Here is a 140,021-nt window from a genome sequence, read left to right on the forward strand (position 1 = left end):
AACAACAGAAGGATAAGACCCCCTCCAGACCGGGGAACCTTGAAGATGGTATCTAGGTTACTCACCACCTAAGAGAAAACATACACTAATCACCCTTTCCTCCAGACAGGCCATAAATTTTTCTGTATCTATCTGAATGTAACCTCGGGTTTATTGATTTCTGGCTAATTGTTTGACTGAGCACATGAGCACATAGCACGTGAATCGTGGAGTTATTGGGATTGTATTTTCCTTGGTTTATGCAAGTCTCAAGGAATTTGGAGTGGTGGGTTCAGACACGTACACATGGGGTATAAAAGATTTTCACAAATGCTAGTCGGGGTCCTTGGCTAAGAGGAGACTCTGCCTTGGGCCTGCTGGAGTGATAAACTGCACTCCACTATCTGCATTGTCCTTCTGAGTGAGTTTGTTGCAATCTAACCAAAGACGTATGACGAGGATTTTAGGACACAGGAATGAGGAGTGGGGTTACAACCTCAGTGCAGTTTTTTTTTTTTAATACAAAAATGACAGTTTTACTGAGATATAATTCACATACTATAAAATTAATCCTTTTAAAGTGTACAATTCAGTAGTTTTTAGTGTATTCACAGAGTTATGGTGATATAGTCATCACCAATATCTAATTTTAGGATACTTTCATCATCACTGAGTTTGAAAGATAACAAATTTGAGTCCCTTGGTAAAATGGCCAGAGGCAGAGCTTCTGTTTGAAAGATTTGGTGAGGCATGGAGGAATCTCACAGACTGCAAGTTTTGAAGGAGTACAGAGATGTCAGAGACTGCAGGGATGAGATCAGGCTTCACTAGGAAGGTGTGGGATTAAAGAACAGTAGGTCATATTTGGATGCAGGAGAGCATCCTTTCCAGGAATACTACATAAGCAAAGGTTTGGAGAGGGAACTAAGTTGAGTTTTTTTATTAGCCAGGAACGAGCTACTCTCCAGGCGTCCAGCTCCACTTTGTAGATCTCAGTCCTCACCATGAAGACCTCTGTGCGGGTTCAAATTTCACTCAGAACTAGTGTTTCTCAGACTGTGTGTTGAAAGACAGGTTTGTTTGCTTTAAAATTCCCCAGTCTGTCCTGGACACACAACACACGTGTAAAATACAATAACAATGAACTGGTTAAAAAAGTTACACAAGGCTGAAGCTTGAGGTTTGTTTATTGATTCAGTGACCAAGAACTTCGGCACCGTTTCTGACCGCAGGGTGCACTCTGAGAGCCCTCTTCCAAAGCAGAGGCGGGCTTAGCAAGGTGCAGAGTCATCCGGGTGGCCCAGGTAACAGGGGCGGAGCGGGACTGAACCTCGGTGGCCCGGCCCGCCCGCTGGGGGGCCGAGCCCGGGCGGGGTCAGCGCAGGGTAGTCAGGGGACGCGCGAATCGGGAGCAGGGGAACCCGGAGAGCCGGAGCCGGAGGGACCGCCAAGCCCAGGAGCCAGGGAGCCGACGACCGTAAGCGCTCCGGGGCGTCGTGCGCAGCTTCCGGGGGCCCGGGCGCTCCCAGGGTGCAGGGGCACAACGCGATCCCGAGGGTTGGGGGACGCTGGCGGCGGGCGCCGTACAGCCAGGGCTCCGGGGAGACGTTCACACAGGCCTCCGCCGCCGCCCCTGCCCCGCCGCCCCTGCCCCGCTGCCCGCAGCTGGGTCCCGACCGAAGCCTCGCCGCGTGCGGCCCGCAGGCGCTTGGGATTCCGGGAAGAGGCCCGCACGCGCTCTGCCAACCGAACGCGGGGGGAGGGGGCGCGGGGAAGCGCAGCGGCGGCCCCCTTGCCTGGCTCTCCCGGGGAGTACAGCTTCCAGGCGGCGTCTGGCTCATACTGCACTTGTTCGTCACCGGAGTCCTAAATAGACCTCAAGTCTTTTGGCTGAGACGTCCTCTCTCACCATCTCTAACCGCGGTTCCAGTTTTTCTCTCCCGCTCCAACCCCCCCCAGCTCAGCGCCCAGGAAAGGAAACTTGGGTCCGGGGAAAAGAGTTCACCGTGCAGTAGGAGCCTAGGGATGTGACCAGTCTAAGGGCAGCAGAGACCAGAGACTCCTGCAAGCCTCCCTCCCCGGAGGGATGCTGGGGAGCTTAGCCTCTGGCCCCTCGCCTGCCCGGCCCTTCTGAAGCCTTCAGGGTGCGGGCGCGGGCTCTGACGATGTTGTGACTCTGATTTTGATTCTTTTAAAGCTGCGCCTCCCACCCCGTTCACTCTCCTCTACTATATAAACTTCCGGCTCCACAAAGCATGTGTGGGCCCCTGACGCAGGGATGGACAGACAGCCCTCGCTTAGCCCTGTCCCTGCCCCGCGGGCTCTGTACAGAGAATAGGGTTGAAAGGTAAGGGGTGGGGGGGACCTCTGCATTCGGCACCTCAGCACCCAGTACATCGGATGTATGAGCTGTTGCGGGAAATTGTTGAGAACATTGGGATTTATGCCCGTTTGGGTGCCACTCTGCAGACTCCTCTGAATATACCATTAAAAGTTAACACTTGAAAGAAGGAGCCCCAGTCTGGAAAGTAACACTGTCTTCTGGTGTGGTGGTTGCATCCTTCTGGGAGTAGGGGCTTGAGGACCTTGTGGGGGTCTTTCACTAGTAGGTCTGATTTAGCAAGAAACTCTGGGCTTCCCCGGTGGGTCAGGGGTAAAGAATCTGCCTGCAGTGCAGGGGAAGCGGGAGATGTATGTTGTATCCCTGGGTCGGAAAGATCCCCCGGGAAAGGGCATGGCAACTCACTCTACTATTCTTGCCTGGAGAATTCCATGGATAGAGGAGCCTGGTGGGCTATAGTCCATAGGATCTCAAAGACTCGGAAACAACGGAAGTGACTTAGCACAGCACTGAGAGGGTTCAGCAGTTTCTCTTTCCCAAATGTCCACACCTAGAAGGGCTTTGTGTTGACTTCATGTTTCCCAAGCAAATCCAGAGGACTCACCATGTGTGCAGGCTCTGCCCTGGGCACGGGGGCTCAGCAGGGAACATGTCTTCATAGAGTCTATAGTTTTGTTGGGGCAAAGATGGACAATACGCAAAATAAATTTGTAAAATATAAAGTATGTTAGAAAGCCATGTATGCCAGGGAGAAAAACAAAGCACTGAAGAGAGAAGTCAGGGGTGGGGAGCAGGAAGGTGGAATGAGGGAGTGGCAGGCCGCTGTCTGGAGTGGTGGCACACCAGGTCAAGCAAGTGCAAAGGCCCCACACCAGGCATGTGCCTGGCATGGGTGAACTTTATGTCTGTTTGCTGAGTGTGGGCCAAGCTGCCACCCATGTCCTTTGGTGTGAGTGACCTGGATAAACTGAACTGGCCCAGCCTGAGAACAAGAGGCTCCCCCACCTCCAGCTCCAAGAAAAAGAAAGTCTTCCATGGAAAATAACTGTTCAGCAAGGCAGCCAGGATGAACTTCAACACCATCTGCTCCAACCCACATGCTCCCTGTGTGATCCCACCTGCCTCCCAGCTATGCCTTAAGCACCCTGGCTGGTATAGACTTACGGGAGTGGGAGGTCTGTGGGAAGTGACATACTAGGGGCTCTTTGGGCAGAGGGACCCTTAGCGAAAGGGCTTCGGATCATTGGAGGAAGTGGAATGCCTCCCCTAGCCCCCTCCTGTGGTGTCATTGTTCGTGTCTGAGGTCTAAATCCAGCACTAGCTGGAGGTCACAAGGAGCCCCCGTGTTATTACTGCACAGTGACCCACCCATGGACATAACCCAACATGCCCAGACTTGGTCTTTGCTGACTTGCACCTTGACTTTGTTCCCAGCATCCTTTCCTGCCCCAGACATGAGAAGGGAGGGTCTGCCCAGGTTCTAGTTCTCCATCCTTGAGCTGAGATAGTCAAAGAAATGAGACACAACTGGGCTTAAAACACAAGGCAGGGCTCAGTGTGTGCTGCTCACTGCTGCCAAAGAAAGAGCTCAGTGCAGTACCCAAGTGGGTACTTGGGCTGGAGTGGGCAAAGAGCAAGCCTGTGGTGACTTGAGGGGCCTCTAGGATCCCATGCTCAAACCCCACCTCTGATCAAACCCTACATCCCATCATGAGTGATTCATTCCTTTGAGAGGTAATACAATGATGTGGAAGAGAACTGGCTAGAAAGAAGATCCGGCCGGTGTCCCAACCCTGCCAGTCAGGTCCCCTCTGTGGACCTCATCCATGAAATGAGGTTGGACTTTATAATCTGCAAAGCTTCTTATAGCTCTATTATGTGATGATTCTGTGCATAAGAATCCAAAGGGATCTTCAGAAAAGGAAATAGGTTAGTGGGGAATGATCAGCTTTGAGGGGCTGGAATGGACCTGCAGCCTATGCCAGGCCCACTGAGGGCAATGTCAAATGGAGTGAAGGGCCACACCTGGGGTGTGGGCCCGGGACAAAACCCCAGGCAGAGGTTGGGGGCCAAGGGTTAAGGCAGAAGGATCACTTCCTAGCGCAGCTGGCCCTGTGGATTACCCCTGGACTGCCTATGGGTGGCTCTTGGCCCAGACTCTAGGAGCAGAGGATCCAGGGGCTGTGTGGTCAGGTAGGGAGGCTGCAGCAGGGAGAAGCCACCCCAGAAGTTCGCCCTAGAGGGAACTGAAGCCTTGCCAAGGAGCCAGCCGCCTCCACCTCCCTCCCTGACGGAGTGCTGGACGCTCCCTTGTCAAGGGGACAGCTGTGCAGTCCTGCCCGTGCACACTGTATTACTGAACAGGCGATTATACAAACCAGGTTCAAACTGAAACCGTCTCTTCTGCCATCAAGGGTATATAGCCAGCCCTCATAACCCTGGGTTTTGAGGCAATGGATGTGGAATCTGCCAAGACAGTGGGCTGACTGCACGCCACCATTTTATATAAGGGACCTGAGCATCCATGGATTTTGGTATTTGGAGGTCCTGGAACCAGTCCCCCATGGATACTGAAGAATAACTCTGTTTACATTCCTGACGGAGTTTTATCCTTTGTCACCGGAGAGCAGCTATTTTCACTCTCTAAAGTCAAGCCTGAGAGCATATCTCCAGGCAGGCTCCAGGACCTGCAGGGGAGTCTTCCTGTCCACTGGACCCCATTGTCTGTGTCTTGGCTTTGCTGTCAGACAACGGACACTGTTGTCACAAGGAGCCAGTTGAGGGCACCGTCCAGTTACTACAAAGCCACATCTGCTAAACTCTCCATCGCCCAACTGAAAGTGATTGCATTATGGGGGAAAAAGAAATACTCCTCTGTTTGGGGAGTTTAAGGACTTTCCGGAGGATTCCATTGCTAACCCACAAACGGAGACCATGGGGCTTGTCCCAAGTCAGGCAGGAGCAGGAGTTTTGGCTGCCTTTAACATTTGGGAAGATTCATAAACAGACTGCATTAAAGTGCAGTTTTGGCACTTACAAGCTGGGTTAACTTGGGCAAACTATTTAACTTGTTGAAGCTTCATTTTCAAATCTCCTTAAAACAGAAAAACAAAACTATTAACATGCCTTACTTCTTGGGGTTATTGTAGACCATGAGATGTTGTGCTTAGAGTCTTCCCACCCCCATAGCCCAGTCCAGGGCTTCGTCCAGAGAGGTGGTGGCACCCAGATGCATAGCGATATTCTGGAAGGGTTCTGAGCACCCCTACCCCCTGTGGGCCCATCGGGCTGGCTCTAGCTGGGCTGTGGTCTGCAGTGTGAGCCGTGAGGGTGGTGGGAAGCTGATCAGGAGTGAGCGGGAGGCCAGGTGCCTCCGGCTCAGAGATCCCTACTGTGCTCCTCGCTGGCTGGGCCTGGGACTCCACCCTTCCCCGAGGACCACCATCTCAGGATGTCCACCAGCAGCTCAACCTGGGGCTTGGCTTTTCCTGCTTAATGAGTGACCTTTGCAATACTGGTACGGCTTTCCGGTTGCATCACTCTTGTCAGAACTGGAGAGACCTGAACCTTTTGGAAAGTAAGAGAAACACAGGTTCCACGCCACGCTCCATGATTAACCCCATGAGTGCCAAGGGCTCAGGGAAATCTGCCTCTCTTACCAGCTCTCTGGGGGAAAATGGATGGCCTTTCCTGCTTTCCAGTTTTCTCCCTGTGAACCAAGTTGTCCCTGTGAGAAGGCAAGAGCAGGCAGCCTGGTGGCCAGCTGCGGGGAGGTGGCCCCTGCCCTCACCCAGTTATGTGGTTATGTGCCCCCTTCCCACAGTCAGGTCTCAGGGTCACGGTGATACTGTCAAGATGGAACATCTTAATTTCCAAGTTGCCCACTCGACCTTTGGTTGAACACCAGAAGTATTTTTAGCTTTTGCATTTCTTTTTGCAACCTAGACATTTCCACAAGCAGAGTGATCCCACCAAGACAGCAGCAACACAGAATATTCCTCTAAACCCTGACCCGAGTCCTTAGGGCTGCAGTACGTGAGCACAGGGACGCCTTTCCGTGCATTTTAGACAAGGGAGCCAGCTCAGGTGACCGCGCTGTGGCCCAGCCTGCAGTGCTATCCTGTTACACACTACTGGGGAAGCTCCCAGACCCGGAGCACACTGCTGAGAAAGGCCGCTCTGGATGGGAGGAGGGGAGAGAGTGTGGTTAATGGTGGGAAGGAATCCAACAGGTGTATTATATGGCCCACGCCTATTATCTCCTGAATAGGAGTCTTTCTCTCCTCAAACAGAAAATGCCACGTATTGAAATTCCAGGAAGGTAATGTTTTTGCCTCATAGGCAGTGAGCTGTGTTCCACTTGGGTTTTTCCTCTGGTGATTTAGAACCAATGGACAACTTGACAGGTCTTATTTTAATTGGCAAACATGAGATGGAAAGGGTTCAAATAAAACTCCCTGAGTGTGAGCAAGTGCACCCTGTGGGGTAGAGAGAGAGTCTGCTCCCCACTTGTGTTGCTTAACTAAAAGTGTGGGCTGAAGGTTGAGTGAATGAGTTTGTGGCCACCCCTGCTCCAGGGGTGTTTAAAATCTGTGGAGGTCGCCGTCCCCTCCCTGGAGGTGCTCCGGGCCAGCCAGCTCACTGCATGGCCCCCCTTCACCGTTCCAGACTCTCCTGTCAGATGCTGAGGCTGCCCCCTCCTTATCCCAGACTGAATCCTCCTGCCAATGCCGGAGATGCGGCTTCAATCCCCAGTCCAGGAATATCCCCTGGAGAAGGAAATGGCAGCCCACTCTGGTATTCTTGCTGGGACAGTTCCAAGGACTGAAGAGCCTGGTGGTCTACAGTCCATGGGGTCACAAAGAGTCTAACACAACTGAGCAACTAAACAACAACAACAACGTATCCACCTTGAAGCCCGGTGCTCTTCCCTCTTACAAAGAAACCTCCTTAACTTCCCACCTTTGTTCAGGTAGCACTTCCTCAGAGATGGTTCCCTCAGCTTCAGGCTAGGTCTGTCTCCCCCACCTTCGTGTTCCAGAATCTAAAAACAAAAAGTGAATGCCCTTTTTGTTTTCACAGTCAAAAATTCCCTGTGTGGCCACTTTACCTTTGTTCACTCAGTAGGAGATGTACTTTATTCTGTCCATCTTGCAGACAGGGAGACTGAGGCATGGAGGAATGAAGTCACTGGCCTAAGGTTACCTGGCCTATGGCTGGCAAGTGGTAGAGCCAGGATTCAAAGCAGGCCGTTAGTACCTGACCGCCAGCTGAGCTGGCACCCTACTCCAGATCAGTGGTCACTAATTGTATTCTTCCTGTCTATCTATTCAGGTGTGTGTATACATATATAGCTGGGGGCAGAGGCTGGGGTGACTCTCCAGGGCAGACAGGGATGTGTCTTCCTTCCCTCAGGACCCAGAACAGGGGCTGCCCCATCAGAAGGCTGCCCCCCCACACTGTTCATACTTTTTTACGTCCCTTTGTTTTTGCCTGTAAACTACTTTTTTCTTTCTCCCAGATTCCGGCTCCAGGCTGCTCTCCCAGTTTTGGCTCCAGGTCTTTCAGGGAGATAAACACAGCCCTTACCCTACTGCAGAAGATTCTAATCAGCCCAACCCAGTTGACCTTACCCATGGACCCCATCCACCTGAGGCCCTGCCAGCCACTGGGGTTCAGGGAAAGGGCTGTGAGTGGGGAGGCTGGTCACGTGCTGGGCTGTGCAGAGTAGGGGAGGTGCCTGCACCCAGGGTTTTCTCCCACCTACCCTGGGCCTGAGTGCTCTGTGCCACATCGAGTGTCATGGTTGAGGAGCTCCGGGAACCCCAGATGTGGCCGTCTGTCGGCCTGCGTTTGAGGAAGAATGTTCAAGGTTTGTGTTGGCAGGCCAGCCTGAAGTGGAGAGGAGGCTGTCTGTTTTCCCCATTCTGCAGGCCGTGCCTTCCCCCACAGAGGAGCAGCAAGGCTGGGTAGGGCGGGGAAGGGTAGCCTGCCGAAGCACGCAGATCCCCAGTCACACCTTTCACTGGCCCGGAGTCCAGGGGCCCACAGCGTACCCCTCTGCCACGCCATTGTTGGCCAGTGGCTGGCTTCTCCCAGAAGGAGCGTGAGGTTCTCATGTCTGAATCCCTGTCAGGAAGACTTCGGACGACAGGGTGGACAGAGGAATTCCCAGATGGAGGCCAGAGCTGGGCCTTCTCCGCAGGCTCAGGACTGTGGCCACCTTCTTGGCCTCTTCTGGCTGAAGGCCAGGTACATGGTGACCGCTGACTTGGAGTTAGCTGGTAGCTTTCTATAGTTTAGGGAGCATTTTCCAATTGCGAGGTTCTAACCACCCGCCTGGGTTTGAGGAAGGAGAGTCTCCCAGTTCAGGCTGTGCCCCTCCCCACTGTGTTTGCCAGGATCCTGAGGCTGACCCTCACCTGCTAGATCTCAGTCTTGACTCCAGCTTGGGCTGCATCCAGCCTGGCATTTCTCGCCATGTATGCTGCAGGGTGACAACATACAGCCTTGACGGACTCCTTTCCCAATTTGGAACCAGTCCACTGTTCCATGTCCAGTTCTAACTGTTGCTTCTTGACTTGCATACAGGTTTCTGAGGAGGCAGATAAGGTGGTCTGGTAGGCCCATCTCTTTCAGAATTTTCCACAGTTTGATGTGATCCATACAGTCCAAAGCTTTAGCGTAGTCAATGAAGCGGAAGTAGATGTTCTTCTGGAATTCTCTTGCTTTTTCCATGATCCACTGGATGTTGGCAATTTGATCTCTGGTTCCTCTGCCTTTTCTAAACCCGGCTTGTATGTCTGGAAGCTCTTGGTTAATGTACTGTTGAAGCCTGAAAGTGAAAAGTCGCTCAGTCTTGTCAACTCTTTTGAGACCCCATGGACTGATTCTCCAGGCCAGAATACTGGATTAGGTAGCCTTTCCCTTCTCCAGGTGATCTTCCCAGCCCAGGGATCAAACCCAGGTCTCCTGCATTACAGGCAAATTCTTTACCAGCTGAGCCACCAGGGAAGCCCAGTTGAAGCCTAGCTTGGAAAATTTTGAGCATGACCTTGCTAGCGTGTGAAATGAGTGCAATTGTGCAGTAGTTTGAATATTCTTTGGCATTGCCCTTCTTTGGGATTGGAATGATAAGTGACCTTTTCCAGTTTTGTCCCCAAAGTAGCAGAAAGCTATTTAGGAGTTTTAACAGGGGCATGATAGGGTCAGATTTGGGTTTCCGGAAGATGGCTCTGGCTGCAGAGCACACTGGAGGAGGCAGAGCAGGGGTAAGTGAACCCAGCTGTAGTCCAGGGAGAGAAGGGCACCACTTGGGCACGTGGGCTGGCTGGCGGTGGTGGAGCTGGGTTTGTGGTATAATTGGGAGGTGGAGCTTCTGGAACTCGCCTATAGATTGGATGTGGATGAAATGGAGGATGGGGGTGTTTCAAGGCCATCGCCTGGGTTTTTGGCAGTTAGAAGTGGGTACTTCCAGCAACAGGGAGAGGGAACCACAGAAGAAGACAAAGTTTCAGGAGACAAGTGCAACCTCAGATGCATTGGAGGAGGTTTTGAGACATTGAGGAACTGTCAAGTTGGCAGGTGGGTGCCTGAGTCTGTTGCTCAGAGGAGGTCTGGGTTAGAGATTCACGTGTGTGTCCTCTGTCCAGAGGTGGCAGTGGGAACTACGTGACCAGAAAGGGCAGCCCCGTTTGGACACCAGTTCTCGCACAGCCCAGTCAGATTTCTTTACCCCATGTCAGGCCCCCAGCTCTCAGATGCCCTTGGGTTTCCAGCTTTCCAGATTCACCTTTGTGTCAAGGGCTTCTTGGCCACTGGGAAGTCAACCAGCGAGTCTGTGCAGCTCTGGTGCTGCGAGGTGTCTGACTCACTCTTGGAGCAGGATCACAGGGAAGAGTCACTCTTGCGGTCTTCTATACTTTAGAAAATGTATGATTATTTTATTTGGGGGCAGATAGTTCATGCATGTGGTAAAAAAGTTTTTTTCGATACACAGAAGTTTATCCAGTGAAAGTGTTTCCTCCTTACCGGAGGCCACTGTCACCGGCGTCTGCGTGAACTCTGACAGTCTCCACATGACTGTGTGTGTCCTTTGGTCTACCCCATTGTCACCCAGTAATCGTACACACTTTTTTTGTACACTACTTTTTTCACGTACCTATCATGGAAATCTTTTCATATTAGCACATAGATTTACCTTCTGCACATATTCACTGTATGAATGTCAGACTATTTCACCGTCCCAGAAGATAAATATTTATATTGTTTCGGTCTTCTGCTTTTACCAAAAAAAAAGCTGTAGTGAATATTTTTGTACATGTGGCATTTTACTTAAACATAAACTCAGTATTTTGGAGGCAGAAATTCCTAGAACTAGAATTGCTGAGTCAAAGGTCCTTTGTATCTTACATCCTGATAGGTATTACAAAATTGCTTCTCACCCAGGTTTTTATTTAAAGAAGAGTCTGAATAGTTGGGAGTCAAGTGGAATAATATCCTTTTCTTTTCTCAAGAATGATGGCACCATTCTTGACAACACCTCTTCGAGGAGCCAGCTACTGTGTTGTGTCTGTCTTTTGAGAACATACCTTTCTGTGACTGGGGCAGCAGGAAAAATGTTTATTTATCATGTTCTATAGCAGTGAAATTGTATATAGTATTGAAAATTTTGAAAACTGAGCATTTGTTCCTAAGAGTATGTGCCCTGGAGGACTTGATATATTTTCTTTTCTCCCTGACTTTCTCAATCAGTTAGGATTACTTTAGGCTTTGTATAACAGAAAACTCAAAATAACAACAGCTCAAACAATCAGTTCAGTTCAGTTCAGTTCAGTCGCTCAGTCATGTCCGACTCTTTGCGACCCCATGAATCACAGCATGCCAGGCCTCCCTGTCCATCACCAACTCCCGGAGTTCACTCAGACTCACGTCCATCGAGTCAGTGATGCCATCCAGACATCTCATCCTCTGTCATCCCCTTCTCCTCCTGCCCCCAATCCCTCCCAGCATCAGAGTCTTTTCCAATGAGTCAGCTCTTCTCGTGAGGTGGCCAAAGTACTGGAGTTTCAGCTTTAGCATCATTCCTTCCAAAGAAATCCCAGGGCTGATCTCCTTCAGAATGGGTTGGATCTCCTTGCAGTCCAAGGGACTCTCAGGAGTCTTCTCCAACACCACAGTTCAAAAGCATCAATTCTTCGGTGCTCAGCCTTCTTCACAGTCCAACTCTCACATCCATACATGACCACAGGAAAAACCATAGCCTTGACTAGACGGACCTTAGTCTGCAAGGTAATGTCTCTGCTTTTGAATATGCTATCTAGGTTGGTCATAACTTTTCTTCCAAGGAGTAAGCGTCTTTTAATTTCATGGCTGCAATCACAATCTGCAGTGATTTTGGAGCCTCAAAAAATAAAGTCTGACACGGTTTCCACTGTTTCCCCATCTATTTCCCATGAAGTGATAGGACTGGATGCCATGATCTTCGTTTTCTGAATGTTGAGCTTTAAGCCAACTTTTTCACTCTCCGCTTTCACTTTCATCAAGAGGCTTTTTAATTCCTCTTCACTTTCTGCTCAAACAATATAGAAGTTTATTTTTCTGTTATACAAAGGAGGTTTGGGAGTAAGTAGTCCAGCGTTGGGCTGGTGGTTCCATGATGACTTCCATCTTTCCCCATCATCTCTGATTCCCATCCTCAAGATCACTTCATGGTCCAAAATGGCTACCAGAGTCCAGCCATCATGTCTGTGTCCCAGGAAGCATGAAAAAGAAGGGGAAGGGCAAAATGTGCAGCTTTCCAGCTGAGTCAGAGCTCTCTACATAGTCTTCACACACATACAAGACCAGTGTACCCTTGTGCAGGTTGTTCACTGGACAAGGAAACCATTCATATCATCATCACATGGATTTGTATTTTTATTTCCAAGTGCTTTCTAGCAGATGGCAGTGAGGTGTCCTGTAACAAAAGCAGTATATTAGGTTCATTTTCTGACAGTATTTTGAGGAATGGATGTCTTTTCCTAATTCACACGAAGGTTCTGTCTGGATCACAGATGGCTCTGCCTCAAACACACTTCCAGCTCTTTGTCAACACCTAATCACCCTGTCATACTGAAAGCCAAGAAATGTAGTGTTTAGCCGGGCTTCTCTGACTAAAATAAAAATTTCAGTGCTGAGAAGGAAGAGGAAAACATAGCTGGCAGTCTGCCACAATATCTCAATCTGGGAGCATGTCTGCTGGAGAGCCAAATCACTAAGGGCAACTGGGGTGGAATGCTGGGTTTGAATAATCTCCTGCCCTGGCCACCTGTTTCTCACACAACCATGAAAGACTCACCTCCCAAGTATATTTCCGTCCCTTGATCCCCTTGGGATCTAATTCACAGAAGGGTCCTCTGAATTGCAAACACGATTTCTAAGTTAAAACTCCTGAGTCAGCTTCATGATGAAGTAACAATTTATAAAAGAGATAAGATAGGGACTCCTTTCAGTTAATACAGGAAGGAATTAAATGACTGCCCTCCAAAGCTTGTACTCAACTCTTACACTGAACGTGGATGTAGATTATTGTGGATCTTTGCTTATACCATGCACTTCCTCACTTTCATGTCTTTGCACATGGTCTCTCTCTTTTTCTACTTGTGGATTTTTAAATGCCCAATGAATTTATTTATTTATCTATCCTCACTGGGTCTTAGTTGCGGTACGCAGGATCTTGAGTTGTGGTACGTGGGATTTAGTTCCCTGACCAGGGAATGAACCTGGGCCCCCTGCATTAAAAATGCAGAGTCTTAGTCACTGGACCAGCAGGGAAGTCCTTGCACATGCTCTCTTTTCTCCCTGGGTATATCTCCATTCCGCCATTATTTTCCGTCTGATAAACTCCTATTCATCCCTAAAAACCCTACTCAATGACCCCCCTACTCCACGAAACCTTTGTGGCAGGCTTACCACTCTTACCTTTGTACACTTCTCTTCCATCTGTGTAGATATTATTGTATCTGTCATTCGAGGGATGTCATTTGTTCATTTGTTTGTCCTTCTAGAGCATGAACTTCAGCAGGCACAAGACTGTGTCTTATTCCTTGTGCCTGCAAAGAAGCCAGCTCACCATCACAGGCAGTGTTTGCTAAACTGCCCTTTGATCCAAAAGCAAGTTTATACTTGCTTTTCCAAGGCACCAATCCAGCTCTTTTATTTTCTTTAAAGGAGCAAAATGACTTCTTGATACTTTGTACATTCCAATTGCAAACAGAGTTTTCTTTTGAACTTTTAACATCAATCTCATAGCGAACTGTTTGTTTTAAAACTGGTGTTTCTGCCCCAGGCATAACAGAAATACTTTACATTCAGTAAAATTCTTAGCCCGAGTTTCCTTTTAACAATGCTAAAGAGAATTAAGCACAGCTTTTACTTGATCTCCTATATTTAAAATTGTCCTTTACAAGTCAAATCCAGAAAAACAAAAGAAAAGTGAAATAATAAATTGCTCTGTTTGTATCTTTTAGGGGTAAAGATCACTATATTGTGCAGCTGACTGTTTCAGCTTGAACTAATTCCTGATTTTTTCCCCCAAGTTTCATAAGCACATGCTCAAACCTTCGATATAGAATTTGGGGACTTAAGTTGCATACAATCCCATTTCTTATCAGAGTAGTCAATTGTTGTTCAGATTTCCTTCTAAGTTCAACATCTTAGAACTAAATGACCACCATCTTCCAGTTATTGTGTCTTTAAAAATATCTGGCTGCTTTGCAACAAAAACTACCTTTCCCTTTTGAGGCCAACTAATCATATTTTAAGGAAGGGTACTGTGGCTCCAGGGGGGAAAAAATGTTTTCATTCTGAAAGGCTCCTCACTTCCCCAATTCTTTCAGCAAAGTATTTTGCCAGTATTCTGGAAAAGTGCATTACAAACAAAACAAAACAACAACCTAATTAGATTAAATATATTCTTGGAAGCTTTGGAGTAGATGAATTAACCTCCAGTTTCAGATGCTAGCATAATAAAGCAGAGACTCTCATTTCATGTTGTATTACTTCTGAATTTTTCATAGTGTCTCCTAAATATTGATGTTTTTATGTGGATAGAATATTTTCTACACCAGCAGGAGCTGACCACACAGATGAGATAAATATAGCTTTCCTTGGAAACAGGAAGCCTTAGTAAACAGAATTCTGTACCCTAATGTAACTTCTCAGAACAGAAAAGAAGAATGGGGCCTACCCTCCAGAGACATCTATTGCAAAACTCTAGTAGCCAAGATGTATATAACCTTGTACTTTCCTTAACCTTCAAGTTTGTCTTCGGTGAGAGGAGCCCAGTAGATGAACACGCCATGCACTGTCCTGCTCCCAGTCTGCTTATGCAAGTCTTTGGCAGGGTCCTAGGCCTGTCATCTAACAGGGATAGGGACAAGGGTCCTCTGGGGTCTCTTGAGGCATGAAAATTTCACATAGTGATAGGAGCATGCATTTGTGGAGTACCTGCTTTGAGCCTGTGAAGTTGGCACTATCTTCACTTTACAGACGAGATCACAGATTCTCCCTGGTGACTGAGTTGGTAAAGAATCCACCTGGAATGCAGGAGACCACCTGCAATATATAGGAGACCTGGGTTCGATCCCTGGATTGGGAAGATTCCTTGGAGAAGGAAATAGCAACCCCACCAGTATTCTTGCCTGGGAAATCCTTTGGACAGAGGAGCCTGGTGGGCTATAGTCCATGACGTCCCAAGAGTTGGACACGACTTTGCGACTAAACCACCCCCCCCCCCCCACCACAGATGCTCAGGGCGGTTTGGTAAGTTGGCCAAAGCCCTTCAATTGGTAAATGGCAGAGCTGGACTTTGAATTACTTGAACAAGGAAGCACGCTGCTGCTGCTGCTGCTGCTAAGTTGCTTCAGTCGTGTCCGAATCTGTGCAACCCCATAGACGGCAGCCCACTAGGCTCCTCTGTCTCTGGGATTCTCCAGGCAAGAATACTGGAGTGGGTTGCCATTTCCTTCTCCAATGCACTCTAGAAGATCTCTTATTGTAAACTCCAAAATGTTCCATTTCTCAAAGGTAGTCCGAGTTGCTGTTGGAGGCAAGGGGATTCCCATGGAATGAAGGTTCTGCAAGAAAGCCAGGCTGGCTCCTCAAACGGGAACACCAAAGTAGGCCACTGGGCCTCCCCAAATTCGCAAGGTGTTTGCATTTTCCTTGATGTTATCGTGGGACTGGGCAACACTTTGTTCCCAGGGACCCAGTGACTAGGTCTGCCCTCTAATGTCCCACCTTCTTCCAGAAATCAAGCTACTAGTGGCTGATTTCTGAGTCAGTAAGTCTTACTGAGTAAAGAAAGCTCGGGTTGGGGTGCCACAGTTGAGGGGTGGCATATAGGCAATGGGGAGGCCTGCAACCATGGCCACCCCAGACTCCTTAGAGGGCATCCTGGGGGTGACTCCTCAGTGTACTGCTGAACTGCATCAGTGAAGTTGCCCAAGTCTTGCCCTTCAAGCCTTTCTTTTCTAGACCTGTCTATATACTGCACTCACTGGAGAGTACAATATAGCGCTTGAGTCCAAAGAAAAGCACCGTGCTAAAGTCTCTTATTATAGATCAGTTTTGCTTGTCTTTGTCCTCTATACAAACGGAGTCACATGGTGAGTTCTCTTTTGTGTCTGGCATCTTTGGCCCAGCGCTGTTTGCGGGACGGATCCATGTCACTGTGTGCAATTATAGATGATTTGTTCTCCTTGTAGGGTGTTCCATTGTATCAGCAGACCACTAACTGCAGTGGGAGGACATTTGGATTATTTCTAGTTTTGGCTTCTACACGTCAGACCTGGACCATGTAGCTATGAACATTCTAGGTTGTGATTTTTGGCAAACACGTGAACACATGTGGACACATTTTGGTTGGATCTCTATTTAGGAGTGAACTGCTGAGTCATAGAGTTGGTATCTGCCCAGTTTTAGTAGATCCTGCTAAACAGTCTTCCAGAGTGACTGTACGAGTCTCTTGTTACATGTTTTTATAGTGATTAACAATTTTTATTATTTATTTCTTTATATTTATTTATCTGGCTGCATCAAGTCTTAGTTGCAATACTCAGGATCTTTTGTTGCTGTGCACCAATTCTCTAGTTGTGGGGTGTGGCTCCGGAACACATGGGCTCAGTAACTGTGGCTTAGTTGCTCCAAGGCATGTAGGATCTTAGTTCCACAACCAAGGATTGAACCTTTGTTTCCTGCATTGCAAGGTGGATTCTTAACCACTGGACCACCAGGGAATTCCCTCCTGTTACATTTTAATTCATCCTAGTTTCTCTCCTAGGACTGTTACCTCAGTTCCAATTTTGATGGGACCCTCCACCTACCCATCCATCTTAAAGGTCAATGTCTTATCTGTGTCCAGTCGTCGGACTGAGGCCCATCAGCCAGAAGTGGGCCTGAAACCCCAAACCCCCCAGCTTCAAGGGTGTATTTGCACTGACTTGGAGAGGACAAAAGAAACAAAAGCTGGAGGCTGGGGGAAGATAGGAAAGACTCCTGCAAGGAAGATGACTTGGTCGGTGTGGCAGCATTGCCCCAACTTCTTTCCAAGCCTTCTGGGGTCCCACTGCCCCCGAAGTTGCAGACTGTAAGAAGGAGAGGTTACGGAATTTCTCCTCACCAGGAAAAGAAAGTTGGTAAAACATGAGAGTTGGGCTGCTGAGACTTTCACTGGCCTGGCTGGGGGGCGGCAGGGTTCTCTGGAGCTGTCACATTTAGTTCAAATTTCTGCTGGTATCTTGGACTCTGTGGATGTGGAGTCATGGTTCCACCCTTCCTCCATAACCAGGAGGGTACCTGGATCCAGCTTTCTGCATGGGACCAGTTTACCAGTCTGTGTACAGAGAGAGGCTCTGCAATGCTCACCTGTTACCTTCAAGATGATATTTTCTCTTTGCCTCTTGATTCTGTAGAAGGGTCACAGTCCCTCCTACCTTGGTCAGACCCAAGTGTTTATTCAATAACTGTTGAGATTCCTGCATCTGCCAGAACTGGGCTCTGTGTTCACTGGGATACCTTGGGGAGCAAGACAGACGGCCAGCCTTCTTTGAGTTTATAATCTAGTCTAGAGCAGGGGTTCTCAAAGTGTGGTCCATGGGCCATGAGCAGCAGCACTGCTTGGGAATTAGTTAGAAATATAGATTCTCTGGCCATACCGCAGATCCCTTGAATTGTTCAACAAGCTCCTCAGATGATCCAACACATACTGAAGTTGAATCACTGACCCGCAGTGTGGGTTCTCCACTTTATTGAAGGCAATTTCTCCCCCACGGAACATGTAGCAGTATCTGGAGACGTAATGTCATCCCACACTGGGGAGGAGGTGGTATTACTGGCTAGAGGCCAGGGATGCTGTTCCAAGGCACAGGCCTACTAACTAAGAATTATCTGGTCCAAAATGTCAGTTGTGCCAAGGTTGAGAAACCGTGCCCTAGGCCAGTTACAATAGATGGCAGGAGTACAGTGGTTCTTTTCTCCTTTTCTTCTTTTCCCAGATGTGTTGCTCCCTGGCCACATGGCTTTGGGTGAGTTATGGCCACCCCTGGACTTAGTTTCCCCAGCTATGAAGTGAAGGGGCTGGGCTCAGGTTGCTGAGTTCCTCTTCAGCTTGGCTGTTCAATGGCTCCAAACTAGCGAGACTGGCCGGCCCAGGGAAGTTGGACTGGTGCAGCCCTTCTCTTCCCCTGCAGGTGGGGGTTGGGGGATGGGGTGGGAAGCTGTGTCACTGCCTGGAGCCATCCCCTCCCCCAGTCTAGGCTGCGACAGCCAGAGTGCCCTTGGCCTTGGCTTTCCCGGTGAACAGTGCCTCTCCCCCTTGTGAGCGATGTTTCTTCAACCGGCCCCACCCCCAGAGAGCCCGCACTGGGGAGGAGAGCCATCAGCTGGCTCCACGCCATCGCTTGCTTTGTACAAGGAGCTGGGCAGGCAGAGTGGCGCCGTCTCTCCTGAGCCTCAGACTTCCACTTTCCTCATATTCTAAATAAAGCAGCAGCCCTGATTGGGGAGATCCGGAGGTCTGAGGGCAGCCTCAGCACTCCGAGACCCTCCACGGCCCTGGCAGTGAGCGTCTGTCTAGGCTTTCACTCACTGGCCTGGGAGCGTGCGGGCAGAGTTAAACCTAAGGATGGGGGGGCTGAACTCTGATTGGTCGGACTCATAGGCCCCGCCTCTTCTCGGAGTTCGCGGACCAACCACCTCCTTCCTTATGGACCCGCTGCTCCAGTGCGCGAGGAAGGGGAAGGTCTTGTTTATTATTATTTAATTTGGGGGGAAAAAATATTCTGACCTGAGAGAAGCTTCCTGTGCAGTCGTGGCTCGCCTGTGCTCTGACTGGGACCCAAAGGGCAGGTATGAAGGCTTGAGGCTGGAAACAGATGCTGAGAGGAAATAAGATGGTGTGGGTAGGTCGGGGTGGCAGGAGCAACATACCCTTTGACGACAGATTCTAATCCTCGAAAGTGCGATGTGATTTGCGGCAAGTGCCTTGCCTGCCCTGGTTCTTACCTTAAGTGATAAAGAAAGTTCAGTGAAATTTGGTTCTTTAGTGGATGGATTTGCATGGGCCATGATTTATCACATCCCTTGATAACCCACCAGCAGACAGTCAATGCCTGTTACACTGGGCTAACCTAGAGCGCCTTGCTTCAGGTGCATTTAATACCTGCTAATAAATAAAGGGTAGTTAATAGGTGGCAAATTAACACGCTGCAGTGAAACTTGCTTTGTAATCTGAGATCAATAGCGCTAAAGTACCGTCCTTGAACCAAGAACTAATACTCTTATTATCTTAATTAAGGTGCAAGAGAAAGGGCTTTAAACTTTCTCCTTGAATCTGTCACTTTGCCCTGGGCTCTGCCAGCATGGCCCATCATGGTGCCCCTTGTCCAGGTCCCCAGAGTTTAGATGCAGTGCCTGAATACTGATCATTTCAACACTCTAGCTCATGGTTCTGTTTGTTGTCGAAGTCCAGGGGAGATAACTCTCTGCACACATATCAGATCTGCTAGGTGGGTAGTACCCAGCAATTGTAAAAAGGCGGTGGAGGGTGAAGGTGGCACCTGCAGTCTCCTAACATGGAGCTGGGTGCGGTATTTCACAACTCTGTTTCCCTGGCTGCTTCCGAAGGAGCTGCTCAAAGGGTGAGAACTCACAGAGTTCACATGGACAAGTGAAAGCCCTGGGATAATTCAACACAGAAAAGGGAAAGTAGGGCATTTATAACCCAGCGGAAAGTGACAAGCGTGCTCTTGACCTGTCTGTGCTGAAGTCGGGTAAGGAAGATGATGTGTATCATTCACTTGGGAGATTAAAGTTAACCCCTCTTGTTCATCATGACTGCAGCTCCCATCCTGCAACATCTTATTTGCATCCACTGTATATGTTGATCGCACACATATTGGCAAAATGCCTTTCTTTGCCAGACATTATGCTGGGCACTGTGGTCAGGCCAGGGACTAGGATAGACACAGTTCTTGTCTTCCCAGCTCCAGACTCTTACGTTATGACCCACCTGGCCAGTGAACCACATCTGTCTCTTCCTACTGCCAAGGGCAGCTCTGCTCTCTGCCTTCCGCCTTTTCCCACATGCTCCCCAGCACCTCAAAGTCCCTGCCTTCGAATACCACAAAGACTAGCAGCTGGCTCTTCTCAAAGGGGAGGGGTTTCCCTGGCAGAGACAGAGCATCTCTTTGTGGGAAGTGGGAGAAGCCTGTGCGTGTTTTCTTGGCAGAGCAAACTGCAGGGCCTTGGCAAGCCCCCAGCAGTGGATAGAGGGCACACTGGGGTGGGTTTGGTAGCAGCATCCTCCCCATGCCCCAGGTTTCCAGGGGGCAGTTGGGCTGGGCCTGGGAGGTGGCTCTGCAAAGGTCTCTGGCCTGAGGATGGCGCCCATATTCACACACTTCTCTGACTGTGAACCTTCAGGGGGAGGAGGGTTACTTCCTTGGAAACGTACAAAACAAATAGCTAGATAATAATGCCGAGCCATTGTCGGCCTGATACTGGTTTGCAGGAACTAAACTCTTTTTTTTACCCTTTTGCGAAAAAAGTAGGGGAGTCAGACAAATGATTAAAACATCTGAGTTTGTGTGAAATGTAATAAGCAAGTCTGTAGACAGAAGGTAGATTAGTGGCTGCTTAGGGCCAGGGTGGTATGGGGGACTAGTGCCGGTAATAGTTAAAGGGTACAGGGTTCCTTTTTGTAGTGATGAAAATTTTCTCGAATTGTGAATATGGTTGTATGTATCTGTGAATATACTGAAAACCACTGGATTACATGGTATGTGAATTAAATCTCAATAAAACTGTTGACAACCAGCTGAGATATATGGCCACATTTGGGCCACCGAACACTCCCCTCAACCCCGGATGCACTTAACCTCCCAGCTCTTCAGACCTCCCCACTTGCCCTGTATGTACACCCTGAGGAGAGGCCCCTCTCAGGGAGAGACAGCAAAGGGCAAGCTTGACTCTATCTTCTCTCCTGAGCCCACCGCTCAGAGACGTCCCTGCTACTCCTGTGGGGGAAGGATGTCACAACAGTGGAGAGAAGCTTCTCAGAAATGTCTGGAGGAAGAGACCCCCTCAGAGAACCATAAGGCCTCAGACATGCAGAGCCCACCATCCAAGGCTATGCAGAAGCCAACCCAGCTTCATCTTTTCTAAATCTGATTAATGAATTCCATAGCTTGGTAGGATTATGGTGATTTTTGTGGCTTTCTCAATTGTTTTCCAATTTTTCCATACTATGCTTAAGTTGGACTTCCCTGGTGGCTCACCAGTAAAGAATCCTCCCGCCAGTCCAAGAGATGTAGGTTTGATCCCTGAGTCAGGAAGATCCCCTGGAGAAGGAAAAGGCAACCCTCTCCAGTATTCTTGTCTGGAAAATCCCATGGACAGAGGGGCCTGGCGGGCTGCAGTCCATGGGGTGGCAGGAATTGGACAGGACTTAGCAACTAAACAACAAATGCTGATGTTATTTTTCATGTCAAAAGTACACAAAATCGAGGGTTGGGTGGGAAAGAAATCAGGATTCTGGCGTTTCCAGCCAGAGGTCAAGGGCCATCTGGCAGACTCTGTTGTTGATGAGCTGTTGCTTTTGCAGGAGTCATGTGGCTGGAAATACTCCTCGCCTCAGTGCTGGGCTTTGTCATCTACTGGTTCGTCTCCAAGGACAAGGAGGAGACTTTGCCCCTTGAAGATGGATGGTGGGGGCCTGGGGTGAGGCCCACAGCTGGGGAGGATAAGAGTATCCGCCCATTCAAGGTGGAAACATCAGATGAGGAGATCAACGTAAGGCACCTCTTTCCAGGCGGCTGAGCAGAGGGGAGGGCGGGGAGGCCCCATCTGGGGTTGGGCCTCAGGCTGGGCCTGGCACCAAGGAGAGTTTCCGAAGTGGTCCCTCTAGGGCTGCTTTCTGCCTGCTTTTCTCCCACTGGACTCACCTACTCTGCCCACGCATCCCTTCTGCTCCTTCCCCCTCCTCTGTCTCCATGTTCCTGGTTCCCAAGGCCCAGTAGTGCCTGCGCGAGGAAACAACTGCCCGCTGAATCCAGCCACCTACATTAAGGGTCACAGAGAGCAGCTGTTTCTGCCTCCTCTGTGCCCCACCTGAAACCCTGGGGATGAGCTTAAAGGCAGAAGTGAGGCCTTCTTGGAGCCTGGGTGGAGATCATGAGTGAAACCAAGGCTGTGGTGACATAAAAAGCTGCAGCGCAGAGAGCCTGGCCCGGGGCCAGCTGCGGCTGGGCACCTGCTGTGCGTTTAGCACCTCGTGATCACGTGCAGTGACTGCGGTCATGTAGAAACTGAAGCTCAGAGAGCCAAAGCCGTTGATGCACAGTGACCGAGATAATAAGCTGGCAGATTTAGACTCAGATCTTTTTAATGCCAAAGCCTGGGCCCCGTCCTCTGCACACAGCTGGAATCACGAGGGATAGGTGTGACCCTGGAGTAGGCTAAGCTGAGAGCCAGGCTTGAGCAGGACCGGGAGGGTGGGTGGGACCTGGGACATCCCTACCCATCGTTTCTTTCATTCTGTGGGTATGGGAGCACCTTCCGTGTGCAGACCTAGTGCCAAGTACTTGGAAGAAGAGAGAGAGCCTTCTCTCAGAGAGCTTCTCGTCTAGCAGGTGAGAAGAGGAGCAGACAATGGAGAATCCCCCTGCAGTGCAGGAGACCCGGGTTTGATCCCTGGGAAGATCCCCTGGAGAAGGAAGTGGCAGCCCACTCCAGTATTCTTGCCTGGAGAAGTCCATGGACAGAGGAGCCTGGCGGACTACAGTCCATGGGGTCGCAAAGAGTCAGACACGACTGAGTGGCTAACACAAACATACTCACATATAGTGTATCACTTAACACTGGTATCAGAGTCGGCAAATCTATTCTGCTGTCTTCTTTTTTTTTAATTTAATTTTGATTTTACGTTGGAGTATAGTTGATTTACAATGCTGTATTAGTTTCAGATGTACAACAAAGTGAATCAATTATAAATATTACATATATCCATTCTTTTTCAGATTGGAACCCACCTGCAATGTGGGAGACCTGCGTTTGATGCCTGGGTTGGGAAGATTCCCTGGAGAATGGAAAGGTTACCCACTCCAGTATTTTGGCCTAGAAAATTCCATTGACTGTGCAGCCCATGGGGTTGCAAAGAGTCAGACACAACTGAGCGATTTTCACTTTCCCATACAGGTTATTACAGAGTATGGAGTAGAGTTCCCTGCGCTGTAGTGTAGGTCCTTGTTGGTTATCTATTTTATGTATAATAGTCTGCCACCTGCTTTTAGTACAGCTCCCATGCTAAGAATAGTTTTTACACTTTTAAATGGTTGGAAAAAATCAAAAGAAGAATAATACTTTGTAACATGAAAATTAGCTGGCATTCAAATTTCAGTGCCCATAAGTAAAGTTTTATTGGAACACAGTCACTCCCATTTGTCCATGTACCACCTATGACTTCTTCCATCCTACAAGAACAGAGTAGGTTAGCTGCAGCTCAGAAAACCTAAGCTACTTATGATCTAGCCCTTTTGAAAAAAGTTGGCCAAAAAAACAACAAAAACAAAAAAGTTGGCCACCCCCTGCCGTCTATGTGCTGTGTGCTTAGTCGCTCAGTTGTGTCCAACTCTTTGTGACCCCATGGACTGTAGCTGACCAGGTTCCTCTGTCCACAGGATTTTCCAGGCAGTAATACTGGAGTGGGTTGCTATTTCTTCCTCCAGGAGATCTTCCCAACCCAGGGATCTCCTGCGTCTCCTGCATTAGCAGGCAGATTCTTTACCACTGAGCTACCTAGGAAGCCCCCCTTGCTGTATATAAGCCTCGATAAATTAAAAACACATTTTGTTCATACATTTAAAAACAAAAGTGAGAAGTAACCTGAAGTTGAAAGTGAAAACTGTATGTTTGGAGAACAGCCACCATTGGGAAGCCAGGAGCTTTCTTCTGGGATAAACCTGACGACCCAGAGCACGTCTGCAGGCCAAGAGCCTCCTCATCCCGTCTGGTGGAATTTTGCTTTGTCTTTGCTGTAGCATGGGGTCTGGTGGCTGCAGGGTTTTCTCTGTCTTCTGAAAACAAACTTTCTCTTGTGCTCTGCCCCACTCACCTTCTCTCCTTGGGGTCTCACATTTTCTCCAGGACTTACATCAGAGGATTGACAGGGTCCGTTTAACTCCACCTTTGGAGGACAGTCGTTTCCACTATGGTTTCAACTCCAACTATTTGAAGAAAATCATCTCCTACTGGAGGAATGAATTTGACTGGAGGAAGCAGGTGGAGATTCTCAACAAATACCCTCACTTCAAAACTAAGATTGAAGGTATGTTTCCAAAACACCAGCTGGAGGGGGATGTGTGTGACAGAAACCACCTTCATAGACACTTAAATAACACTGGGACTTAAATAAAGCCGGGAGACCCAGAATTTGATTATTGGTCAGTGAGATGTATTTGGAAGGTATAACCCCACTCAGATGCAAAAATAATGCAAAATCCCAACAAATCTAATGGTCTTTTGAGCTAAATGGGAAAACATATAAATAAAAACCAAAGAATTGCACCATCCAGTTGAATGATGGAACAATCTTTGAGAGGATGGAGATGAGACCTAGATCGGGGCATGGCCTCAGTCAACTCAGCCTCTCCTTGAGGCTTTGGAGTCTATGATACTGTGACTGTTTAAGGGTGCTCAAGCTGTCAGTCAAGGTTCGAATAAAAACTGTCCTGTCTCTGTAGCTTTAGACCTCCTGTCCCAACAGTATCATAAGTTGTCACCCAACTTCACCTGGAAGGAAAGCTATCTTCAAAATGTTCTTGGAAAGGTGAAAGTGAAAATGAAGTCACTCAGTCGTGTCTGATTCTTTGCGGCCCCATGGACTGTAGCCCACCAAGCTCCTCTGTCCATGGGATTCTCCAGGCAAGAATCCTAGAGTGGGTTGCCATTTCCTTCTCCAGGGGATCTTCCCGACCCAGGGATCGAACCCAGGTCTCCTGCATTGCAGGCAGATGCTTTAACCTCTGAGCCACCAGGGAAGCCCAACCTAAGTTAATTTGGGATAATAGTTTCCATAGTGAAAAAGTATTTTTTTAGCCCAACACAGATTTAGAATCAGATATGGAAATGTTTAAGAAAATCAAACTTATGCTGTTAATTTGTACAAATTTATCTGTTTGTTTTTAATTATAGTAAAATATTCCCCTGGAGTGGTAAATGGCAACCCACTCTGGTATTCTTGCCTGGAAAATCCCATGGACAGAGGAGCCTGGCGGGCTATTGCCCATAGGGTCACAAAGAGCCAGACTCGACTGAGCACACCCACATAGTAAAATACACATAAAGTTGACCATTGAAAGCATTAAGTGTACCTTGCTACCTGTAATGTCGCAGTGGATTAAGTACTTTTATATTGGTATCCAGCCAGCACCTCCCTCTATCTTCAGAACTTTTTTTATTTTGCAAAAACTGAAACTCTGTCATTCAACTCTAACTCCTGTTTCTCTCCCTCTCCTTAGCTTCTGGAAACTACCATTCTGCTTTCTGTCTCTGTAAACTTAAATATGAATTCTGAATCTAAGGACCTTGCATGAGTAGGATCATGTGATCTGTGTCCTTTTGACTGGCTTATTGCACTTAGCATGATGTCCTCACGGTTCATCCATATTGTAGCATGTGTCAGAATTTCCTAAGGCTGAATAATGGTACATTTTGAATAAGGGCACACATTGTCATCCGTCAATGGACACTTCGGTTGCTTCTGCTTTTTAGCTATTGTGAAAAATATTGCTGTGATTATGAATGTACAGATATCTGCTTATGTTCCTGTTTTCTGTTGTTTGGGTATATACCCAGAAGTGAAGTTGCTGAGTCAACTAGTAATTCTATGCTTAATTTTAGAGGGAACTATAATACTGTTTTCCGTAGCAGTTGTACCATATAAGTTTATCTTTAAAAAAAATATTCAGAAAAGTTGAATTTACCTTCCCAAGGCTGAAAAGTGTCAAAATTGCCCAGGTTGCTAATTTTCCACCCAAGGAATACGTATAAATGGAAAATTCTAACTGCTCATATACATACTGTATGTATGTGTGTGTGTCAGGGTGTCTCTTTTCCTGACTCCCTGGCCTGAAATTCGCCCGAGAGGACCTCCCTTCTCACTCTCTCTGCTGCCATCCTCCTCCCTCACGTTTAGGCCTTTTCAGGGTCCTTTCTGCTCCCGCACTGACCACTGTGCTCCCGGCTGCTCATGGCTCGATCTGTGACCTCTCCTCGACGTTCTCTCCTCATCCCCACTAGCCCCCTTATTCGGCCTTCTTGGCCCCGCCACTTCCCTGTTCTGTGATGAGTTTCTGGCTCCAGGCCATGTCCTGGACATCCTGCTACAGATCAGTCTCTGTTCTCAGAGAGTCTGAGACATGCAGGGGTTTCGGGGGCTTCCCAGGTGGCACTAATGGTAAAGAATCCACCTGCCAGTGCAGGAGGCATAAGAGACGTGGGTTTGATCCTTGGGTCAGGAAGATCCCCTGGAGGAGGGCACGGCAACCCACTCCAGTATTCTTGCCTGGAGAATCTCATGGCCACAGAAGCCTGGCCGGCTACAGCCTGTAGGGTTGCAAAAAGTCAGACACAACCAAAACGACTTGCACGCACGTGCACACACACGCGCTCACGCGGAGGCCTCCAGGGAGCCACCACCTCCCAGCGGGGGCGAGGAGTCGCCTAAGTCACAGGGAAGTGGAGGTTCAGGGCTGGAACCCAGCTCTCTGGTGTCCCAGCCTGTCCCCTCCTCCTTCACCTGTGGCCACTATTTCAGCACTGGCCCTCAGCTGTGACCAACTGCTCCCCACTGCCCTCTCCCCTCACCAAGCCCGTGGCTGCCCTCTGAGCCCAGTTTGTCTCCTCAATTCTGACCCGGCAGCCTGGGCACAGAGATCCTACAGGCACCACAGATCCATAGGGTGACCAGGAGAACACTTTCACCCCAAAGGGAAGGAGAACCTGCAGGGCAAATTTAAACTTTTTTTTTTAGTTTTTAAAATTTCAATATTTAAAATTCAAAAACTACAGAAGGAGACAGAGTCTCCCTCTCGTCCCTCCCCAGGGACAGCATCTGCTTCTGTTAAATAACATGCTTCCAGGGATCACCTGTGTATACGCTGCTATACAGAATGGATGTATATGTGTGTTTTTTCTAATTTTAAACTCAGATGATAATGTGATAGAATTTGAATCAAAAATAATCTCTCACACGAATCTGTGTGTTCCAAAGGAGTTAACATTAAGTACTAAAATCAACTTTAGGAGTAAATTTAGCAGCATAGAAGGACACCCAAGATATATATATATATATTTTAGGATATATTGTTAAGTGGGAAAAAAAAAATCAGTTTCCAAAATAGAATGTATGTAGGGTTCTATTTTTGTTAAAGGCAAGTTATGTTCTCTGTTTTTAAAAACGTATGAAACTGTCACAGCCGAGAAGGAGCCTAAGGAGACTTGACAGCTAGATGTAACATGGTGTCCTGGATAGGATCCTGGAATAGAAAAAGGACACTGGGTAAAAACTAAGGAAATCTGAGTAATACTCCATTGTATGTGTGTATGTACCAGTATTATTCAGTCTTTAAAAGGAAGGAAATCTCATAAGATGTGATGACTTGGACGAACCTTGAGGATATTACGATAAGTGAAATAAGCCAGTCACAGAAGGGGCAAAGGTTGCATGAGTCCACTTATATGAGATATCTAAAATTGTTGTGCTCATAGAAGCAGAGAGTAGGATGGTGGCTGCCAAGGGCTGGGAGGTGGGGAACTATAAAATTACTAATTACCGGGTATAAAGTTTCAGTTATCCAAGACAAGTAAATTCTAAGTATGGCGAAGAAAATGGCAACCCATGGACAGAGGAACCTGGCAGGCTACAGTCCATGGGGTCTCAAAAGAGTTGGACACAACTCAGTGACTGGATACACACACACAACACACACGCGAATTCTAAGGAGCCACTGAATGACGCTGAACCTATAGATAGCAACACTGTACACTGTGCAACACACTTAAAACTGTCTGGGAAAAAAGGCAAAAAAAAAACTTTGTGAAGACAATAGGTCTTGTGTTAAATGTTCCTACCACCACTTAAAACTTAAAAAAAAACTAAGGAAATCTGAATACATAAAGGATGAACTTTTAGTTATTAATGTATCAGTGCTGGCTCATGCATTATAGTAAATGTACATCCTAACACGAGATGTTAATAGTAGGGGAGACTAAATATGGGTATATGGGAACTTCCAGTACTAGCTCCACTATTTTTCTATACATCCAAAATTGTCCCCAAATTAAAGAATTATTTTAAAATGTTGGACGGGTAACACAGTGTTCTCTTCAGATCATGAGATTACATGTGATTCCCCGCCCCCGGCTTTTGATTTATCTTTGTTTTCTGTTTCCTACAGAAAGCACGTATTATTTGTAGAGTGAATAAACCACAGACCTTGCTGTCAATGCCAGCCCTCATGGTGGAGGTGTGACAGCCTCCCTGGCCGTGTTTGCTATGAACACCCACTTGCTTGGGAAGAGACTGTTCTCAAAGGGACTCCGGGGGGGGGGGGGGAGGGGCTGGAATCCATTCACCTATCTTTGGCCAGGGTGCTGTTTCAATGCCCAGCACTCTACCTTAAAATAATTTTCTCCACTTAAAAAAAAAGTTATGCATATGTCCATTGTAGAAAAATTTTAAAGTTTATACAACCACAAAAAAGACTATGATTTGCTTGAAATTCTATTGCTCAGAAAGGACTACTTTTTACATTTTTGTAGTTTATCTTTTCAGACTTTAAAATTCCTATACACACCATATAAATATATGCATACATGTAACTATTTACAGAAATTGGGTCATACCATGGATCTGGCTTCATAGTTTGCTTTTACACTGTCATTGCTTGGACACTGTCATTTTAGATGACTCTATTGTATTACAGGGACTCTACTGTATTACAGTCTACTGTGTGATCATAGCTCAGGCATGTCTGACTCTCTGCAACCCCGTGGACTGTGGCCCACCAGGCTCCTCTGTCCATGGGATTTTTCCAGGCAAGAGTAGTGGAGTGAGGTGCCATTTCCTCCTCCAGGGGATCTTCCAACCTGTGTCTCTTGCATCTCCTGTGTTGCCAGGCAGATTCTTAACACTAGCATCACCTGGGAAGTCCCTTACAGTGTACTGTTAAACTATAATTTGTTTCATTCTCTGCTGCTGCTGCTGCTGCTGCTAAGTCACTTCAGTCATGTCCGACTCCGTGCGACCCCATAGATGGCAGCTCACCAGGCTCCCCCGTCCCTAGGATTCTCCAGGCAAGAACACTGGAGTGGGTTGCCATTTCCTTCTCCAATGCATGAAGGTGAAAAATGAAAGTGAAGTTGCTCAGTCGTGTCTGACTCTTAACGACCTGCAGCCTATCAGGCTCCTCCATCCATGGGATTTTCCAGGCAAGAGTACTGAAGTGGGGTGCCATTGCCTTCTCTGGTTTCATTCTCTACTGCTGGATATATAGGGCTACCTGCCCCCTCCACAATTTGTAAATGATTAAACAATGAATACGTTGAGCATTGCCACGAGCAGCAGTTTGAGAGCAGCCTGGTCCAGCCTCACAGACAGCTCATGTTCTCACCTGCAGGGCCACAGCAGTCCATCACTTGCAGGTGGCTGGGAGTAAGCCCCCTGGGGGGTCTGGAGCTCAGTGTAAGCGCTCAACCAGCGCCACTGGTGGTGACTGTGGTCAGCACCCATGGGGCACCTGGGGTGGCAGCACCATGGTCCTGCTCAGGCGGGCGCAAAGCCTGACGGGCTGCCCGGAGAGCTGCGACGGCAGCCTCCCCCACCACAGGGCCCTCTCCCCCAGCCCTGGCTGTGTCCTTTCCCCCCAGGGCTGGACATCCACTTCATCCACGTGAAGCCCCCCAACCTCCCCTCCGGCCAAACCCCGAAGCCCTTGCTGATGGTGCACGGCTGGCCTGGCTCCTTCTACGAGTTTTATAAGATCATCCCGCTCCTGACTGACCCCAAGAACCATGGCCTGAGTGATGAGCATGTTTTTGAAGTCATCTGTCCATCCATTCCTGGCTACGGCTTCTCCGAGGCATCCTCCAAGAAGGGTATGGGGCTGCTGCGGGCCGGGCACCTGCCCCAGGGTGGGGAGCCGGCTTGCTTCAGAGCCTGAGGGAGCTGGGGGGAGGGGAGGGTCTGAACCCTGAGGAAAGAGAAGCAGTGGGGGTGATTTGATTGCCAAAGGGCCAGTGTGTCTTCTCAGGATTTGAGGGGCATGGTGGGCCAGGGACCGGGCAGAGTCATGACTGTCCAGAGTGGGCTCAGGGCCTGGATTCTCGTGTCCTTGGGAGCTGCCCACTCGGGGCGGGTCCACGTCTGGACTCTGTGTTATTCCGGGCCAGCAAGGCTGACTAAGCACTGCACACAGTGTGGACCCATGGACCCTCAGCAGGGCTGGCCTCACCGTCCCCTGCACCCAGGCTAGCACCAGGAGCACTGCCTCTGGGCACTGGGCACCCCACCCTTGGGCCCCAGGATTCCTTCTCACCCACTCTGAGCTGCTCTCCCCTCAGCCTAGGGCAGGGTGGGCAGGGAGGGGGGTGGTGGTGAGAAATCGCAAAGGTCTCTGGCAGGACCAAAGGCGTGACCTCCCATGATTCTTCTCTCCCCTTAACAACCAGGCTTCAACACAGTGGCCACTGCCAGGATCTTTTATAAGCTGATGCTGCGGTTGGGCTTCCAGAAATTCTATATTCAAGGCGGGGACTGGGGGGCCCTGATCTGCACCAACATGGCCCAGCTGGTGCCCAGGTGAGGGTGGCTGTCAGGCGTTCTGTGTATGTATGCAGGTGTGTGTGCATAGCCCGTGCGAGGCGAATGTCTGCGTAGGGAGGAAGCTTGGGCACAGTGTCTGAGGCTTGGCACAGCGGCCACGTGGGCGGGGTGTTTGTGGGCCCAGGGGAGATAAGGGAGGGTCCCTGTCACTCGGCTCTGCCTGGAGCAGTTCAACACGGATCCTCCCTCCCTCTGGTGTCACACAGGACTGGTGACTCTGGGCCAGTTGCCCAGGCAGGGAGAGCCAGCTAGAGGAGGGGGACAGTCAGGGAGTAGACCTTTCTGATGGACCAAGTCCTGGAAGAGAGCTGACCAGAACTTTGTGGAACCTGTATTTTCTCCCCAGCCTGCTCCTTCACCTCATGTGGTCACCCGAGGGGGCAGCTGCTGATGGGGGCTGGCCCTGTGCTCCCCAGCTCTGTGGTTGCTTCCTCCTCCATCTCCCCCGCAACTTCCCCATCCTTGATGGCACCCAGGCTCACCTGACCCTTCTCTGCCCCCAGCCACATCAAGGGCCTGCACTTGAACATGGCTTTGATTTTAAGAAATTTCTACACCCTGACCCTTCCTCTGGGACGGTGTTTCGGAGGGCTTCTCGGTTATACCGAGAGAGACATGGAGCTGATATACCCCTTTAAGAAGATCTTCTTCAGCTTACTGAGGGAGAGCGGCTACATGCACATCCAGAGCACGAAGCCGGACACCGTGGGTGAGTGCGCAGGCGCAAGGCACCTGGCTCAGCGGTGAGGGGTGGGGGTGAGGTTGCATCCAATCCATTCTGCAAGGCTCCCAGCCAGCGGGGGAAGCCTCACCTACCCTGGGAACACTGCTCATGGGGTGGAAACCTCTTGTGAGGGACTCAGAGCTCTTTCCGCCCTTACGCTGCCTGGCCAAATTCCTGAACAGCTTCACTGAGCAGAATCAGTGTTCCTAGTGACTTTGACCCCTGGTCCCTCTACCCATGAGTCCTACAGGGAGAAGCCTAGAGATGGACAGAGGAGGGGGTAAGACAAAGCCTAGTGTTTATCAGTTCTGGGACTGTGGGAAGAGGGGGCGTGCCCCAGGGCTGGGAGAGCTCCCCAATTCAGTGAGGGAAGACAGCACAGATGGAGCTTCTGCCATCAGGGCCCTGTTAAGGGTTTTTTTTTTTTTAAGGTATCAATCATATAGCTATACTAATGTGGAGGGGCATTTGTCAATAAAGTAATTTCCAAATTCTAAAAAAAAATTTTTTAAGATAAAATCGTAAAAATAAATGAACACATGTCAAAATTTTATTTAACTAACTAAAGCAACTAGTAACATGCAAAATAGAACAGTTCAAAGGCATTTAGGAACACTAAAATAAATTGGCTAATAGATACAAAACTTGTCAAAATCTACAGGGTAATAATCAAGTATATCTCCACTGGATTTTTTTTTATTCAGGTTTATTGAGATATAATTGACATACAGCACTGTATACATTTAAGGTGTACAGCATAATGATTTGACTTATATCTTCTGTAAAATGATTGCCACAATAAGTTTACATCCAACATCTCATATAGATTAAAAAACTTAAATTTTTTTTTAACCTTGTGAATAGAAATTCACTTGCTTCTCTATGAACTAGACTCACTTGCATTACTGTTAGTTTTCAACAATTTGCAGACCTGTAAAATATCTGTAAGACAAGGGAAGAAAGGCCCCCTTGAAGGGTCCACTAGAAACTCCTTGAACCCCACTCAGAGGACACCCAGGAATTATTTTGCCGTGGTCTTTTAGAGTTTCCATGACAGTCCATACTCACACACCTTGGGCAGCTCACGGTAATAAGAACAGTGTTTTATAGAACCAGTTTTCTCCCTCTGATTATAAAAGTAACCCATGTTCAATGTCAAAAAATCGAAAGATGCAAAAAAGCTCAAAACAGAAAAGACAATCACCTATAACCTCGTTTCCTACCTCTCCTCTCCCAGGCCTTCAGAAGAACTGATAACATTTTGACTGATGCATTTTCACAAATGGAATCTGTCCATACAACCAGCATTCATTTAAGAAACAGAGCGTGACCCACCAGCCCAAAAGCCCCCTGCACCCTCTTCTGGGTACTGCCCCCCACGCCCAGGGCAGCCACCCTCCTGACCTGACAGATGGATTGCTTTTGCTGCTTTTTATACTTTGTATGCATTGGGATCCTCCAATAGGTGCTCTTTTGAGTCTGGCTTCTTTAGCTGAATATTTTACTCATGAGATCCATCCATGCCGTTTTTAAAAAGGATTTATTTTTTAAAGAACAATTTTATTTATTTTGGGCCGTGCTGGGTCCTTGTTGCTCTGCGGGCTTTTCTCTATCTAATTGCGGCCAGCGGGGGCTCCTCTCTGGTTGCGGTGTGCAGGCTTGTTCCGGTGGCTTCTCTCACTACAGCGCACAGGCTCCCTAGGACAGGCGGGCTTCAGGAGCGTGGCATGTGGGCTCAGTAGTTGCAGCTTCCAGGCTCTGGAGCACAGGCTCAGTAGTTGTGGGGCGCGCAGGCTTAGCTGCTCCTTGGCATGTGGGGTCTTCCTGGACCAAGGATGGAACCCGTGTCTCCTGCATTGGCAGGCGGATTCTTCACCATTCAGGGAAGCCCCCATCCATCCCATTTTTAATGCTTGCTTTATCGTTGGGCCTATGAGTGGATTGATATTTATTTACAACTGATTCCCTGTTTTGGGCTTTTGGGTTGTTTCTAATTTTTCGCTAATCACAGAATAGAAATTTTTTAAAAAAACCACTTTTTAAAAAGAGCATTTATATATATTTCTCATTTGGATCCTACAAAACCTGGAGTCGTAGTCTCTGGTTTAAAGGAAGCTGCCCATATAGCATATGGATATCAATGAAGTAGTGGGTGAGGGGTTGTCCCTTTCTGTCAGGTAAGGATTCCAAGGCCCAGGGTTAAGGAAGTGAGGTGCAGGAGCAGGGCAGAGCTGTGCTCTGACTCAGGCTTCCTGTCCACACTGCTGTTCTGTGCGGCCAGCACCACCCCTCTTGCTGGCAAGCTCTCTGGTCCCAGCCCTGAGTCGCTCCCTTGCTTCTTCCCCCACCAGGCTGTGCTCTGAATGACTCTCCTGTGGGACTGGCTGCCTATATTCTAGAGAAGTTTTCTACCTGGACCAATTCAGAATTCCGAGACTTGGAGGATGGAGGCCTAGAGAGGTAAGACCCCATCCACCCCTGCCTGCTGTCGGCTTCCCTTCCTCACCCACCTCCCTTCTCACCGATTTCATCTCTGGTTGCTCTGAGTGGGATCGTCATCGAGTTCCATCTGTTGTCGGGTGTCCCACAGATCCTCAGCCTGTGACCAACCCAGCCCCAATTTTTGGATGAGGAAGCTGAGGCCCAGAGAGGTCTAGCCGCACAATGGAGATACAAAAAATAGGATGCAGGGCTCAAGACGGTTCTGTTTGCTAAACAGCCTCCTTCTGGGATCAAGGAGTCCAGAGGGCAGCAAGAGCCTCTTTGTCACTAAGACATGAGAGCAGCCCAAGGACCGTCCCTCCCGAATCCTGGACGAGCCTGACATCATGGCTGTATGCCTGCATCATTTTTGGAAGCTGGTCCTACAGGGTGGCTACAGAAAATGTGGGGAGGCCGTCCTGTCTCCTGGAACCTTAAAGGCTGCAGCCTGTACGGTACATGATTCCCAGGTCCCTGGCCTGATTCGAGCTTCATCAAGGTTGGCCCTGATCCACCTGCTCCAGGGCCCAGCCCTTTTTTCACTCCTTCAGAGACACTTAGAGCACCAGTGTCTAATATGTGAGAAGGAGTGTATGGATCTGGCCCCAGAAGTAGGGACTTGGTAAGCCAAGCCCAGCACCTAAAACAGCACTGAGCATGTACTAAGTGAAGTGAAGTGAAGTGACAGTCACCCAGTCATGTCCAACTCTTTAAGACCCCATGGACTGTAGCCTCCCAGGCTCCTCTGTCCATAGAATTTTCCAGGTAAGAATACTAGAGTGGATTGCCATTTCCTTCTCCAGGGGATCTTGCCGACCCAGGGATTGAACCCAGGTCTCCTGCATTGCAGGCTGGTTCTTTACCATTTCAGCCACCAGCTGGTAAAGGTGGGCGTATAGTAGGTGCTCCACAAATAGTTGTCTGATGAAATGAACTCTAAAGATACATGCAAAGGACTGTGGGGGCGCAGAGAAAGGGGGATTCGCTTTAAGAGACAGGGAGGGGAAATGACTGGGAGAATCTGTTTGACCTGGGCCTTAAAGGATGAATAGGAGTTTGGCAGGTGGAAAGGGTGGAAGAAGGGAATATAGGCAAAGAGAAAAGCAGAAGCAGAAGTTGGATTGATTAAAATGCATGGTGTACTTGGAAGGGGTAATTTGTCCCCAGGCTGGCGCAAATACAATGGGGCCAGACCTACAGATGGATCCTCGAAGAGCCTCTCATGGGATCTGTCTCCCCAGTCCCACACAGGGCAGCACCCAAGGGTTGATGGGATGCCACTAAGAGCACCTTGGCAAGGGGTCTGGCCCTGCTCCTTGCACACGAATACCTGGAACCGGGTATGAGGCCAACCAGACTGCCCGGGGGCTGCCCCCTGCAGTTTCTGCCCACCTGCGTGCCTGGAGAACCAAAGCTTCGAGCCGCAGACAAACATGATCAGATCTGTGTTCTAGAAAGATCGCTAGCTGCAGGAGGGTAGAAATGGTTGCTGTGGTAGTTTTCAAGCTGTGCTTGGAGCTGCAGGGGAGGGGGAAGCACTTGGCCAACTTGCTAAAAGCCAGTTCCCAAGTGTAAGTGCTTCTTGTAACTGTTCAGCTTTCATTGACTGGTTTTAATTTTGTTATCAAAACTGCGTTTTGAAAATGTTCGTTTTATCTCTATCCCTGCTTCATGCTGCGTGGCTAGAGATCTAGCATTTCAGAGACGAGGGACTGAGGGCTAAGAGAAATATAATCCCTGAATACGAAGGTGTCTTATGAAGATGTTGTCTCTGAGAAGCCTCTTTTCTTACTTTATTTTCATATTTAACATTAATACCTTCTTCTGTCCCCCTCCTGTGCCCCTCAGATTCTCCCTTCTCTGTTCCTGTCTCAGGCTGCACTAGTTGGGAGCAGGGCAGAGGTGAATTGAACATTCCTTAGATTGCAGTTCTGAGGATAAAAATATGATTGACCAACTGTATCTAAATAGCTGAAGCAAACAAGTACACTTAGCCAACTGACCTTTGACCGTTTTTTGGCAAATTGGCTTCTGCCGAATCAACTCAGCTCATTGCCTGGAGCTGAGGAGCCTTGCAGGCGGAGCAGCAAATGTTCTGTAGTCCAGGCATCGAGTACGGGGTGGATCTGTAGGAGCAAAGGCAGTGTGCTTGGAAGGGATGCCAAGAGGCTGAGCTGGTTTCTGTCACAGACAGGCTGAGTGGGAGATGCTGGCAGGATGCCCGGGCAGGGGTGTCCACTTGGTAGCTGGGCTCACAGATCTGGAGCTTTAGGTGAGGGGTCGAATTGGAGCAGCTCTTCCCACTGTGTTCTCGGTGAGTTAGTAGTTGGAGTCTCAGGGCAGATCTCCTCAAGACAGAGCACAGCAGAGCAGCGTCCAGGGCTGCTGGGAGGAGCCTTACTGGCTCCAGAAGAGAGTCTGGGAGGACTGACCTAGGGAGAAGACCCTCCCCACGAGGCCTGGGCAGCAAGGATAGTTCGGTGCGCAGAGTAAGGAGGCATGGGAGAGAGAGCAGGGGAGGGAGGGAGGGAAGGCCTGGGGACAGTGTGGGAGGTGAGTGGCGTTTGGGCCTGAAGAGGCAGGTGGAGGGATTTAGGACTCAGGACAAGGGAGCAACAGCTCCCCCTGAGCCCCAAATCAGGAATCTACCAGGGAACGGCCTGGGGGGTGAATGGGGAGGGCAGTTAGGGACGGCTGCTCCATGAACTTAGACTTCCTCACAGAGGAAGGTGGGGGCACGGGAAGCTGTGGGTGGGCACACGGCTGTTGGGACCCTCTGAGGACGTGGCAACTGAGGTTGGTAAGCACGGCTGTCAGGAGGGCTGGAGTCCCCTTGGGTCTGTGGGCTGTAGGGGGGTTCAAGGTGGCAGAGGGCCCCCAGGAAAAAGACCCTGAAGGGGTGAGTGCATGTCAGGGAAGCTAGAGGGGCTGAGGAGTGGTGGGTGGTTATTCCAGGAGACAAGGACAGAGGCTGGCGAGTGGAAGCTGAGTTTGGGAGAGCAGTGAGGAAATGGAGGCCCAGGAGGCATGGCCCATGGGTCGCAGCCGATGACATGGGCAGAGGGGGAGGTCATGGAGAGTTAAGGGCTCTCGACGCAGGCTGGGCTGAGTGGCCCGCACCGACTGGAGAGGGCGACGGCCCAAGGGGCGGGCGGGCCGAAGAGGGTGTGGAGCTTTCCAGAGTCCACAGGCCACGTGCTCTAACAACAGGTACCAAATGATTATTTCCTCCTGGAGTGGGGGCCCCTGCAGTCTGGGTGGGCTTCACCTGCTCAGCAGTTCCCAGGCTAAAGAAAAGGGGTATCCTGTGCTGAGCATGTTGGGGAGGGTCTCTGCAGGGCCCACGGCTCCTTCCTGGGGTGACACAGGTTTGGCAGGAGGTAAGCTGGGGGCTGGTGAATACAAATGCCCTAGCAGCTGCTGACTCTGCCTGCTTCTCCTGGTGCCAGGGTCCCAAAGGCTGCCCGGAGACCAGGTTCTGCTCAGGACTGGTCAGGGGTGGGCCTGCACTGAGGGGTGGGCTGAGCAGAGGCTGCAGCACCCTCCCCACAGACCACCCAGCGGTGACCAGCCAAGCTCCTGGTTCGGTTGACCACACCTGCTTCTTCCCATCTGGCCTGAACCTTTGCAGGCAGGTCAGGGAGGGGGTTGGCCGATACCACCCAGGATGACAGCCTGCCTTGTACGTGCTCATCATTCTACATTACCTGTCTTCACGGTGACTGGTGACCTTGGACCAGGCCTGCCTGTAGCACAGGGAGAAATAAGGTCACTGAGTGGGCGGTGAGGCCCCAAGTGGGGTGCCAGGTGGGCACAGCACTGACACATAGCTTGAAAGTGGCAGCTCTCAGGCGCTCCTGGCACTGAGCATGGCCTTCTGGTCTCCTCTCCCAGGAAGTTCTCCCTGGACGACCTGCTGACGGGCATCATGCTCTACTGGACAACGGGCACCATCACCTCCTCCCAGCGCTTCTACAAGGAGAACCTGGCGCAGGTCAATAAGCATGAGACGTAAGTCCAGCTGAGCCCGGAAAGGGGCTTCTGGGGAGGGTGCCCCCGAGACAGAGAGCAGGGGGGTGGCCTGCTTGGACTCAAAGGAGGACATTTGATATGGAAAAGTGCAGCCAAGCCTTGGGTGCGCACCAGGTGTGTAGAATAGGAACACAGTTTAAAGGAGGTCAGGGGTGCTGGGCCTCTCTTTAGAATTAGCTCACAGACAGAAGCTAATGAAGGGAGACAGCAGCTCCCTTTGCTGCCAGGCCTGGTCCCCAAACATCCGCAGGGGCTCCCCCAGGGCCAAGGCTAGCCTTAGGTGGCACAATGGTTCGGGAACCCCTTGCCAGATCTCATAGGGAGACCCTCAGGCGGCAGCAAAGGGAAAAAGAGCAAAGGTGGGAGGTGGAGGCTGTTCCCACCTCAGCCACACTTTCCAGCTGGGGCAGTGCTTCCAGAAAAGAGGGCCCTTATGGGGTTGGAGCTGAGGTGGGTGCTTAAAACCTAGGTCTGTCCTTCTATGGATCCATGTGGCTGAGCGAATTTGACCCCCCCCCCCCAGCTCCCTGAACCCCGGCTGTGCGGGAGAGCTGGCCCGGCCTCCCCCCCAGTGAGATCTCCGTCTCTTCCAGGCTGAAGGTGTACGTGCCCACGGGCTTTGCTGCCTTCCCCTGTGAGCTGATACACTTTCCAGAAAAGTGGGTGAAGACCAAGTACCCGAAACTCATCTCTTATTCCTACATGCCCCGTGGGGGCCACTTTGCCGCCTTTGAGGAGCCAGAGCTGCTCGCCCAGGACATCCGCAAGTTCGTGGGGCTGCAGGAGCAGCAGTGACCCCGGCGGGGCCTGGCTGTCACCTCCCCGGCAGCCCCTGCCCTAGCATGGCAGGCTCCCTCCTGACACCCGCCCTTTTACAGAGAAGTCCCTGGTCTCCCAGCCCAGCTCCCAGTAGCAGTGGGGCTGGCAAGGAGCCCACTCCCCATCTCTGGCCCTCTGTGGGGAGAGACGCCCCTGTCCCCGGGAATGTGTTTGCTGCTGTCCCCTGCCCATGCTGGGACCCCAAGCTCACCCTTCCACGCAAACTCCCCACGCACTTGCTAAGCAACATGGCTTGGATGATAAATGATTTTTCTTCTAAGAGTGGCTGGAACAAGTGACTTGCTGAGCCCCGATCCCACATAGGGTGCCCCTTCCCGCTGAGCTGGCAAGCCTGCAGCCTGTGTTGGGGCGATGTCCCATTCCACTCTTGCTGGGAGGCACGATGGACTGTTGGGGGAACCAAGAGGCCACTCTGCTCATCCGGGTCCCCGCCAGGGGCAGCTCAGAGCAGAGGCAGCGAGGCCAAGTGACTACTGGGGACCCTCACTGCCTGCTTCAGCGATTGGAGGCAGCCTCCCAGCTCTCCCCACCCGCACCCATCATGCAGGCTTGTGCCTCTGGCGCCCCCTGGAGGCAGCTTCTCCAGCAAGTGCCCAAAGAAGCCTTGCAGCCATGGGGTCTGGTCCGGAGAGAAAGGCAAGAGGCTGCGCCCCTCCTTCTGTGGGTATAGTTCTCTCTTGGCTTCAAGGAGGCCCTGAGCACTGTTCCTTCTGGAGGGAACAGACAGATGGAATCAAGGGCTTCAGATGGAGCCGCATGCACTGGATGTGAAGAGGCAGGGAAGGCTGTATCTCTGCAGTCTGGCTGAGTGGGCACTTTATTAGTGGTCCTCATGGTCCCTGCCACTCCAGGTGACCCCGACCGAGCCACTATGTCACTGGCAACATGAAGGAAAAAAAAAACCCTGGTGGTGATGTGGAGAGGCCTGCTGAAGCCTGCTGCAGCCTGGCGCTGGCCCACGACTCCTCCTGCTTCCTGCAGCTCACTCCCGGGGTGGGGGCAGGGGTTGGAAGGGTCCAGTACCTTCCCTGAGGGGAAGCTGGGATGGACCTGGATCACCATCAGGAACCCATCTCAGGCCTGTGGCTGCTGCAGCCTCTTTGGTTATCGGTGGTATGTGTGTGTGCCCGGAGAGGGATGGGCAGTGTCTGGATGCTCAGAGGGAGAAGGTCTTCCACACGGTGCAGCCCCCTCTTGCTTGATTCTGTCACCAGACTCGTGGGTTGGAGGGACACAGTTTCAACACATGATCCTGCTAAAAATCACCAGGGCCATCATCCCAGCCACAGAGCTGGGGGCTTGTGCAGGAGGGGGACTTGGAAAGAAATAGAACCTCAGGCGAGCAAGTGAGAGTCCAGGTCTGCACTTGCGCCCAAAAGAACCCCACCTGATGGCGGTCCCGCCTCCCTGCTCAGCCAAGGGCCAGAGCCCCTTTCTGCTTTCATCTCTTTAGACTGGCTGTGCTTAAAGCAGGTGGAAAGAAGTCCTGAACTTGGTTGAGCTCGAGGGCCAGCCACCTCTCCACCTGTGTCTCCACCTCCTGACTCCCCAGGGCCCCGAGCCTGGACCAGCCCAGCAGTTCCCCAGCTCTCAGTCCTCCTGGTCGGCAGCTGCCACACTGTCCTCTGGGCTCTGTGCCAGACACTGCCCTGCAACAGTCCCGCTGATGTTGTTGATGGCGCCATAGTTCTGCTGCTGTGGAGACAGGGCTGTTTTCTCTGAGGATGAGCTGTTCAGAATCCGGGGCACGTAGGGCTGCCAACAAATGGGAGTGTTAGTGCTTGGGAGGGCTGGGCACGAGATTCCAGACCCCATTCTCCCCCTACTGTCCCAACTCCCTCCAGCAGGAAGACACACAGAATTCTCATAAAGGACACATAAAGAAACAACATCAGCTTAGGACATGAGGACCTAAAAGACAGCAACTAGCACATTCTCCCAGCAGCCAGAGCAAATCAGAAAGCACAGCCACATGGTCTCAAGGTCCTAGAGAAGAAAGCACACCTCTTTCTCAGAGGAGACAAAACATCCTCAATTCTAGAGCAACTTTTTATAGGAATCAGGTCTATCAACACAGGACAGGTTTAGAATGCTGTCAGTGGGACTTCTGAGTAGCTGAGCGAATCTGTGTAGGCTGTGCTTCCTCTCAATCCCAGACTCTGGCTGCCAACCCCAAACCAGGCTGAGAATGAGGGGTTTCTATCCGCCACCTGCCATGTCTGGCAGGTACACTCAAGAGTTGTACCTCTGGGCGATGACTCTTCCTGAAACCTCCAGGGCTGATCCAAGGACAGATACTGATAACAGTGCCTGACACGTGGGAGGGAGCCATCGCAAAGAACACTGCTACTGACCCAGATCGGCACTGTCCTAGCCCTGTCGGTCAGTCCCAGCCCGATCTGCCAGGCCAGCAGCCATAGCTCTGGGCGCTTGGGGCTCCATTTTCCTTTCCCAAGCCCAGCATAGGGGCAGGACCCTGGAGGCCAGAAACGGGGAGAACGAGGAAAGAAAGAAGTCCTGGTATCTTTCTAACAGTGCCCTCCTCCAAAGCAGGTGCCATGCTCATCTACTGAATTCAGAGAGGAGTTAGTATGACACCCTCTTCATGCCTCATGAAGCACCTCACATAGGCAGGTGCTGATGAAATGCTCTGATAAACCTTCATCAAACCACAGGGCCTTGTGAAATGGCTTCAGTAAAGGCCCAAACTCACCAAGCATTAAACATGCAGAGAAGGAAAGAGATGAGGGGTTGAGGGGTGGGAGGGAGGCTCAAGAGGGAGGGGGTATATGTGTACTTACAGCTGATGCACACTGTTGTCCAGCAGAAACTAACCCAATATTGTAAAGTAACGATCCCCCAATTGAAAAATCAACAGCAGCAGCAGCAACAACAAAACCTCACCAAGCATGAAATATGCAGAGAAGGAAAGTGAGCAGGGAACTGAAACTGAGGGGGACGGGTATGTATCGTGGTAAAACTAATTATCTTCTCGGTGATGGATGTGGCTTCACACACGCGAGAGAAAACATCCGGAGGGACCAGGGATTCCTTCTCAAATGACATTAATTCAGAAACCCTCCTGCCACATGATCAGGGGACTTCTGTCTTAAGAGAGAAGATCAAAGCGCGTTTGCAAGGCCCATCTGGCTGGGCCTGTGCAGGTGCTCAGCGCTCGGGTGAGAAACACACTTACTGTGAACGGTGGAGGTACGTGGGCCCCCGCCTCATTGCCTTTGTCACTCGCCGATTCTTCTGTCTGCAGATAACAGCAAAAACTTGCAATGATAAACATAACCGATCTTTCTGAACTAACACCCTCTAAACAAACAGACTATTGACACCCAGAATAATAGTACCAGCTGGCACAAAGCTACCAGCAGCAGCCCAAGAGAGGATGGGGTGGCAGGGGGAAGGCAGCGTAGGGAGCGGGGAAGCAGGAGGGCGGGGAAGCTACACATCACAGCCAACTACCCACGCCTTCCCCGTGGATAAATAAAATCTGGAGAGGGCTGCTGATCTGTTGCTATGGGAAGAGGTGGAAGAGAGCTGGAGGATGAACCCAACCATCTTCTGCCAGACCCTGGCGGGGCAGCGATCGGGGAGAGGCCCTTTACCTTGTAGTTGAGAGGGCTGAGGTGCCTGAAGCATCCAAAGCAGGTATATGCCAAGCAGACCAGGATGGTGAGCAGCAGCACCAGGAAGGTAAACAGGGTGAGGGGAGCCTTCAGACCTGGGGACAAAGGGATGCCAGCCTTGATGGAGGGAGGTCACACCTGCTGCACGAACTGTTGTGTGGCTTCTCCCTCAGGCCAAAAATAAAAGAGAAGACATCATTCCCACCCCCTTCCCACCATCTCCAGCAGCTGGGACGCTGTCTTCACCCCCAGGGGCACACAGTGATGCACTGAATAGCTGCCATCATCCCGGGTCAATTTCGGACACTGGGGCACTGAGTCAATGGCAAGAGGTCAACCTTGCTGGGTTGGTTCCCTCCAGTCTCCAGTGCCCTGGGCAGAGTCAGACATCTCTTCTGCATTTTCCTTTTTCCCAAGAGTAGCAGTTTTCCCTCCTGCCTGCCCCTACCTCCTCCACACTGTGACATGTGAGGACCCTAAAAGAATCACGCAGACAAACTTCCCTCTCTCCTGCGGTCCAGTCCCTTCATCTTCCCTGTAAGGCTGTCTGGGGCAATGGACCTGGCCTTCCCCAGCTTACAGCTGACCTCAGGAGCTTGGAACTGGGTTGTCAGTGCTGCACCCAATCAGTCCTCACGCTGGGGTACCACCTTCTGATTGGACACCGAGTTGATGCTCTTAAAGCAGTGAGAGATTTGACTGGCTGGTGTTGATGTGGGAAGGGGAGGCTGGGGGTGGCCTCCTGCCCTCCACCCCTGCCCTAGTCGGCAGGGCCCCTTACCCAGGCGCAGGAAGGAGAAGAAGTAGAGCCAGAAGAGGCACAGGATGGGAGCGGCCAGGGCCTGGTTCACGGCCGCAAAGTGGATCTTCTTCTCCAGCTTGGCCGGGAGGTAGGCGAAGTAGAGGTTGTGCCGGTCCACCATGTGCTTGAGCAGGATGTAGATGAGGCCTGCAGAGCCAGGGCTGTGAGCTGGACCTCGGCTGGGACCAGGGGCCGCTCTGCCCCCTGCCTCCTGGAGGCACTTTTTGTGCCAGAGCTGGAGTCCAGGCAGCTGCTGGGCTCCACGCGTACCTGCATCTCCTGGCTCTCACTCTCCCCAACCCCTCCCCTCCCCTTCTCTCCCCTCCTCTCTTCTTCCCCTTTCCTAGCCTCTTTCTGACCCCAGGGAGCAGAGGTTTCTGTGTATCCTCATGGATCACTGCAGTTCTAGGACCATTTGGGGGAAAAAGGAGATTTTACACCCAGATGCCTGGCTTCAACTTCCTCCCACACTGAGCAGCCCCAGCAGGCTGAGACCCTCCCCTTGCCCCTCAGTGCTCCCACTCTCCTTTCCCACCCAAGCCGACCCCCTGCACCATCGCTGTCAACAGATGCCCAAGGGTCTAAACCCAGGGATGGCACAGAAGGTACGCAGGTGCTGCCTCTTCCATTATGTCAGGTTCTTAAAAAAAATTTTTGTTGTTGCTTTGAAAGAGTAACACTAGTGTAGATCTTTAAAATAGTACAAGAGATTGTATAGCAAAAATGAAAACGTCCTCCTAAACCTCAGTCAACAGTCTCCTGGGTGTTCTGTTTCCTTCCAGAGTCTCCCATTTGTTGCCAGCTCCTGAAGGTGTATTTTATTTGCAAGACCTTGGCCTTCAAAGTCCTAAGTTCAAATCCTGCCTCCACTCCTCACTAACACAGCGTTAAGTGCTTCTCTGTGAAAAGGGGACAGAAATAAGACCTGCTTTGAAGGATCCTGAGAGAGTGAAGTGTGGTAATCCATACGGAGGGCGACAGTGGCTACCACTGCGACAAACACGGCCTCCCCGAGTGCTGCTGGCTGAGAACCAGCTGAGAATGAAGCGCTCAGCCAGCAGAGGCCATCAGACCAGAGGAGGACTCAGAGAGGTCTGTTTCCAAGGCCAGTGGCAGCAATCCATGAGACATGAAATTAAATTTGGTGTGGCTGGTGGCTATGAGCCACAGCTTGTGGTTCTCGGGGTTACAAGAGGCCCTCTGTCTGGGGCGCTCCATGACATCCTGGTGCTGGTTGTCCTGGGGAACTCTGTGGAACCAGCCACCCGCCTACCCTGGGACCCACTCCAGGGCCACTCACCAAATGGCACAATGATGGGGCAGGTGATGCTGTAGGCCATGATGACAGTGAAGACGCACAGCATCCACGCATACATGGCTCCAAACTCGTACTCGAAGGCCTGGTGCTGGGAGGGGGAGACGGTGAGGAACTTAGGGGACTGGTCCACCCCAGCCCACCTCCATGCTCTCTTAGGTGGTCGGGGAGAACACATCGGGGAGGGCTTTGGAAACGGGAGACTCACAGCGACCCCCACCTCTCAAGGAAGGCCCTTTCTGTCCCTCCACAAGCCTCCTCCAGCTTCACTTAGCTCACACCCAGACCTCTCAAGGCATGATGACGCATGTTTTCATAGTGTTTTTCTTGTTCTAATCGTGTCTACCCAACAGGCCTGTGAGCCTCCAAAGGACAGAAGGGATATGCCTGACTGTAGAACGATCCTCCACAGACTCTGGCGTCAGACCCAAGGTCAGCTCCGCCCCTTCAAGCCTTGTGTCTCAACCAAGCATTTGACCTCCCTGTGGCTCAGTCTGTGCGTCTGCAAGGTGGGCTCCAGTAGGGCCCATCTCCCAGGGGCTCTGAAGATTCAGTGATAGGATACAGGGCCTCTCCGCTCATGGTTCCCACAACAGCAAAGGAGAGTAAAAGAGAAGCCCACACACCCAATTTAGAGTCTTAAAACAAATGCCATCAGTTCCAAATGTCTTTGACCTCTCGGGTAATCTAACAATTTATGCAAATGGAGGGCTATGGGAAAGGAATGTATGGATCTTAATTGTGTGAGTGTGTGTGTGTGTGAGATCAGGCCAGTTGAAATGCAAAACTCCCCGCTCTCTCCTCTGCCTGAGACAGAGTGGATGGAGGACGGTGCAGCCAGGCCACCTTCACACAGGCTCCTCACACCTCCACTCCCCACAGTGGGGCCCTGGGCTGAACTAGGAGGCCCTGAGCACGGTGCCTGGCACTCCACTAGGTCAATGTGGCTGGTGGGGAGGCTCTGGGATGAAGGCAGCGCCTTCCCCCCTCGTACCTGCTTGACGTTCCTGCGGTCGGCCGCGGTCTTGGCCATGACCATGCGGAAGGTGTAGAGAATGAGGCCGGGCAGCCGCAGCAGCTCCATGCCGTTGCCGATGAAGGCCGAGGCGATGACGTAGTTCACAAAGAAGGCGCCCTGGTCGGGCAGGAAGACGCACCTGGGGAGCCACCGGGTGTGCGAGCTGAGCACCCAGGGAGGGAGAGGAGCCCGCAGCTGGGCAGAGGAGGGACTGAGAGCTGACCGTGGATTCGGCCATCTGGCTATCACAGTCAACCTAGACCTGAGCTGGCTGGGTGTGAGTCTGTCTGTGGCTGCCAGCTCCCAAGTCCTCAGGTTACCCAGCGAGAACTTAAGAAAATTCGCTCTATCCTGTCAGATAGGCGCGCGCAGGCCTCCCTGTGAACACTCCCTTGGAAGAGCTTATCTTGAACCTTAGGGTCTACATCAGGACCTACAGTGTAGTGTCAGAGGGGCTGGGCTGAATCCCAGCTCTGTCTCTTAACTGGCTGGGTAGCTTTGGGCAAGTTCTTTAACACCTCTGGGCCTCAGTCTCCTCATCCGTAAAATGGAAATAGTCATCATTTCTGCCTCATAGCTTGTTGTGAAGATTCAATGAGAAACAGAATAAAGCATTTAGCAGAGCATCTTCTTAAATAACAGGTATTATTATTAAAAAGGTGTGGTATAAGCTGAAAATACTAACAAGGACACACATTTAAAAATAAGTTTAACTCCACTCTCATAGCAAAAATAACCCGGGACCAGACAGTTATTCTGGTTGCAGTGTTAATTACTATTCCCCTTTCCCTTCCCTGGCACCCCTGAGACCTAGCAGTTCCCTCTCCCCAAGCGGTTCTGTTCTCAGTAAGTTTCAAAGGATGAAGGAGACTGTCACTAATTGAGTTTTAACCTAAAAGATTAACCACATTTCTGCACACGTAGCACAAAGTGGGTCAGTTCCCAGGGTGCAGCCCAGCCAGGAAGCTGGAAGGGTGATGGAGAGGCTACAGGCACTGAAGCACAGACTACCCTCCCCCTCTGTTGCCAGAGTCCCAGCCTCTGGGGGACATTCATCTGGGACCTAGAGCCAGAACTCAATGTGGCTGATACTTACTCCAACCTGATAGAGGCCTCTGAGGACGTTTTATCAAAGAGCCACCGGAAGAAAAAATCCAAACTGAAAGAAAAATAAATCCTGTAAGAATTTATTTCCAATACTCCATGTGATCATACCTATATTTTCTTTTTTCTTTCTTTCTGCTTTTTTTGATTGTTGTTTGTTTTGTAAAAGGCCTAATCTCAAGATCTACATTGGTTTTCTACATTGCATCTACACTGGTTACTTATTACACCATAACTCATCAGGGCCTGCTTTCACAAAAGCTTCCTTCCGCTGAATAACCAAAGCCATGATTAGACTTGCTCCCTAAGTGGAAGGTCCATGATAAGTTTCATTTTTAAGCTTTTTTGTTTTCAAGGCAGAAAGATCCTATTTCTCTGAAAGTATCAGTGTGCCAGCACAACTGCACTCCAAGAGGGTGTGACAGGTTTAAATGTTGTTAACAATTTGGATCCACTTCCAAACCATTTGCATTTTCTCTGGATGTGACCTTGGCTCTGAACTTAGAGCAGGAGGTGGTAATGTGTACCTGGTGAGGCCAAGGGAGGGCAGGATCAGCACCATGAAGATTAGGAATATGTAGACCTTGGTCATCATGATCCGGTTCTCTCCTGACCTGCAGGAAGTCAGACGTGAGCCCTCGCAGTCCCTCAGATGCCCCAGGTATTCCCAGGAAGGCCCCTGATGTGTGCCCATCACGCTGGTAGGCTGCGGGGCCAGAGACCCCCACCCTCAGGGGTGAGTCTCGGAACACTCACTTGGTCCAGTGAGATTCCAGCAGTGTAGAGTAGTAGACGATGGTGGGGAGCAGGGCAGAGAAGGACCACAGGAGGAGGGTTGGGAAGAACTGGCTGATGATGGGGTCCTAGAAAAAGTCCACAGCAGAGAGAGCTGTGAGCCTGGGCGATCTGGGTCATGACCTGTTGCCATGGTGACTCAGTGAACTCGGTTTTGGTTGCATCTGTCCCCTAGAACCAATGCTGTACCTGGTACAGGGGAGCTATTCCATAATGCTGGCTGAATAGATGCTAACAGCACCTGACATTTGTACAGCACTTTTTTTTTTTTTTTTAATTTTGGTCATGCCACACAGCATGTGGGATCTTAGTTCCCTGACCAGGGATTGAACCCACGCCCCTACAGTGAAAGCACCAAGTCTTAACCACTGGATCTCCAGGCAAGTCCCTATATAGCACTTTAGAGGGACGAAAGCAACTTCACATACAACTGGACTCCACTCATCTTCCTGGCCAGATAGAGCACCTCTTCTGTTACCTACAAAAAGCCAACAGCAGACACCAAAGGAAGATGCAGTACTGATGGCCAGGGCCCCTCCCCAGCCTCTGGCCCACTCAGCTCCCACTGGCCCACTCATAGCTCCCCAAAACGGTGCCATGTTAGTTCCCAATCCGGTCTATGCCTGTTGTATTTGTTATTGCAGTTTCATGATTTGATTAACTTATTACCTTCTCTGAAAAAATGAATCTTGTAACAATAGAAGATTTCTTTGAAAACTAGGTTGGACACTTTGGAAAGACTTGATAAAGGTGAATTTCTGAAAAATGCTGTTGAATTTAACAGTAAATTAACTGGAAAAGAGCAAGGAAAAGGAAATCTAGGATTCTGTACTTTTTGCAAGTATCTTTGCAAAGATCTTGCTTTACTGTAAGAAAGTAAAACTAGAATCACAAACAATGAAATAAGGGTATTTTTCTATAAAATAGACAAAGGGGAATTCTAATCAGCAGATCCTTCCTCAAAAGAACAGGCCTTGACCATACACTGTTGTTGTTAAGTTATTAAGTCATGTGCAGCTCTTTTGGAACCCCATGGACTATAGCCCATCAGGTTCATCTGTCCATGGTATTTCCCAGGCAAGAGTACTGGAGTGGGTTGCCATTTCCTTCTCCAGGGGATCTTCCCAACTAAGGGATCGAACCTGCATCTCCTGCATTAGTAGGCAGATTCTTTACCATTGAGCCACCTGGGAAACCCAACCATACAGTCAGTTCAGTCGCTAAGTCATTTCCAACTCTTTGTGATCCCATGGATTGCAGCACATGCGGCTTCCCTGTCCATCACCAACTCCCAGAGCTTGCTCAAACTCATGTCCATTGAGTCAGTGATGCTATCCAACCATCTCATTCTCTGTTGTCCCCTTCTCCTCCTGCCTTCAATCTTTCCCAGCATCAGGGTCTTTTCTAATGAGTCAGTTCTTTAGCTTCAGCTTCAGCATCAGTCCTTCCAATGAACATTCAGGACTGATTTCTTTTAGGATTGACTGGTCTGATCTCCTTGCTATCCAAGGAACTCTCAAGAGTCTTCTCTAATACCACAGTTCAAAAAGCATCAATTCTTTAATGACATGCTGAAAATCTCAACAAAAACTTATGCATTTTTAAAATTACCTATTGAGCCATTTATCACAACAGCCCCATGAGTATAACACGGCAGAGTGTTATAGAAGAAAAACCAGTCTTTAGAGGAAAAAGCAAGGCTCTGAATTCATCAGCTAGGGAATGGCAGAGTTAGGACCAGGCCCTCAGGCCCTCTGTCCACTGTGTGTGTCCCAGGGTATGATTAACCAAATGCCAAGTGGAACTGAAAGAAACAAGACTGAGGATGATATTTCAGCAAAGCCAATTATGGGAAACCAGGTAGATGCCATTTTAGGGAGTGTTTAGTTGTTATCAATTCATGTAAGATTTTTTTAAAAATCATTCATTAGCTATCTAGAGTAAATACAATAAGATTACCAGAAGCTGAAATGTAAAGAAAAACCAACAATAATAATTGATTCATGATCCTGCTATCCCAGAGAGCAAAAGACGTTTTTTCATTTTTTGCTAGCCACTTCCCACAGCAGCACACTTCACAGGCACATCACTATGACCACTGCTGAGAGACAATTTTACATCCTGATCTTATCATAAGCCCCCCATGTCTGCCACAAAGTCTATGTAATTTTTTAATGAAAGCTTAATGGTCTATCAGACTGAATACACCTCATTCAATTCAAATTTCCCCTACTGTTGAGCATGTGGATTGATTCCATTAGAGCTGTATCTATATCTTTATAGTAACACATATACACATACACGGACTTCCCTGGTAGCTCAGAGGGTAAAGCGTCTGCCTGCAATGTGGGAGACCCGGGTTCGATCCCTGGGTTGGGATGATCCCTGGAGAAGGAAATGGCAACCCACTCCAGTATTCTTGCCTGGAGAATCCCATGGATGGAGGAGCCTGGTAGGCCACAGTCCACAGGGTCACAGAGAGTCAGACACAACTGAGTGACTTCACTATACATATTCATATACATGCATGCACACACACACACACACATATATATATATATAACATTACTATAAACACATTGTAATAAATGCTGCCATATATGCCCAGGGCTTAAAAACACAGACACGAATCGAGTGGTTCAGTTTGAAACTAAACTCCTGGTTTAGTTTGACCCCCACCCTGCCAGCCCAGCCCTTGGCCTCATCCCTCCACCTCCCACTCCACCCTCTTATCGCCAGCCCCCCAGGAGGGGCTTGGCAGAAAGGTCACTCACATTCAGTGCGTGGATAGGTTTGGTGACGTTGAACTTGTCCATGGTGGACAGGATAATGGAGGGTGTGGTCAGGAAAAACAGCCCCACGAAGAGGATGAAGTTGATGCCCAGCCATTGGAACCACCAGCGGAAGCCCTGAATGGAGAGGTTCTTCCTGCAGAGAGGAGGACACAGGCCCTGGAGGCTTATCTCTCAGGCTCTGGTCACCTAAGACACCAACAGTGCACTTGGCTAAGGTGGGTCAGAAGGTCAGATTCAGGCAAGGCAAGCGACTAGACTGAGGGCTCCGGCTGAGGGCTCATTCTGACCTCAGGAGCATAGGCAAGGGTCCTGCACTGACCTTCAGCTCCAAGAAGGTCAAACTTGGGGTCCCTGTGAGCTCAGGGGGGAAACAAGTTATTTGCTGCTAACATGGCTCCTCAGCTGGAGTCTGGGGCCAGAACCTACCTGAAGAGACACCAGGAGCCTCCAAGCAGACCAAACAAGGCTCCAATGTGGCATTTCTCAGACACACTAGAGACATAGGACCCCCGAGGGGCCCATGAGCTGGGGTGTGAGGAGGAGGGAGGCAGGAGGCAAAGGCGAAAGGCCCAGCTGGGAACTCCCTGGCTTCTTGCCTCCACCAAGAGCAGAGTGATAACCAGTCCCAAGTTTAGAAAGGTCAGCAAACCAGAGCAGAACTCCCAGGGGCTGACGCACAGCCGGCAGAGGCGAGGGCCCAAAGCTCACTCTGGACAAGGAACTGAGGCCAGGCTGGATGGTGAGCCGAGCCGGGGCCTCTGCCAGGCCTCCTTGCCCTGGGCATCATGCTTCAGGCTCCCGTGGACACAGCTCAGGTCACCAGTTTGCGCCCCAGGCCAGAGGCAGCTGGCACTAAATGCAAGTCTGTCCTGTCTGATACAGCAGCCTCGAGTCACAGGTGGCTGCTGAGCGCTGACATGTGGCTGGTCTGGACAGAGATGGGCCAGAAATGTCAAATACATGCTGGATTTCAAAGACCACAACACAGGAAAAGGAGATTGTAAAACCTTTCAATTTTTAAAAATTGACTACATGTTGACATGATAACATTATATATAGAGAGAGAATTCTTATGAGAGTTAATTTTAGTACATTTTTTAGACCTGTTCTTTATTTTTAATTTTTGGGTTTTTTTGGCCATACCACATGGCTTGCAGGATCTCAGTTCCCCGACAAGGGACTGAAGCCAGGCCACAGTAGTGAAAGCCTGGAATCCTAACCACTAGGCCACCAGAGAACTCCCCAGTTTCTTTTACATTTTTTAATGTGGCTAAAAGGAAACTTAAAATTACACACACAGCTCCTATTATAATCCTACTGGACACCACTGATGCCAGGGAGAAACACTGGAGTGAAGCCCTGGATGTGGACAGGCCCTCCCATGATACTCCCCACCCCCTGCCCAGAGGGGTGCAGGAGAGTGTGTGTCTCCCTGAGTGCCAGGTCACACCTGTGCTTCCAGGTGACTTGGGCAGCCCCACAGGACACCCCGGCCTCTTTCTCACCCCTTCCTGGCTGTGGGCTCACCAGCAGATGTCCTCGGGGTAAGCGGCGAAGGTGACCGACCACCTGGAGATGCCGAGCTCTCTGCCGTGGGACGAAGGCTGTGGCTCACCTTTGCACTGAAGGCCCTGACACTTGCAGGCGTTGAAGTCCTTCAGGATGCTGCCAGGAAATGCAGAAATGACCAGGGTCCAGACCCCTCAGGGTACCATGTACATACACATGGGGCAAATAGGACCATGTGAGAGTGGAAGCCCCATGGCGCAGGACTTCTACTTTATCATTAGCTTATTATAATTAACACTGTGAAAGAGATGTCATTCTTAGCCCACTATGTGCAGAACTTTGTTCAATCCTTAGAACAAGCCTGCCAATCAGGGATTACCATTACTATTTTACAGGCAAGGAAATGCAGGCTCTCAGAGTGAGGTTTGCATCCCAGCTGTCTAACTAAAGCCCCTGTACTGTTCCCGTCACCCCAGCACAGGGGGCTCCTCCTTGCGTGCTGCCCCCCTGCTACACTCTGCCTGTTAAGCTGGGCTGGTTGCATCCCCCTGCCGGGGCCGGGGCCTCACCGTTTCACTCCCTCACCTCCCCCCAGACCCCCTAGCAGGATTAGACTGCATTACTTATGACCCCAAGATACCCGTCCCTGGGACTCCCACATCCACCTTCACCACTCTTTCCCCCTTTAGTCTCCCACAAAGAACCCACCAGCCCCCCACTCCCGTCTCAGAACACCCTTCCCCTTCTCACTGGCCTTCCCCTCAACCCCGCTTCACTTCAGGGTCTGCAGGGCACATCCAGGGAGTCTGTTCCCAGGGTTCATGAAGCCCAAGGCAGGGAAAGCAGGGGGAGGGGCATTTGCTGGGTCACCTCCCTTCCGCCTCCCTCTCCTGCCCTCATCCCCTGCTGCCCCCAGCACAAGGTGACATGGAGATCCCAGGCATGAGAGTGCTTTAGGGGCTAGAGCCGAGGCCAGGCTCCTGTCAGCAGGGAGCATTCTGCCCCCAGGGGTGCCTCTGCAGGGAGATGGGAAGGACACACACAGAAAGAGAATCTGATTCCAGAGTGGACATATGAAGGAGGGTGGGTACGTCCCACCTGGGAAAATGCTGGGCCACAGAGGCAAGAGGATGCCTGGGCAGCTGATGAGAGCCAGCAGTGGGGTAAGGCTATGACAACCAGAGGGGGGCTCAGCTGCAATCACCCAAGCCCAGTCGTCACACAAACACAGGCTGGGCTCACCGAGGGAGTGAGTGGAGCGGGTGGCTGGCCCCCCCGCCAGCCACACCCAGAGAAGGAGATGCAGATGCCACAAACAAACGCCAGAGATGGTGGTCCAGCAGGACCATCTTAACCCGAGAGGAACAGCCAGTTGTCTGGAAGGAAAGAACACACCCACACTCACTAGGTGGCCATGGACTTCTCCTGGAAGGTGACAAAGGCCATTCCCAGGGGCTGGTCCTGGACCCTGCATTCCTCCTCTGCGATCCTCTCCATCAGCCTGTCCTTCATGCGTGTGTAGTAGGAGATGGCGTCCTCCTATCAGAGGACACAACCCCGTGTGATGACGTGGCCTTGTGTGGGTGTCAGGGGGCCCAGCATCCACGCCCCCGGTGGGGTGTGGGCCCTCACCCACTCACAACCCCGCACTTCACAGCAGCAGAACTGCCCACAAGGCTTGGGGTTGATGAAGGTCCGCTGGCCTGTCTTCACCTGCAGGTTTGTGTAATAGGTCAGGCTCTTCTCAGTCTTTTTTCTGTAGTGGGAGGGACAAACATCAGACTCGCAATGACACCCGTCATTACCCACTGGCCACCACCAGCTTTCTAAGCAAGGAAAGGGCAGAGCCACCCTCCTCCCATCCTCGCTGGGGGAGCCGAGGCCAGCAAGGAAGGAAGGTGGGCATCTCAGAGGGAAGGGTCAGAAAGCTGCAGGCCAGCTTTGCCCATGCCCACCGCCCTGCCAGCCCTCCCTTACCTCTCCTTGCACAGGTAAATCAGCTTGGCCACATTGTAGCACAGCTGGACCTCCACCACTTCACACGTGGGATATGCGTCCCTGTGCCGCGGAAGGAAAAGAAGACCACTGGGAAAGAGAACCCCTGGCAGGAGAGACCCCAAAGACTCCAAGGGTGGCAGAGCAATTACATTTTCATTTCTGCACCTCTTTGTCTTTTACCAAAGGGGAAAATTTTGAAATATAATACAAAGAGGTCCTTTTTAATAGCAAGAAAGTAACTGCCTGAAACTGACAAGTTTACATCTACTTGGCTTTAAATCAGCACTTCTCTTGGAGAAAAAAATAACACTATCTATTACCTCTTCTACCCACGCAAGGGAATAAATTTGTTGTTTGCTCCAGGTCATATCTACCTTAGACCATCACTGAAATCCTATTCAGTTTGTGACCCTTTTGAAAATCACAGGTCCAACGAAAGCAAAGGACCCTCAGCCCAGTAAATGCATTCACAAATCATAGTAAAATACTGCATGTATACTTATTCTTGGCTAGGCACTGTAAGAACATTGACTTATCTGATCCTTACCATGACCTGTGAGGTTTCTGTGCCCACTTTACAGATGAAGAAGATAAATGCTAGAGAGGTAAAATGACTTGTGATCAAGATCACGAAACTAGTGCGTCTCTGAGCCAAGAAGGGAATCCAGGTGGCCCAGGTCCAGGGCCCACACCTGTACCCCCATACGATGCTCTCTCACCATATACACATAATCACATGTACAACTCCTGGGCATTCCTGAACCATGTAAATCCCTATCTACTTCACACCAAGCACTGGGTACTGGGCGTGGAGCCTGGAAAAGTTTACATTTTAGTAAGATGCAGCCTGAAATTTCAGGTCCCAATAGGAGGTTTGAGGAAAAGAACAACAGTGAAAGCAGCCTTGCTGAAAGGCTGATTCACACATCAGTCCCCGTGGATTGCAGCAGTGTTCACTAGAAGAGCTTCCTAAAATAGGAGAAAGTGTGATTCGGTGTTTGTAATGGGAATGCAAGGACTTTTTTTTTTCTCTTTTAGGTAATACATTCAGTGGAGCTACTGTTTCCAAAGGGCTTCCCTGGTGGTAAAGAACCTGACTGCTGATGTAGGACACGCGAGTTAGATCCCTGGGTTGAGAAGATCCCCTGGAGGAGGAAATGGCAGCTCACTCCAGTATTCTTGCCTGGGAAATCCCACGGACAGAGGAGCCTGGCAGGCTACAGTCCATGGGTCACAAAGAGTCGGACACAGATGGGCACGTACACACACACTGTTTCCAGATGTTGCCTAACAGGACACGTGGGGGAGCTGTTTCAAGGAATGGAGAAAAATGATTCCAGTATCCGGTGTTTACATAGAGAAAAATATTTCTAAAATGCTTTGAGTTTCTGAAAAAAAAGGTTAGTCAATAAATTTTAAACATTTCATTTTACAATTCTGTTTATATTAGTAATTTGAGGCCTGGCATGCTGTGGTTCATGGGGTTGCAAAGAGTCAGACACAACTGAGCGACTGAACTTGAACTTGAGTCATCTGTTTAGAAAGTGTTCTTCATAAATAAGGCAAAGCTAAGCCATGCTGTTGCTTAGTCACTTCAGCTGTGTTCGAAGAACACAGATGTGTTCTGTGTGACACTATGGACTGTAGCCTGTCAGGCTCCTCTGTCCATGGAATTCTCTAGGCAAGAATACTGGAGTGGGTTGCCATGCCCTCCTCCAGGGGATCTTCCTAGCCAAGGGATCTTCCCAACCCAGGGATCAAACCTGGGTCTCCTGCATTGCAGGCAGATTCTTTACCACTGAGCCACCAGGGAAGCCCAAGCTAAGCCACAGCCAACCCTTAACCCATACTACAAGTTACTGACTGCTGATGAGGAAGGAACACAGACTGGAACCTCAGCTCCCAGGGTGGGGTTCCAGCCCTCCAGCCCAGGATCCTGGGAGTCTCTGGCCTGCTCTGCCGGTACCACCCCCTTTCCTGATGGGCCATATGATGCTCTGCATTCATAGCACTGTACACACATAATTTCCTTCTCACAGGAATGTCGGCGTCCAGCCCCGGTGGATCCAGGGAATTTGAAGTGGGGACGGAGTCGGCAAGGAGAGACGTATTTAATTAGAGATATAATGAGAGATTAGGAAAGAACAGTGTAGTAGGAAAATTAATGGAGAAAAGAGGCTGATATTCCTTGGTTTACACAGAAAGCTAATAAAGTCTCAAGACAAGAAACTTGTACCGTCTACATTAGGCCATAGGCGCCTGCTTGAATAGTGGAGGGTACCCCGCCTTGGGCTCCCCCTCGCGTGGGTCTTAGAAGCCCTGGCAAATAAGTCGACAGGGAGAGCCTCTGTGTTCCAAGGGATCAGCCTGAAAAGGAGAGGGAGAGAGAGGGAGAAAGAGAGAGTTGACACGGGAGGAGCCAGATTTCCAAGAAACTAGTTTGAGAAACTGATCTGAGAAACTGGTCCGTCTTTTATTTTTCAGGAAAGCTTTTTATACTTTTGGTTGTACATAGAGATCAATGGATAATATAAAGTTATGTAGGGTCAGCAGCCCTGACCCTTATCAAGGCCAGGCTTTCTCTTTGTAAATGTTTCCGTATACAAAGGGTCTCAGGTGATTTACATTATCTTCTGGCCAAAAGGCCTGTTAACATTTCTTGGCTCTCTTCCTTAATGAATGTTAATCTCATTTTCCCTGTAGTGTTTTTCTTTAATCTGCATCACCTTCAAAGTACTAAATAAAGTTACATTAAAAGATAAGAAAACTTGGTGGCAAGTATTGGCTCAATAATGAAACCCTTAATCAATTTTATTCTAATGATTTTTCTTAGAATTTCTTAAGCTTGGGAGGCTGTAAACAATTTACATGTGCAGTCGTAAAAATCCTGGCAGACCGGTCAGGTAAGTTAGAAAGCTATCAGAGGGGTTTAAGCCGAGACATTTTTTTTACGCCCAGGAGACTTATTAACTGGAGCTCTAAGTTAATTCCTTTTAGAGGAAGGTGGTGGGAGACAGCCCCTGTTAATGTCAGAAGCGTAAGCGGAAAGCACAGTGCAGTAAGGCAGGCAGACTCTGGTTTGGGGGCAGATGCACGAGCAGATCCAGCGAGGCTCCCTTAAGGCCTGACTTTTCTTTGCCTGTCGGGCCCCTTAACCTCATGACCTTTGCTGCGGGCGGGACTCGTGCTGGCTCCTGGTACAGGAAAACCCTTTCTCCAGCCTCCCCCTTGCAGGAATCCCTGTGCAGGTGCTCAGAGGAGGCTGCCAGAAGGGAGGTTCCGGGAGGGCTGAGTGAGCTCTGGGAGGACAGAGCTCTGGGCACAGAGCGCTCACTCAGGAAACACATTGATCAGAAGAATGGACCATGAAATGCAGGCCCAGGTCCCTCCCCTCCGAGACTACTCTTTCTCAGGTATCTCTTCTTCTGCAAAGTGGACACGGAGAAGCCCAGAGTGAATCCTCTTTTTTTTTTTTTTGGTGGGGAGGGAGGGTTTCCTATGAATCCTTTTCTTTCCCCACTAGCTCTCAAGATGCTTCTCTGTTCCCACACGCCGGCCTGTACTCTGGCTACTGCAGTCACGTGGCTTCTGGCAGAGGATGCATCACCCCAGCCTAGGCCCTTGCAGCCCCAGCAGAGCCTGCCCACAGTAGTATCCAAGGCTCTGTGGCTGGGCCAGGCACTCTGGGGATCTCTGTGGGTGCCCAAGCTCATCTAAGGTGCCCGTCCCACCCAGAGGGTGGCTGTGCTCCCCTTCCCTCTCAGCGGAAATGGCCCTGCTCACCGGAAGTGGCTCTCCACCGTCTCCTTCTTGGCATCTTTGGGGAGTCCTGTGACAAACAGGGTCCTCCTCACCTGCCAGAGAAACACACCAGCGAGAAAAGTCACAAGGGCAAGCCAGTCTGCAGAAGGACATCCTGTTCAAGCTGTTCACCCTGTTTTCCTCCCCAAGGAAAACAATGGGGGCTCAGGGGCTTAGAGGCTCATCTTCCAAGCCTGACAGAGCCTTGAAGTCTGTTATTTACATAGCATCTTTTCTAGGCAGTCAAAAATACACTTCCAGGGGATTCCCTGGCAGTACAGAGGTTAGGGCTCTGTGTTTCCACTGCAGGGACATGAATTCAATCCCTGGTTGAGGAACTAAGATCCCGCATGACACACAGTGGCACAGCCAAGAAAAAAATACATTTCCAAAGCAATTTCTATGAGCCTCCTTTGCAAGACAAGAGACTGAGAAAGAACCCAGAGAGGGGAGGTGACTCAAAAGAGGTCACACAGCAGATCAGAGTAAGACCCAAGAGCCAACTCATTGGAAAAGACGCTGGTGCTTGGAAAGATTGAGGGTAGAAGAAGGGGGCCAACAGAGGATGAGATGGTTGGACGGCAACATCAACTCAGTGGACATGGGTTTAAGCAAACTCTGGGAGATGGTGAAGGACAAGGAAGCCTGTTATGCTGTAGTCTGCAGTTCATGGGGTCACAAAGAGTCAGACATGACTGAGTGACTCAGTTACAACAGAAACTTCCCCTACCCCCATCAAGCTGTCGGCTGCAAAGAGAGAAGGAGCTGCTCTCAAGTCAAATTTCTTGGAAGTTACTTAGAATCAGTAACTACAAGCCCAAACCCCAACGGCGGGTAATAGCCAAATCCTAAAACAATCTATCAAAAAAAAGAAATTCTAAATGCCAATTTTGAGCACACACATGCAAGCCTGAGGCCCCCTTGCGCTCACTGCCATTGTGGTGCTGGGGAATAAGCGTTGTGCCAGTCCTTTCTGGCTCCCACCTGAGACCTCCCCCAGCACATGCCCAGACCATCCCCTACTCACCAGGCTTTCCTCCTTGTACTTGATGGACTGGGTGTGGTGTCGCATGAAGACCACGGTGAGGATGAGGTAAAGGATAGCGAAGATGGTGTGTAGCCAAAGGAGGTTGTTGCTGTGGGGAGAGGGAAACAGCACCTGCCATCAGGGCTGGGCTCCCAGGCAGGGGCTGAGGGGCAGGGGCTTGGCTTGTTACCTTCATGGCCCTGAGCTGAAGGCCAAAGGCTTCATCAAAACAGATTCCTCCGGCAGAGGTGGCATGGCCAGTGCCCCTTTACAGAGGGCACTGTGCTGGCAAATGCACGCCAGCCCCAAATGACACCCCCCGGTCTCCTAAGACCCACTGCAAAACAACAGCAGCCTGGGGCGTGTCCACGCCCATAGCCCAGTGACAGGTGCTAGCGGCAAAGAAGCTTTGGGATGCTAACCCTCTCGCTTTGGCCTATTCTGGGCTCCAGAGTCCACCCTCTCCTCGGTCTCACACATCAGCACCCTCTCCTCGGTCTCACCCATCAGCACCCTCATGCCTGGCCAGCTTGTACTCACTCAGTCTGCAGGTTTGCGATTGTTGTCCTCCCAAAGCTGTAAGGGTCTTTGTCTGCAGAGAAGCACAGATACTCAGGGTCACACTAGAGACATGCGGCGGGTAGGGGGAGCAACCTTGGTTTGTGGAGCTCTGAGGAGGGGAAGGATACGATATCCAGACCAGTCCGAGGATGGTGACGCCTGTCCAGTCTTCAGAGCTACGCCACCCAAGGTCTTTGCTTTACTCCAAGATGCTCCTGACAACTTCCTCTCAACCTACCTCAAGTCAAAATTTGACTTCATCTTGCTTTGAGATTCTCGTGGCATCCCTTTGGAAATATAGCTACAACCTAAACTGTTCCCAAAACCAAAGCTGGGAATCACTGGGTATAAGTGGGTTTATGGGACTTCCCTGGTGGTTCAGTGGTTAGGAATCCACCTTCCAATGCATGGGGTGCAGATTTGATCCCTTGTCAGGGAATTATTAATAAGATCCCACATGCCTCACAACCAAAAAAAACAAAATCAAAAAAAAAGAAACATAAAACAGAAGAAATACTGTAACAAATTCAATAAAGATTTTTTTTTAATGGTCCACATCAAAAACTCTTTAAAAAAAAAAGAAGTGGATTAATGATGGTGTTTTGGATGTTGGATTCCTGCGGGTGCTTGGAAATAGAATTCCACGCTCTTATTTTCACTCTGAGCATCACAACCATCTTCCAGATCCACTAACTGTGGCCACCTGATTTGGGTGGCGGCAGGAAGCTATAAAACACACTCTGAAAGCTCTGATCTTACAGATTTTGAGGTCTTCCTCCTACTTAGATATCAGAGTCCCCAACTCTTGGTCCAGGTTTGGGGTGGATTCTCCACCAGATCTTTAATCAAATGGGCCAGTTCAGAAAGTCACCCTGAGACCTTCTCACATCTGAGTTCAGCAGGAATCCCAGGGCTCTGACCCAGCACCACAAGCCCTTTCCCCAGGGCTGATGCTCTGCCCGGGGCCCAATGCTGGCAAGACGAGGAGTCCTTACCCAGCAAGTCCCCTGAGAGGTTGACGGGGAGGATGACGCACAGTGACAAGCAGCTGACCACCACCAGCAGGAAGATGATGTGTCTCTGGAAGGACAGGTAGTGGATGGCGTCCTCCCCACACCACTCCAGGATCTGGTCATCGCTGGCCAAGACACACACAGAATCCTAATGAGTAGCGGTACCGGGCCAGGCCCTTGGGCCCTCTCGCACATTATCCCATATAAGCCTCACGACCATCTAGGAGGTAGGTCCCAATTTGACTACCATATTACATGTGGCGAAACAGGAACAGAAAAATCACATTAACTTCTGCAATCTGGGACTTCCCTGGTAATCCAGTGGCTAAGACTCCCGATGCAGGGGGCCCGGGCTTGATCCCTGGTCAGGGAACTAGATCCTACATGCCACAGCTAAGGCCTAGCACAGTCAAATAAACAATAAACATTTTTGAAAAATAAACGTTTACAATCACCCAGCCTGCAACAGCAGAGCGACGGCGTGAACTCCAGAGCCTGCCTCTCAGCCTCCACCCCGTTCTCCTGGATGAGAGAACCGGCACCACTCCACTCACTGTCTCTAGAAACATCTGTGCCTGCATTTGTATGGGAGTGAGGTGTGTAAGTACAATTGTCCCTCGGCCCTTTCCTGCATCCATGAATAAGCGGAGCCACTGACCAGAGAGCTGCTGGGAATCTTCTGAGCAAAGCTGTGTGTGTCAGGCTCACAGCCCCCACCCTTTCTCCCGTCTCCCTCAGACAAACTGGGCAAGAGAGGTGAGGTCACTGCTTCAGACATTGCAAGGCCCTGTCCACCCGACCAGCCCTGCTTCCTCCCTGTGTCCCTGCTGTGGCCCCAGAGGTGGGGGGCGGAGGCAACCTGCTCTACCCCTTCCCACCCTCAGTGCTATATCTGGAGGCTCTGGGTCATCTGGGCACTCAGAAAATTAAAATTCTGGTTTCTGACAGCCAGACTTTCCTGCTACGGAGGGAGAAGGCATGGGGGGTATCTCTTGTTCCTGACATGAAGGTACCCTGACAGTCTTGGTCTCAGAAGTCCAGGAAAGCACCGCACTGGGAAGAAGGAACTCAAGGAAGGACTACCCTGGTGGTCCAGAGGTTAAGAATCTGCCTTCCGATGCAGGCGACTGTGAGTGCGATCCCTGGTAGGGGAACGAAGACCCCACAGGCTGTGGAACAACTAAGCCCACAGGCTACAACCAGAGAAGCCCATACGCTGAGACAAGAGAAGCCTGGGCACCACCATGGAGATCCAGTGCAGCCGAAAGGAAAGGAGGAAAGAGCCCAAGTAAGGAAGGGCTTCAGCAAATTGCCACCATCTGCTGGATCATAGAAAAAGCACGAGAGTTCCAGAAAAACATCTACTTCTGCTTTATCGACTACACCAAAGCCTCTGACTGGGTGGATCACAACAAACTGAAAAATTCTTCAAGAGCTGGGAATACCAGACCACCTTACTTGCTTCCTAAGAAACCTGTATGCAGGTCAAGAAGCCATAGTTAGAACCGGACATGGAACAACAGACTGGTTCCTAATCGGGAAAGGAGTGTGTCAAGGCTGTATATTGTCACTCTGCTTGTTTAACTTATAGGCAAAGTATACCATGCAAAATGCCAGGCTGGATGAAGCCCAAGCTAGAATCAAGATTGCTGGGAGAAATATCAATAACCTCAGATATGTAGATGACACCACCCTTATGCAGAAAGCAAAGAGAAACTAATTAAAGAGCCTCTTGATGAAAGTGAAAGAGGAGAGTGAAAAAGCTGGCTTAAAATGAAGACCATGGCATCTGGTCCCAACACTTCATAGCAAATAGACGGGGAAACAATGGAAACAGTGACAGATTTTATTTTCTCGGGCTACAAAATCACAGCAGATGGTGATGGCAGCCATGAAATTAAAAGACACTCCTTGGAAGAAAAGATATAAATAACCTAGACAGCATATTAAAAAGCAGAGACATTACTTTGCCAACAAAGGTCCATCTAGTCAAAGCTATGGTTTTTCCAGTAGTCATGAATGAGAGTTCGACTATGAAGAAAGCTGAATGCTGAAGAATTGATCCTTTTGAACTGTGGTGTTGGAGAAGACTCTTGAGAGTCCCTTGGACTGCAAAGAGATCAAACCAGTCAATCTTAAAGGAAATCAGTCCTGAATATTCATTGGAAGGACTGATGCTAAAACTGAAGCTCCAGTACTTTGACCACCTGATGCAAAGAACTGACTCGTTAGAAAAGACCCTGATGCTGGGAAAGATTAAAGGCAGGAGGAGAAGGGGATGACAGAGGATGAGATGGCTGGATGGCATCATCGACTCAATGGACATGAATTTGAGCAAGCTCTGGGAGACGGTGATGGACAGGGAGGCCTGATGTGCTGCAGTCCATGGGGTCGCCAAGAGTCAGACATGACTGAGCAACTGAACTGAACAGGATAAAAAGGCAGGTCTGAAAGTTGTGGTGAATGGTGTGGCGAGTGGGCTCTGCAGCCACACAGACAGACCACAGTTGAATCCAGCTAAGCCTCCTCCAGAGAGGGTCATGGGAACCATGGGAGGCTAGGACCTAAAGTGGAGAGGCCGCTACCTGCTGGCTATCTGGCCACTCAGTAGGCACACAAGGGGCAGTGAGGATCAAGGCCTGATGCCTGCCTGGCACTGGGTGGGGATGCTTGCTAAGATCGCTCCTTTTTACTGCGTAGCTGGAGGAAAAATGCTGCAACTGATTACACTGTGTTCACTTCTAAACAAACTACCAAAATGCATATACTTTGCCATAACATATGCTTACCCAGCAAATACTTGGCCACATGATTGGAAGAACAGACTCACTGGAAAAGACCTGATGTTGGGAAAGACTGAGGGCAGGAGGAGATGGGGATGACAGAGGACGAGACGGGTGGATGGTATCACTGACTCAATGGACGTGAGTTTGAGCAACCTCCAAAAGATAGGAAAGGACAGGGAAGCCTGGTGTGCTGCAGTCCATGGGGTCAGAGTCAGACACAACCTAGCGACTAAGCAACAAAGAGCATTAATATGACAAAGCAGAACACACAGCTGTATAGGTTACAGCCCCACTCAGTGAGAGGCGAGGTCTACGCTGGAAGAGGACATGCAAAGATGGAAACCATAGGGGTGGAATCCAGGGCAAACTGTAAGCAGTCTTTTCTAGTCACCATGAAGATAATGAGTCAAAATTTCTGTTCTGCCCCACCCGATCCAGGCGGAGAGTTGGGGCCACAGTCTGGGGTGGGGATCACCTGAGCCACAACCAGCAGTGATATGGACAGTGGCGGGGCAGAAAGTGCGCCAGAGGCAGGTACCTTTCAGAGGTAGGGCTAGGGGTGGCTTAAATGTCTTCTCACTGATTCTTTTCTGTCTGTGATAGACTTACTACACAGAGTGTGACAACTTCCAATGCAAAGAAGAAACACTGACATGATTTCATAATGGGCAGGGATGGGCGAGGCCAGCAAATCCACCCTTCCTGACCTCAGTCCTCTCCTCCCCGCCAAAAACCTCTCCCCCTGCTTCCTCTGGCTTCAGAACAGACTTCTTTATTCTGCACAGACTGCCTCCTGCCAGTTCCCCTGGGAACAAGCCTCAGCAACCTCGGCTCTTTATAACATGGTCTCACACATATGAATGCACCTGAATTAGGCAGAGCTGCTGTTGCGCTCAGTCTTTTTGTGTGTGTGAGGGCAGGGAGAGTACAAATGCTTTACAATGTTGTGTTTCTCAGCTTAGTTGAGAAAAATGAAGGCCAGGGAGAAGGGTGCCAGAGAGGATTTACCAAATGTCCTGGAAGTACCACATTTCATCAGTTCTAAGATAACCTTTTCATTTTTCAACATCTCTGAAATGGGGTGGGATCATAGCTGATCACAGCATTAATAGAAAGCATTTTCTCATTCTTGGTGCTGTGTAAAACAGTGTGCACCTTACAACAGTGATCTCTCAGATGGGACAGAACACACCACAGGTAGCAGAGCCGAGCCTCGTATCATGACTCTGCCAATCACATGCTACGCAGCTAACTGGGCCCCAAGCACCTCTTTCTCTCCAAGGGGTCCAAGTTTTGAAAAACAGCTAACTTTTATCCAAATGAGCTGAAGATATTAAACAATCATTATTTCTCCATTGTTCACCAATTCAAAGACATGTGATGCTGCCTAGAAGAGCTTCCATGCAAATATATCGGTGATAAATAGTAAGCAGACAGAATTACTGCCTAAAGCAAAAAATTAGCTTTAATTAGCTTGCATAGAGGCTGCCTGGGCCACTTTAATTCTCTGCCCCTACATACTGCTTTGGGCCTGAAACGTATCTAAGAGACTCCAGCTCAGGATCAGCACCTTGGCTCTCTCCTCCTGATTGGCCAAACACCCAAACAAGACATCCCCAGCCACCCACGCTGTACTCACTGCAGGCGGAAGATTGCGGTCAGCCAGGAGCAACATCCCTGGGAATGGAGAACATGGGTTAGCTTCCAATAATCTCTGTTTTTCGGAGGCACATATAATCATCAGCTTTGACACTAAGCAACAATCTAACTTCCTGTTTTATATAAAAACAAACAAACAAACAACAAACTGCTTCTGTCCCCAATTCAGCAAGCAACACTCTTGTTCAAATACGACAGAGTCTGCGCGCTCCCAGTCCTTTGTAACGTGCATCTTGGGCCTGAACATCTTGGGAAAACCTCTCAAGTTTTGACAATTTGTGGAATTATACAGGCTCCTGGGTCAAGTGGTGAAATTCAAATCCAGAGCTGATGAAAGTTCAGCGCCACTCTGGAGAAGTTGATGAGGGCTTCTGTTCATTTCAAAATGACTGAATGAGATGCAAGACAAAGCCAAGGAAACAAGCCTGCTTAACTGGCCAGTTCCCTGGAGGGGGGTTTAGAGAGGGACAGGGTGTCGTGGGTGTTATTGTCCAAAACATTTCTTAAACTTAGCTCGCCTTAAAGTTGGACTTAAAGTGACTTAAAGTCACCCAGCTGGGAAAGACAAATATTGACTTGTCATTCATTCGCCAGTTACTTAGGACCTACTGGGTGTCAGGAGATGGGGAACAGAGCTGGATAAGACTTGGTTCCTGCCTGCAGCTGACTCATAAACCAGCAGGCAAGTTAACAATTAACTGTCACACAAAGTCATAAATATGGTAACACAGACAAGTGCTGTAGCCTTGCGCCCGAGAATCAGCCAAGTCTCCTGATCCTGGGTCACTCAGCCGCCATCTGTGCCATAGTAATCCTCAAGTTCAGGTGCCTCTGTCAAAGCAGAGAAGTGCTGTCACCAGCACTTGCCACTCAAGGTCAAGGGTTAGCAAAGTTAGCAGCTCACCAGGAGTACAACTGCCCTCTCCCTGCCAGTTCATTCCTGCCCATCCATGCAAAGCCCTGCCTCCCAGCCACAACCACACCAGCCCCTTAAATACCAACCAGCTCGCTTTCAAAGTCCTGCTGCCCTGAAGAGGAAGACGACAGTCTCCGGAATCTGGACTCACTAGAAACACAAAGGGGAAAAATGACAGATCATTATTTAAAAAATTTTAAAACTTGTGTCTAGTATCTTGCTCCCTCTTGGAGCTCAGGACCAAAGCTACTAGCCTTCATAAAACTATAGGCAAAGACCCTGACCGCTGCAAGGAATGGTGAGACATGAAACTGTGCTATGTGGGATGAAGAACAGGGGGCCAGGGTGTCAATGGACCATCCTGTGTTTCACCCTCTTGAACCTCAGCCCTGTGACTGATATATATAAAGTGACTTCAAAGCATTGCCTGTTTACAATATATTTCCCAACATAGCAAGTAAAGCTTGAAATAAATACTATCTTATTAAATCTAAGACAGCTCTGGTTATAAATGGCACAATTATTTTTTGAATCACTAAGAAGGAAAGGATGCTGTCAGTTAAATTATGACCACCATTGATAACAGGTTGCACCTAATTTCATAGATGAGGAATGTCCAAAACATGTACTTTGGACTTGACAAATTGGGGCATTTTACATTGTTAATTTGGGCACATCCTTTCTTCTGAGTAACCCATAAAAGCTTCCCATGCACTACCAATTTGAGGTGTTTGCAACATGCTAAGTTTTGTTTCTCTCTGTTTTCCTGCACCCGGCTTCACTATCCCACTTCTAATGGCACAAGGCCTGGTGAAACTGAACTGTCGAAGTCTTTCCAAAGAACTGCCTTATGTCACCTTCACAGTAACCCTTCAGGCAAGAAAGGGCCAGAGGAAACGATCCAACGAGCTCAAGTTCAGGGTCCCGACCAAGATGACACAGCCATGGAAGTGGGAGTGTCTCCTGATTTCCAAGTGCTCTATTCTGCTGTAGTACTCAGTAGTACTGATGGCTCAGGTGGTCAAGAATCTGCCTGCAACGCAGAAGACCCAGGTTCGATCCCTGGGTTGGGAAGATCCCCTGGAGAAGGGAATGGCAACCCACTCCAGTTCTTGCCTGGAGAATCCCATGGACGGAGGAGCCTGGTGAGGTATATAGGACGCCTGCTTTCTTCCTTGCCTTGAGCATTTTCAAGTGCATCCATGGGATTGCAAAGAGTCAGACACAGCTGAGCAAGCAGGCACGCACGCATGCATGCACTCAGTCCTCCTAAGGGTGAGTGCACCAAAAATGTACCAGGTGTTTCAAAAGGTCCCCTAAATGGCCCAAGGCTCACATACAGCTGAAGCAAGAGGCCCCGGAGCCGAACCCCGGGCTTCTGCAAAACCAGAGTGGAGACTGTGGGGAAAGAAGGTGCATCGATAGACAACCCCCATCGACCCTCCTGCACAGACCACATTTCAACACAGGAGCCACCTGTGGAGCAAGAGTGGGGGCCTGCCTGGGGAGCTGAGGACAGGGAGCCTGGGCCTGTCCTTGTTTCCCCACTCACTTCCTATTTCGGCATCTGACACAAAATCCTGGGGTGAGGGGGAGCAGCTGGAGCTGGAAATTCCAGTTGTGCAGACCTAGAACTCTTTCTCCCCGCTGAGGTGACATGCGCAGAGAGCCAGCAGAGCCCAAGGCGGAGGTGGAAGGCCCTGAGTCCCGGCCATGGCAGTCTGTGCTCTGACCCAGGCCCTCTGAAGCTGGTGGATTCAGGCCACGGGTGGACCCTGCCCCAGGGACGGGAGCAGCTCGCCTGCAGCCCTGCTGCCCTTCCCAACCCGGCTCTCTTTGTCCCCAGCCCCGAATTAATTAATCTCAAAGAAGATGCACTTGGAAATGCTCAAGGCAAGGAAGAAAGCAGGCATCCTTCTTCGATGATGAAAGCCTGAATTATCTGAAGCAACTAGATTCCTTCTGTAGTCCGAAGCGGAAGGTTCATGGCCACGGCCAGCTCCAAGCCCCAAGGGAGAACTGAGCGTGTGGGCCCTGGTTTTCTCACCACCACAAAGAAGGTACCGAGGCCAACCTCGTGGGTCTGCGGTAAAGAGCAGAGACAACAGCTTCTGGTACAGGCCTGGCAGACATACTAATGAGCACCATCTAACATGGGCATCACATGTGGGGTATGCCTGGTGGGCTTCACAAGCCCCTCCCAGCCTCTCGTGCTCTCTCTCCCCATCCCCCCACCTACACATATACACACTTGAAATAATGAGTCTTTTTACCTGTTTCCTTCTGACACCAGGGCAATGCGGCCATAATCCCAGAATTTTCTTCTTATGATGGAAAATACCACTATTAAAAACTAAAAGTAGAAAAGAAACCAAGTAAAATCTTACTGGATGGCTTCTAATTAGAAGAGACCACTGTCTTCAGGGCAAAGGCCACCTGCCTAGACTCAAGAGGGCTAGAGGACCAGAGAAGGTGCTGAGCTGCCCGAGGCCACACAGCTCCAGAGCTCAACATTGTGCCCACCCCCTTCACCAGCCCCCATCCCCGTCAGTGCTGACACTGAGCTTGCCCTGGTGGCCTCCCGGCCAAGCTCCCAGGGCCTATCCTTTCCTCTCAAGGCAGCACTGGCAGCCACAACCTTCCTCAGCCCTGGTCTGCCTGCAAGGGCCCCTGAGTTTGAAGCCCCTATCAGCACCCCTGGGACTAGCTCCCGCCCTCACATCAGGTTGCATTTTTAATCACAGAACCATGATAGCAGGCTGAGCGAGAAGTGGTCAGATCTCTACCTTGAGTTTGGTTCTCCAGGAGGCAAGTCCTGGGGACGCCTGGCACAGAGCATGTGGAGGCAACGCCCACCAAAGGCCCAGTGCTAGCTGGCTTGGCTTCCACAAGCCAGGGCCATCCACAGCCCTGCATGCCCAATGGCAATGGAAGGGGTTGGACTCAAGTCTAACCCCATTTACGCTCTAAAAACCCATGGATTCTAGACTCTCTCCTCCCTTCCTTTGCAGGTCCTCTGCCCTACTCCTGCCTCTCTCCCCACCCTGGATAGGCTCCCCCCCTTCAAAATCCAGGGAGGTAGAAAGACACATTTTAATCAGCATATCCCCAAGTGCCCTGGTCAGGGACTGTGGTTTTTAAATGTGGGTTTTGGACTCCAGAGTAGCTAAGTTCCAGCTGAATTTTCTCAAGGTGAAGGTGGAAGTTGGTGATATAGTTTCAAGGGCAGGTGAGTCTTGTCATCAGAAAAATATGAAAGCCGCTCAATGAGTGCCAGCCCTCTGCCCTGGCTGCTGCCTTGGCTCAAGTGGGGTAGATGTTTCCCATGCCTGGATGTCTTTCAGGCTCCTCTGGCTCCAATCCCCAAATCTTCCTGCAATAAAAATGTACCCCACCAGCACACTCCAACAGAGAGTGACTCTCTCTTCTCATCAAACCCTGTTCAAGACAGACCCACCCCAGCCTGTGTTTCCTGACTTCTCTCCTTGGCCCAGACTCTCCCCTCCCTGAAAACGCTGGATAACAGCTCCAGAAGGACCCTCCTCCATTAACCCCACCAACCCTGAAATCCATCACCACACTCCCGCCTACTCCCCCCACCTAACCACGCCTGGTAGAGAGGACTGTTCTCAACCTATGAATGGGTTTTGGCCCCAAGAGGTAGGTTACTTGACACTTAAGAGCCCTTTATGGTAAAAGCAACGTGAGTAGCACACAGGTTTCCATATCTGCCAATAGAAGATCAACAATGTAGCAAAACTCTAATGCAACAATTTAGACCTTAATCCTAGGGAGGAAAATGGAAAGAGGAGTAAAAACCCCCTTCCTCTCTTCCTATGAACATTTTTCCTGCAAGTAAACTTGGGTTGGATAGCCGCCTCCTTTAGGGCACAGGGCCCTCAAGTGACTTAGCATGCACTTTAGGCTACCCTAACTCCCCTCTCCCAGGTTCCCACCCAAGCCTAGCCTCTGGTCCAAAGCAGTCCAAGGGGTCCATTCCCTCCACCCCTTCTTACCTTGGTTACCCAGATGGTCTCCATTACATGTGAGGAGAAGGTGACAAGAGAGACCAACCATCTCATGGACACTTTTGAAAAGAAGGTGCCCTAGCACCCCAGTAAATCACACCTAGCAAGTCTGAGCCAGTCTAGGGGAGAAGATGGCATATTTCAAATTGGGTGGTGGTGGGGGTGGTCTTTGGGAACAAGGAGGTCTGAATTAACAAAAGCCCACTGTGAGGAGTGGTGCTAATAGGGTGTACTCTCCCTCCCCCAATTCTCTCCTTTTCTCCACATCTGATTCTCTAAAGGCCCAAGGACCCCAGCAGAGAACAAGGGTGACATCTATAAACTGGGAATCGCAGCTTCTCTAATTCTCATCCACACTCTCCAGTCACATCTCTCATCCCAGCAGACTGACCCTTCCTAAGGGCCTTAGACACATGACGGGCTGACAACTTGGTAACAATGATAATAAACAAAAGAGCAGGAATGTACATTCTTTACATGCTTTGCCTTATTTAACCTTCTCCAAGAATCTCCGAGATAAGAATTATTACCTCCCTTTCACAGAGCAGAAACCTGAGACCCCAGTAAGCTATGTAATATGCCCAAGGGGACAGCCAGGAAGCAGAACTGGGACTTAAACCCAGGGATGTCTGGCTCCTCATCTGAGTTTCCCAGAAAACCCTGTGGCGGGGGAGGGGGTTAGTGCTAAACAAATAACTGATGTGATCCCCAGGGGTCTCACCAGGAAGCAGCTGACATCTATGAACAGGACAGTGGGGATGCCCCCGAAGGTGACCCCCTGGAGCACGGTGCTGTTTTTGGCCGAGTTGTAGCAGTAGGAATCATTGGGCTGGTCCCCGATGCCCAGCCGCTCACGGATGGCCACTGTTCTGGACTGCCACAGCTCCAGGAAAGGGGAGTCGGTCATCACGCTGGTCCTCCCTGGAGAAGGAGACCCAAAAGAGAGTCAGGGCACCAACTCTCCCGTGGTTTCTGCAGCCAGCGCTGGCAGAGCCAAGGGCGGGTGTCTCCACCAGGGGCTGCCGGGGCACAGGGATCCGGTAGAGGCAGACACAAGCCCTGAGTGCCCGGCAGAGTCTACAGAGAATAGCTCCATTGTAGATGTAGCCCAAGGGTCAGATGGACGGGGCAGATGGCTCATCTAAGACACAGCTGGCTGCCTCCCCAGGGGCAGGGATGAACAGGAGGAAAGGGAAGGACAGGAGCCTGCCTAAAGGGTGCCAAGTTCCTCCAGCCTCAGGGATGACTGTCAGGAAGTCATTCCTGTGGGGTGAGGGGCGGGAGTGGTCCTGGGAGCCCTGGAGTGCAGGCAGGGGACAGGATGGGGCAGAGGAATCAACAGAGGAGGGAGAGTGTCCAAATGCAACAACTGCTGATCGTCTGAGCCATGGACAAGAGCTCAGGAGATGTCAGGCTGGGAACTCAGAGATAGGCCCACACCATACACTTGGAAACTGAGGCTCAGGGCCTTAAGAGTTCCATTAAGATTAAAGAGCTGGTCAGGGTAGAGTCGAGTCTCAGACCCAGCCTCCTGGGTCTCAGATGCCAGTTCTCTTTCTGCTCTGCCACATTCCCTCTGCAGCTGACTACCCACACCTGTTTGGTGAGAGATTAAAAAGCAGAGGAGACTTCCCTGGTGGCCCAGTAGATAAGAATCCACCTTACAATGCAGGGGATGTGAGCTCCATCCCTGGTCAGGAAACTAAGATCCCACATGCCCTGGAGCCCGTGCACCACACCCAGAGAATCCCTGTGCCGTGATGAAGATCCCACATGATGCAACTAAGACCCAATGCAGCCAAATAAATATGTTTTTAAAAGAGAGAAAGATTTGAAAAAAAAAAAAAAAAGCCAGGGAAAGAGCAGCAGAGAGGAGGAGACAGAGAAGGCAAAGGGGGAGGAGGACAGGCCCTAAGCCTCTTCAGGGACCCCTGAGTCACCCACTGTGCATCACTGGAGCACTCCCCAGGCTCTGCCCTCTCATTCTTACACTCCTGGCCTTTCTGGAAGGTCCAGCATTTCCAAAGCAAATATTGCTCCAGGCTAGTTGTTGACCTTTCCTTTCAGAGACGCCTGGTAACCGCAGGTGAAACTAATGGAAATCTCCAAACTCCTAAGGCCCCAGTGTTAGTGCCCAGGTTCCGGCCTGCTTTCACACTGTCTGCAGCTGAGGAGCCTGGAAAAATGCTCAGCATCCCTTCCTCTCAAGGTCCTATCTCCTTAAATCTAGTTAGACTAGATTCCCAGGGGACTTTGGCTAAGTCTGGTCTTCCTACCTGTTAGAGGGGCAAAAATCTGGGAGGCAAGAAAGGGTACAAAGAACAGACAGATATTTGTACTATGCAGTAATACAGTCTGGGTGTGTGTTGGGGAGCCAGTGATTTCCAATTCTGGCCGCTGGGACGGCTCTTTTGGGACAATCTCATGCACACAGGACAGGAGGTGCAGGAGGCATGGGGGAGGCAGTAGGTCCGGGGGCGTGGGAGGACTCCCTGAGAGGCCAAGTCATTCTGTCATCCCTATTAGAGACTTGGCAGTGGCTGGAGGGTGTGATGGCAGAGCCACGGAGTTGCTGGCCCTGCGCAGAGTCACAAAAGCTGCCTCTGGGAAACAGATGGTCTTAGTTTCTCTCCTTTAAACCCCACCCAGTGGCACCGCCCCAATGCAACACCCAGCCTGACGCTGGCTGGCAAAGGCCTGCCCCTCCTTCCTGTCCCACGCTTACCAGATGCTGGGGAAGGAAGTGTGGATGTGTCCCCTGGAGAGGGCCTCAGTTGGTGCTGGCAAAGGCAGCAGTGGCCCTGGCCGCCTCCCAAGCTGCCTCAGGTCCGCTGCTCATTTCCTGCTGGGCTTTCCTGATGGAGGTCATGGGGCACCAGCCTTTGCAGACTTCCCTGAAGGAACACAGGAGACAACCAGAGTCACGTGGGAGCTGTCCTTTTCCCAGGCCGGGTGCTCTGGCGTGAAACCCTTCAGCACACTTCCCCTGCACTCACACTTGCCCGGTGTCTCGGAACTCAAACACTCGTCCAGAGTCTATGGTTCTTCCCAACGGGCTCCCTCCTGTCCTGGCTCTCTCTCCAAGCACCTAGTGCTATGAAGGGGCCACCCTCCTCTGTGCACCCTGGTCCTCTCCTCTCTCCTCCCCAACATCACCTGAAGCTCCAGCCTCTCTTGTCCGAGGGCTCAAGGCCCTGGTGAGCCCCGGGCACTGGGACTCCTCCCACAGAAGCACTGGGAGCTGTGGGCTCTGGGGAGACGGAGTCCAGGACCCCACACAGGCCCCAAGGTAGCTGGGAAGCTTCTCCAGGTCCCCCAAAGACTAGAATCAGAAAAAAAAAAGAATGCAACAGAACCAACAAGGAAGCCCTGAATAGTGAAGTGGGGGAAAAAAATATCCCCATAAAATGGTCACAGAGGGAGCACTATTAAGGGCAAGAGGCGCTGCTGCGGTGGGGGGTGTGGTGGGGGGCGCCTCACCAATTCTGCTTTGTGTGGAGCTTTGAGAGAGCAGAGGCCTAATGGGAGGCAGGGACCTAGGCTCCTCCCCATCTTTTCCACCCCAGTCACGCCACTAAGTCAAACAGGCTCCCCCGGGTGGTTTAACAAGGTTTGATAAGAAGGACTTGGTGAGGTCAGCCAGCCAGCCTGGGATGAAACCTCAGGACTCTTTAGAGGTGGCCTGTCCCTCTGCGCCTTCCAGGTGTGGGCATGGCTTTGGGGGGCCGCAGTGTCTCTCAGACCTTTCTGCTTAGTTGAGGTCTGTCTCCACCTGTTACAAGTCTGCAAGACTGCGGAACCATCACAGTCCCTCCAGGGCCAGCCCCCTGCATCCTCATCCTTCCCAGAGGGCATGTTGAGAGGGCAGCTGGCAACATATTGACCACAGGGTGGCCCCTCCAGGCTCCAGGAGGAGCAGGAGGGGGAGAAAAGGAGACTCAGCTGGTGGCGACTGGGAGAGAGCTGGCTTAGTGGCTGAAAGACTGATAGCGCTGGGCAGGGGCCAAACCAGCAATGAGGCCCTGCGGCCATGGGTGCCCTGCCTGGTCATGTTCAGTCATCCCATATTTGTCAGATACACATTATGGATGCCTGGTCTTATCCATCCCTTCTCTAGGGAGCTCTCTGCTCATCATCTCATTCAGGAAAGCCAAGATATACTGCTGAGGCCCTGGGGTCAGGTGAGCAGCAGGTGACTCAGGACTCAACTCAAAGTTCAACCCACGTACACCCCAGAGTCTGGTTGTGGCGAGGGGACAGAGGGCTCAATGTGATGGCCATTCCACAAACTGCTAAAGAAGTCAGCCACCCATGCTAACCCCCTGCCCATCCAAGCTGGCAGCTGCTGGCCGCTGTAGCACACCAGAAGATCTCTGTTCCTCCCTGCCACAAACAGGAGCAGAATGTGTGAGCATCATCAGCTCTTGCAAATTCAGGGTATTTTTATCATCACCAAATCTTCTGACTTTGTTACTGCGATGGCAGGACGACAAACAGTTCCAGGCCCTCTGCCATAAGAGAAGACTCTGATGTTCTAGACGGCAGGTTGCAAACTTCTCCTTAAAGCCCCACCAAACAGGGTCCAGGAACCTGGACAACCATTCACCTCCCAGACACCAGCAGTGGGGGACTAGGGAAATGGCCCAGAGTCCCACTGCAGTGGCCTGAAGCCCTGAGCAGACTCTGAAGTGAGGCTCCCAGCACCACGTGGCTTCACCACTCCATGCCTTGGCTTCCTCCTCCGTGAAATGGAGACAATGATGTGCTTCCTGCAGGGTGAGAGTGGGAGGCAATGCCCATAAAGCATTGAACCCTCATGGGCACTCCAAATCTGCTTTTAAGTCACCTCTCCAGACAATGGGAAACACGATAGCAAAACCCCATCCGACATTTTTCCCATTAGAGTACAATGAACACCCAAGGGAGATCTTTGCCCATAAACTAAACAAATAAGAGGTGAAGTGAAGTGAAAGTTGCTTAGTTGAGTCTGACTCTTTGTGACCCCAGGCTCCTCTGTCCATGGGAGTCTCTAGACCAGAATACTAGAGTGGGTAGCCATTCCCTTCTCCAGGGGATCTTCCAACCCAGGGATCGAACCCACGTCTCCCGCATTACAGGTGGATTCTTTACCATCTGAGCTACCAGGGAAGCCCAGACAAGAGGTGTGTGAAGGCAGAAAGAAGCCTCTCCTTCTGTATACTCCACCTCAAGATAGCAGCAGACTCGGGACTCTCCGACAGGGGTCAGAGGAGGGAAGTAGAAAGGCAAGCATGGAGGAGAGGGGAAATACGGGTTGTTTCTCCAATAAGAGATGACCTGGAGTCTTTCCTCATCCCCAGCAACAGTCCACAACTCTGTTTGAGCCAGGGCCCAAGAAGGTCCTCAGGATGCCCCCCCACACAGCCCCTTTGTACACACTAGGCCTGGACTGGTGAGCACAATCCACTGGCTTAACCTCAAACCTTCCACACTTTAGGGGCTGGATACCGTCACACTTCAGCTCAGAAGGAAGCAAAGGGGGTTAAGGGTGTAATTTTGTATACCCCTGTGGTCTCCTGTTTTTCAGAACACCGACTGAGCTGAAAGAGAGGCCACCCCAGAGTCTCAGGTAGCCAGGCTTATCAGGTACTGGAACCTCTACGGTTTTGGTTTCTTAGCAGAGCTCTCTTCTTCCCCCTATCCTCCAAAACCCCTAGCTTCCCTCCTCAGGACTCCAGAGAGTGGTTTCTACCTTCCCATGGGCAGGGGACTCAGATACTCAGCCCCTACCCAGGCCGGCCTCGCATAGAGAAAAAACAGCCCCTGGGCTGAGATCCCCGGGCTAGGCTGGGAGGTCGATTCCAGCTGACAAATCCCCAGAGAGAGGGTGGGAAGAGAAAGGGATTAGCCTTAAAAGCGAAAAGTTGGAGCCTTGGATTGGGAAGTTGCGTAAAGCCATCAGGCGCGGCGCTGGAAGCGAGGCGCGAGGTCTGCGCAGCCCGGGGACAGACACCCTCCTCCCAGCCACTCGGTCACCCCTGCTCCGGAGTTGGGGCTGCGGAGGCAAGAGGCCCGCACCCCGGAACCAGACACTAGACGTGGCACCCTGGCGTAGACCCCGGGTCCTGCGGGTCTCGGGGAAAGGAAGAAGGCGTCATCCCCCCTCTCAACGCCCCTTCCCGTTTACCTGCGGCGGCGGCGGCGGCGCAGCGACCCGGGCAGACCAGAAGTTGTCTGGCTCCACCTGGTCGGGCGGGGCTGCGTCCTGACCACTTAAAAGTTATAAAGTGAAACTCCCCGCTCTCCTGCACATGCGCAGAGCCGCGTCCACGGCTTGCCCAATTTGCAGCTACGCCCGAGTGGGTGTCAGCTCTGCCGCCGCCTCCCGCCCCCGGCGCCGTGCGCCCCTGGGCGATCCTCCGTCCAGGCCCGGCGCGGGGCCACTGCTCAGTGCGCTCAGCTCCTCCCTGCAGTCTGCAGGCCCCGTTCCGGCCAGCTCGTGTCCTGGGACCGAGGAGAGTGCCGCCAGGGCTGATTCCCCTCCCCGGCCCCCCGACGCGTCCCCCTTCCCCCGACAGACACCTTGGGGCGCCCGGGGCCTAGTACAGGGTGGTCACATCCGTGGGAGGCGGGGGCAGCGCATGGGCGAAAGTTCTTGATTTTTCTGTAGTGCACTGAATTTCCTAGACCAGCTTTTAGGCCCCCCTGTATCGGGGCGGAGTGGGATGGGGGGGTAGGGAAATCGGGTGGGCTCAGCCCGCACCTCGGCTCCACGTAGTCCGTCGTCACCTGGTTCCCAGTGCGGAAGACTACGGCTCCGCTATCTTTCTGAATAGCCTGACAGTGAAAGCCCTGGGGCCGGCGGCGGGGGAGGGGGCCGCGGGGGGTTCCTGCGTTTGGCCCCAAATAGAAGTCGCAGTGTTTTCGGCGGTGCCCCGGAGCCAAAGCCGATACTGCCAATACCGGGCCGCCAGGGTCACCGTTCTAGCCCAGCTCGCTGAGCTCTGGGTCCCAGAGAGTTCCCTATGAGCGGCAGCCCCCGCAGTTGGACTGTAAGCTCCCCGAGGGCGTTGGAGTGTGCTCTGGGCAACACACAGGTTGGCGTTCAATGAGGACAGCGCCCCCAGTGAAACCGAAGAGCACAGCCCGCCGGCTGCAGCAGTCCGCCCTCCTCCGCAGGCCTCCGTTTCCGCAGGCGGTTGGACCAAAGCTTTCTCTCAGGTCCCTTCCAGCACTAAAAATCTGTGAATGCTGAACAGCTCCGCACTCAGTACCTGCACAGCTTTGCAGGGCTCTGGCCTCTCTTCCATTTCTGGGCTTTCATCTTTTGTTGTCGTGGTAAATGTATTCACCTTATCTCCCTCCCCAGCCAGCCTGGGGATCTCTGGAGGGAGCCTGCCGGGGGTGTCTTCTGCTCTAGCAGTGCTTTTCTGACCCATTTGCTGGCTTGCTCCTTCTCCCCAACCCCCAGTCACTAGTTATTTCCAGTTTTTGCCCTTGACGTCTGTGCTCAACACAGCCCTTGGCCTACCCGTAAGCGCCTGGCCATCTCTCCTCCTGCGGTTCCCTCCAGCGGCCAAGGAACCCACAAGTGACTTCCAGCAGGTGCCTGCGTGTGGCCACTGGGCTTCCCCCTGGCGCCTCAGACGGACTCTGTCCACTCTCTTCCCCGCATATCCTCCACCTTGCGTCTTTATTCTTCCCCTTCCTCAATGAATGCAGCCACCCCTGATCTGTGCTGTGGGGTCCAGGGAAGTGTAAGGTTCTAACCCCAGTGATTACATTGGTGGAGACACTGACGAAAAGAAAAGTTAGGATCCTTGATTTCAGAGAGGGAAGGTATTTCTAAATTGACTTTCAGTAGGTTGTTTCAAAATCAAGAGAAGGTTAGACAGATCAACATGTGAGGTGAGATAACCATAGCCCCACTATGTGTCAGGCAGCATGTGGAGTGCTTATAAAAACACTACTTCCTTAAATTTCCAGTAGCAGTACAGAGAAGTCAAGGATTGTTCCTATCTGATAGAGAAGAAAATGGAAATTTAGAGGATGTAGAATTTACAGTTAATTTGAGCTGTAAAGATAAGCAAGGAATACAAGACAACCATGTCCCAGGCCTGAACCCTGTATCAAACTCAGTTTAAAGCCAGTGTAATCTTGGCATTCTAAAATCTTACATCAGCATTTTATCATTTGCTCCCTTTATCTGCCCTCAAATCTAAAGGAGTGATTCATTCTTGTAGATGATGATTTTGATCACAGATTTTAAAAATTTTGTATCAATTAGAACTGAAATAAAGCTCACTCCCTGTGCCCAGAGAAGTAAAAATAGCAACAGCAATGACCAAAAAAAAGTTCTGCCTCAATCTTAAGAGGACAGGCACATTAGAATCAATGCATTCCAATCCTAGCATCCTGTATCACTTAACTGAGACCTTGAACAAGTCTTTTAAAGTCTTTTCCTTAGTTTTCTAATCTGGTTGACCTAATTCCTATAGAACTTTCTGTTCTCTCACAATTTGCAGGGTTCTGGGTAAAACAGAATAAAATGTATTTTATTTGTTTCTTGCAGAATACCCTTATTATTTGAGTTAGGTATGCACAACCTCTATTTATTATAGATTTTTAAGCCCAGAGCAGCAACTGTATCTCCCAGCCATACCACAGAGCTCAGCCCAGGTCCAATAAGAGGACAAGGAAACAATGACAAATTGGGGTTTCTCTTCTTAGGTTACAAAATCTACACAGGTAAGTGCTTAGGATACAGTGCAGTGAAAAAATGTCGATGAGAGAAGATTGGGCAGGGGCTCCCAGTGTCCAGGGAGTCTTATTCCTGAGAAACAAAAATCAGAAGGCGAGCTAACTGATCAGAACTCAGTAAGAAGCGCAGAGCATATGCCATCATCAGTTCAGTCATCCCAATCTCTTCTGGGGCCTGGAACAGTTTCAACACACACAAGCCAAGTCCTTCGATGACTATACCCCACACCTACGGCTCCAGCTTCCTTGGCACAAGCACCCCGTCCCAGGCACAGCTGCACGTCTGCACCCTCATGTTGGGCAGGCTGACCACCTGGGGCTGGAGTCGGCCTCCCTCCTGGATGCTGACAATCATGGGCAGCGAGGTCGTCTCCGAGGCGATGCACTGTCGAGGCCCCAGAAAAGGCCACTTGAAGGTCAGGGACTCTGGGGGCTGCTGGCAGGTGCCCACACACTCATAGGTCAGGAAGCCTGGGGGCTCCAGGACCCAGTTCTCAGCCCACTTCATCCCCTGCAGGTCAATGTACGTCTCCTGGCGGCAGCAGCGGGTGCCCTCGGTCACCGGTACCTTAGGATCACAGTTTCCCTGAGCTCTGTGGGGAGCAAAGAGAGGCAGAGTCAGAGGTCAGCTGAGAGGGCAGGGGTCATGGGGCCCAGGGTGAGACCTAGTGGCACACCTGGAAAGATTTATGATCTATCTCTCATCATGTTCAAAATGTTGGATATTTGTCATAAGGATGGATAACCAGAAATAACCCCCAAAATAATAATTAGAGCTGACATTACTCCCAAGAGTGGAAGGAGATATTTTATATATTCATTCATTCCCACAGCACCCTGTAAAGTTGCCCGTTTCAAAACAGGTTCACCCTCAGTGACCCACAGCACCTACCCGTAGTCCCTGAGGTCCAGGGTGTGCAGCTCCAGCTGGGGCTCCCCCTGCCGGCCTCTCGACGGCCCCTGGGGGGCGAAGCGGACCAGCCTGTGGGCGCTGGAGGCCAGCGGGCCCAGGTGCTCCCGCTGCACCAACACCTGCAGGAGCAGCGGCTGCCGGGGGCTGCGCAGCTGCTGCCAGAAGTTCACCGCCTCGGTCACGTCCAGGGCCTTCCAGCCGCTCTCGTGGATGGACACCAGCCTGCGACACCGCACGGAGGGAGACACAGGCCCGCGCTCAGGCGTGGGGACTGGGACTGCCCGGGGTGGCCCCGGGGGCGGCACCTCTCCCACCCGCTCCCGCGTGTCCCCGCCCGGACCGAGCCGCCCCTCCTCCCGCCCCGGGCCCAGCCCTCCTTCCCTCCCCACCAGCCCCGCACCGCAGCCGCGACCTCCGCACCTGGAGTCGATGAGGGCGGTGCGGTTGGAGCCGTCGTCGCGGACGTGCAGCCACTGGACGGTGACCCGGGCGCGGTCGCTGCGCGGGAAGAGGCGCTCGTGTCTGCGGAGCGCGGCCCTGGGGACCGGCTCCTGGAAGAGGCGCAGCACGGCCTGCACCAGCTCGCTGCGGGGCGGCAGCCGCTGCTCCATGTCAAACACCAGCAAATGCGAGGACGCCTCGGATCCCAGGAACCTGCCAACCACCTCTGGGGACAGGAGCGGAGTCAGCGGGGCCCCTCTGAGCACAAGGCGAGCTCTGAGGATGCAGGGCTCAGGGCGAACGAACAGGGTTTCCCCAGGAATCCCCAGGGAGAGTTTGGAGGCTGGGAAACTGATGGGCCAGCCAGAAACAGAGCACCTCCACTCCCCAAGCAGGCTCTCCAAAACCATCATCTGGGGTTGGGGCTTGTGTACTAGTGGTGACCCCCCTCACCACTAGTGAGGGGAGGGCCAGCTTTGGGATACTGAGCAAGGGCTGGGACCCTGAGTGAAGACTGCAGACCTGCAGGCTTCTTTAGGCAAAGGGGCAGGAGTGGGAATGGAGGGTAGAAGGCTGAGGACCAGCCAGTGAAAACCTACAGTCACCAGCTGAAACCCGCTTTTCCTAAGAGGCAGAGAAAGAGCTCTGAATTTACTTTCATTTCCCTGCCTGGTGAAGGGACTCTTGCCAGTGAAAAGGAACAGGGGCAATTTTTGTGGAATTACCAAGCCCTGAGGAAATGGTGAGGTCAGGCACAACACGCTCTTCAGAGGCACCAGCAATCCGTCCCCAGCAACCCAGGTTGGCAGTGCGATCACCTGATCAGCCAGCCCCATGGCTGCCAGCAGTCACCCTGCTGAGGTGTCCAGCACCGGCCTCGTCTCCCCAGGTGCCTGGCCTGGTCTATCTGTGGGTGTCGAGGAGGTGAGCCCCAGCCCTGGGGAAGTGAGAGGCTGCCATAGGACTCAGACCTGGTACCTTCCATCTCATGAGAATACCCACAACTCTGGGAAGTAGTCAAAGCTAATTTCATTTCATTTCAAGAAACACAAGAGTTGTTGGGAGACTTGTCCAAAAACAAATACCAGAGCTGAAAACTGAATGCAGAGGTCCATTCTCTCTAAGGCAACACTCTGCAGAGGCCAGCCTCTTTGTCCCCTAGCACAAAGGCACCTTGACCATCTGTCTTCTCTTCTCTAACTTTTTTCTTTCTACTTTGCTTCCTGCCCCATGATTCCCTGTTCTTGCCTTGGCTTTGTCACCCAGTCCAGCCGGCCCAGCTCTTCCTGGCCCTGAGAGGCGGGGTCCTCCGTGCAGACAGAGACCAGAATCCCAGGCCCACCGTCCTCACAGGCCACGGTCCCCCTCACCACCCTGTGGACCCTGCACCCCAGACAGCTACCACCACCACCACGAGGACCAGGCTGCAGCAGGAGGGCGGGCCTCACCTCGGAAGTTCTGGCTGAACCTCTTCCCCCGGGAGCGCGCCCCGTGGCCACGCTGCAGCAGGGCCACGTATTGGGCCCTCACGTGGGCGGGGATGACCAGCCCCTCCACGGCAGCCTTGTCCACGATGGGGACCTCGCTGAGGTGCAGCTGCTGCAGCAGGCTGTCCAGGATCCGCTCCTCAGTCAGGGCCGCCCCAGAGCTGGCCAGGGGCAGCGCCCAGAGGGCCCAGCAGAGCCACAGGGGCCGCATGGCACTGCTGGGGAGAAGGAGGTGCAGAGTAGACGTGTCCCCGGATGAGGCTCCAGGAGGGTCCCAGCAGCGGGGTGTGCTGAGAGCCAGGCTGGGTCAGCTTTATAGCAGCCCTGGGCTGGGCCAGGATGGTGGGAGGGGGGAGAGGCCGGGAGGAAGGGAGGTCACACCCCTCAGACCTCCTGGGAGCTCAGCATCCAGACAGGTCCCTGAGCCCGAGGAGGGGGCTGTCTAGACTGTGAACAGATGGTATTATTGTGGTCAGGTGCCTCTACCTTGGCCGGGGTTGCCGGACCAGTTAAATTAAAAAGCTTGTTCCCTGAAGAAGAGGCAAGGATCTCTATGTGCTTTCTTCCCTGTCCCTCAGTCACAGAGCAAACTCCAGTCCCTGGTGTGGACTTAGAGTCCTGATTCTTGCTACAGCTACTCTGTGTGCACACCAACACCTTGGTTCTCTGGCTAAGGACCGATTCTGCCTACAAGGATGAGCATCTAAGCCTGGTGCTCAAAGGACTACTGGGGGCTGTTGAGCTCCTGGGCTGTCCACAGTTGGAAAACCCAATGTTTTTCCCAGTGCTTATGGGGGAAGGGGTGACCTTCCTAGACAAGAGAGCGTGAGGTAATTTATTACCAATGGGATTTTGTCCAATAAGGAACCTCATCCTCTCCTCCCTGGCTGTTCACAGATTCAGAGATTGGAGTTGAAAAACCATCCTGCCTGTTCCCTCCTCCAATTTTTGAGCTAAGAAAACCAAGGCTCAGAGAGGCAACAATACCCCTGGCTCACAACAGTTAATGATGGATGCCTGCATGAAGTCAAGTCTGATTCCTAGCCCACAGCTCTTTCCACAACCTCCAGCTGTTTCCAGCCAGAGTCCTTCTTCAATCCTCTGAAGCAGCCAAGTGGACTCAACCCAGGTGACCGGGGGCTCGGTGTGGGTAGGGGGCATGTCCTTCAATTTCCTGAAGCTTCACCAAATGAATGTGGATTTGCATGGTAGAGGAGTTTTAGTGGGGAAGTAAAACAATTGGGCAATCAGCCAGGAGGTAGGGCTGCCAGATAAAATACAGAACACAATTTGGGACATACTTTAGCACATCATTTGTTGTTTATCTGAAATTCAAATTTCATCTTTCACCAGGAGTCCCATATTTTTAATTGCTAAATCTGGTAACCCTAGCCAGAGGCCAAAGAGAAAAAGAAAAAACCAGTGTGGATTGGGAGCCTTCTGACAATGGGCTGATTAGCCGTCAGGCAGGGAGGGCAGCCCCCACCCTTTGTCATGCAGAAGAAGGAGCCCGGCTTCCCCCGCTTCCACTCTCACCTGTGTCTGGCCCAATACCCTGCCAGGTCAGGTTGGCTGGAGATGCTTTAGTGGCCCCTGAGGTAGATCTTCTGTCTGGAAGGAGGAAAGGAGCCAAGGGAATAGAGGGTTTGGGCTTTCCTGGTGGCTCAGATGGTGGTAAAGAATCTGCTTGCAATGTGGGAGAGCCAGGCTTGATCTCTGGGTCAGGAAGAGTCCCTGGAGAAGGGCATACTCCAGTATTCTTGCATGGAGAATTCCATGCACAGAGGAGCCTGGTGGGCTACAGAGCATGGAGCCGAAAGAGTTGGTCACAACTGAGCTGCTAACACTTTTACTTTCACCCCGTTGAAGGACCAATTTGGACCTTGCCCAGAGCTGAGGGTAGGATGGAGGGCAATGGGCCGGCCGTCTTGAGGTGGGGGCCACAGACCCGGCCCCCAGAGAGTCCTGGAAAGATGGATGACAGGGACTGAGGCAGGAGGGCAGGTAAGAAGCAGGGCCAGGTGCCCACGACCACCCTCCTATCTCTTACAGGCTGGTTTTGTCCAGACTGCCCATTGAAGGCTGTGAGAAAATGTGAGGTCAGAGGTCATCCTGCAGACTCTGCGGATGGGGACAAACTGGACCAGAGCCTAGGCTTGGAACCAAAGGGAGCTGTGAGGTCAGTGAAGATTGGAGACTGACTGTGGGTTCACTTCTGGATTAGAGCCCAGCATCTGAGGGGAAAGGGACTCCTATCCCCTTCCTGATGAGGCAGGCACTGCTGTGGTGCTCCAGAAACACCCCGAGCCCCAGCCCCAGATGCCCTGGGCTGCCCCAATCCTGCACCCATCAGCCTACCAACCCAAGACCTGGGGGCCCATGTGGCTCCTTGGGGTCTCCAGACATGACCCTGGGTGGTCAACGGGTCCTCCTTGTCCTCCAAAGCAACTTGGCCTCGGTGTCAGCTGGGCCAGCACTTCCCAGGGGTTCCCTGGGCTAAGGAGGGGTGGGGACAGGGAAGGACTAAGAACCCAGGTTTCGGTTCATCCACACCTTCCAGCGGAGGGTGGGTCCTTGCTGTGCCACTCATCAACTGTGTGGCCTTAGATGGGTTTTCTACCCAATTCAATATATGTCTCCCTCTACAACATGGGGATAATGTACTTTTCTTAATCCTGCTGCACCGTGCAGCTTGTGGGATCTTAGTTCCCTGACCAGGGATTGAGCCCAGACCCTTGGCAGTGAAAATGCCAAGTCCTAACTACTGGACCTCCAGGGAATTCCCAATACTGAAATATGGTTTTTTTCTGACAAAATACTTGTCGGTATTAATGGAGAGGTCATCAGAGTGCCTCGCACAGCACTCCCGTACACAAACACACACACACACACACACAATAGGTGCTCAATAAATGGTAAGGATCTTTCAACTGATACTAACTTACGATGTTAAACTTTTTAAAATTTTAAGTTAACGTTTCTGCAGTATTATATAGTTAATACACATAGTACAAAAGTCAAAAGATCAAAGGTGTTTGTGAAAAATGTCAGCCTCTGTGACTTTGCTGCTCGTCTCCCACTTCACCTTCCCGGAGACAGTCTGCTTACCAAGAGACTCAGATATTTTCCCCACCACATGAATCTTACTAATCTATCATTGTGACCCTTTTCAAATTATAATTTTATTATTAGAATTCTTACAGTTAAGTACAATTCTATAATTAAAAATAATAATTTCTAATTATTTGTTTTTGGCCACCTGGGTCCTCGTTGCGGCACACGGGCTTCCTCTAGTTGTGGTGAGCTGGGGGACTGCTCTCCAGTCGCAGCAGGCGGGCTTATCATTGTGGTGGCTTCTCTTACTGCAGACCACGGGCTGCAGGTGAGTGGGCTTCAGTAGTTGCAGCATGCAGGCTCAGTAGTTGTGCCGCACAGGCTTTGTTGATCCACAACATGTGGAATCCTCCCAGACCAGGGATCAAACCCGTGTTCCCTGCCTTGGTAGGCAGATTCTTAACCACTAGACCACCAGGGAAGTCCTCTATTTTGCAAGTGAAGTGAAAGCCGCTTAGTTGTGTCCGACTCTTTGCAACCCCTTGGACTATACAGTCCATGGAATTCTCTAGGCCAGAATACTGGAGTGGGTAGGCTTGCCCTTCTCCAGGGTATCTTCCCAACCCAGGGATGAAACCCAGGTCTCCCACATTGCAGGCAGATTCTTTACCAGCTGAGCCACAAAGTAAGCCTATATCGCTGCCCCCATCATCTCCCTATCCACATTCCCCCCCACCTACCCACCAGTGTTGTTAGTTCAATTGATTCAAATTCTGACACACTTGCCTCTGTGAAATCAGAGTGTATCTCAATCCCTGTCAGTCAGGGGCGGTTGGGACAGTTTTGTGCAACCACCTTCCGAGGAAGATTGTCTCAGGCTGCTGCTCTGGCTGCTATAACAAAATGTTGTGTGGGGGGGAGGGCAGGGGGAGGCCTTAAATCGGCAGAAATTTGTTTCTTCACAGTCTGGAGGCTGGAAGTCCAAGATCAAGGTGCTAGCAAATTTGGTTTCTTCCGAGGCCTTGCCCCTTGGCTTGCAGATGGCAGCCTTCTCACTGTGTGCCCACATGGTCTTCCTCTGTGCCCACACATCCCTGGTGTCTCTCCGCGTGTCCAAATGTCCTCTCCTTAGAAGGACACCAGACAGATTGAGTTAGAACCCACCCTAGGGGCCTCATTTAGTGTAATCATCCCTTTAAAAGGGTGGGTCACTGACAGCTTTGCACAGTCTCTCTATGCTTGTTTTTTGTTTGGTTTGGCTTTTTTTTGGCCATACTGCATGACCTAGAGAACAACCCTGACCAGAGATTAGAGATCGAACATGTGCCTGCTGCAGTGGCAGCATGGAGTTTTAGCCACTGGCCCAAAAGGAAGTCCGAGTGTATTGTTTTGTATAAAGTAATCATTCTCCTCTCTCCTTTACCCGTCTTTAAAAAATTATATACATAACTTTTTCTTTTTAAAAAGTATTTATTTCACTGTGCTGGGTCTTCGTTGCTGCATTCAGAATTTTTTAGTTGCAGAGTCTTAGCCACTAGACTACCAGAGAGGTCTCTATACACGAGTTATTGAAGGTTAACTGTAGGAAACAGAATTTTCAGTGAGACCATGACCAAACTTGAGGAGGAACTAATACACCCTGTGATCGATACAATAATCGTTGGGATGATGAGTCTTCTAATCTTTGAAGCCAAGAGAGAGTTGCTGCATAGGTAAGAAGGACAACTGTCTCCTGTTAGAGAGAAACATACAATCATGTTCTCGTGGTCAGGCAGTTCCGATGTGTAGAAGGGAGGACACAGAAGCTGAGTTATAAGGAGTGGACTGTGTGAGTCATCCATCTATCACCTCAACGCTGGGTGCCTCCTTCAATAGATGCTCTGTGATGAACAAAGAATTTCAGTAAGAAGTTCTTTGAGGACTTCCCTGGTGGTCCAGTGGTTCAGATTCCACCCATCTGATGCAGGTGACGCAGGTTTGATCTCTGGTCAGGGAACCAAGATCCCACATGGCATTTGGAGCAGCCAAAATGAAAAAATAAGTTCCTTGAAAGGGAGAGTGATATTAAGCTTACCTGAGAGAGGGCATTGAGTTGAGGGGAGGGGTTTGTCCTTCAGGAAGAAAAGGCTTTTCTGCAATTTCTGGTGCAGGCCAAGGTCAGAGGTGTGGGAGTCCACCCTGGGGGAACTCTTTCCCAGCCACAGGCCCAGAACAAAGTCCGTCTGTAGCCTCGTAGCTTTGGCCTGGCAACTGCCTTTCCACAGCCCTTTCACCAGAAGCCAGCCGTCGAGGCCTGGAGGAAGGGTGTCCAGGCTTAGGACCCAGGCCTGTGCTGAGTGACATGCTGTACCCTGACCCACAGGGCAGTGGGTGGACACTCCCTCCCGCCGGGAGGGTTTCTGGGAGGGGGCTGGCCGTGGGGAAAGGGGTGTATACAGAGGGAAGGGAGAGCAGCATGGGGTGACTGGACAGCAGTGGCAGGAGGAAGGGCGACTTCCCAGCCCACAGAGCCTCATTTGGCCCTTTTGTCTCCTGGATGAGAGCTGACAGGAAGAGGAAGTGGGGGCAGGTGGGGGGAGTTGTCAGACCACCTATGTCCCCATATTCAAAGCCCATGAGAGTCCCAGGGAGGCTACAGTCCCCGAGCCATCCCACCAACACTGCCCTGCGAGCTCCAGATGTTGCGGGACCCCTTCCAGGGCCTGAGTGTGGGTTCAGGTCTAACATTCAGGAAGGAATCATCTGAGGAGCCACACGTGCTAGCCAAGCACTAGATTTTACTGGGAAGGGGCACCTGGGCGGAGAGCAGTTAGGGTAAGGGAGCCCAGGAGAACGGCTCTGCCTCAGTCTGTCCACAGTCTCAGGTTCTGTGGCGATGGGATCAGTTTCCAGGTTGTCTTTGGCCAATCGTTCTGACCCAGAGTCCTGCCTGGTGGTGCACACATTGCTCAGCCAAGATGGATGCCAGCGAGAGGATTCTGGGAGGCAGTCAGACAGTGGTGTCTCCTTTTGACCTTTCCCGAACTCTTCCGGTTGGTGGTGGCGTGTTAGTTCCGTGTTCCTCACTGGGGCCTCCTGTCATAAAATAGCTCACGCAGATGGTTACTGTGGTGCCTGGCCAGGGTGGGCGGCTCCCTCCCCTAACCCAGGGAGCACTGTCTCCTGCCCGAGTGAGTGCGCCCGCCCCAGACTCCTCCACCACCCATGCTGCCAAGCCCATGGGCCTCTGGCAGAGGAGATGTGGCCTCCACAGGCTCCCCCCGGCCCTGGGTTGGGGTCTCCCAGGGTACAGGGAGCTGCCAGAGCCTCTGAGGTTCTTGGCTTGAGCCGAGACCACCAGCTCCCTAGTGTCCCTTCTCTATGCCACCGGAGAGGGCAAGGGGATCTATACCAGACTAAGTGAGTGGAGCTCAGAGGAGACGCAGTTGCATGGTGAGCCGGCCACCCATTTTCTAGGGCCAGGTCTTGGCTGGGGCAGGCTGGGCAGCTGGAGGGGATGGGGTGGCTGTGCCACCCAGATCAAATCCAGGCCCAGACCAAAGTGACAGCATCTCCTTCACTGCCTACTGCTGCTCCCACTGCAGGGAGCCGTCCTGCCATTTCCCTCCAACATTAAAAATTACCCAAGAGTTCATCTTTTCCTTCCTTTGTGGTGGGCCTTACTGGGGGAGCTCTCACCCTGTCCAGGACAAGAGTGCAGAAGACCTGGGAGGCTCTGGAATCGGTTATGTGTGCAGAATGGCCATGTTTGCCTGCACAGAGGAGCCTCTAGACAGAGATGCAAACAGGCTTGGTTTTGTTTGGTTCTGTGTATTTGTTTGTTTTGTTCTTCTTAACGGCTTAAGGCTCCATCTGTCAATGAACATTTTTTGTTGGAGCAAACACCTGGAGAGTATATGGTGAGGGCAACTTCCCCACATCCCTGTCTGTGGTCGGCCACACCACACAGTAGGCAGGCTTTGTCCGGGGGACAAAAGTGAGTCTGCTGATGGTAAGCTGTTGCCCGTCTTTCTCCGTCAACAGCAGCAAACTCCCCTCTGACTCCTCCTCACCTCGCACCCCTGCCCAGCAGTAGAGTCCAAACATGCCTCTCCATTATAAAGACAAGACTTTTCTGGGGACTTCCCTGGTGGTGCAGTGGTAAGACTCCAATGCAGAGGGTGTGGATTTGATCCCTGGTCGGGGAACTAAGATCCCACATGTCATGCAGTGTGGCCAAAAGGAAAAGAAAAATTAAGAAGAAAAAAAAAAGACAAGAGTTTCCTGGATTCAGAAAAGCACAGTTGTGATTGTAACACAAGTTGTTTTTTCTTCCTTACCCTCTCCCTTTCTTTTCTATTTTCTTTCTTTATTTTTCCTCTGAAAGAGTTGTTGTCAGTATTAGTCTCTTATCTGTGCCCCCCAACCCAAATAAAAAATGTCCAGAAAGAAAAACACCCACATAAACTAGTCTCTATCCTCAAATCTTGCCCGGAAGAAGGAATTTCTAGAAGTAGTTTGTCTCCATACATTCCTCTTCCTGCCTCCCTCTCTTCTGTTAATTAAGAAGTGTTTACCCGGAGAAGGAAATGGCAACCCACTCCAGTATTCTTGCCTGGAAAAGGCCATGGACAGAGGAGCCTGGTGGGCTGCAGTCCATGACTGAACATGCGTGCATGAGGGTGGAGGGAGGTGTGTTGGTAGCAATAAACTGATAGAACTAAAAAAAAAAGAGAGAAATGTTTACTGATGACTCTTCCCCTTCTCTGTATCCTGGGGACAGCTAAGGAGACAAAAGGGCAGTGGATTCAAGAGGAAGCTTGGGTTCAGTGCCAGAAAGTGGGGGGGCAGCCCAACGGTTCCCTAAATGCTGTGTTTTGGGTGGTTCCACACCCTCGCCCCACCAGGTCTGGGATCTTCCTTTGCTTCACTCGCCTCCCATTTCTCCTTCACACCCTGGGAGGAAGACATTGTTGACACTGAACACCAAAGGCTCCGAGCAGTGAAGACCCTGGTCCAAGGCCATAGATTGCCAATGAGAGCACTGAGGGGAGCCAGTCCTGGCCAGTGACCTTGGACAAGTTCATTACCTTCCCTGCACCTTGGTTTCTTTATCTGTGAGATAGGAACACTAATAATACGTATTGCGCAAGCTCATGGTGAGCATTCAGTGAAGTATGGCTCAGTCAAGACCAGCAATTATTATCTGGTTGCAGAGGTGTCCTTCCTGGCCCTCCTTGCAGAAGTCGGGCCCCTCTCTGCCTTACCCAGCTGACCACAGACAGCTGTCAAAGCGGGGCGCAGTGATTCTCCTGAGGTCTCACGCCAGGGAGTGGCTCGGTGAACACTGAAGCCAGGACCCACCCTCAGCTGGAAGGTGTGGATGAAACTGAATGTGGGTCCTTAGTTCCCCCTCAACCCCCACTTCAGCTCAGGGAGCCCCAGAGAAGGGCCAGCCCTGTGATGCCAAGGCCAAGCTGCTCTGGAGGACAGGGAGGGTCCACAGGCTGACATTTTTCACAAACTCCTTTGTATCTTTTGACTTTTGTACTGTGTGTATTAAAGTTAAACATTGTAAGTAACTATCAGTTGAGAGACCCCTACCATTTACTGAGCACCGTGTGTGTGTGTGTGTGTGTGTGTGTGTGTGTGCGCGCGCGCGCGCGCGCGCATGGCAGGGGGGCTGCTGTGCAAGGCACTCTGATGACCTCTCCATTAATACTGACATGTTTTTTGTCCAAAAAAGAGAGCGTATTTCAGTATTGGGAATTCCCTGGAGGTCCAGTAGTTAGGACTTGGCACTTTAACTGCTGAGGGTCTGGGCTCAATTCCTGGTCAGGGAACTAAGATCCCACAAGCTGCGTGGTGCAGCAGGATTAAGAAAAGTACATTTTCCCCATGTTGTAGAGGGAGATGTATATTGAATTGGGTAGAAAACCCATCTAAGGCCACACAGTTGATGAGTGGCACAGCAAGGACCCACCCTCCGCTGGAAGGTGTGGATGAACCGAAACCTGGGTTCTTAGTCCTTCCCTGTCCGCACCCCTCCTTAGCCCAGGGAACCCCTGGGAAGTACTGGCCCAGCTGACACTGAGGCCAAGTTGCTTTGGAGGACAAGGATGCGTCACTGCCCACCCAGGGTCATGTCTGGAGACCCCCAAGGAGCTACATGGGCTCCCAGGTCTGGGATCAATAGGCTGATGGGTGCAGGATTGGGGCAGCCAGGGCACCTGGGCCTAGGGATGTCTCTGGGTCACACACAGTGTGTCTGCACCAGGCTGGGAACCCCTCCTGGAGCCCCCTCAGATGCTGGGCTCTAATCTAGGAGGGAATCCACTCCTGGGCTCCACCCTTCACTGAGCTAAGTCCTCTTTGGTTCTGAGTCCAGGTCCAGCTCAGTCCCATTGACCAAGCCCCTGAGATGACCTCTGACCCTCATGTCTTCTTACTAGGCCTCAGCTAGCAGCTTGGATTCTGGTTGGGGGTCAGATCCTGGGCTCTAGAGACAGGAGGGTGATCATGGCTCCCACCACCCATCCCCCTACAGTGTCCTCAACCTCAGGCCCTCAGTCAGGGGTACTGAGTGTTTCCCCATCCTCACTGCTCGCTCTCACCTCCTGTCCTCCTCCAGGACAGCAGATCTGACTTTACTACCTTTTGTTTTTTTTAAAAAATAGAGTGTTTTAGTGTGGACTATTTTTAACTCTTTATTGGATTTGTTACAATATTGCTTCCGGTTTATGTTTGGGGTTTTTGGCCATGAGGCATGCTCCCTGACCAGGGATCTAACTCCTCCCCCTGCCCGACCACCCCATCGCCCCACCACCCCACCGCCCCCAACACACACACATTGGAAGGGAGAGTCTTAACCACTGGACCACCAGGGAAGTCCCCTCTGGGCCTTTCAGGACAAATCCAATCGAAGAAGGCCAGACTCTCCCCAGATCCTCAGCCGGAAGCCAGGCTCCTTCCTCTGCATGACAAAGATTACCCCTGAGGGCTAACAGCCCATTGTAAGAAGCCTCCCAATCCACATTGGCTTTCTTCTGGCTGATTGCCCAATTATTTTATTTCCCCAGCAAAACTCTTGAACCCGTGTGGAATCCACATTTAGGAAAGGGGCCTGTGTTTGCAGAGGGATAACAGGTCTGGGGGATTTGCCCAGCGTCTGCCTCTACTGATCCCCTTGCCAGGTCCGCACTCAGTCATTCCCCTGTGTTAATGGCGTGTCATCATCTCTCTGACCCCAGGCCAGAAGGGCCCCGGGGGCTGACCTGCTGTTGCAAACAGCCTGAGGTCGTGGAAAGAACCTGCTGCTCTTTCCTCCTAAGTGATGTGGTCCAGCTTCCTGGCTTCCCTGGCTATCCAATCACTGATGGCTCTAGGCTCACACTTCTAGCCTGACGGCTTCACTGAGTGCCAGAACCATATACCCAGCTACCCTTCCACCCCTACCTGTTCCCATCTCAGTAAATGGCTCCACCCTACACCCAGCTAGAACTCCAGACCTAGGGGGTCATTCTTTTTTTTTTTTTTTCTTTTTTAACAAATGGCTTTTATTTTATTTACTTTAACAAAGATTTATTTTTTACTGCACAAGGCCTTTGTCGGTGCTCAGGGGCTTTCTCCAGCTGTGGCAAGCAGGGGCTACCCTTTATTGCGGTGCTCAGTCTTCTCACTGCAGTGACTTCTCTTGCTGAGGACCACAGGCTCTAGGCACGCGGGCTTCAGTCGTTTCGGCTCGCGGGCTCTAGAGGGCTGGCTCAGTAGCTGCGGCCCACAGGCCTGGTTGCTCGGTGGCACGTGGGATCTTCCTGTACCAGGAACTGAATCCACATCCCCTGCATCGGCAGGCAGATTCTTAACCATTGGATCACCGGAGAAGCCCCTAACGGTCCTGGTTGATTCCTATCCCACATCCTTCAGGGTCTGTTCCCAGGAAGCCCCATTGGTCTCACCTGCAAAGTAAATCTTGTTTGTGACCTTTCATCACTTACCTGGGCAACTGCCACTGCCCTCTCCCTGCTCCTGTTCCCCACCCCCATGCTGCTGCTGCTAAGTCACTTCAGTCGTGTCCAACTCTGTGCGACCCCACAGACGGCCTCCCACCAGGCTCCTCTGTCCCTGGGATTCTCTAGGCAAGAACACTGGAGTGGGTTGCCATTTCCTTCTCCAATTCATGAAAGTGAAGCCTCTCAGTCGAGTCTGACTCTTAGTGACCTCATGGACTGCAGCCCACCAGGCTCGTCCGTCAGTCAATAGTAATCATAGGCAAGGTTTAATCACATGAACTCTATCCATTAAAACCCTACACGTGTGTGTGCTCAGTTGCTTCAGTCATGTCCAACTCTTTGGAACCCTATGGATTGCAACCCATCAGGCTCCTCTGTCCATGGGGTACAAAAATTAACTATTTTATTTTATTTTTGATTGTGCTTCATGGCTTACAGGATCTTAGTTCCCCAACCAGGGATCAAACCCATGCCCCCTGTGTTGGAAGCACAGAGTGTTAACCACCAGCCTGCCAGGAAATTCCCAAAATCTTCCAAAAATTAACTCAAAATGGATCATAGGCCTAAAAATAAAACCCCAAACTGTAAAACTCCTAGAAGATAACATAAAAGAAAATCCCAATGAACTTGAATTTGGCAGTGATGTTTTGGACACAGCACCAAAGGCAAGATCCGTGAAAGAAAGAATTGATCAGCTGGACTTCATTAAAATTGAAAACTTTGGCTCTGCAACAGATCCTGTCAAGAGAACACCACCACAAGCTGCACAGTTTGGGTGAAAACATGTGCAAAAGAAACATCTAATAAAAGATTATTATTCAAACTATACAAAGATCCCTTCAGTCGTGTCCGACTCTGTGCGACCCCATAGACGGCAGCCAACCAGGCTCCCCCGTCCCTGGGATTCTCCAGGCAAGAACACTGGAGTGGGTTGCCATTTCCTTCTCCAATGCATGAAAGTGAAAAGTGAAAGTGAAGTCGCTCAGTCTTGTCCGACCCTCAGGGACCCCATGGACTGCAGCCTTCCGGGCTCCTCCATCCATGGGATTTCCCAGGCAAGAGTACTGGAGTGGGGTGCCATTGCCTTCTCTGACAAAGATCCCTTGAAACTCAATAATAAGAAAATGAACAATTTAAATTTAAAAATAGGCAAATGATCCAAACAGACACCTCAGCAAAGAAGATAAACAGATGGCAAATAAGTATGTGAGAAGGTGTTCAGCATAATTTGTCATCAGAGAAGTGCAAATTAAATAAAAATGAAATACCATTACTCACCTATTAGAAGGGCTAAGATCTTGAACATCAAATACTAGGGAACATGTGGAGCAACAGGAATTCTTCATTGTTGGTGGGAATGCAAAATGGTACAGCCACTTTAGAAAATACTTTCTTTCAATAATAAACGTACTTGTGCCGTATGATCCAGCATTTGTGCTCCTTGGTATTTACCCAGAGAATGTGAAAACTTCCGTTCACACAAGGGCTTGCACATGGATGTTACAGCAGCTTTATTTATAATTGCCAAAGCTTGGAAGCAACCAAGACGCCCATCAATAGGTGAATGAATAAAATATGGTGCCTCCAGACGAATGGAATATTATTCAGTGCTTGAAAGAAATGAGCTATCAAGTCATGAAAAGACACGAAGGAAACCTAAATGCGTATTACCAAATGAAAGAAGCCACTCTGAAAAAGCTACATGCTATATGATTTTAGTGTATGACATTCTGGGAAAGGCAAACTATGGGGATAATATAAAGATCAGAGGTTGCCAGGGGTTGGTGGAGGGGGCTGCAGGGAAAGCACAGAGGATTTCTAGGGCAGTGAAATTACTCGGTATGATACTTTAATGTCAAATATATGTCATTCCACATTTGTCTAAACCCATTGAACAACAGCGGACGGACCCTAATGCGAACAACAGCGGACCCTAATGTGAACTGTGGACTTAAGCTGTTTATGATGTGTAAGTGTAGGTTTATCAGTATAACAAATGTACCCCCCCCCCCCCGGTGTGGGATGTTGATAAAAAGGAAGGCTGTGCGTGTGGGGGGTCAGGGAGCTATAAGGGAATTCTATGTTTTCCACTCAATTTTTGCTCTGAACCTAATACTAAAGTCTATTTCAAAAAACAAACCAGCAAACCCGCTTTGAATAAAATTAAAATTTCTTGCCATATCATTAAAGCATAGACTGACTGGAGCCAGCTTCACCTTCCCACCTCAGGTCCCACCACTGATCAGGTGCTCCCTAAGGTCCAGCCACGCGGGGCCGTCTTACTGTCCCCAAACTTGCCATGCTGGGTTCCACCTCAGGACCTTTGCACTAGCTGTTCCTTCTGCCTGCAAGGCTCTGCATGCAGACCTCTGCGGGGTTAGCTATCATTCAGGACTTAGATCAGATAGCACCTCCTCAGAAGGCCCCTCTCAGATATTCATAGATATCTGTATAACCCTTCCTGTCTCTTACAGTCACTATCTCTTATCGCGTGGCTTATTTCCTTCTTGGCACTTAGTACTATCTAGAGTTACTTTCTTCATCCATTTGGTTAACTCTTTATTAACTCTTTATGACTGTTTCCAAGTTAGAATGTAGATTCTAGGAGCTCAGTGACCTTGTCTACCATTTACTGCTGCGTGCCTGTTCTGAGAACAATGTCCAGCCCTCCTACTGGGTGCTCCAATACTTACTGGATGAATGAGTTAATTTTAAAAAATAGGAGTTTTACGGACTTCCCTGGTGGTCCAGCAGTTAAGAGTCTGTGCTTCTAACACAGGGGGCACAGGTTCGATCCCTGGTCAGGGAACTGAGATCCCACATGCCACGCCATGAAGTCAAAAATCACTGGGGGGGTTTAGCCATGCAAGTCTCTCTGGATCTCATTGTTGTAAAATGAGGGAGATAGACCAGAATTGTCTTCCAGCTCCAAAACACCAGAAGAGAAAACAAGGGTGGACTGGGCTTCTCCCTGGACAAAGGGCCACCAGTGTAAAATGCTGCCAGACTCCTGCCAATGTTGGTCTCCCCAGGACCAGGAAGGGCTGACCGTTTCCCAGCTGTGGGCCTCTGCCCAGAGGCCCTCAGAGCTCCAGGCCCATGCCCATGGGCAGGACTGTTCCTAGAGCAGCAAGCCCAGGTGCTGACAGGGAAGTTTTCACACCTGTCTGCGCTCAGCTCCAGTGAGGAATGGGGCACCAGCTCCACGCAGCAGACCCAGCTGGTTCTACGTAGGATGTGTCTGGTGAGGTGGTGGACCTGACTGCTCCTCGAGAGAATAAGCTCTTAATCTAAGTGTTTGGTCTCCCTGGGCCAGAAGGGCTCTGGCCACCCCGGACCTCCCTGTCCCTCTCCAAGGCATCTCCTGATAGGCAGGTACCCTGTGCCTCTTGTGGGGGCCTCGCTCGGTGAGGGAGACAGCATCAGGGGCTTGGCCTCCCTCAGCCCCAGGGCAGCAGGTCCTACAGAAACCAGCAGGTGCTATAATCTGGGAGCACCCAGGGCCCAAGATGGTGGTGGGCTGGGGGCAGGGCCTGGCGTGCAGCGCAGCCCAGGGACACCCCGGGGGCAGGAGTCTGGAGACCTGGCTTTGACCCAACTCTGTCACCAGCTCATAACAAGAAGCCTCTGCACTCTGGGCCTGACGGACAGATCTGCTGGAATTTCAAAGCTAAGTATCTGTTGGGCTTCCCTGGTGGCTCAGTGGCACAGAATCCGCCTGACCTGAGGACAGTCTTGGGGGCAGGTGGATTCTTCATTGAGTTGGTGACAGCGTTGTGTCAAAGCCAGGTGTTCACCCAACTGGGGAAGGAGAGAGTGAGACGAATTCAGAGAGTAGCAATGAGACATATACACTGTGCATGCTAAGTCGCTTCAGTCGTGTCTGCCTCTTTGTGACCTGATGGACTGTGGCCCACCAGAATCATGGGATTCTCCAGGCAAGAATACTGGAGTGTGTTGACGTGTCCTTCTCCACAGGATCTTCCCAACCCAGGGATCAAACTCATGTCTCTGGCATCTCCTGATTGGCAGGTGAGTTGTCGTTTTTTTTTCCTTTTAACCACTAACACCACTTGGGAAGCCCAAAATATACATTATCATATGTAAAAACGATAGCCAGTGGGATTTGCTGTATGACTCACAGGGCTCAAGTCGGTGCTCCATGAGAACCTAGAGGGGTGGGATGGGGTGTGTGTGTGTGTGTGTGTGTGTGTGTGTGTGTGTGTGTGTGTATGTGTGTGTGTGTTAGTTGTTCAGTCATGTCTGACTCTTTGGGACCCCATGGACTCTAGCCCGCCAGGCTCCTCTGTTCATAAGACTTAGCTGGCAAGAATCCTGGAGTGGGTTGCCATTTCCTTCTCAGGGGATCATCCCAGCCCAGGGATCAAATCTGTGTCTCCTGCAAGTCTCCTGCCTTGCAGGTGGATTCTTTACCATTTGAACCACCGGGTGGAGTGGGGTGGGGGACATATGTATATTTATGGCTGATTCATATTGTTGTATGACAGAAACCAATACAATATTGTAAAGCAATTATCCTCTAATTAAAAATAAATAAAATTTTTAAAGAAAATAGCTGTAACTCACAATGTTAACAGGTTAATTAAATGATTTAAAGGTTAATAAAGAAGTTATTCATTGTTCAGAAAAAAAAAAAAAAGAATCCATCTGCTAATCAAACAATGGTTTGCTCCCTGCTCCAGGAGGGTTCCGCATGCTGTGGAGCAACTCAGCTCAGGTGCCACAACAACCAAGCCTACACTCTAGAGCCCAAGAGCCACAAGCACCGAAGCCTGAGTGCCCTGCAGCCTGCGCTGCACAAGAGAAGCCACTGCAATGAGAAGGCTGTGCAGCTGGAGAGGAGCCCTGCTCTCCACAGTAGCGAAAAGCCTGCACAGCCACGAAGACCTAGCACAACCAAAAATAAAGAAAGGAAATTAAAGGAAATTTGTTTAAAAAATCAGTATCTGTTCCCAACTTTTAGAGCAAGAAACCCGCAGTGGGCGCAGGGAAAGGAGGAGGGTCAAGCTCCAATGGGGAGCTTTGAGAGGAGGGTCCCTCCCACCCTGAGGCAAGGCCCCGTCCTTCTACACTGCCCTGGACCCAACGGCACAGACCATGCAATGGGGGTGGGGGGCTCCATTCACTGAGGCAGGGGAGGAATAAGACCACGCATGTGGGGAATGGAGGGGAAGAGAGTGGACGGAGTCCATTTGAGACGTCAGGGGGAAGCCCAGAGGCCACAACCAGTCACCTGCTGGAGGTCAGGTGTGGGCTCCTTGGCCATAGGCAGGAGCAGCAGGAGAGGAGAGTGGCCAGGCGCTTGCTTGGAAGGACAAGGGCTATGCTGAACACAGGGGCCAAGGGCAAATTCTGGGAAATAACTAGGGGCTGAGGGTGTGGAAGAAGGAGGAAGCCAGCAAACGGGTCAGAAAAGCACTGGTAGAGAAGCAGGAGACACCCCCACCACCACCCCTGACTCCAGAGAGCCACAGGCTTGTGGAGAGAGAGGTAAGGAGAAGACGTTCGTGCCGCTGTGCTCCGTCACTCAGTTGTGTCTGACTCTGCGGCCCCATGGACTATAACTTGCCAGCCTCCTCTGTCCCTGGGATTTCCCAGGCAAGAATGCTGGAGCGACAATATAAGATGAAAGCCCAGAAATGGAGGAGAGGTCAGAGCGCTGCAAAGCTGTGCAGGTACAATGAAGGGCTGTTCAGGTTTTACAGGGTTTTAGTGCTGGAAGGGACCTGAGAGGAACCTTTGGTCCATCCCCTCACTTCATGGACTTCCCAGGTGGCGCTAGTGGTAAAGAACCCGCCTGCCAATGCAGGAGACATATGAGACGTGGGTTTTATCCCTGGATCAGGAAGATCCCCTGGAGGAGGCCATGGCAACCCACTCCAGTATTCTTGCCCAGAGAATCCCATGGACAGAGGAACCTGACTGGCTATAGTCCATAGGGTCGCACAGAGTTCGACACGACTGAAGCGACTTGGCACGCACGTACGCATGCACTTCACTTCACAGATCAGGAAACCAGGGCCTGAGGAGGCGGGTGTCCCCAGCCTGGTAATAGGATTCCCACTATCCCCAAGCTCCAGGCCCCAGTGAGCCCCTCCCTCACCCCATGTTCCGTACAGTGGGCCCCAAAGGCTTTCCTTCAGGAGAACAAAAATCAAATCAGACAGGACACTATGTCTGGCTCAGCCTGGGCGGCTCTGCTGCCTCGGCTCTGTAATTAAAAATGAGATAACATGTGAGCGAGGCAGGAGCTGGTCCCCAGGGCTGCCATGGGACCAGCCTCTCACTTCTCACATGGAGCTTTGACTCCACCCAGGGCCTCCCGAAGGATGGAGGCCGTGCAGGTGGTTGGAGGCTCACCTCAAATCAAGGCACCAGGTGGAAGCTCCCCCAGCGCCTGTGTATGGGTCAGCGTTGACAAAGGTTGGCCCGGGAGCTGGGTTTTGCGGCTTGAACGCAAACCAAGGGAACCTGCAAGGGGGAGTGAACTCAGCACAGGCCTGTGCTGTGTGATCTTGGGCAGCCCAGGACCCTCTCTGGACAATGAGCGATTAGACCTGTATAATCTTCACGTCCCTGCAGAGACTGTGTCTCAACCATGGCTGTCTCCTTCAGATGGGAATCATCCCAGATGTGCTCCTATTTTATTTCCACTCCATCGTACTGTCTCCCCTAAGAGGATCCTGAGATGTGTTAGTTCAGTGTCAGCAGCAGTTGAGTAAAACGAAAGCACCATCGGGGGATGCATGTGTGTGTGAGTGTGTGCATGGGTGTGCAATCCCCTTTCTGACCACAGCCTGACCAAGGGCAGGACCTCAGACTCTGTAATTTCACTGCCGCCACAGAGCAGCTCGTGGTTCCAGGAAAACGTGTTCTTTTTTTTTTTTTCCGCGTTTTAGTGGGAAAACTGGTTGCTCCTGCCAGGTGGCCCTGAGGTCCCCAGAATGTGTTCAATAAGAGGACCAGAGTCCCTCAGGCTCCACATGGGAGCAGTTAGAGGTACACTCCAGACATGGACAGGATGGGGAAAGAAAAGAAACCAAACTGGGCCCTTTGGAAGTGGCTCACACGCCATCTCTGGGTTGGGCTGGTGTTCCAGGTCCTGTGGTCAGTGGCTCAGTGGCTCAGTGATGCTCAGACCACCTTTGCCCCAGGCTTGAGCTTGGCCTGAGGCGGACTATGCCCTGATGGGGATGGACACACCTGGCAAGAGCCTGCTTTCCTGTTGCCTGGCTCTGCAGCTGTCATGCCACCAGGGGAGTGGTCAGAGCAGCAAGCACCCCTTCCCACAGCCTTCACCCCCTGTAATGAAGACACTACAGCCCCTGCTGGTGCCTCCATGACTGCACTGACCTTTCGTCTGAAGCAGGTCTGACTGATGCTTTAGCAGCTGGAGGTGGCCGCTCCAGCCACTTTCTCCTCCTCTTGAGCACTCTCCCATTTCCTAGAGTTCTGCGTTCAGGCACATACCCCCCATCACCCTGGTGCCCTCTCTCTGGATTACATGGAGTCTCCCATCATTTGCCAGCCTCAGGGCTTCTGCGTAATCCTTGTCCTACGAGCTGCCATTGCGCTACCAGAACACCCTCTCCCGCCTCCCAGGCTCAGCCCTTGAATCTCCACGACCCCCGCACTCTGCTTGTGGTGGGCTGAATTGTGCACCCAAATTCACACGCTGGAGCCCTCACTCCCAGCGCCTCAGAATGTGACTATGTTTGCAGACAGGTCCTTTGAACAGGGAATTATGCTGAAATGAAGCCATTAGCATGGCCCCAATCCAACCTGACGGGTGTCCTTATAAGAAGGAAAAGTATTGGGTTGGCCAAAAAGTTCCTTTGGTTTTAAAGTAAAAATAAAAGACACATTTTTCATTTTTCACCAAGAACTTTATTGAACAACTATTCACTATTATGCTCCACCTACCTTGTGCCATTTTTCAGGCAACTTCATAATTCCATCTTCTTAAAACATTTTATCTTTCTGAGCAAACAACTATTCCAAGTACCGTTTAAATTATTCCAGGGAATTGAAATTTTTTTCTATTAAGAGAATTTTGTAAAGAACAAAATAAATGGAAATCGGAAGGTGCAGTGTATGGTGAGTATGGCAGATGAATCAGAACTTTCCAGATAAGCTGTAACAGATTTTGCCTGGTCATCAAAGAACGTGTGGTCTTGTGTTATCCTGATGGGAGATCATGCTTTTTCTGTTGGCTAATTTCTTTCTGTTGAGTGCTGCTTTCAGTTGGCCTAATTGGGAGCAGTACTTGTTGGAAGTAATCATTTGGTTTTCTAGAAGGAGCTCATAATAGAGGGCTCCCTTGGCAATCCCACCATATACATAACATCATCTTCTCTGGATGAAGACTGGTCTTTGGTGTGGTTGGTGGTGATTCATTTTGCTTGCCCCATGATCTCTTACATTCCACATTGTTATACAGTATCCACTTTTTGATTACCCATCACAATTTGTTTTAAAAATGGAATATTTTCACTACGTTTAAGTAGAGATTCACACACAGAAATACGGTCAAGAAGGTTTCTTTCACTTATGTGAAACCCAAACATCAAAGTGATTGACATAACCAAGCTGGTGCAACTGATTTTCAACACTTGATTTGGATATTTTGAGTACATCAGCTATCTCCTGCATCATACAACATTGTTTTTCTCAGTGTCTCAATTGCATCATTATCAACTTTAACTGGTCTACCACTGGTGCATCCTCCAGCAAGAAATCTCTAGTACAAAATTTCATAAACCCCTTTTGACACATTCAGTCAGTCATAGGACCTTCTCCATACACTGCACAAATCTTTTTTTGCATTTCAGTTGCATTTTTACCTTTCTTGAAATAATGAAGCATAATATCCTGAAAATGTTGGTTTTTTCTTTCCATCTTCAATATTAAAATGGCTACACAAAAACTCCGGAGAAGGCAATGGCAACCCACTCCAGTACTCTTGCCTGGAAAATCCCATGGACAGAGGAGCCTGGTGGGCTGCAGTCCATGGGGTCGGGAAGAGTCGGATGTGACCGAGCGACTTCACTTTCACTTTTCACTTTCACGCATTGGAGAAGGAAATGGAAACCCACTCCAGTGTTCTTGCCTAGAGAATCCCAGGGACAGTGGAGCCTGGTGGGCTGCTGTCTCTGGGGTCGCACAGAGTCGGACACGACTGAAGCAACTTAGCAGCAGTCAATTTTTTTGACTCACCAATTTTTTTTTTAATGTATCCTGGTAGGACAACTGTCACAATACAATGTTACAAAATTGTTTCAAATGAAGTTAAAGACAACCAAGTGCTACTAGGGGCTTCCCGGGTGGCGCTAGTGGTAAAGAACCCATTTGCCAATACAGTTTGCCAATAGACATAAGAGATGCAGGTTCGATCCCTGGGTCAGGAAGATCCCCCTGGAGAAGGGCATGGCAACCCACCCAGTATTCTTGCCTGGAGAATCCCATGGACAGAGGCGCCTGGCGGGCTACAGTCCATGGGGGTCACAAAGAATAGGACATGACTGAAATGACTTAGCATGCACACAAGCGCTATTACAGTCATCTTTCAAGAAAAGAATGAATGAACATTTTGGCCAACCCCATAGGACACAGATGCAGAGAAGGCCCTGTGAGGACACAGCGAGAAGGCAAAGGTCTACGCCTAGGAAGAAACAGACCTTGCTGACACCACAGACCGGAGCTTCCAGCCTCCAGAATTATGACAATGAACACCTGTTGCTTAAGCCATCCAGCCTGCAGTGGTTAGTTAGAGTGGCCCTAGCAAGCTAATATTTTGCTTTTCCCACACAGATGCCCACAAAGTTCCAATTCTGTTTAGCTCTAATGTATGGCGCTGGGTTGCAAACCCACATCTGGTTCTAGAAGCTTCTTCTGAGGTTGCTCTTCAGAGGTCTCCATGTCACCCTTGCCTCACCCCAAGTGGAACTCCTGACAGCAGAGAGGGGTGAACACAGGCTCTGGCCTCTACTGCAGCCCCGAGGGCAAACGGGTGAGCCTCGATTTCCTCCTTGTAAAAGTGGGGATCAGAATGCCCACTCAACAGAGGTGCATGCAATGATCTGGGAAGAATTGTGTAAAGGCCTAGCCCTGGGTTTGACCCTTACTTGGGACTCAACAAATGGCAGCTGTCGTTTTTATTATTTCTCTTAAACCTGACCCAGTTTTTCCCAGGTCAGTTCCTAGAGCCACCAAGCCGGGAGTCTTGGAGGGGCCTCCACACCTGCTCCCGCCACAGTCCTCCCCGCCTCCTGAAGCCGACCTGTGTTTGCTTCATTAGCTCAACAATCCTTATCCAGCACCTACTAAACAACAGCCATTATGCTCTCCTCATTGAACAGGCAGCCTGGAGGAAGCCTGTGGGCGGGAAGGAGCTTCAGCTTATCTGCACGTTCATTAAACAAATTGATTTTTAAACAATCAGCTACTGGAGAAGGGGGTGTGTTGAGGGAAGTGAGGGAGGGATCCTTAAGCCGGTGGATCACCCTCTTCAGCTGGCCTCTCGTCTTTTCCCCAGAGAGCGGCAAGACTCAAGTTACAGTTCCCCGAGGCTTCCAGAATTTGCTTTCTTTAGCAAAAATAGACCCGACCCCTTCCTGCTTAAAATCTCCCCGGCTGCTCCTGCTTTCAGCGGGCCCACATCTACACAGAGCAACGCGTAGACGGTCTCCCACCTATCGTCCAGCCCCGCACCCTTCACACTTGCTAAGTGAGCATCGCTGGGTCTCTGCCCACCTCCAGACCTGGACACAGGCATGCTTGTCACCCCGGTGTCGCTCCTTAGTCCGCCTTTGCTCATAGCCACCGCTTTCTATCTGGAGAACTTCAAGAGCCATCACCAACATCCCTTCCTTCCTCAGATTTCCAAACACCTCTCTGCTCCCAGGGTGCTTCACTGCCCCCATCAGAGCATTTATCACCTTGTAATCTGGAGTTTGTGGTGATCTCTTTGTGTCCATTTCCCCACTAGATCAGGAACCCCATCAGGGGAGGAAGAGACCAGGTCTCATAACATTTGCTGCCCCAGGGCTGGGCACACAGTGGTGCCCCTGGTGAGCAGACTGAATAAATGAATGAGAGAATAAAAGCAGGCCGTTCGAACTAAGCCAGGTGCCTTTTATGCCTCTTCCCATTGAGTCCTCACTCAGCTGAGGAAGCACAAGGCACCAGGAGAGCCAGCTACCCTCTCTGCCCTGAGTGGCTTGGGGTACTGACACCAAACCGCAGAGAGTCCCGTACCTGAACAATTCGTGTTTTCTGTGTCCATGTGTGTGTTAGTCGCTCAGTCGTGCCCGACTCTTTGCAACCCCATGGACTGCAGTCCACCAGGTTCTTCTGTCCATGAGATTTTCCAGGCAAGGATACTGGAGTGGGTTGCCATTGCCTTCTCCAGGGGATCTTCCCAACCCAGGGATCGAATCCAGGTCTCCTGCACTGCAGGCAAATTCTTTACCGACTGAATTAGCTCTAAATGAACATACATTGACTGGTCATCACGCAGGTATTCTCCTCTGGTCTTCATCTTTTTTCTGGTCTGTCTCCGTGGATACCTGGAAATGTTGGCTGTGACCACAGTCAGCACAGTTCAACAGCTGTTTCTCAAGTTCTGGGCAGTGGCTCCCACACTGCTGAGGCTTGGAATCGCTGACCCTGAGGTTTTAAGTTGGAGATGAGGATCTGCCACGTTTACAGAAGTGGAAAAGACAAGGAGAAGCCATTTCCAGTGGCGGAGATGGGGTGAGCACAAACAGTGACGGGCATACGGATAAGGATAGGTCTGGGGCCCAGACTTTTTGAGAGTCAAGGGTAATAAGATTGGAAATGGAAATGCTAGTTTCCTCTACATTTCCCTTAGTTAAAAAAAAGGCAGGTGACAGGCTGGTTTGAGAACCAGGTCTGGAGCCAGTGGTGCCCAGGGAACAGGGGCCATGTGCACACCCAGGCCTGAGCTCCACCAGGCCCTGGCTCTGGATCTGCCCTGCTTAACTTCCCTGAGTTTCAGATTCCTGTAAGATTGTAGTAAAAATAACACCAACCTCCAGTCATTAGCGCTCACCTCCTGCCAGACACCAAGCCCAGCCCTTTATCTCATCTAATCTTCATCTCAACCCTTCAAGGTGGAGACAGTTATCATCTTTATGCAGCAGATAGGAGCCTGGAAGGTAAGTAACTTGCCCAAGGCCGCAGGACCACTGAGTAATCTGACTCTCAAAGCCACTTTTTTCCCCCCAGTTTTATTGAGATATAATTGACATAAAGCACTACATAAGTTTAAGGTGAACAATATAATGATTTGACTTACATACATCATGAAATGGGCTTCACAGGTGGCACAGTGGTAAAGAATCCACCTGCTGATGCAGAAAATGCAAGAAATGCTAGTTCAATCCCTAGGCCAAGAAGATCCCCTGAAGTAGGAAACAGCAACCTGCTCCAGTATTATCGCCTGAAAAAATTCCATGGACAGAGAAGCCTGGCGGTCTACAGCCCATGGGGTCCCAAAGAGTTGGACACGGCTGAGCGGCTGAGCACAGCACACATCATGAAATGGGCTTAGTGAACACCCATCATCTCGTAAGCTATTAAAGAAATAGGGAAACATTTTTCCCTTGTGATGATAACTCTTAGGACTCTCTTAATGTTCATTTCTAATGGTACAGCAGTGTTAATTACCTTCATCATGTTGTACACTACATCCCCTGTTGTTCAGTCGCTAAGTCGTTTCCGGCTCTTTGTGACCCCATGACCTGCAGCATGCTAGACTTCCCTGTTCTTCACCATCTCCCAGAGTTTGCTCAAACTCATGTCCATTGAGTCAATGATGCTATGCAACCATCTCATCCTCTATCATCTCCTTCTTCTCTTGCCCTCAATTTTCTCCAGCATTATGGTATTTTCCAATGAGTTGGCTTTTTACATCAGGCAGCCAAGTATTTATTCAAGGCTTCTTCTTGACCAAGACTGGTGTGTATGGTGTGTATTGACTGAGATGACCTCTGAGAAGCCTGCATCCTGAGGCGCTTGAGAAAGTGCCTGGGACACCCAGGGGAGGAACCCAGGTGTAGGCATCCAGGTTTCTCGCTTTTCCCACCAGAGAAGATGATGCTGAGGGGAAGAGGGCTAAGGCAGCCCAGCAGAAGATGCAAGTGCTTCCCTCTGTAACAATACTAAGCTGCTTTTGTTACGTGGGCTTCCTTGGTGGCTCAGAGGTTAAAGCGTCTGCCTGCAATGCGGGACACCTGGGTTCGATCCCTGGGTCGGGAAGATCCCCTGGAGAAGGAAATGGCAACCCTCTCCAGTATTCTTGCCTGGAGAATCCCATGGACGGAGGAGCCTGGAGGGCTACAGTCCACGGGGTCGCAAAGAGTCGGACACGACTGAGCGACTTTCACTTTCACTTGTTACTTGAATACATGAAATCATATACTGCAGCCAGCACGCAACGCACCAAGCTGAATTCCTGCTTCTGACCTGTGTTCCCGCAGAGCACAGGCGCTCCGGCTTTTACAGCGGGAATCACACCGCCTGGGTGCTCAGCGGCTGGCGCCTGGCGCCCTCCAGTGGCGCTGGGGAGCCTTTCCTCGGCAGCTGAGTGGTCGGGACGGGTCTGGGCAGCCAGGACAAGCTTCCTCCTGGGCCTACCTTCTAAAGGGTATCTTTAGGAGCCACCTACCTACTGTCGCTGAGAACCCGTCTGTGAAATGAGTGGGGGAAAACTGGAAAGAGGACTTGGAATCCAATAGCTGCAATTCTGGCCTCGGCTCCCCCGGTGGCCTTAGCTCTTCCTGTTTGAGATGGGGTTGCCCATACCCTCCCCACCTGCCTCCCTAAGATTCTGTGAGAATCCTATTGGACGTGATGGGTGACAGCACCTTGCCAGCTCAATAGCACCACTAACAAGCATAGTAGTGTGTTCATAAGAGAAGTACAAACAGAGTGGGGTCCAGGAGGCTAAGGACCCGTGAAGGGCTGGGAGCAGGGGAAGGAGATGGGGCAGAAGAGCCCGGGGGAGGGGAGGCACCTGCAGGAGAGGAGGTGGTGTGAACAGAGGGTGGGGCGGGGGCTTCATGGGGACAGGCCCACGCGTGTTGGGCAAGGGGAGCCTTCTGGGGGAGAGGTGGGCAATGGCTTTGGAAAAGGAAGCCATAAATAACCAATTTCTCATTTCCTTTCTCTTAATTCAAAATGACAATTATATTAGTTTCCATACTAAAATGAAATATTAAAATGTTTACTTCTCTGAGTGGATCTCCCAATGGCTTGATACCCTCAAAACAAGATCCCCTTCCCCAGTGAAGGCTGTAATGAGGCCAGTCCCAACCCCGCTGTGTTCTGGGTTCCCTTCCCAGGCACCTGCCAGGGACCCCTGCATTTTATCCCCTGCCTGCATCCCTACCCAGGCTAGTTTTCTGGTCATTCCTTGTGTTCTGGCAGGAAGACCCTTCATTCAGGTCAGTCAGTGAGGGCAGCTGTGCCCGCCTGAGGCAGGACAGTTCAGTGTTTCAGAAAAAGGATCTTGGTTTCTAGCATCCAGTCTTTTCTCTTCATTGACTTTGTTCCTACCAGCTCTAAACCTCAGTGTTCCCATAAGTAAGATGGGGAAATAGTAGCTACATCATAATTATTCATTTAAAGATTAAATGAGATCACATGTAATGCACATATAATATAGTGCCCGGCACTTAGGAAGAAAATATGTTAGTTTATTAAGGAAGTTTCTGTTTTAGGTTATAAATAAAATGCTGCTTGACAAGAACTGTTGGCCAGGCTTCCCTTCTCAGGGAAGGGGAAACCTTGCCTTGTGGGGTTGCAGAAAGGGGCAAGGTGTGGGGGAGAGGAGGACATTGCGGGTGAGAGGTGGGGGGCGGACACAGACCTCCGTGTCAGGGCAATGCTGTCATCTGCCAAGGTGCCACCAGGCTGCGCTGTGACTCAGGCTTCACGAAGGCTTTACCCGAAGCAGAGACCACCCTGGGAGAAGCGCAGACCATTAGTGCTATTTTTCCATTTTAATGGATAATAATCAATTGAAATCAAAGCAGATGAATGACTTGCATGAGGTCATCTGGCCAATGAAGATTAGAACCCAGACCTTTGATTCAGGGTGACCGGTAACTGAGAGGTGCAGAGGTTTCACAGCACCTCCAGATCACCGCTACTGACGTATCTCGATTGAAAGGAAAAGTCTCTGATGTCTCATCAAAAGTATTGCTGCTGCAGCCCCCCGAGTGCATTTCTGGTTTTATTTTCAAGGAAGAGCATTTATCCATGTAGAAAGTGTGTTAGTCGCTCAGTCGTGCCCGACTCTTTGCGACCCTGTGGACTGTAGCCTGCCAGGCTCCTCTGTCCATGGAGTCCTCCAGCAAGAATACTGGAGTGGGTTGCCATGCCCTTCTCCAGGGAATCTTCCTGACCCAGGGATCAAAGCAACGTCACTTGCGTCTCCTGTGTTGCAGGAGGACTCTTTACCGTCTAAGCCACCAGGGAAGTCCTATTGAAAACTGTTAGGAAATTGATTTCCATTCCTGTCCCTTTTTACTTAAACATTCCTGAGGTGCTTCCATCTTACCTAAAGGACTCCAGAGCCATATGAAATGGCTGATACCTTTGAGATGTCCTCCTGCTGAAAAAGCTCTCAGGTAGCCCTGGGGGAGGGACAGGGTGCACTAACTGAGGTGCCGTCAAGACAGAGTGGCAAGGATACAAATTCACTGTGTCCCTCACATCCCAGCCAATCAAGCATGAGCAGAGCATCTCACAAGTGCTCAGTAAACACTCCCTGATTGAATAAGAGGAAGTGGTAACCCAACAAACAGTGGATTACCAGATCCAAAGACAGGCTCTGAGCTGCATGGGGCTTTCACCTCAGTAAACCAGATGCCTCAGGAGGCACAGCAAGAAATAGCCCAAACTGACATTTAAAAATATATATATATATTATTGAAGTACAGTTGACTTACAGTGTTTTAGGTGCACAGAAAAGTGATTCAGTTATACATACACATGTATATTATTTTAAAAAATTATTTTCCATTGTAAGTTATTACAAGATATTGACTATAGTTCCCTGTGCTATACAGCTGAAACTGACATTTAAGCAGAAGAGATGTCATTCATTCATTCATTCATGACTGCATGCACGCATTCAGCTGTGTTTACTAGGTGTCAAGCACTAGGACCAGGAGGGATGGTCTACAGCCCAGCCCGCCCCGACCGCTGGAAGCACCCGAACTGGTAGGGGAACCAGACAGGAAAACAGATGATTATCACGCGACGGACGTGGTATCATTAGAGGGGAGTCAGAGGTTTCATAGGAACCTAGAGCCAGGCTCCAGCCCATCCTGAGGGCTCATGACCCAGAAGGTGGGCTAAGGTGGAAGAAAGAGACTGATGTCCAGAAGACCCATCTGTCTACCTTTTCCAAGGAGGGCATGCTCATGCCCAGGGTGTTCCTGGATGCAGTTCAAGACAAGAGTGGGGCACTCTGGTAGCACCAGCCCTGACTGACCACCTCGGGGAGATGTGTCATGATAGAGCACTGCACAGCTGGGGCAGCCTGGCAGCCCCTAAAGGTTTGCAGCATGTATTTGGTGACTAGGTGACACCTTCATATGATTCCTAAATCAGTACAGTACAAAAAGGATAATGAGATATCTTCCTCCCACACCTGCCCTCATCTGCCTCCTTCCCTCTGTCCCTCAGTACCTCTCTTCTTGGTGTCTTGTGTAGCCTTTAAGGGTTTCCTCACCCAATTTTGTATCCCCACTTTCATTTTTTTTTTTTTAATTTATCTATTTGGCTGCACCAGTCTTAGTTGCAGCATGCAAACTCTTAGTTATGGCACACGGGATCTAATTCCCTGAACAGGGATTGAATCCAGGCTCCTGCATTGGGAGCTCAGAGGCTTTGCCACTGGGCCACCAGCAAAGTTCCCTCCCCTTCTCTTACATAAAGGTAGCACACCATCCACTGTGGGTTGGACCTTGAAAAGAGGTGCATTTTATTTTCAGAACACTCCTGATCTCACATTGACACGATTTCCATTCTGCCTATGTTCTGATTTATTGGTGAAAGCAAGCACAAGTCAAGGCTTTAAGAACTTAGTTAGATACAGAGGAAGGCCTGTCTACACCACAGGAACGCTGAGGGAAGAGGCCCAGTCAGGCTCTCCTGTGTGCCTCCCCAGAGAGTTGCTTAGTAACTGACGGCCACATGAGAACAAGGATGAAGGAGGGTATGTTTGTGTCCCACAAACGGCCTGCCTGTGGGGATTGGTGAAAACATTTTTCAGTCTTTCAACCATGGAGATCCTGCCTGCTTATCGTAAGCAACAATCTAAAGCAAAATAAAGAAAGAAATTAAGCAAGAAAGTAACCTCAATCCCACTTCCCCAAAGTAACTATTGCTAACATCTGGGCCAGAGGTTCATGCCCCCATTTCATAGGAGAGCAAAACTGAGGCAATAGATGCGGGAGTGCTTGGGGGTTGGTGTCCTGAGAGAAGCCAGTTATGAAATGGGGGTTGCACCTGGTCTAGGCCCGTCTGCTTCCAGAGTTTAGCTGGGGGAACAGGGAGGGCTCGGTGCGGGCAGAGGGTTGGTTGGCCCCTTCCTCACTCTTAACCTGTGTCTGTGCTGCCTTTTCCTCTGCCTTCTCGTGTTTTCCACTTCTCCTCCCTGTGTCCACATCTGTCCTCGGCCCTTGTGCAATTCAGAGCAAGAACTGAGTCTCACTGACTAGGGCACACCCTGGCCTCGCAGGGCACTCGGCACGGAGAGTGTTCAGCACGCTTCTTCAAAGGCTGCGCTGACCTCCAACACCAGCTCTTACTCCTGAGAGGCTTGCAGGGGGCATGGGGGTGTTCTCCTGGTGGCTCAGGCCACACGCTCCAGACCTTCTGGCCAGGGTGTCCACTGGGAGTTGCCGGCCCCTGGCTCTGCCTGCCTGCATCTCCCGTCCCTGGCCAGTCAGCCCTGTAAGAAGGCGGGCAGCTGAGGCGGCAGGCCCGAGGCCCTGTGGAAAGGTGACCGGAACTGTTTCCCTAGAGAGGCCCTCTTTACTCATGCCCTGGAGGACTGGGGCCCCGGCCATCCTGGGTGAAACCTAGTCTTGACCGTACATACCTGGTCAAAGATCAGAAGAAAAAGGCAGGAGGTTCCTGAGCAGGTGAGGACTCATCTGAGCCAGGTGGACTCATACCAAGGCATGACTGGGGCCTGGCAATTAGGAGGTCCTCAGTAAATGTATGGTGGTGGATTTAGGCCTGGGAAGGCGGTGACACTGCAGGGGGTGGAGGAGATGAGGGGACAGTATCCTGTCACCTAAGATAGCTTGTCAGCAGGCTTGGTGTAGAAAGGACAGAATTTGGTATCAGACATGGATTTGAGTCCTGGTACCACTTTCTAGCTAATTAAACTAGGGAAACATATTTCCTTTTTTTAAAGCCTTACGAAGTATAACTTACATACCATAAAATTCATCACCTTAAGTGTACAATTTGACAATGATGTACAGGTTTGTGCTACCATCGCCATAATCTGATTTTGCGTGCATTAGTGGTTCAGTTCTATCTGACTCTTTGCGATCCCATGGACTGTAGCCCTCCAGGCTCCTTTGTCCATGGGATTTCCCAGGCAAGAATACTGGAGTGGGTTGCCATAATCTCCTCCAGGGGATCTTTCCCACCCAGAGATCGAACCTGTCTCCTGCATTGGCAGGTGGATTCTTTATCACTGAGCCACCTGGGAAGGCCTGTAGCATGTTTATTTCCCATTTATTATTGAATAATACCCATTGTGTGTATTACACGTTTTATCCTTTCATCAGTTTTCCAACATTTGGGTTATTTTCGATTCTTGGCTATTTTGAGTAATGCTGCCATAATATCCATGTGCAAGTTTTTGTGTGGATACATTTTCTTCTCTCAGATTAGTACCTACAAGTGGAATTGCCTGGCCACTCTATGTTTAACTTTTTGAGAAACTACCAAACTGTCTTCCAAAGTTGCTGCACCATTTTACATCCCTACCAGAGATACACAAGAGTTCTAACTTCTCCATATCCTTGACAACATTCATTATCCTTTTTAATGAAGCGCCACACTAGTGGGTGTCAAGTGCTATCTCACCGGGCTTTGATTGAAAAGGGCAACCCACTCCAGTATGCTTGTCTGGAGATTCTATGGACAGAGGAGTATGGCGGGCTACAAGTCCGTGAGGTCACAGAGTTGAGCATGACTGAGCAATTAACACTTGACTTTCATAACTAATGGTGTTGAGCATCTCTTCATGCACTTATTTGCCATCTGTAAATCTTTGGTGAGATATTTATCAACATCTTTAGGGGCCACTTATGTAACTGCTTACTCTTAAAAAAAGTCTAGAGCCTAAAGCCATGAAACTTTATGTAGAGGGTTTGCAAAGGGGCTGCTGTATAATGAGGCACTTAAAGATGACAGTTTTCAGTACTGTCATACTTGTCACTTTGGCCCCATGGGCTCACAGGTTTGGAGTTGGAGCCCAGCTGCCCTCCCTCTTCACTGGAGGGCAAAGGACGAGCTCCACCAGCACCAGGGTTCACATGTTCTAGATGTTTCTACTGAGCCATTCCACACGGTCTCATTTCATATTCACCAGAACCTTTTGATGAAGGATAACCTCTGTATTTACAGGGATGAAATCTGTGGTCAGAGACAGTCAGTAACTTCTCCATGGTCACCTAGTTTAAACTGGTGGAAATTAAGATGTGAACTCAGAGCTGCTGCTGAAGCCAAAGCCACATGCAGGTGCTGCTGGGGAAAAGCACCAGGCACACAGCCTGCACAGGGAAACTGCAGGACTGACCAGCAACTCAACTGGGGTAAGTCGCTTATCCCCTCTAGGCCTCAGTAGCTTCCATAAAGTGAGGAAGATAATAGTTCCTCCCTCTGAGGGCACTTGTCTGGATCTGATGCAGTGCTTGGCCCACTGCAAGGCAGGTAGCTTCCTCCTGTCTGGGATGCCCCCCACTCCCCACCCCCACAAAGTGGTAATGAGCATTGGCCCACCTGACCCTAGGGGCTGGGCTGGAGCAGAGTGTCATACAGCTGTAAGGGCCTGGACCCTTATTTCTTCTCATCCCTTCCTGCCTATAGATAGCACCCTCCTGCTGAAGCCAGGAACACCTGGCAAGGGCCTCAAGTTCTCTAAAATGATGATTTGAAATTAAGCATAAGAAAAGCAAGGTAATAAAAAATAAAACTTTATTAAAGCAGCCAAACTTAGCAACATTGAACAACACATTTTCAATGGTACACCTATGAAGCAAGAGTTAAATATAACACAGTCTAAGATGTGCATTTCTGATTGTGATAAGTCTAAGTCACTCACTTCTTTTCCTTTTACTAATTCGAGAAGTCCTGGTCATGTTTCGTACACCTTGACTCAGCAACAAGCTGACCCTGCTGTGAGCTCCAGTGGGAGGACCTCAGTTGAAGGAGTCATCCATTGAAGGTCTCCAGGCCTGCCTACACAGCTGGGGCTCTGAATGAAGTCCCAGCCTCCCTCTCCTCCAAATGTGTGAGGTCTGCAGGGCTGCATCTCATTTCCAGCCACCCCTTCATAGCATCTTCTAACATGAGACAGGAAGGGAAACCAGCGCTGCTGGGTCTAACAGACGGAAGGAGGTTTATCATGAGGACCTGAAGCTGACTGAACCTCTATCAGCTCACCCTACATGGCCCTCACAGCCGAGGGCTCTGGACACAGGGGAGGGCAGACCCAGGCTGCCTTAGTCCTTCTTGCCTCCTGGGACTGGGTTTCTCGTGAGGAGCTTCCCTGAGCTGGTTGGGGTCAGTGTGGTCACTGTGGGGGATTCCAGCTTGACTCTGTCCAGGAGGGTCTTCTTGAGGGCAGCTGGGGAGACCTTCTCTTGGTCAGCCATGGACTGCAGCTCTCTGTAGGCAAAACCCCAAGAGGTTGAAGGAGCTACAGCTAGATACACAAGGTCTCCCCATCCACTTAACTCCAACCCTTGTTGACTGAATACCACCCGAACTTAGAACCCCAAACCAAACACTCCCCTAAGCTTCTCAGAAGTGCTATTTAACTAAGTATGGCTTACTACACGGATGCAGAGCCTCAAGTGTTATCTGTGATCAGCTAGGGAGAGAGAGAGTGGGGAAAAAAAAAATCACAGAATTGGGGGTCAAAGACTTGAAGTCGAATCCTACCTCCATCACTTACTAGCTGTTTGACTTTGGGAAAGTTTGACTTTGGGAAAGCTGTTACCTCTAAACCTCAACTTCCTCATCTGGAAATCAAAGTTAAACCTCAGTTATCAGAACTGTGTAAGAATTACACGAATTAAGGCCTGCAAACCCTTAGGTTCACAGAGTCTAATAAGTGGGTTAACAAAGCACAGACTCCACCACTGCTAATGGGACTACAGAAGGCAGATTCTGGAGGGCCTGGGCGGAAAAGGAGAGCAACCCACCGTGTTCGGATACAGGAGGCCTCAACCGCGTTGATGAGCAGAGAGCGGAAGCCCCCGCTCTCGAGGAAGTGCAGGGCGTGGATGGTGGCCCCCCCGGGGGAGCACACATTGTCCTTGAGCTGGCCGGGATGCTGCTCTGAGTCCAACAGCATCTTGGCAGCTCCCTAAGGCAGGAAGGGCCATTAGAGGAGAAAACTGCTGGTGCCCCTTGGGATGAGCTTCTCCACACTCACTCCTCCCCAGTCCCTATCCCAGCTTCCGCACCAAGCCCTACCCTGGCTCAGAGAGCCCTAAGAATCCCATCCCATCCCCACACCAGGGTCCAGAACACGCAGGGAGAAGATACTAACCAGCAAGGCCTGGGCCCCCAGTCGGACAGCCAGGCGCCGCGGCAGGCCCATCTTCACCCCACCATCAGCCAACGCGTCCAGGGCCATGAACGCCTGTGAAGACACTCACTGAGCCCCGGGGCTGCAGGTACTCAGGGGCATGCGTTAGGGTCTTTTCCTGACGACTAGCTCCAAGGGTCAACCTCCTCCACCAGACAGCCTCGCCCAAGCGGTGGGCGACACACCCAGCCCAGGCTTGCCTGCCAGCCCATCTTGCATCCCAGGGTGCCCAGAGGGCTGAGTGAGTATATGAGGGCCTCACATAGGCAGGTCCGCTGCCGCTGAGCCCTGTGACAGCGTCGATCAGGTCCTCCTCCACCTCCGTGCAGAAGCCCACGCTGCTCATGAGCTGCTCCAGGAGCTGCCCGTCCTCCACCAGGGCGTGGGTGCCTGTGGCATACACTGTCGCGCCCTCCCGCACCAACACAGGTGTGTTGGTCATACAGCGGATCACCTTGGGTGCTGGCTGGAAAGCCATCAGCTTCTGGGGTGAAGGCAGAGCGCCGAGTGAACTGCCAGTCCCACCAGCACCCACCCCCTCCTCCCATCAACAGGGGCGCCAGGGCTGAGATGGACCTTTTCCACAGAGCTGATGGTGACGCCAGCCGCACAGGACACCACGATGTGCCTGGCCTGGACGTCGGCCCCGATCTCGTCCAGGATGAAGGGGATGATGTGTGGCTTCACGGCCAGGAACAGCACGTCACTGTGCCTGACCGTCTCCTTGTTGCTCCGGGTCAGGTTCACACCCATCTTCTGCAGGAGACCACCAGGCTCACACCGTGTGGCAGCCTCATGAGCCCTGGCCCTCTCCAGGAGCAGCTGAACCCCTCCAAGCTCACATGGCCAAGGGTAGCCTGGAATTCCCTACCCTGTTCCCCTCAGAGTTTGCCCCTACCCCCATTGCCTCGAAGTTTTCCAGTGTTGCTACTGGGCAAGTGAGTGCTGGACATGGACAAGCTTCCCCATGGCAAACAGGAAATCGCTGTCCCCCATCCCCACCAGTTCTCTGGCACCCAAGGCACCCCTCTGCCAGGTAAGACATCTCCATGGCTGAAAAGTGGCACAGGTAAAGGGAAAGGTGAAATGCTGATGCCCAATGGTCAGAAGCAGGGCTCTCTCCCAACCCTGGACACTTGTTCATCAGGGTGCCTGGTCTCTGTGTGGTCTAGGGGTGTAGTTGAGGACACCCCTCTAAGACATCACACTAAGAAACAAGGCCCTCCAGTGATGGCAACACCTGCCATCCCTGGCCCAGACACTGCCTGTTACTTGCCGCCTGCCTCTCCCACACTGCTCAGGTTTTGGGTGAAGACTTGGAATATTCTTTGTTCAGAAAGAGGAAAAACTAACTTGCCAGGTTCCTTCCCAACATGCTCATTTACGCCTCAGAATAGCTCAGCAAAGTGACTACTGTGGGCTTCATTTTATAAATGTGGAAACTGAGGCTAAGAGCAGCTAAATACCTTAACTGATTAAGCTAAGTACCTCAGCTAAGGACCTTAACTGAGCTAGTGGATGAAGCAAAGTGAATATTTTATTGGGTACATACTATGTGCTAGGTGCTTTCCACACATCAAAACCTCAACTAACCTTCTAATCACCCCAGTGTCTGGACTGGAACCCAAGTTGGTCTGCCTGGATACTCGCACCACCCTGAGCTGCCCCAGGAAAGATGGAGGACAGTGATGCTCCTGGTGGGGAGGTCAGCGCCGGCCACGGAACAGCACAGGGGTTCAGCTCATCAGGCCACCCTTCTCCTGGGTCTCCGCCCCGTTCCCCAAACCCTCATACCCCACCTACCCTGAGAGCGGACACCGTAGGCAGGTCCATTTCCGGGGAGCTGGCTATTATTTTGTGAGCCGACAGGATGCCTACAGAAGACAGGGCTTTTCGACTGGGGATCATGGCCCACCCGGTTCCCATGTTTTCCCTGTGGACAGCAGAGTCAAAACCCACGCAACTCCGACCGTTGTGGAGACGGTCGCTGGTGCACCTCGGCCCCTTAATCCCTTATTAGGGATTTAGGAATCCTTAATTCTACAATGCGGGAGACCCGGGTTCGATCCCTGGGTCGGGAAGATCCGCTGGAGAAGGAAATGGCAATCCACTCCAGTACTGTTGCCTGGAAAATCCCATGAACAGAGAAGCCTGGTAGGCTACAGTCCATGGGGTCACAAAGGGTTGGACACGACTGAGCAACTTCACTTAATTTCAAGTTCCCCTTTCCTCATTCCTTCACCTTAGTGCGGCGGAGGGCGGTCAAAAGCTAGGCTGGGGATCTTCCGCGCCCCCGCCTCCCGCCTTCAGGCGCTTACCTGCGGCCGTGAAGCCCCGCGCCAAGGCGCAGGCCAGCTGGCCGGCGCCGATAAAACCCACGCTCATGGTTATCCGGGCTCCCCCTCTGCCCGGCCGCCGCAGGAGTCCGCTCAGAGGGTCCCTGAGAGAAACGTGGAAAACCGAGAGCGTAGCCAGCCCATCGACAAGGAGCCTGATCCGAGGAAACGCTCGCAGCTTCCGGCCGCTATTCCACAACCCCGCCTCTCTCACGCTCACCCACCACGCCGCAGGGTTAAACGGCCCCGCCCTGCCAGGGGGACCAATCCGCGGCCGGGACCGGGCCGTGTGCCCGCCTTCTGACACGGGATTTGTGGGCGGAAGCTCTGTCCCAGCGCGCGACGCCCGGATCTCCGCGTCGCGGACGACTCCGCCCTGGGTGTCCCCCGAGCCCCGCCCCCACCTGCGGGCGGAGATCACCGCTGGTACCCCGGCACGACCCTAGGCTGAGGCCAGCGGCGAGGTCTGGCTTATATTATTTCTGGTGCTAGCCGTCAGCCGCCTTTCGAAGGCTAGAGAAACTCTCCAGGTTGCTGATTTGAGGGGACGAATGTGACGCTCCTGGTGAGGCTTTAGACTGGAGCGTGGAGGCCCGTGGGCTACAAGTCAGGCTTCTCGGTGCACCCGGGGATTATCGAGGTTGGAGCTGGGAGTTCCCCCGCTACCGCCCGCACCCTCTCGGCGCGCGCGGGGAGGCGGTGGGGAAGCCCCGGTTATTTACTTGAACTTACATGGTTTACGCGATTGTCTTAACTAGGATTACAAACAGAACCAGTTCCTCTGTTTAGGAAATGATGGGCTCCTTCAGTTCAGTCGCTCAGTCGTGTCCGACTCTCTGGGACCCCATGAATTGCAGCACGCCAGGCCTCCCTGTCCATCACCAACTCCCGGAGTTCACTCAAACTCACGACCATCGAGTCGGTGATGCCATCCAGCCATCTCATCCTCTGTCGTCCCCTTCTCCTCCTGCCCCCAATCCCTCCCAGCATCAGAGTCTTTTCCAATGAGTCAATTCTTAGCATGAGGTGGCTAAAGTACTGGAGTTTCAGCTTTAGCATCAGTCCTTCCAAAGAACACCCAGGACTGATCTCCTTCAGAATGGAGTGGTTGGATCTCCTTGCAGTTCAAGGGACTCTCAAGAGTCTTCTCCAACACCACAGTTCAAAATCATCAATTATTCGGCGCTCAGCTTTCTTCACAGTCCAACTCTCATGTCCATACATGACCACTGGAAAAACCGTAGCCTTGACTAGACAGACCTTAGTCGGCAAAGTAATGTCTCTGCTTTTGAATGTGCTATCTAGGTTGGTCATAACTTTCATTCCAAGGCTCCTTAGGACCTGACTAAGGTATCCTCTGACCATGCTACTTGCTTTCAAAAGCTTCACAAATGTGATATTTACTTTTTCATCACTAGTAAATTTAAGAGAATTGATGCTTTTGAACTGTGGTGTTGGAGAAGACTCTTGAGAGTCCCTTGGACTGCAAGGAGATCCAGCCAGTCCATCCTAAAGGAAATCAGTCCTGAATATTCATTGGAAGGACTGATGCTGAAGCTGAAATTCTAATACTTTAGCCACCTGATGTGAAGAACTGCCTCACTGATAACTTTCTCTGATTAGCAAATAATACATGCATTTGGAAAATACAAAAAATAAATGTAAGAAGTCAAAATCACCCACAGTCATACTTCCTAAGGATCGTTTCTTGCAGGCATTTTTGGTATATTTCCTTACACATTTTCTGTGCATACAGACCTTTTCCATCATTGGAAATAAATGATACACATATGGTTTTGAAATTTCTATGCTAGATATACAATAAATATTTTCCAAAGTTACTGGAAAGTTATTTAAAATAAGATTTTGGTGACTACTTACTATTCCATTGTACAGATGCTCAGTCACTCAGATTTTATTTTCTTATGATGACCTTGCTGACTAAAGATCCATTTTGTTTGTGCAGTGGCCCCTGCTGTGGCGCTCATGATCATTATGTTTGATGCCTGTGAACTTCCTTTGGAAGCAAGTGTTTATATGTATAACAACAAGTAACAAGTGAAAGTCACTCAGTTGTGTCCAACTCTTTGCGACTCCATAGACCATACAGTCCATGGAATTTTCCGGGCCAGAATACTGGAGTGGTTAGCTATTCCCTTCTCCAGGGGATCGTCCCAACCCAGGGATCGAACCCAGGTCTCCCACATTGTGGACAGATTCTTTTACCAGCTGAGCCACCAGGGAAGCCCTGGGCACAAGTGTTGAATAGATGAGATAGGATGGGATGGGATGGGATGGGACAGAACGGGACAGGACCTCCTCACCACCCAGCCACTTGGACACACCTTCAGGAATAGTCAGAGGCTGATGCTTCTATTCAACCACAGACATACACTCACCTTGTCTGGTACCTGTCTTCTTGGGTGCCTATTCTATCCCTTGACTCCATCTGAAGGGATAGAGCAGCCCAGAAAGAAAGTGGGGAGTTTGCTAAGATTCCAAAACTGCCCACCGCACTTCTCTCCTCTGATCCTCTCATCCACCAGTCAGATGGGTTCAGCTGTTCCTGCCCTTCCTCCCTTCTCACCCCCCACAGTCCTTCCCCCCTGTTCCCCTCTAGCTGTCCCAACAAAGTGGGCCATGCTTCACTTCTTCAGTCTCAAGGCCTTCCTGGTCTGTCTCTGATAGTAGGTTCATTTGTCCTAATGTTAAGGGAACCACACTGATTGAAACTGCCCACCCTGGCCAGGCACCATAGTAACTATTTGCATGAGTTGTTTTACGACAGGAAATCCTGGTAAGGAACACGGAACTAATAAGCCACCAACAATCAGAAGAGTTCAGGAAAGATCAAAAGGAGACACCACATGTCCGACCACCTCCCAAAATCCTCCTCTCTGGCATCCATCTTGGCTGAACAAGGTGTGCACCACCAGGAAGGACTCTGAGTCAGAATGATTGGCTAAAGACAACCCAGAAACTAATCCCATCACCATAAAACCCGAGACTGTGAGCCACGTGGTAGAGCGGTTCTCCTGGTTTCCCTTACCCTACTGCTCTCCACCCGGGTGCCCTTTCCCAATAAAATCTCTTGCTTTGTCAGCACATGTGTCTCCTCGAACAATTCATTTCTGAGTGTTAGACAAGAGCCCAGTTTTGGGCCCTGGAAGGGGTCCGCCTTCCTGCAACAAATAGCAACTCTGGTGGGACTCTTCTTCTCTGCGACTGATATCCTGACCACTCGGGGTACTCAGGAGCCAGCTTGCCTGCCAATGGACCAGACCCAGTGGTCACAAATGGGGCACTTTTGTCCCTGGTCTCCTCCTGATGCGGACAACTGGCCAGGGTGCCCCGACCGATAAGGAACAAGAGACTTTACTGACTTCTCTCCCCTGCCCTCTCTCTTTCCTCTCCTTAACCTTTTTATCTTTCCCCTTTTTCCTAGTCCATTGGTCCTGGATGCAGGAATCTGGTTGAAGGGCCTCAGCCTGAGCTGAGGATTGGAGACTGATCACCTCCACTTGGCAGAGAACTTGAATTCTGGTTCTATTCTGGGCAGATTTCTGGTAGGGCCAAGTTCCAGTCCTCCCATCTCTGGAGGTCCCGGGTAAAGTCTCATAACGCCTGGGTATCTGCAGGTGGCAAGAGACGTCTGTAAGGCCACCCCTTTCACCCTCCTCTCCCGCCTCCCCCTTCTTTCAACTTGGCTTCCTTTCCTCCCTTTGAAATGTTTGAAGACCTGAGAGATGTTCCTTTACTCTGTTAGTACTTGGATCTAAAGTTCTGTGTCTTTATAGGAGGTTTTCTGAGAGACTGTATTCTTGTATTTAAGGGAGTGTCTGACGTGGACTGCCAGGTCTATATGTGTGTTTTAACTCTGTGTTCTGTGTTGTGCTTTTTGATGGCCATTTTGCTTTGTCTGGCCACCATTTGGTTTAGACCTGCCACCATTTTGTTAGAACTTGATTTTCTTTCCCTGTGCCTTGAGACCAGGGCTCTGGCTCTGTTCTCAGGAACATTTATCTAGACCATCTCTAACCCCTGAGACTGAGGAAAAATGGGAAACAGCCTTTAAAAGTTTTATTTATTCCAACTGTTTTTTATAAACTAGTAAATCTTATATTGTAATATTTAATTCATGACTAAGCTTAGAAAATGAAGCTAGATCTTGCATTGTGTCTGTCTAAACAAGTCTTGGTATGTCTTTGTCTCCGGATAATATTTTTGAGGTTAATTTGTAAATTAGCTCTATTTAATTGGCTTAAAGAAAAGTAAGTGCTTACAAATCAAATAATTAAATAACAAATTCCAGGTTCATGTGAACTGGGAAATATTCAATATTAAATACTTAATATTAATGTTTGTTTGTTGACCTATCTAATTATAAACATGTCTTAGAGTAATTAACATTAAGTAAAATATTCTCATTGTACCTAGGTTTAATATAAGTTAAATATTATCATATCTGTTACAAGTTTGTCAGCAAAGAAACTACCTCGAGTGAAGAAACTTCTAAAAAAAATGTAAATGAGATATGAGCTTTTGGATACACTCTATTAAGAATAATTATTCTTTAGAAATATCTGTCTAAAATAGTCTCTCCAGATGAATGTAACTTGAATTTCTAAGGGTTGTGCTAAACAAAATGTTGGAAGTCTGTTGCATAGTTAGGTCATTTCCAAATAAAATAAGATTTTGAAACATTTACTACTAAATGCTAATTTCCTTTTACAGAGAAACAGAGATTTGGGACTATAAATGAATAACGTTTGGTGCCATCCTAAAATGTTCTAAGAAAGCAGGGGTTTTAGAAATTATCACTGGTATTTATGCTCACCAATCTATAAAATGCTAATATAAAAGTTCTTGGTTGCTAAAGAAAAGTAGGAAATGTGTTTTCAGTAAAAAAAAAAATGTATGAAAAATACTAAAAAGAGTTATGCATGATCAGGATTTTCTAGAACTGGATTACAATTATTTAGATAAATGGATTTTGTTAGGAATGACACAGCCATAAGTGAAGGAGGAAACAGACAGAGCTGGACTCCGTCTTAGGCCAGGCTGTGAGCATTAGGCTATACGCATGGTTACCCTCCCAATGGACTCTGAACTTTGTGCTCGGTGTCTATAGAAGCGGCATACCAATGGGAAACCAGACCCCCGGATAAAAGAGCCTCAGGATTTGGACTCTCCATTGCCTAAAAGAATATGCTAATTATCTCTGTAACAGAACAAAGTCGTAAATTTCATTATGTTTATCGGGATATGACCACAGTCCTATTGATAAATGTCCGCTGTTTATCTAGTCTTGTGACACTTGAATAATGGGTTAACTTTGATCGTATCTCTCTTTTACCTTGTCCAGACTAGTTTCAAGGAATCTGGGGAGGTGGGTTTGAGCAAGTACACTTACGGTATATAAAGTGAAAAAAAAAAGTGAAGTGAAGTCACTCAGTCGTGTCCGGACTCTTTTCAACCCCGTGGACTGTAGCCTACCAGGCTCTTCCATCCATGGGATTAGATAAGAATACTGGAGTGGGTTGCCATTTCCTCCTCCATAGGGTATATACTACTACTACTAAGTCGCTTCAGTTGTGTCCAACTCTGTGCGACCCCATAGACGGCAGCCCACCAGGCTCCCCCGTCCCTGGGATTCTCCAGGCAAGAACACTGGAGTGGGTTGCCATTTCCTTCTCCAATAGTGTATATAAGGTTTTCACAAAAACTGGTAGGGGTCCTTGGCTAAGAGGATACTCTGCCTTGGGCCTGCCGGTGTAATAAACTGCACTCCACTATCTGCATTGTCCTTCTGAGTGAGTTTGTTTCCTGGAACACATGGCTACAACATAAGAAAACTGGTTAGAGCCAACTAGGTCCAAGATGGCGGAGCTGACTGTCACTAGACCTTGAGCCTTGGTATTTACGCCCATTGTGACACATCAACAAGCTAAATGATACACCCATCAACATTGACTAAACCTGACCAAGTGTTCTAAACCCTTTTAATTGATATTTTTTGATAAAACTTCCTAAATCGAATTCTTTTGAAGTTCTTTTGACCTCTAGCTAACTTTGGGGTGCTTCAGAGGCCCCCTGAAACATCCCAAAGAGAGATATTAAACTGTGTTTATTTGGTTGGTTAAATTACATGGAAGAGATTATCAAATGAGTAATAAATCCTCTCATGTTATAATGTATGGTAAAATTACTAATACAGATATCCTAGAAATTATGTGGAGTTCTTAACATTCTGATATGTCCTGGTATTATAATGGAAAACCTGATGACTTCACAAAAGTTAACAAAGGACTGAATGAACCAGCAAATATATTTATAACTTTTATGGTTTCTATCTGAAAAATTACAGGTTTGAATCTTGTGTTTTCCAGGAGTAGGGAAAACCTTCCTTTCAAACTAATTATGATAATAATTTAGTAAAATTATATGTTATAAACAAAACAATTATATTTTCTCTCTATCTGACTCCTCCAGAGATTTGAAACTCTTAGGTTTCCAGTAAGTTTATCAAATGAGTTAGGAAGGTTATCTCACTAACAGGTACAAAAATCTCAAGGAATTTTTGAGAACTTAAAAAGGGAAGGATTCACCTAGATTTGTTAGGAAAAATCTGTGATAAGCCTTTGGTGTGAGTTTCCCAGCCCTGTTTTATTTTAAAAATTCAGTGAGACTATAAATGTTTCAACAAAATAAAAAGTCTATGATCAATTATGGTTATATAAATCATCAGACCAAAATTAGTGAGAACAGATCTATTTTGCAAACAAGCTAGACTTAATTTGGTTATATTTGATAAAAAATGAGGGTAATTTTAGGGAGAAAAAAATATTTCAATAAATGTTAAACCCCAGTTTGTTAAGGGAGGTCTGCATGTAGTAGGACTCATTTCTTGGATAGTTCTTTGCTGTTAAGTGATATTAATGTAAAATTTAATTGAATTCTTAAAGAACACCCTAAGTTTGTTTTTGAAGCTTATCTCAGTAATCTATCTTTGGATGAAGATCAGATGCCTCATGACCTGCAACCAGGACTGGAAAAAGACATAATTTAAGGGACTGTCTCCAACCTGGATGGAAGGACTCTTTTTATCAGGTACTCTTAACTAGCTCATGCACAATGAAACTGAAGGGAAATTAACTCTTAGACTAATTCCCACTTCCAAAGGTCCCTACACTGGATTGGTCTATAGAGAAGATAGCTGACCTGATCTCACCTTAAAATGATGCTCAGAGGAGAAACTACACTACACCAGGATGAGAAGACGACAACAGCAGAGGCAGACAGCTTGCCCAAGATGCTGGACCTGATTCGTATGATCATTTATAATGTTTTCTTGACTTCTTAGACCTTTGCATATAAATCAAATGCTTTTCTATCATTGGCCTGATCCTATGCTAATTTTAGAAATCAGTCCAATTGTTGGGTTTGTGGCCAATTACCTGTGTCTAGTTCTGGGTTACCTTGGTAAATTTCTCAAGACTCTAACTTGTTGGCCCTGAGAAAATTTACTTAAAAAAAAATTATAGTCATATCCAGGTCACTGTGATATTACTAGATGAGATTCCCTCACCAGGCCAATTAATAATGCCTGCTCTGACTCTGGCCTTAAATTTGAGCTTTCTTCTGTTACTCAAGCTCAAGCAGAACAACAAGCAAAGTTTCAGCAAAGGAGGAAAAAATCTCCCACAATTATGGGATGGATTTATATAGATAACACTAGGCTATGGTAATTTAGGTTTAAAGTCTCCTCTGTGTTGGAAACAATTAAATCATACTAAGGGTAGTCAGTCTAGTAACACTAGAAAACTGGGCTATGTGCCTTATAGAAGGTGCCAATGTATAATTTTCCTGGAAGACAAAGATTCTACAGAGTAGACTAAGTCAGATGACCTGAGATACACTGGGCTACATCTAATGGAAGCTCTTAACTTAAGTCTTACTTGTGACTTTACTAATACTGCTGGCTATGTTATTTGTATTTTACCTGTTTTACACAATTGCTGTTTCTTACAGTCCCAAATGTGTGACTGAGGCCTCTGATAGAATAATATATATTTGCATATGAGATCAATGATGGTAACAGTGTAACTCTAGATATGGGAAGAAGCAATGAGAGGGAATATTGTCCTGGACCAAGAGGCTAGTAAGACAGGTGGTCCAGGGAATTTGGGATACTGTTTTATGGCCTAGTCCAGTAACAGCACACTGAGTGGCCTATCATCAAAATCTTTGCCAAACCTGAGAATGGACATTCTCAGCACCATGGGATAAAATGGTGATGAAATGCCCCCCTTAAAATCATGGTCAAGTTTAAAAGCTAAAAGAGATTCTGCCAACTGAAAACTGACACTTGCCATCTACATCTACAAAGATTAAATCATGGCCACTGCAACTGCTGACTTTCAATGCCCCTGAAAGGAGTTCAGGGTGAAAATCAGGAATGAGGCACTCTGCTTTTTATGAGTTCCAATTCTTGCATCTTCTCATACCTAGAGAAACACAGACGTCATTAATGGTGACATCTGCTTTGGCTATTAAGGAAAATTTTTACAATTAAAAGTCAAAATAGAGTAGCTATGGTTCAGACATCCTGGGAAATAACTAGGTGACACTATGAGTGTAATTTCAGATTAGACATATTGCTAAACACTTGAGTTTTCTGAGTCGTGTCAGGCTTAGATGCCACCATTCTCAAAACAGTGTCTGCTGGAAGCTAGTAACTGCAACCTTACTTTTTATAAAACCAGGCAACTGGCTACTTGGCTACAAGTCTCCCTGAAGTGCCAGGTCCAGACTGGGTTTCAGGCCTATTCTTCTAAAAAGAAATAAGATTTATTTTGCCTGTTAAAATTCCAGTTATGCCTCCTCCAGCTACTTCTAATTGGGTCTGTTACAACAAAATGGCAGACCAAGGAACTGAGATTTTAATCATACAAGACTCAGATCTAGAACTTGGAACTCAGGAATACTTCCAGTTCAGTGTCTATTCTCCAAGCTGAGGCAGTCCTATGCCCCATTTTGACAGGAAGTTATCACAGTCATAGTTGCCCAGTTCCCTAAATTAAAACTGAGCGGGACTCTGTGGGGCTCTGGGGCTCTGTGTTCTCCATTTCTTGTCTGTAGGATATAGGCTTCATTCAGCCTCCTTGACCTTCCCTGAGTTCCAAAGGGTGGATTCAAACAAGCTAAACAGGGAAGGGAGGGGATACAGAAACAGGAGAAGCAATCAAGGCTGTTGGTACAGCCTTGAGACAGGGTCCTGGTTCCTACTCAAAGAAATATGCATAACAATGTCTTTGAGTTCTTCCACAGAACTGGAGTCCCCACTCAGGTGCAGGATGGTAACTTCAGACTAAACACAAGATTCCTGGACCACAGCTCTGTTGTTTCACCACCAACCAATCAAAAAAAAAAAAAAAAAGTCACAAACCCTGCAGCCCTCACCCCAAATGTTGCCTCCTGTTTCTGGGGACCAGTGATGACCATCCTGTTAGGTCTTCTGTTTGGCCCCTGTCTATTTGATCTCTGAGAGGAGTCAACTAAAGTGCTGTTATTATAAGGGTGAATGCTGGTTTCAGTCAAGGAAAAAAAAAATACCTTGACTTAGATCAGGTAGAGAGAGACTTCTTCTCTGCTAGGCAGGCCTATGCCCATGCACAACAGGAAGAAGTTACAGAAGAAAGAGACCTCCACCCCAATTCCCAAGAAGTATCTTGAGTATGAAGTCTCTCAGTGGGGAGTTGTTAGGGGAAGCACACTGATTGAAACCGTCCACCCTGGCCAGGCACGATAGTAACCATTTGCATGAGTTGTTTTACGACAGGAAATCCTGGTAAGGAACACGGAACTAATAAGCCACCAACAATCAGAAGAGTTCAGGAAAGATCAAAAGGAGACACCACATGTCCGACCACCTCCCAAAATCCTCCTCTCTGGCATCCATCGTGGCTGAACAAGGTGTGCACCACCAGGAAGGACTCTGAGTCAGAATGATTGGCTAAAGACAACCCAGAAACTAATCCCATCACCATAAAACCCAAGACTGCGAGCCACAGTGGCAGAGCTGTTCTCCTGGGTTCCCTTACCCTACTGCTCTCCACCCAGGTGCCCTTTCCCAATAAAATCTCTTGCTTTGTCAGCACATGTGTCTCCTTGGACAATTCATTTCTGAGTGTTAGACAAGAGCCCAGGTTTGGGCCCTGGAAGGGAGTCCCCCTTCCTGCAACACTATGAATGGAGATGATCCAAAGAATGAATCCTTGAATTGCTCCCACCAAGTCAAATGGCAGGTGCTCTTGATCCCTAATCCTCCGGGATTTAGAAACTTCCAGGGAGGCACCTTTTGCATACATTTTTGCTTCTTCTTATACCAATAATCCATGGTTATTGTAGAAAAATTAGAAGTTAGATCAAATGGAAAAATGAACATTGCCTTTAATCCCATAACCTAACGAGAACCAGTGTGGCTGTTTTGGAATGTGACTCTACACCTTTTTTTTCCTATGCCTTAAGGCACAGCTTAACTTTAATTTCCAAAACAGTTATGAACTCATGCTCTATGTGAACAGGTCAGGTTGTGTATGAACAGGAGATGCAAAAACCAAAATAATTCTGTTATAGGATTGTGGGATTATGTGCAGTTTTCAATTCATTCAAAATTATCTTTTAATGTTGTTACTTCATCTTTTCAGATGAATAGAATCTGCTATTCATATGCTATTAATCAGCTTTGTACATCAACATAGAAAAGCCATGAACTTCAGTAAGTCAGACAGTGGGAAAATTACAGGTCACTTCTAATGAGATTTGGCTCAATGTCTGCATTAGGTTTTTTTTTTTTTTTTATTGCTGCCATAACAATTTATCACAAATTTAGTGGCCTAAAGCAAAGCAAATTTGTTATCTCACATCCTGTGGGTCAGAGATCTGAGTGGACCAAGCTGGTTTCTGTGCTCCAGGTCCCACAGGCCAAATCAAGGTGTCAACTGATCTGGGTTCCTATCTGGAGGCTCTTGGGGAAGAATCAGCATTGAGTCTCGTTTAGGTTGTTGGAAGAATTTGGTTCCATGTAGCTGTAGGACTAAGGTCCCTTTTCCTTGCTGACTGTCAAGTTACTCTCATTCCCTGGCTCATGGTCCTTTTCATCTTGAAACCCACAATGGAAGATGGAGTCCTTCTGAAGCTTTGAATCTCTTGACCTCCCCTTCTGCCTCCAGCTGGAGAGTTCTCTGCTTTCGTGTGATTAGATGGGGTATACCTGAATAATCCAAGATAATCTCCCTATTTTAAGATCTGTAGCCTTAATTACATTTGCCGTGGCCCTGTGCCATGTAACAGGACATAGTCACAGGTTCTAAGGATTGGGGGGCATGGACATATTTGGAGAGAATATTCTGTCTGCCATACTGTCTCTCTGTGCTGATGAGCACATCCTAACATGTTGAAATGGAACTAGTCTCCTCGATGTTTTTTAGCTCATTGGATGATGTGAGCAGGCCCATCCTTGCCACTGATTGCATGTGACTGAGAGTCCACAGTCCTTTTAGAGTCGCAGATACATCACTGAGTAGCTGGGAGAATTCTTTGGATGATTTTGATATGCTTCTTGTAGAGACAGCGGCTGTATGACCTGGTACTCACAACAGGCCAAGTGGCAGGTCTTCATTTTGTTGTCTTAGGAAGGTAATATAGCCACTTGCAAGTCAGAGACAAATTTTCTCTCCCTACCTCCAACAATAGGCTTGCCATGTCCTCAAATCCTGGCTGGTTTTTCCCTCTGCTATTCAGATGCTATTAATTAGCTTTGTACATCAACATAGAAAAGCTATGAACTTCAGTAAGTCAGACATAAGGAAACCCCACTGAGCAGAGAAAGTAAACATAGTAGAATTGCCAGACGTGCATGTTAATTAATTCCTGTGTCATCAGCAGAGCATGCTTACTGGGGCATGTTGAATCTCTACTCCATAGATTTGCGTTGCCTCAGCCTTGATTTCTTCATCAGAAAAATGGGAATAATAATACCTACCTCAAGAAATAGTTGCAAAAAAAAAAAAAAAAGAAATAGTTGCAAGAATTAAGTGACATAAAGTATAAGATGTTGCCTAGCATGGCTGCCAGGTTCAGAGTGAATGCTCAGTAAATGTTCACTTGCCTGCCCTGTCCCCAGAACCATCCCCTAGGAGTTGGGGGTCCTTGGTCACCCCCTTTCTTCAGATCATTATATTGCTCTCATTCCTCATTATTGTTCCCTCTCTCCTATGTAAGGAACACTAGAAAATAAATACAGGGACTTCCCTGGTGGTCCAGTGGTTAAGAAGCTGCCTGCCAATGCAGGGGATGCAGGTTTGATCCCTGGCTGGGGAACTAAGATCCCACCAGGCCCTTGCATGGCAACTACTGAGCTGTGCACTCTGGAGCCCACGTGCCACAATGAAAGATCCTGCATGCTGCAACTAAGACCTGATGGGGCACTTGTGCCAAGGAAGCTGGAGCCGTAGGTGTGGAGTGTAGCAAAAATTTAAAAAAATTTTTTAAAGAAATTAAATACACAGACACAAAGTGAAACATCACTTCTATTTTATTTCAGCAGATTATCTACATGCAATTGTTTTCTTTTTGCTAAGTTTCAGAAAACCATGTAAATACATGTGAGTTCTGGTGATAAGTTTTCTAAAACAGTGGAAGAAATAACCTAAATATTTTAGCACAGGCAATGCTCTGTCTCCAGAGAGGCAGAGGAGTGGGTGAGGGTAGGGTTGTTCGATCCCCAGGGTGATGAAGTCCTAAAGCCAAATCCCAAATCCTCCTTTTTAAAAGGAAATGGTGGCCCAAGGTCACAGTTTATGGCCCTATTAGATACAGAAATCAGGTGTCCTAATTCCCCGTCCACTGCCCTTAGGCTCAACCCCTTCATCCTCCCTTCTAGCACTCTCTCAGGGGAATGGGGACCCAAGTATATTTACAAAAGCCCAGAATAGGTCAACATTTTGGTGAGTGGGGATTCTTTTTAGATTTTCTCCCTGCCTAGGGGAAACAGAGGGATTTTTTGTTTGGTTTGGTTTTAATTCATCACGTGATAGAGTAAGTCAGTTGATTTTCCCAGTTCTCATTATAGGGTGTGTTGTCCCATACTCAGGTGAGAATTTGCTAGAGAACAGAAACTCGGAGCTGACAGTCTGTCCATGCTCAGTTGTATCCTTTATACAAGTTGGCTGAAATTTCCTTCTACAGCTCTGCCACCCGGGTTGCATTAGTTACTCTCATGTAAGTGCTCAGGGCGGGTGATGGACAGGAGGGCAAGAAACGGAAGAACACACAAGAAAGTTACAGGAGGTGCACTCAAGTGATTGATGCAGGGCTAACTTGCTAAGTAGAAAATTAAGACCTATGTTAAGACCTGCTTTGTGCACGTGCCTAGTTAGAGGCCTTCATGCTACACGCCACAACCTACGGCTCCAGCTTCCTTGGCACAAGTGCCCCATCTGAAGCACAGCTGCACGTCTGCACCCTCATGTTGGGCAGGCTGACCACCTGGGGCTGGAGTCGGCCTCCCTCCTGGATGCTGACAATCATGGGCAGCGAGGTCGTCTCCGAGGCGATGCACTGTCGAGGCCCCAGAAAAGGCCACTTGAAGGTCAGGGACTCTGGGGGCTGCTGGCAGGTGCCCACACACTCATAGGCCAGGAAGCCTGGGGGCTCCAGGACCCAGTTCTCAGCCCACCTCATCCCCCGCAGGTCAATGTACATCTCCTGGCGGCAGCAGCGGGTGCCCTCGGTCACCGGTGCCTTAGGATCACAGTTTCCTTGAGCTCTGGGGGGTGTGGCAAAGAGAAGCAGAGTCAGAGGTCAGCTGGGAAAGCAGGCGTGAGGGGGCCAAGGGCAGGGCTTAGTGGGGCATCTGGAGGGAGAATTATGATCCATCCCTCACTACAAAAGAACTGGAGGACTTCCCTGGTGGTTCAGTGGTTAAGAATCCCCCTGCCAATGCAGGGGACGTGGGTTCGATCCCTGGTCTGGGAAGATTCCACATGCCTGGGAGCAACTAAACCCGTGGGCCACAACTACAGAATGCTGCGCGCCTAGAGCCTGTGCTCTGTAATGAGAGAAGCCGCCACAATGAGGAGCCTGCACACTACAGCCAGAGGGTAGCCACCACTCACTGCAATTAGAGAAAGCCCGCACAGCAACGAAGACCCAGCACAGCCAAAAAGTAATTAATTAAAATTTAAAAACTGAATATTTGTGACAAGTGCTGAATGAATAAACATATCTGAAACATAAGTCATAAATCGGTTACTGTTTTATAATGGTCTCCTATGATGCCAGGCACTGAACTAGGTACTTTCAGCATCATCCCTATTACACCTGAGGACACAGAGACCAAAAATGTTAACTGACATGCCAGAGGCTCTGCAGCCAGTAGAAAGCAGAGTTAAATGAACCTAGGCTGTATGATTGCAAAGGCCTGTTATTAACCACTCTACTGCCCAGCAAGGTCCACTCCAAAGCCTCATCTACTCCAAATAGCTAATGTGTCCCATGAGGAAAGAATTCAGGAAAGCTTTTCAACCTTGTGCTGTGCTTAGTCACTCAGTCGTGTCTGACTCTTTGTGACCCCACGGACTGTAACCTGCCAGGATCCTCTGTTCTTGGCGATTCTCCAGGCAAGAATACTGGAGTGGGTCGCCATGCCCTCCTCCAGAGGATTCTCCCAACCCAGGGATCGAACCCAGGTCTCCCGCATTGCAGGTAGATTCTTAACCATCTGAACCACCAGGGAAGCCCTTAGTAACCACTAATGGCTTTTAATCTTTCAAAGAATTAATTAGAGAAAAGGGTAGAGTGAAAATAGATGATTACAATAATGAATATGTAACAATGACAACATAAAACCCATTGACAATATCTGAAGGTATTTTCAACATAATGTTTAAATAATAAAAATGTCTGCCATTAGAAACTCTGACATAGGGTGAGGAATCAGTTGCGTCCTGGGGCTATCAACCTCTGCTCCCCAGCCGGTCCCGCCCACCGAGGGGCCTGGACCACCCAGTCCACCGGCAGCCTGCCCCGGGCCTACCCGTAGTCCCTGAGGTCCAGGGTGTGCAGCTCCAGCTGGGGCTCCCCCTGCCGGCCGCTCGACGGCCCCTGGGGAGCGAAGCGGACCAGCCTGTGGGCGCTGGAGGCCAGCGGGCCCAGGTGCTCCCGCTGCACCAACACCTGCAGGAGCAGCGGCTGCCGGGGGCTGCGCAGCTGCTGCCAGAAGTTCACCGCCTCGGTCACGTCCAGGGCCTTCCAGCCGCTCTCGTGGATGGACACCAGCCTGCGACACCGCACGGAGGGAGACACAGGCCCGCGCTCAGGCGTGGGGACTGGGACTGCCCGGGGTGGCCCCGGGGGCGGCACCTCTCCCACCCGCTCCTGCGTGTCCCCGCCCGGACCGAGCCGCCCCTCCTCCCGCCCCGGGCCCAGCCCTCCTTCCCTCCCCACCAGCCCCGCACCGCAGCCGCGACCTCCGCACCTGGAGTCGATGAGGGCGGTGCGGTTGGAGCCGTCGTCGCGGACGTGCAGCCACTGGACGGTGACCCGGGCGCGGTCGCTGCGCGGGAAGAGGCGCTCGTGTCTGCGGAGCGCGGTCCTGGGGACCGGCTCCTGGAAGAGGCGCAGCACGGCCTGCACCAGCTCGCTGCGGGGCGGCAGCCGCTGCTCCATGTCGAACACCAGCAAGTATGAGGACGCCTCGGACTCCAGGAACCTGCCAACCACCTCTGGGGACAGGAGCGAGGTCAGCGGGGTCATCGGGGCCCCTCTAAGCACCAGGCAAGCTCTGAGGGTGTGAGGCCACTGAGGTGGTGGCCAGGCTGGCAGAGACCAGCCCCCTGCTCTGTCCCCATGGGCAAAGGCCAATTACCTGAAAATCCGTCTTGTTTTTAACAACCTCGGCCCAGCGGGAAGGCTGGCGGGGCTGAACAGGCTGCCTCAGCTGAGATGCTGAAGACCAGACTCCTCACCTGGGGGCACCTGGCCTTGGGTGTAGCTCTGGGCACGGAAGAAGTGAGTCCAGGCCCAGGGAGGTAAGAGGCTGAGGAGGACTCAGGATGCCAGCTTCCCTGACAACTGAGTACCTTCCCATCACACTTCAGTGTTGTTCCTACACCTTTCCCTCCACAGTAATATCTCCCTCCACTTTAATATTCACATTGCTGCGAGATGGGGCAGATAATCACATCAGTGTTCCAGAGGAGCAAACAGAAAAGAAAACTGTGATTCTAAAGCTGTTTGCTCAAGGTCAGGCTACTAGTATCAGAGTGAAAAGGGGACCTGAGAAGCCCTGACTCTACCGCACCTCCCTGAGGCTTCCCAGCCAGGGTTCTTGCCACACCCACCCTCTCCCATTGGCTTTGCTTGCTCTTCTCCATCCTCATCTTCTCTGATGCCGTGGCTTTGTCAGCTGGTCCAGCCCAGCCCAGCTCCTCCTGGCCCTGAGAGGTGGGGTCCTCCGTGCAGACAGAGACCAGGGGCCCAGGCCTGCCGTCCTCACAGGCCATGGTCCCCCCTCACTGCCCCGTGGACCCTGCACTCCAGACGCCCCCCAATCCTCACCACCACAAGGACCAGGCTGCAGCAGGAGGGCGGGCCTCACCTCGGAAGTTCTGGCTGAACCTCTTCCCCCGGGAGCGCGCCCCATGGCCACGCTGCAGCAGGGCCACGTACTGGGTCCTCACGTGGGCGGGGATGACCAGCCCCTCCACGGTGGCCTTGTCCACGATGGGGACCTTGCTGAGGTGCAGCTGCTGCAGCAGGCTGTCCAGGATCCACTCCTCAGTCAGGGCCGCCCCGTGGCCAGCCAAGGGCAGCACCCAGAGGGCCCAGCAGAGCCACAGGGGCTGCATGGCACTGCTGGGGAGAAGGAGGGGCAGAGTGGACGTGACTCCAGAAGAGGCTCCAGGACGGTCCTGGCAGCGGCAGCGGGGTGTGCTGAGAGCCAGGCTGGGTCAGCTTTATAGCAGCCCTGGGCTGGGCCAGGATGGTGGGAGGGGGGAGAGGCTGGGAGGAAGGGAGGTCACACCCCTCGGACCTCCTGGGAGCTCAGCATCCAGACAGGTCCCTGAGCCCAAGGAGGGGGCTGTCTAGAAGGGCACAAAGGGCTGTCTGGATGCCACACAGACCTGGGGCCTCTGACTGTTGCTCTCTGGCAGCTCAATAATAATTTTAGTGCCTGTTGAATTTCCCTGATCCTACCCTAGTCCTTAGTCTATGAAAAAGTGAGCCTAGCCTGTGACAATGAGTGTCCTGAAGGCCAGTCTGGGTCTAGGTTTGCTCACTGACAGGAAGGAAGGAGGGAAAGTGTTCTGCATTGCTGCCTCTTCTACGCCAGGCCCCATTAAGGCACTTTCACAGAAGCCCCTTGAGTCACCACCCTCCGTTCTTCAGTGCCTGCAAGCCCCCTCCCACTCCTTTTGCAGTCCCTCAGGGGACTCTGTCCTTCCTCGTGGCAGAAGGAAGCTAGACGCCATGAGGACAGGACAGCTGGCAGCTCAGCTCTGTTGGTTCCAAGAGAAGGAATTTCTCCAAGCATCTCGGTAACCACAGGACTGCAGAGAGGTTTCCCCCGACCCCGCAAGCACAGCATGGTTCTGGGGAGCCCTCTGAGCAGTGACCCTACCTTGGGTACATGGCGTCAGCGCTCAATTTGAGCCCAGGTCACGCCCGGATTCAGAACACAGGAGAGGAATCTGGAAAGCAGGGGTCAGAGCTACCCAGAGTTGCATCCTGTCCAAAGTCACAGGAGCACGTGGGGAGAGAAGCCCCGGTGCCACCTCAAACGCACAGTTGAGACTGGCAGGGCTTAATGGTGGGCCTGCTGCTCGCTGGCTGTTTGACCTGCTAACAAGCTCCCTAACTTCTCAGTGCCTCAGTTTCTTCTCTGAAGGAGGTGATGACAGGTCTACTTCCTAAGGCTAGTGTGAAAGTGTTAGCCACTCAGTCATCCAACTCGTTACGACCTCATGGACTGTAACCCACTAGGCTCCTCTGTCCATGGACTTCTCCAAGCAAGAATAGTGCAGTGGGTTGCCATTCCCTTCTCCACAGGGTCTTATGGACCCAGGGATCGAACCTGGGTCTCTTGCATTGCAGGCAGACTCTCCAGGGAAGCCCAAGGCTAGTATGAAGATTAAATGAATTACACACCTAAGACATTCAGGGCAGGCCTGGTGTGGTGAGCACCCTAGCGGGTTTGTTCTTGTTCTCACTGGTCTGCTGTTAAGGTCTCAGGGTGCGCCTTTCTAAAAATGAAGACGACAAGGAGAGGAGTCATTTCCTGAGTGTCACTCTGTGCCAGGCACTGTTCTGGGCTCTGAACATGTATTCACAACAGCCCTAGGAGGCAGGTGCCAGCACCCACCAGTCTTCCAGATAGGAAGCCAGAACATGCGCATGAAGGAACCTGCCTGAGCTCGCTCAGCAGGTGGAGGGCGAGGAGGTCAATGCAGGCCTCTGTCCCCGAGGTCCCTCCTGGCATGAGGCCTTTGAGGATGTGCAGGAGGAAGCCCTTCTTGAAACATGATAGCCTCACCTCCTCATGTTCTGTCACATGGCAGATGAGCCATGACGGTGGAAGAGGATGAAGACTGTGGTTGGGGCCAAGGGGCCCAATGGGCAGGGAGCACCCCTCAGCTCCTTCCCAGCACAGGCACTCTGGCCTCCTCTGTGGGCAACTGTGTTACTGGTGGGTCTCTTGTCCCATCCCCCTGCTGCTGTGCTACTCACACATTCCAGGCAGAGGAAGAGAAAAACTTCTGGTGCTTAAGGGAGGAGTTCCTTCCAGAAGAGAGCACAAATTGCCACCATATGCATATGCGTGTACATATATTCAAGCATATGTATATATTTGCACAGGTGCATAAGGTGGGGGGACTTATAATTTGAAGAAAGGGAGGAATAATAATAATGCTGATAATAATCATATTGGCTAATACTGCTTATGAGCTGCACACTGTTCTGAGTGCTTTGCATGCATTAACTCTATCCTCACAACTTGCCATTATTGTTCCCATTTTACAGATGAAGAAACTGAGGCATAAAACTGTCACCTGACATGTCCAAGGTCATACAGCTAGTAAGTGCCAGAGCTCGGGTTATTTGAAGGGAGGAAACAGAGATTCTGTCAAGTACACAGGACAGGATAAGAAGAAATACAGAAATTCAGAGACTGAACTGGAGAGGGGAGAGAAGGCAGATGGGGGAGAGTGGGGAGCCTCTCAGGGGGCAACCCAATCGTGACCTCTGCTGATTCTCTGCTCGCCTTTCCTCTTGCACCTCTGTTTCCTCAGAATTTGAGTGATCCTCAGGGCAGAATTCACATCCCATCTCGGAGTTCATACATCACGTTGTTCTGACACCCCCTGAAATATAAGGTGCCACCTCTGGGTCCAGCCTGAGGGGGCCCTCCTGCCCTCCCTGTGACAAGTGTAGCCTTCTTCAAAAGGAGAACTGTTGCCTTTCTTTACAAGTGATTAGCAGGGAAAGGACTTACTTGGTGCAAACATTTGGGCCTTAAGTCAGGCCAAAAGGTGCAGAAGTGTCACATTTACAGGAGACTCAGGACATGTGGCCCTCAGTCCCCGGAAGTTGTTTTGGGCAGGCATTCCGTAAATATGCACTAGTCCACCCTCGCCACTGGGTGAAAGGAAGCACTGGGGCTTATCACTGGCCAAGGCGGTGCCAAGGATATAACACCCAGGCTGCCCTCGCAGGCCGAGGCCCCCTCGCCAGGCCTCCAGCATCTGGATGTCCGGGAGCTCCGTGGGGCTGGAAGCTCAAAATGAGGCCTTGGCGGGCCCCCATGTTATTTCAGCATGACCTGCTGTCTGAGGGCAGAGGTTGGCCAAGCCCTGGGCTGCAGCTCCCTGACCACGTGCCCACACGAGGCTTTCTTCTGTCAATGAGATGCTTCAGAGCTGAAGGCCTCTGAGAGTCGCCTGGGGTGGGGGTGGGGGGTTAGAAGCCACTTCTCTACCTGGGTAACTGACCAGTTTAATTGAAACTTCATTTTCCAGAAAAAAAAGTTAAGTGAAAGGACCTTCCTCTGCTGGGGTCTCAGCCTTTCCCGGGTATCTCACTGGTGCTTCTAAACTGGCCTCCCAGCTCAGAGCTGACTCTAGAGCCAAGTCTTTGATGGGAATTGGAACTGACCAGGACCAGTGCTGCCTGCATGGATGGGCTTCTGGGGTCTGTTGCTCAGGGAGCTCCTAGGGGCCACTGGTGCCTAGACAGGGGTCCACAGTTCAAAAAATCGAGAATCCTTTCCAATCATGGAGACCTCCCTCAAGGGGAGAGAACCCGCAAGCATGTGTCACCCTCAGAGGATTTGTCCAGCAAGGTGCCCCCATCCCCAACCTGCCCAGAGCGACTTTGTAGAATCAGAGGACTTAATGCTGAAATGGACTGTCGGGTCCATTCTCCTGCCCTGTGGTTTTTAGAGCTAAGAAAATCGAAGCTCAGAGAGGTGACAGCATCTCCAAGCTCACATAGTTAATGATCAATGCCTGCATGAAGTCAGGTCTTCTGATTTCCAGCCTGATTTCCAAACCTTCAAACTATGTCCAGTGCACAGTCCTGCCAGACCTCCTGAAGCCTGCAGGGCGCATCCATCAGCCCCAGGCCGACTGGGAACTCAGTCAACTCAGGGGCGGGGCAGGGGTGGCAGGGAAGGAAGCAGGGGCAGACAGACAGAGGGCAAGTCCCCCAGACCCCTGAGGCTTCCTGGACACAGGCTGCTGGTGCTGAATGTGGATTCCAGGGGGACTAGAGTTCTGCTGGGGAAATAAAATAATTGGGCAATTAGCTAGTGGTGAATGTGGATTGGGAGACTTTTTTCAAGGGACCCATCAGTTGCCTGGAGGAAGAGCAGCTGCCCTTTGTCATGCAGAGTTGGGAACCAGGCTTTCCCTCTGACTGTGGATCTGGGATGGGGGGAGAGTCTGGTCAGCCGTCTGTAGGGTCAGGTTGGGTTTGAAAAGTGGAAAAATTGCAAAATAGCCCCTTCTGATCTCTTGGGAGGGGAGACTACTTTCAAAGCTGTCTAAATCAGACCTCTGTCCCCCAAGGCAAGGTGGAAGGAGTCCATACCGTTTGTGAATCAGTATTGTTAAGGGTCTGAAAAGTTTTTGAAGACTTTTTGTTTTTCCCCCAGAGATACTGTAGTGAATGTTCTAAGTGCAATTGCGTGAATGCTGTACAAGCATGCAATTACTTCACACTCCCGTCTGATTTGTTGGCATGCACAGACATTAGGACTGGGGACACTTCCATAGTCTCCTCCCACTCAGGTGGCCTTTAGGTCAGGGGTCCCCATCCCCCAGTCCATGCGGTACCTGTTCGAGGCCTGTTGGGAATCAGGTTGTACAGGAGGAGGTGAGCAGCGGGTGAGTGAGTGAAGCTTCATCGGTATTTACAGCTGTTCCCCACTGCTCTCCCATCGCCCCCAGATGGGACCATCTAGTCGCAGGGAAAAAAAGCTCATGGCTCCCACTGATTCTGCATTATGGTGATTTGTATAATCATTTCATGATATATCACAGTGTAGCAATAATGGAAATGAAATGCACCATAAATGTAATGCAGTTGAATCATCCCAAAATCATTCCCCTCACAGCCACCCCCCTCCCCCCGAGTCTGTGGAAAAATCATCTTCCACGAAACTGGTCCCTGGTGCCAAAAAGGTTGGGACCGCTGCTCTAGGGTAACCCAGCCTGGCAGCCTGGCTCTGCCTTCCCCAGACCAGGGTCCACGGTGCCTGCAGTGGCGCTCTCTGGCCTGGCGGGGGTGGGTGGCAGTCTTGTGAAGATATCTCATCCTACCATTAAAGAGAACTATAAGCCAGCCTGTTCCAGATGATTCCTCAGCTTCCTGATTCCCTGTGATGAGAGGGAAGAAAGTGACCAGAAAGTCCTGAGGTCTTTTCTAGGCTTGCCCTGAAAATTTGAGAGTAAGAGAAGGCAAAGAGAAAGGATTTTGCTCTCCTTCAGGCAAAAAACCCTTTTTGTGTCTTTCTTTACAGCTTCTGAATATATTCATATTCAAGAACCATGACACAGGACACAGTAGCCCAAGGTACTAATTCTGAACCTTACCCTCTGCCCAGGTGACTCCTAACTTGTCACTCTTGTGGCCACATGGAGCCCAGACAGAGGTCCCTCTCCTCCGAGGTTCAGGGTTCCCAGCCCTGCATCCTGCCCCTCACAGCCACCCTCCACTCAGCATTCTGGCCTCTCAGAGAACACCGCTTGGAGGGTCATCTAGTGACTCATTCTTCATTTGTTTTTTATCTTTGAAATGTTTTCATCTGCAAGCCTCAGCATACGTTTCACTTCCTTTATGAATACCCTTCCTAGTGTTCTGACCACCCCCATCTCTCCTTGCCCAGCTCACCACTATATTCTCTGGATGCACTTGGTCCCTTGTGAAAACAGGGGGATGACAGTCCCTGTGGCATTCTGGAAAGAGACAGGGGTACAGCTCTCCGGACAGAGCACCAGCTCAACAGGAGATGGACAGCCTCCAGGTCCACCTTGTAATCACACTTGACAAGTGCCCAGAAGATAATTTGTACTTCAACTGCACTTGCTAAAAGAGAGAGACAGGTGCAGGGGGTGGAGGACAGGGGAAAGAGAAGAGTGAATGGATGGAAACTAGATACATGAAACCTTAGTCCAGATTAAGGCCACTACTGATTTCAGTTCAGTTCAGTCTCTCAGTCGTGTCCGACTCTTTGCGACCCCATGGACTGCAGCACGTCAGGCTTCCCTGTCCATCACCAACTCCCAGAGCTTGCTCAAACTCAGATCCATCGAGTTAGTGATGCCATCCAACCATCTCATCCTTTGTTTTCCCCTTCTCCTCCTGCCCTCAGTCTTTCCCAGCATCAGGGTCTTTTGTAGTGAGTCAGTTCTTTGCATCAGGGGGCCAAATTATTGGAGCTTCAGCTTCAGCATCAGTCTTTACAATGGATATTCAGGACTGACTTCCTTCAGGATTGACTGGTTGGATCTCCTTACAGCCCAAGGGACTCTCAAGAGTCTTCTCCAACACCACAGTTCAAAAGCATCAACTCTTTGGCACTCAGCTTTCTTTTTAGTCCATCTCTCACATTCATACATGACTACTGGAAAACCATAGCTTTGACTAGACAGACTTTTGTTGGCAAAGCAATGTCTCTGCTTTTTAATATGCTGTCTAGTTTGGTCATGGAGAAGGCAATGGCACCCCACTCCAGTACTCTTGCCTGGAAAATCCTATGGACGGAGGAGCCTGGTAGGCTGCAGTCCACGGGGTCGCTAAGAGTCGGATACGACTGAGCGACTTCACTTTCACTTTCATGCGTTGGAGAAGGAAATGGCAACCCACTCCAGTGTTCTTGCCTGGAGAAACCCAGGGACGGGGGAGCCTGGTGGGCTGCCGTCTATGGGGTCGCACAGAGTTGGACACGACTGAAGTGACTTAGCAGCAGGATGGTCATAGCTTTTCTTCCAAGGAGTAAGTTTCTTTTAATTT

At 50.3% G+C, this 140,021-nt stretch overlaps 5 protein-coding genes across 12 annotated transcripts; 1 reads left to right on the plus strand and 4 right to left on the minus strand.

The window, feature by feature from the left end:
• The first annotated feature begins 1,355 nt into the window (after positions 1 to 1,355).
• Positions 1,356 to 39,043, plus strand: EPHX1 (epoxide hydrolase 1). Of its 2 annotated transcripts, none has more exons than XM_068986116.1 (9): positions 1,356 to 1,456; positions 21,465 to 21,652; positions 24,005 to 24,185; positions 29,789 to 30,016; positions 30,590 to 30,719; positions 31,247 to 31,452; positions 33,819 to 33,927; positions 37,843 to 37,959; positions 38,574 to 39,043. In XM_068986116.1, the coding sequence occupies exons 2-9, from the start codon at positions 21,470 to 21,472 to the stop codon at positions 38,773 to 38,775; spliced, it is 1,356 nt and encodes a 451-aa protein (XP_068842217.1). In that variant the 5' UTR covers positions 1,356 to 1,456; positions 21,465 to 21,469; the 3' UTR covers positions 38,776 to 39,043. The 2 variants fall into 2 exon arrangements, with proteins under 2 accessions (XP_068842217.1, XP_068842218.1); XM_068986117.1 differs by lacking the exon at positions 1,356 to 1,456 and adding an exon at positions 18,598 to 18,709.
• A 585-nt stretch (positions 39,044 to 39,628) lies between these two features.
• On the minus strand, positions 39,629 to 75,793 carry TMEM63A (transmembrane protein 63A). 2 transcript variants are annotated; one of them, XM_068985847.1, is made up of 24 exons: positions 75,752 to 75,793; positions 72,311 to 72,479; positions 70,307 to 70,506; positions 67,831 to 67,910; positions 65,644 to 65,707; positions 64,622 to 64,659; positions 60,179 to 60,321; positions 59,163 to 59,214; positions 58,623 to 58,731; positions 57,578 to 57,648; positions 53,774 to 53,854; positions 53,429 to 53,552; positions 53,202 to 53,335; positions 51,815 to 51,952; positions 50,267 to 50,420; positions 47,454 to 47,560; positions 47,225 to 47,311; positions 46,690 to 46,752; positions 45,570 to 45,732; positions 44,561 to 44,666; positions 43,240 to 43,407; positions 42,438 to 42,553; positions 42,017 to 42,079; positions 39,629 to 40,575 (listed from the first exon to the last, which is right to left on the minus strand). In XM_068985847.1, exons 3-24 carry the CDS (start codon positions 70,490 to 70,492, stop codon positions 40,411 to 40,413), a joined length of 2,412 nt encoding a protein of 803 aa, XP_068841948.1. In that variant the 5' UTR covers positions 70,493 to 70,506; positions 72,311 to 72,479; positions 75,752 to 75,793; the 3' UTR covers positions 39,629 to 40,410. The 2 variants fall into 2 exon arrangements, with proteins under 2 accessions (XP_068841948.1, XP_068841949.1); XM_068985848.1 differs by lacking the exons at positions 72,311 to 72,479; positions 75,752 to 75,793 and having other exon boundaries at positions 65,640 to 65,707; positions 70,307 to 70,428.
• A 2,760-nt stretch (positions 75,794 to 78,553) lies between these two features.
• Positions 78,554 to 81,376, minus strand: LOC138090658 (left-right determination factor 2-like). Of its 2 annotated transcripts, XM_068986350.1 has the most exons (5): positions 81,127 to 81,376; positions 79,874 to 79,904; positions 79,658 to 79,774; positions 79,217 to 79,459; positions 78,554 to 78,917 (listed from the first exon to the last, which is right to left on the minus strand). In XM_068986350.1, the coding sequence occupies exons 1-5, from the start codon at positions 81,374 to 81,376 to the stop codon at positions 78,554 to 78,556; spliced, it is 1,005 nt and encodes a 334-aa protein (XP_068842451.1). The 2 variants fall into 2 exon arrangements, with proteins under 2 accessions (XP_068842451.1, XP_068842450.1); XM_068986349.1 differs by having other exon boundaries at positions 79,658 to 79,904.
• A 31,139-nt stretch (positions 81,377 to 112,515) lies between these two features.
• On the minus strand, positions 112,516 to 116,605 carry PYCR2 (pyrroline-5-carboxylate reductase 2). 4 transcript variants are annotated; one of them, XM_068986125.1, is made up of 7 exons: positions 116,427 to 116,605; positions 115,912 to 115,982; positions 114,685 to 114,861; positions 114,371 to 114,592; positions 114,070 to 114,162; positions 113,720 to 113,883; positions 112,516 to 113,180 (listed from the first exon to the last, which is right to left on the minus strand). In XM_068986125.1, exons 1-7 carry the CDS (start codon positions 116,491 to 116,493, stop codon positions 113,015 to 113,017), a joined length of 960 nt encoding a protein of 319 aa, XP_068842226.1. In that variant the 5' UTR covers positions 116,494 to 116,605; the 3' UTR covers positions 112,516 to 113,014. The 4 variants fall into 4 exon arrangements, with proteins under 4 accessions (XP_068842226.1, XP_068842225.1, XP_068842228.1 ...); XM_068986124.1 differs by having other exon boundaries at positions 114,685 to 114,864; XM_068986127.1 differs by lacking the exon at positions 114,371 to 114,592 and having other exon boundaries at positions 114,685 to 114,864.
• A 13,306-nt stretch (positions 116,606 to 129,911) lies between these two features.
• On the minus strand, positions 129,912 to 133,357 carry LOC138090657 (left-right determination factor 2-like). 2 transcript variants are annotated; one of them, XM_068986347.1, is made up of 5 exons: positions 133,108 to 133,357; positions 132,202 to 132,232; positions 131,986 to 132,102; positions 131,545 to 131,787; positions 129,912 to 130,275 (listed from the first exon to the last, which is right to left on the minus strand). In XM_068986347.1, exons 1-5 carry the CDS (start codon positions 133,355 to 133,357, stop codon positions 129,912 to 129,914), a joined length of 1,005 nt encoding a protein of 334 aa, XP_068842448.1. The 2 variants fall into 2 exon arrangements, with proteins under 2 accessions (XP_068842448.1, XP_068842447.1); XM_068986346.1 differs by having other exon boundaries at positions 131,986 to 132,232.
• Between the last annotated feature and the right edge of the window lie 6,664 nt (positions 133,358 to 140,021).

Source organism: Capricornis sumatraensis, chromosome 14 (genome assembly GCF_032405125.1).
Source record: "Capricornis sumatraensis isolate serow.1 chromosome 14, serow.2, whole genome shotgun sequence".
Taxonomy (NCBI): Eukaryota; Metazoa; Chordata; class Mammalia; order Artiodactyla; family Bovidae; genus Capricornis; species Capricornis sumatraensis.

Coding starts and splice junctions, on each gene's coding strand:
- LOC138090658 (XM_068986349.1), bottom strand. CDS start 81,376: ATGCGGCCCCTGTGGCTCTGCTGGGCCCTCTGGGCGCTGCCCCTGGCC. Junction 79,905..81,126: donor GTTCAGCCAGAACTTCCGAG/GTGAGGCCCGCC, acceptor TCCTGTCCCCAG/AGGTGGTTGGCAGGTTCCTG. Junction 78,918..79,216: donor CTGGACCTCAGGGACTACGG/GTAGGTGCTGTG, acceptor TGCTCCCCACAG/AGCTCAGGGAAACTGTGATC.
- PYCR2 (XM_068986124.1), bottom strand. CDS start 116,493: ATGAGCGTGGGTTTTATCGGCGCCGGCCAGCTGGCCTGCGCCTTGGCG. Junction 114,593..114,684: donor CCATCAGCTCTGTGGAAAAG/GTCCATCTCAGC, acceptor CCTTCACCCCAG/AAGCTGATGGCTTTCCAGCC. Junction 113,181..113,719: donor GCCTCCTGTATCCGAACACG/GTGGGTTGCTCT, acceptor TTTTGCCTACAG/AGAGCTGCAGTCCATGGCTG.
- LOC138090657 (XM_068986346.1), bottom strand. CDS start 133,357: ATGCAGCCCCTGTGGCTCTGCTGGGCCCTCTGGGTGCTGCCCTTGGCT. Junction 131,788..131,985: donor ACCGCCCTCATCGACTCCAG/GTGCGGAGGTCG, acceptor GCGGTGTCGCAG/GCTGGTGTCCATCCACGAGA. Junction 130,276..131,544: donor CTGGACCTCAGGGACTACGG/GTAGGCCCGGGG, acceptor CACACCCCCCAG/AGCTCAAGGAAACTGTGATC.
- EPHX1 (XM_068986116.1), top strand. CDS start 21,470: ATGTGGCTGGAAATACTCCTCGCCTCAGTGCTGGGCTTTGTCATCTAC. Junction 30,017..30,589: donor CGAGGCATCCTCCAAGAAGG/GTATGGGGCTGC, acceptor CTTAACAACCAG/GCTTCAACACAGTGGCCACT. Junction 30,720..31,246: donor ATGGCCCAGCTGGTGCCCAG/GTGAGGGTGGCT, acceptor CTCTGCCCCCAG/CCACATCAAGGGCCTGCACT.
- TMEM63A (XM_068985847.1), bottom strand. CDS start 70,492: ATGACCGACTCCCCTTTCCTGGAGCTGTGGCAGTCCAGAACAGTGGCC. Junction 53,553..53,773: donor ATTTACCTGTGCAAGGAGAG/GTAAGGGAGGGC, acceptor CTCCCACTACAG/AAAAAAGACTGAGAAGAGCC. Junction 50,421..51,814: donor TACCCCGAGGACATCTGCTG/GTGAGCCCACAG, acceptor TCCTCTCTGCAG/GAAGAACCTCTCCATTCAGG.